The 144,179-nt window shown below is 34.9% G+C and overlaps 1 protein-coding gene across 4 annotated transcripts; it reads right to left on the bottom strand.

The window, feature by feature from the left end:
• Positions 1-29,408: 29,408 nt before the first annotated feature.
• Positions 29,409-135,956, bottom strand: LOC149771134 (uncharacterized). 4 transcript variants are annotated; one of them, XM_089948844.1, is made up of 9 exons: positions 135,450-135,956; positions 131,057-131,177; positions 123,907-124,045; positions 105,821-107,287; positions 87,367-87,402; positions 71,028-71,168; positions 56,578-56,718; positions 45,206-46,267; positions 29,409-34,466 (listed from the first exon to the last, which is right to left on the bottom strand). In XM_089948844.1, the coding sequence occupies exons 3-9, from the start codon at positions 124,022-124,024 to the stop codon at positions 34,024-34,026; spliced, it is 3,408 nt and encodes a 1,135-aa protein (XP_089804970.1). In that variant the 5' UTR covers positions 124,025-124,045; positions 131,057-131,177; positions 135,450-135,956; the 3' UTR covers positions 29,409-34,023. The 4 variants fall into 4 exon arrangements, with proteins under 4 accessions (XP_089804970.1, XP_089804971.1, XP_089804972.1 ...); XM_089948845.1 differs by having other exon boundaries at positions 135,789-135,956; XM_089948846.1 differs by lacking the exons at positions 56,578-56,718; positions 71,028-71,168.
• Between the last annotated feature and the right edge of the window lie 8,223 nt (positions 135,957-144,179).

The raw sequence follows: 144,179 nt of genomic DNA, 5'->3' as shown, positions 1-144,179 counted from the left end.
TGATCAGAAACTGTCAGAAAAAGTACCAGTTGGTTATATTAATAATCATGGTTATCTATTGTTTACTTCTGGGAAGAAACCTTATCTCTGTCATCGATTTGTGTATGAATGTCACAAGGGGTTGATCAAAGACGGTATTGTGATCGATCTTATTGACGGGAATCCTCAAAATAATAGTTTATCCAATCTTGAAACTGTTACACAGAGCGAGAATAATACACGTGGTAATACTGGAAGATGTAAAACAACCGGAAAGAGGGCGGTAAAATCTACAAACACAGAAACTGGCGAAGATAATATCTTTCAATCAATGAACGCGGCTGCGAAATACTTTGATATCTGCGTGCCTTCAGTACAATTTGTCGCGAAAAATATAACCAAATCCACTTTTTCCAGTAAATATAAACAGAAAATCACCTTCTAATATTGTTAATGAGATAAACTATCATCACTATCTCGAATTATATATATTAACAATTTTTTAACCATTTATTAGTATGGGTCGCAGTATTTCCCCCATATACTACTTATTTTTTGACTCGTGCAAAAGGGAGATTACTTCTGTATGTATATATTTATCCGTAGATTTCTGATTTTTATGGTCGTAATTGGTCAATTTACTATCTACGTCGTAATTAATATCAATAATTATACTCGTAGAAGGATATTTATGTTTTAGCTTACAAAATAAATATATAAACGTATTTCCCATCATACAATGTAGCGAGTTATTTTTTAGATCTGTTATGAGAAATCGAGGCAGAACACGTAGTTTATATATTTACAAACTGTTTAGAAACCGCTGTTATAATGCATAAATATTTGAACCGATCTGTATAAAAACGTTTGATAATGCAGTGGTAGCGTGTATATATATTTTATTAGGGCAGAACACGCTGTTTATATACTCACAATCTGTTACGAAAAATCTTGGCAGAAGACGCTGTTTATATATTTACAGTCTATTCAGAAATCACTGTTTTAATGAAGATATATTCAGAAACCGCTGTTTTAATGTAGAAATATTTACAATCTATTCAGAAACCGCTGTTTTAATGTAGAAATATGTATAACTTACAATCTATTCAGAAACCGTAGCTATATAATAATTTCTGAAACATATAATGTTAGTTGATTCGATAGCTCAGTTGGTAACGTATCGGACCGTAATACTTGTGGTCCGGCGATCGAATACCCATGGCTGCCAACTGTCGGTGGTACGCATATTAGCAATTTTTATAATTAATTGGGGCACCGCCAGCCCCCTCCGCTCAACAAAACCCCTCCAACCACGTCACTGGTGGTTGATACATGTTTTGTATCACCCTCACAAACATATACAATGAATGACATGAAATATATACAATGAATGAAATCTTAATTAAGGACATCAGAACATATACAATCCCCACATTGAACCCCTATTCTAGTCTTTTAGCGAGTTCAGGGGTTATTTATAATATATACAATGAATGATTGACAGTAAAAACATAAATATTAATTAAAGGACAGTACAAACATAAATCTTAATTAAGGACAGCACAACACGTAGTATTTATAATATATACAATGAATGAATGACATGAAATATATACAATGAATGAAGGGCGGCACAAACATATGAGGCCATTTTTTACGCTCAACAGAACACCCCCCAAAAATCAGTCCGTGGGTGATACAAAACATGTATATATATATATATACTAACTAATGAACTATAAAAATATCAATGATGTAATTGTTACCATTAAAAAATTAGAAAAAAACGGCATTAATATATCTGATGAACTGAATCCTGAAAAGATTATTTCTGACTATGAACTTTTAGAACAATGTAAAATTGATGGTGGTTTTACACTATCGTCTGAATACAAGTTTATAAAACGAATTCAGGAGTCGATGATCCGGTCACTAGCTGCAGTAAAAGAGGATCAGGTCAAGGACTTCGTTCCTCTCTCTCTGCCGCAGTAGAAAAAGTTAGATCCGAGTTATCCCACGAGTACGAGGCAAATAAAACGATTAGTACTCGTATAAGACAATTAGAAAAGATCATGTTAGATCGTGAAATGACCGAACAAATGTGATATTTTTATTTATTCTGAAATATTTTTATTTATTCTGAAATAATTTTCATTTATTCTGAAATATTTTTATTTATTCTGAAATATTTTATTTTTTGCAAGAACTGATCGATTTTGTTAATTTTGCGTACCCATTTACTAGTCAAAATTAACAAACTGATTGATTTGCATGATTTTGAGTGCCAATCACCGTATCAATTTAAGATATTTCTGACAAAACAAAATATTTCAGAATAATAATAAAATATTTCTGATAAAATAAAATATTTCAGATCTTAATAACTATTTCAGATTACTTGCAAAACTGATTAATTTACACGATTTTGAGTACCTAAATACCCATCAGAATTAACAAACTGATTGATTTACACGATTTTGAGTACCAATCACCATATCAATTTAAGATATTTCTGATAAAATAAAATATTTCTGATAAAATAAAAAGATATTTCACAATAATAGGATATTATTTGGTGGTATTTTTTGCAAAACTGATTGATTTTATTAATTTTGAGTACCAGTCACCATATCAATTTCAGAATTTAAAAAAATATTTCACAATAATCGGATTTTGTTTTTGTAGTATTTTTTGCAAAACTGATTGATTTTATTAATTTTGAGTACCTAAATACCCATCAGAATTAACAAACTGATCGATTTGCATGATTTTGAGTACCTAATAAATACCCATCAGAATTAACAAACTACTCGATTTGCATGATTTTGAGTACCAACCACCATATCAATTTCAGAATAAATACAATATTTCTGATAAAATACAATAGTTCTGATAAAATAAAATATTTCAGAATAAATACAATATTTCTGATAAAATAAATATTTCAGAATAAATACAATATTTGTGATAAAATAAAATATTTCAGAATAAATACAATATTTCTGATAAATCTACGATAAAAGTCTTAAGATTTCACATACAGATTGACAATCAAATCCTCCCCACGCAGGTCAATTAATCGTCCTATGTGGTCTGTGAGTTTGAAGTTTATTCGTGACAAATACTGATTATGTGTACATAGATAAACAGGATTGGTTGGTACTTGCACGATCAAATCTGAGAACAGTTGCTGGTGGTGTTATTTTTCTCCATGCATCGAGCATTTTAGGAAAATATTCATCAATGTTATCATTGACAGATTTTCTTAATCTATCTGGATTATAATCAGGGAACTTAAACGTTACAATGTCAGCTTCGGGTATTTTGTTTTTGGTTGCGAAAAACCTTCTATAATCGCCCGATCATTCAAAAACCAAGTTTATGATCCTATTCTGAAAATATTCAATGGTATCAGCTATACGATTCAAAATTTCTATTAGTTTAATAATTTCTTCACGCGTAGATGTCAAATCAGACAAATATTCATGAAAAAGAACATGTAAAATAACTAGTTGTTCTTTATGGTCTGAATTTATTATATTAATGACATTATTGATATTTATATCGTAAAATGAATTATACAGGTTATTACCGTTATCAGCGTTGTGTAAAAGCCAATAGTATTCACCAATATTATCGACACGAAATTGATCCCGTTTATCCCATACTCGTTTTTCTATGTTCCACAAAAAACTTGTATAATTCATTTTAATATTATGATGAAAACTTTTCGTCGATGTAAAATCAGAGTTGGTTCTGGTGGTCCATGATATTCTGGCGCAATATCAGGCCAACCTATTACGTATCTGATTGAAGATTGATAAATATCAACGACGTAATCAGGAGAATGTATCTCAACCGTAGAAGATAGCGTCGGCTCATGAACGTTAATCGATATTTTTGCTTCTTTTCCTGTTATTGATTTTATTATACCAGCAAATTCCTCATTGATCTCTTCAATCTCATAACTACCAGTTGGTATTCCAACAACAATCCAGTCAGGTGTTCCATCGGGTTTATTCTTATTAGCAAATACAAGCGAATTATTTGCTGGTGTACCATTAAATGATTTTGATCTGATATTTGGCCAAATATGGTATACTCGTAATTGCGCTAGTGCAATTTCATTTGCGCGAATCGCAGTTGGAAAATTGATACTAAACTCAGGATTAATCGAGCTTACCGAGATTATCGTGGTCTTGTGCGGGGTTGTGTTTGTCACGATCTGCTGGAGTAATTCCGTCATTTTTAATACTCGTACCTTTAACAGCACTGTTATATATTTTAATCATTTCTGAAAACTCGAAATCAGATATAATTCCATCATTGAGACTCTCTGATAACAACAACGATAACTTCGAGTATGCGACCGTCGCTGTATGTAATCTCATCATGTAATCGGATAATTTTTTATTTGTGCAAGTACATGCCTTTTTTGCAATGATATTGAACACATCTGCAATCGTTGTTGTAGCTGAAATACAAATAGTTACAGCTACTGGTGCCATCATTGCCATTGTTGATAATATCACACCGGTTCCAGCAACAACAGCGGATGATGAATAAACGATTACGTCGACGATAACTAGTCGTCGTCGATATATTTTTATATTTTTACTTTTACCGTGTATTGTTCGACTCGATCTTTTAATGCTGCCTGCCATTCACGCGCTTGATTGTACCTGTACTGAGATGCATCGTCAATTGAGGTACTTATTATATTGTATGCAGTAAATAATTGAGGTGTTTCAGCTACAAATTCCAAACACCACTAGTAAGATGTTGCGGTTAATTTCTTATCAGCTGCTTCCAGAATAAAAATTTCTTCGCTTCCGCTATTTAATATAACGGATGCAACCCCGGAAAACTTATCAGTTGAATGACGCCATGGATACGTTGTAAATATTTCAAATTTTGCAGCACTGAACACAGACAGCCTGTACACGCCAGTGACTGTTGCAGTATATTTGATAGTTTTATTTTGCTGCGACCATGTTGCAAATCCAGATGATGCTGTGTATACGATGTTTGTAATATGCCCGGGAGTTATTCCCGCTGAAATTTTAATCAGATTGGTTTTATTAACAATCTCAGGAATCCCCGCTACGATGTTTTGCTGTGTTTGTTTGATCGTGTCGATGTTCGTCTTGATATCAGAAAGTTTTATGTCAATGGCGTGCGGATTGCCGAAGAATTTATCTATGGATTCATCGGTTTTTTGATGGTTTCTGCGAAATCTTGCGAAAGCGCCTACGTGAACGTCATACTCGGCCCGCAACGTGAATAGTTTACCATCTACGGTGTTGTAGTTGACGTCAACGTATTTTTTTGTTGCTGCGTCTTCGTCGGATGTTGGATCTCTTAAAACTACTATCTTATTTCCGTTCATGCTGAGTTCACCCGTCATTGTGTCGCCAGTATTTTTCACGCGATTAGCAACACTTGCTGTAATTTGATCTCTGATGTTTCTAAACGATATATTTGAATCCCTCATTTTGCCGCTGTCAGTAAACACATGGATATTATCCGTAACTGCAGCGAGTACTCGTCGAATTATATCATTCCATTTGATATTGCTAGTTTTTAGTTTACCATATCGATCCTGAAAAATAACAACCTCATCTGGGTCAACTCCAACAAGATTCATGATATCAGCGAGTTCATCTTTAGTCGCGTACTTTGACGGATCAACGTCGCCGGACTTTTTCTTAACGCGCGAAGAAGATCTTCTTCCGTAAATATCAACCATTATATTTTAAGATCTGTTTAAAACGAATCGGTTGCTTGTATAATCATGCACGACTTTATGTGGCGGTTTGGATGATTTTGATATAGCGTTAAGTACATTAATTGCCTCACGGCCAGATATTGGCGGATCCGTCATTGTTTGTGTGGGTAGCGTTGAATACCAAACTTGCGCGTGAAGTGGTGCAACATACTTGATAAATTCAATGGGTGGAGCTAACCCATATGAATCAGAATAAACGATTCCACGTGGATCAGCCACGTATGATACCCAATGAGTACCGGGTCCTGAATTCGAGTCGAGATTAATAATACCCGTTTCAACACTGTTTGGTTGTTTCGGTAATTGATCTCGCATAAAAACACCTCTGAAGTTTTTTATTTTTAATCGTTTAGCATCATCAAGTAAATCAAAATTTGATGCTGGAGCATCTAACGAAGTGATCATGGAAGCCTCAGACCTCTTCCCCAACGAGATCCCAGTAATCTTTGGCCGCGTCCCTTTTTTGTATCCCTTTCCTGTTGCTTTCTTTAGAGCCATTCCAGCAGCTGTTCCAACAGCACCCAATGCGGCTGCTTTTGCTACGGCAGGTGCGGCTGCGGCAATTAACGCTGGAATAGGCGCGAGAAGTGGAAAAGTACCATCGGTTTTAATTGAGTCCTTAATCGTCCCCGCAGAAAGATTAAGTTTGACGCCTGTTTTTGAGTGTTTAGCGTCGTTGAAATGTTTAAGTTGACGTTCTGATAATGATAGTTTATTTTGACCACCCGTGATCTGATCTCGCTTTAGTGATATTTTCATTCTACAGTTTTTTGCTGAATTTGATTAAAGGTTTTTAATCTGACCAGGAGTCAGACTGACACTAACGTGATGATATGGCATTTTATGATAAATACTTGCCACGCTCCAAATAATGATTAAAGATTTTCCACTGGTGCATCAACGACTCTCATTCGACCACTACCACCTTCAAGTAACATGGTTTTATCGCTGGGTATAACCACAATTGCTCTATAATCAACACCACCTGTATTTAATGTTGCTTTAAGATGTATATCAACGACAGATTGTTTTGATAGATCAAGATGCTCCAGTGAAAAGTAATAAATCGGATACAAAGTTCTAAAATCATGTTGTGATATTTGCAACCCAGTATCTACATTTTGATCACGTCCCATGAATGACATTAAACGATGATATACACGTCATATACTATTTTGTTCATAATTTAGTTGTACATTCTCTGTTGGTTCTTGTTATCCGTTTATTCGTAAAGAAATATCTGTGATACCTGGTTTATCAAATATCATATGAGAGTGAAGTTGTGAGCCTATTCGATCATGGCGCTGAAAAGCAATAAAAATATGCCGTAGTGCAGAAACACCTTGTTGTGATGCTATATGCCATGTAAACTGACCGTTAACGTCAGTTTGCATACTATCCGTGCTTGTTGTTAACCATGACAACAAGGATTTACCGCCAGTGTCCATGAAAGAAATCAACTTTTGTTCTTCTGCGATCGTTGGAGTCATTACCGGCATCCACAGTGAAAATTTCGATAATACTACTTTACCAGCATCACCAAGAGGTCTCCACAGAGCATCGCTATCACCAACCTTTCTTACAAGAACAACCGTGTGTCTAGCTCCAAAAAGAACCTTTCTAACATTTCTACAAAATCCAAAAATATGCGATAGTGGAATTGTACATGAAAATCTTCTATTGGCTCCTTGCAACATATTTCTACACGCTGCAAATCCCAAGTTGAAATTTTCATTAGAACCATGAACCACCGGCGCCACATCAGCATCAGCGTTATTGGCAAAATTTCTTGGTTGTCTTATATTATACTGATCGCTTTCAGGGTGATCAGAATTATCTTTCACAAACATCATTGTGGGACCTGCTGATCTTGTATAATCATCAGAATATCTTCCTAGACCAATTATTGTTGTAGCAACGTCGACATTATTCTGAATTGATTCAATATTTTTTTCCATCGATCATATATGTGGCGCTATCAAATAATGACATGATCCCGTTGTTGACAAAACCAACCCTTACTGCATCTCCGTAATTAATATTATCCGTTTTTACAATTGTACCTTCTACCTCAAGAAAAGCCTCAGCGGGTAAAAAGTATCTACTTGTGTCATAAACTTGTAGTTCAATTCTTCCTCCACGTTGATCTGGTGTTCGTGCTTCATAAGAATAAAACTAATAATCACGTACCGATTCATCTTTAAGGACAGGTGCCTCCATATCAAATGCTTCATCGGACACGCGCTTGAACATTTTATTATAATTATTTCCGTTTAACACGTTGATTACCGCGTTCGGGAAGTTCCACTTCGGGAGGTTCTGGGAAACATCGTTTATTCTACTCGTAAGTTGTGGGACACCTTTTAAATCATTCAAAAATTACATGTCGAAAAATGCACTCCAACTTAAACTTTATTTTAAAAAATATAAAACTGTGTACTTGAGATAAAACTTCAATCCAATACAGCAGCATCTCATCAACATAAACCTTCTCCTGCACATGTACAATCCATTCTTTCAGTACATGAATAATTATTTTTAGGTTTCTCGTACCGTGAAATATTGTTTGAGGCACATCACCTGAAGCGAAAATTGCAAGGACTAAAATCAGATTTTTTCAAATCTGCACCTGTCTAATTCTCACACTTTTGACCTCCGTCTTATCGTCAGTCCGTCCAGGAATGAGATCAAATTTAATCCATGTTAATGATCATATTGTCGGCGAAACCATCTGCTTCTCTTCTGGCCTTTACGAATTCATCACATGATTTTACTTGCTCCAAACCTTCTGGGCAATACTGAGTTATCGATATCCGTACAAGAAGCACTATATTGTGTCACTTTAAAGATTGTTCCATTGTTTGAATTTATGTTCAAAATTACTTTGAATACCCAGTGAAAAGGAACCAAAGTTACCTTTCAAATTTAAGCCGTCTTTGTATATTCAATTAAAACAAATCACAAGAAAATCGACACATTTCAAAGAATCTATAGTCGGCTTCTGATGTCAGCTTGCTTTGCAACAAAAAAATAAACCATTTGTATTGATATCATTTTTTTAAGAAACGGCTTGAGAGTATCCAAAGTTGGCTTCCGAGGTCGGCTTGCTTTGTAATAAAAATAACCTTTGTCTTTGATGTCCTGTCGCTAAGTTCAAAGAAGGAGTTTATTGCTCGCTGCCAATTGTGTTTATTCACCACCCGGGGTTCTATGTGCTTGGCATATGTAGTTATAATTAATACAAAGGGGCATGGATGTCTGCGAGTAAGTAATGATGATACTTTTGTAACCGGTGCTGGTGAAAAGATTGTCACTTGCACTGAAGTGAATGTGTTTTCAAATAATTATTTTTATTTGCGAGATACTATCATACAGTAGACCTGGATATATTTCAGTCTTGATTATTTTGCACCTAACACCGTATCATGCGTGAATGGCAGTTGTCTTCAATATATTACCTGAGTATTTCCCTCTGGTTTGCGAAATCATCTGCTTCAAATCTGGTCTGCACGAATTCATCACATGCTTTTATTTTCTCCAATTATTCTGGGTTACGCTGGGTCATGGACGTCCTTGCACAAATCACGATATTGTGTCACTTTAAAATTTGTTCCATTGTTTCAATTTATTTTCAAAATTTCCTTGAATAAGGGTAAAAAGTAACCAAAGTTTATTTCCATATCTCGGCCGTCTTTGAATATTAAAAAAGAGGCACACTTAAAAGAATCCATAGTCGGCTTCCAATGTTGGCTTGCTTTGCAATATAATAACCTTTGTATTGATATCATTTAAAAAAAACACGGAATTAAAGTCAGCTTCTGAGGTTGGCTTGCTTTGTAATAAAAATAACATTTGTCTTTGATGTCCTGTCGGTAAGTCCAAAGAAGGAGTTTATTGCTCACTGCTAGTTGTTTATTTACCACCCGGGATTATATGTGCTGGTCATCTATATTAATAATTATTACAAAGAAGTGTTGTTGTATGTGATACTTTTGTAACCCATGCTGGCGAAAAGATTGTCACTTACATTCAAGTGAATGTGTTTTCAAATAATGAGTTTTATTTGCGAGATACTGTCATACAGTAGACCTGGATATAATTCAATATTGATTATTTTGCACCTAACACCTTATTATGCGTGAATGACAGTTGTCTTCAAGATATTGGTTGATTATTTCCCTCTTGTTTGTGATTTTGTTGAATCCAGTTTTCAGTCGGATAGCATGTTCAAACTTTTGAATAAAACCAAACACAATTTCTTTCTCAGTGTTCATGTAAATGAACAGTGTGGTGTGTGTTATCGGACATAAGCGATACACGCTACAATATGGAAGCCTACGCTACAGATATACGGATTTCGTGGATATATGTTATTCTTTAATGCTCATGTTGAAGAAAAAGGAATAAATGATAACAATACAAGGTTGGGTTTTTTCATTATCAAATAAGCGTTTTGTTTATCTATTTTATTGCAACATGCATGGGAGGGAGCACAAATGCAATGCAAATTTATTTCGTTTCTTAAGTCGTGGAACATATTACATAGGTGAAAAAAGTTTCATCATAAGTTCTGGTATAGGAAAAAAATAATTATTTTATCGTCTCCCAATATATAGGATAAATAAGGTATGGTTACCATTTCATTTGTTTTGAAATTGGTTTCTCTCTGCTCATTCTAAATGAAATGTTGTATTGACAAGGTGCTTTCATCAAAAGTGTTTTTATGTCTTTTGGTCCAGAGTGAAAATGAACTGACCCTCACAGACATCTGTTTGAGCTTCAGAATTGGTGTTTATATTGACATAGGGTTTTCATCAAATATGGCTGCCATAATGAATATGTTGAAGTTCTTGTCATTGAGCTTTCATCAGAAGTATAATGGTACCTACTTTGTCTTAAATAAAAATCCTTCTACTCAAGAAAATGAGAAACAGTTTCAACATTGAACAGTTAGAAAAAAGGAATGGTCAAATTTTGAATTCCTGGAAATTCTTTTTCGATAGCAGAGCATCTGTCCCTTTGAAGGGCTCTTGTTACAGTGTGTGTGTGTGTGTGTGTGTGTGTGTGTGTGTGTGTGTGTGTGTTTTAAAGTGAAACACTTTCTGGACAGTTTTGAAGAACACATTATAAGCACAACTAAGCGAACATAACTTATGGTGGCTAAACAAACTGGGCAACCATTATTGTATTACAGTGTAATATTTAATGACCTGATTACAGTTTTGAGCCATTGTTGCAACTGTTTGTAGTTTCAACTTACATTTAAACGTTGTGGACTTTTTTCCACAAAAAGGCATGCCCATAATCACGTAAATTATTCGGGTGACCGAGTGGTCTAAAGCACTCATCATTATTAATCACTGCTATCTCACTCTGTCTGCATTGGTTCAAGTTTCAGGTTCAGAAAATTTGGGTTTGTGGGAAAACTTGCCAGTAGCTTCCCGTAGGTCGATGGTTCTTGCCGGGATTTTCTCAGGTTCTTACTCCACCATTTATACTGACCACCATGTATAGCCTACTGCGTACTGAACAATGGCATTAAATCCCAGAACAGCAACATAAATTATCTCGTTTGCTTTACACATTTTAAAACCTTTTTGGCTACTTTGATGAAATTAATGTTACCACAATATACATGTAGCTACAATCATATAATGATAAATGTAGTTTAATTATTTTTCATGTTATGTTTTTTAACATTTTTGCATTTTTGTTGGCTTTTTACGTAACTTTATATGGTCTGCTTATTTTTACAAACACATTTTTTAAATTATTTTTTAGTCTTAGTACCTGAGTCACAAATCGACATTAATTGTGGTGAGGACGAAGAGAGATATGTTTTGCTTTCACGAAATTAAATCCTTTCTAGTTGTCTTGATTTATAATGAATTATTCTAATTTTGTTTTGGGTGATAAAATTGAGAGGAAATTAACTCCTACAATTGTTCATTCCTTTTTAGTCACTCATCCGACAGTATACAGTTAAGTGGAATATTAAAAGGAAGCATTTTTCTGCACAATTTAATAAAATGTAACTTGACAATTATCTGTTTTGTTGCAGCTTTAATTGTCTATAATGACACATTCTTTGTTTTAATGCATGATTGGATATCAAAGTCAGGACGGAACTTGGATGTTATGAGATGGAGTTGCAAAATACAATTTTCACTTTAAATATGCATGTTTTCAGTGCCAAAATGTTGTTGATTCCATTTAGTAAGGGTCATAACTGAACCTTAAACAAATCAATTTTATCCAAGAAATGTACTTGGAAAAGACCTGCAATATTTTCTATCAAAGAGTAAGGGAACCCAGCAGTCAACATAATATGAAGAACCTTTACAAAAAGCATCCAACTAATTCCAGACCAGTTGGTCGGCATCTCTTGAATTATGTGAGTGTCACTCATATGAGTTATGAGGCCCACTTGTGACTCTTGTTTAGCACTATCATCTCTTTCTCATACTTTAGTGAGAAAATCTTCTATGAAAATGAATCATTTTTTAAAACGTATTTATGCTATGTTTTACTTTTAGGATTCACCCCAGAAACAAAGCTTCATTATGTTGGTGGTGACATTAGTTGTCAGCGAGAATCAAGTAAAGCAAGGGGAAAAATGGTCATCAGATATGGAAGAACCACAGGTCTCAGCAGGGGAGTAATGGTTCTAGAAGGTGCAATGATGAAGATCGATGATCCTTATCTGTACTATGAAAAATATAACGGAAACTTCATCATGAAAGATCAATATCTTGTTGATGAAATTGCGAGAAACCAATTTGCTGCACCAGGGGACTCTGGTGCGGGAGTATTTATACTTGATAATCGAAACAAAGTAACATTCATAGGATTAGTTACTGGAGTATTAGATGCAAGATTCGATCATCGATGTGTTGTCACACCAATTGAACATATCTCGACCGCCCTAGAATTGACTCCAGACGATTTACAATTTCATGAGAATATAGAGATTGACTGACAAGATAATACATTCGAGACATATATATCAAATACAGATTTGGTTCAAATGATAGCATAAACAAAACTTTCCCACACATTGGTTGTTGGAATGTTAAATCTGATGTTACACATGGTAATGTTTAATTTAGGACCACCCAAAAAGTTCCAGAACAGCTTGTTTTCTATATATACGATTGCTAATTGGCTGTAGGTTAATCTGGAGATCAGTTTGATTCTTTTCTGAACAGTACAGTTGGATTGCTTTCTGTGCATATGTATGCTTATTGACTGGAGATCAGCCTGGAATGCAGTTTGATTGTTTTCTATAAAGATGTATGCTAAATGGTTGGAGGTTAATCTGGAGATCAGTTTGATTATTTTCTGCAAATATTTATGCTCATTGGCTGTGCATCAACCTGGAGAGCGATTGGATTTCTATATGTACGTATGCTTACTGGCCGTGGGTCAACCTTTAGAGCAGTTGGATTTCTGTACATATATATGCTCATTATCTGTGGGTCAACTTGGAGAGCTGTTTGATATATGTACATCTGTATACTCATTGGCTGTTGGTGAACTTGGAGAGCAGTTTGATATCTGTGCACTTGTATGCTCATTGGCTGTTGGTCAACTTGGAGAGCAGCTTGATATCTCTACATATGTATGCTCATTGACTGTGGGTCAGAGTGGAGAGCAGTGTGTTTGATATCTCTACATATGTATGCTCATTGGGTGTGGGTCAGCCTGGAGAGCAGTTTGATTTCTGTACTTATGTACGCTCATTGGCTGTGGGTCAGCCTGGAGAGGATTATGCTTGATTTATATACATATGTATGCTCATTGCCTTTGGGTCAGCTTGGAGATCAGCTTGATTTCTGTACTTGCGTATGCTCGTCCTGGTGAGCAGTTGGATTGTTTTCTGTGCACAACAGTTAGTTTGTTTTCTTTGTATATGTATTGTACCTGATCGTCAATCAATTTGGAGAGCAGTCTGATTGTTTTCGTTATGCTATCTGGCTATATTCAATAATAATTACCGTTCTATTTAGTCCACTTCCAAAGTAGGTGTTGGTATACGTGCATCTTGACGGCATTGTTTTACAAAATATCTTGCTTACATTGAGCATGCAAACTAGATTGATTCAGCCATCTATTTCATATTATTTGTTATTGTAAAGGTCAAATAGAAAGGTCATTGAGCAAGAATACTATATATACACAGATCCAATTGTGATATTAAAGATAATCCGGAAAGATGGTTTTATTATGCACACTAGAACTACACAGATGTTATAGTTAAAGGTAATTTGGTCAGATCACTGAGTATGCACATTAGATACACACAACTACACAGATCCAATTGTTATATTAAACGGTTATATAGACGGATCATTGAGTATGCACACTAGATGCACTCAACTACACAGATCAAATTGATATATTTAAAGATTATATGGACATATCATTGAGCATAAACTCTAGATGCATATAGCAACATTAGAGTTGGCTCAGTCCTATTTTTTGTTACAGTCAAAGGTCAGATATTTAGTCATATATGTTGAGCTATACAGAATTCAGACACGAAAGTTAGCAATTGAATCAGTCTTGAATTATCTGTTGACTAATATTTTATAAAATATTTGAGTGCTTTTCTAAAGATGCTTAATATATTTTTCAAAGTTTAGGTTCATTGTCTTGCTCACGTTCATCATCTGTTTTTGAATTTAGATTGATTGCGAATACTGCAAAATGATAGAATTATATTATATTTTGTAATCTGGTTCGTATATACACTATTTCATTTTCTTACCTCTTCTTCTTTAATTTATAATTATATGTGTTTGAAGAAGGAAATATGTTATTAAGGTTTACAGTTTTATGACATGACAGGTTAAAATCTCCTTCACTTTACCAGGAAAAGAATCTGATGAATAACCTTTCAAGGCACTCTATACATGAAATTAATACTATAATGATTACTTTTTACTTTTTCGTGGGTAATGTTTTCTTATTCTCTTTGCCGGCATTTTAGTGTCTGCTCAACATATATTAATGGGATTTTTTGTGTAGCTTGCATAACCTTATGTGTGTGTATATATATATATATATATATATATATATATATATATATATATATATATATATATATATATATATATATATATTTGTTTGATATTTTATTCGATCTTTTGTACAACCTTTATTATGATGTATTTTGCATCCTTTTTGTCATTATATATTACACAGTTTTAATTCCATCATAACTTCAGTACTGGGTAATTTTACCGCCTGTGGTTTTCTTCGTACTAATCGAGCTAATCTTTATTTGCTGAATATGCTTTAACGGCGAAATTTCCAACAGCTCTGATACCTTCATCGTAAATAGGGTCAATAGCTTTCATGTCTAATTGTTTTGCTATTGGCACTGCTTTTGGAGCTATTCTCTTAAATTAACCTTGAACAACACCAATAAGTCCATCTCTGTAAATAACTTCATACGTTGGCAATCTAGGATTTACTAATCTGATCATTTCAGGCGCGCGTTGAGCATTGAGTATAATCATTTTTTTAAATTACATCTTGATTAATTAATTATTTCAGTCGCTGTGATAATCATCAACAATTTCATTAATGAGAGAATGATAAACATTACGATCCATAACAACGCCTGTAAATAATATTCGGCAAATATAAGATATTTCATTAATAGTTTCTGGATAATTATTTCCTGCAATTTTTCCACCGATCAGAATTTCTTGTCGGTCAACATCGGCGAAATCACTGTCAGGGCAAGTTCCTTGAATAACAAAGCCACTTCCAGTAGTACCAGGAGGTGTGCCAGATTCTCTTTGTCGTACATCCTTTTTAAGCTGATTAAAATTCGTGTCGTCATCAATGATAGAACTACGATCAGTATAAGCGAGAACTACATCTTAATCCAATAATCTTGACTTTTCTATGATCCAACATAATCAGGTGCCGCATATTTTTCTGTTTCATTATATCCATCTGGAGCAATTTTTACTATTTCATTGTATTTTGAATTATTAATAACCTTGTATAACCTTTAGATGTAAATTTAGTTTTAACATCAACTTCAGTTTCTGGCGGTTGTTGTTGAGGAATTCGTGATTTTTGTTTTTGTTTTTGAGGTTGAGGAATTCGTGATTTTTGTTTTTGAGGAGATTATGGTTGTTGAGGTTGTGGCTGTTGTTGAGAAGGTTGCGGTTGTGGTAGTTGTTTTTGTAACTCCGCATAAATTTATTTATTTTTTCAATATATTGTTTTTGTTACTCCGCATACAATTTATTTATTTCTTCAATATATTCTATATATCTTGGATCATCATTTCTAGCCTGGGTTTTTTTTTGTTGTTGTTTTTTGTTGTTGTTGTTGTAATATATACGATATATCCAATTAAGAAAAGGATCAATACTTACGCCAGCATACTCAGGTTTTAAAAGTTCAGACTTTCGAAGAAAACCCAACGCTGCAGTACTAGGTAATTTTTCCTCTGTAACAATTTCTTTATCAGTAAGTTTTTCAATAAAATCTTCTCTAAATTTTTTAATCAATGCAATATTTTCTTTCCTTACTTTAGGTATTGATGCAATATCTTTTCTTATTTCACCAATACCTTCAAGTATCTCTTCATCTCTACCAGGAGGCTGAGCGGTAATTATTTTTCCCGGAAGATCTGTTAAAATCTTTTTCGTTTGTTTGGTTCTTCTTGCGATTTTTTCAGTTTGCTCAGCAGTTTGTTTTAATGCTGGAAGAAGACCTTCAGTAGCTTCTGCAACTGTTTCAGTAACCTTTGAAACAGGTTTAGATATTTTTGCTGTACCTTCTGCATATTTAACTTCTTTCTTCTTGACGTTTTTGCAGTTTTTGTTTGTGAGCAGCGCGAACAGGAAAATATCTTCTAATTGCTTCAAATCTTTCTCGAGTGAATCTACTAATGTAATATTCCATTACTGATATAATAATGATTTAATTATTAACACAATACAGCAGCAGCGAGGGTGCGACCACAAAAGAATATCACGGTCGGTAAACAAAAGTTTGAAAAGAACAAACGACAAAGATAAAGTAACCCAATTAGAGAAATAATCGGTACGTTAGCGGCATCGGTCTGATGTTATTGACTTTTAATTTTCATTTTCCGTAGGAAGCTTTACCTTTCACAAATTGACCTTCCAGCAAGTGGTATGTTCACCATCTCTGCTGCTATAGGTGTAAATCTCTGTAACAACAGTTGTAAAATTAGAAATTTTATAGCTCAATTATTTCTTATTTAAAAACAGTGCAACATGCCTGGAAAATTTATACTTATTATTTAATTAGCGAACAAAATGGTCAAAAATTAGCTTTAGAGTTAGTGAACAGTTGGAATTGGAATACACAAACAAGAAACGTTGTTATGTATATTTAATTTGCAATGCTTTTGGGGTTGTGGGGTTTTCTCCATGACTATATTATATATATATATATATATATATATATATATATATATATATATATATATATATATATATATATATATATATATATATATATATATATATGTATATATATATATATATATATAGTGTGTGATTAACCTTGGCCAGTAGATGAGTTAAAGATCTATCTGACAAGTGACATTGATTTTGTAAACATCATAACACATATCTTTTTCTCCATGATTTAAGATTAGAGACTAAATATTCAGATAATTATCAATGGATGTAAGCATGCTTATTTGTATCCGAATACTGGAAAACTAGTTTTTTGATGGAAATTCATGATCATATTGACAACTTAAAATGTTATAAAAGGGACGTTTACCATCATCCTGGTTTTAATATTGTGTCATAGCTTTTCATATTAATGCTGTTTACTTCAAAATTTCAGTCTCACTTTTGTACTCAGTTTTTAGCTTGAGAGGATTTATTTCTTTAAATTATTCACGGAAAGTATAAAGTAATCAAGATTTTCAGATTAAATCAATATTTTGAGATTATTGTAAATTCATTCGATGATATTTTTGGTATATCATTTTGATACATCATCATTTCTGGTACATTAGCACATTCTAGGCTATTAGAACATCAGCACGCTCAGTATTTGAATTTATTCAGAACACTGTTGGAAGTCATTTGAACTCAATGCACTTAAACTTGTGATAGAAATATTTGGACTATTTTGGATTTAATTCACAATACTGTACTTCTTTTTACATTTTTACTTTATATTCATGGGAAATTAATTACTTGCTCTTTTTTATTAAACTATGTTGGTTTTTGCTTTTTTCTGTTACTGAGTTAATCTAAAAAGCGACCATAGAGTCGCAACAACATACACAGCAAATTTATAAAGACAGGTAGCAATAACAAGATTTCAAAAGGGCCTTTCATGATGGAATATTTAATGTCCACCCAGCACCATTATTTTTGGGAAAAACTAGACCATGGTGATTGTGTGTGTGTGTGTGTGTGTGTGTGTGTGTGTGTGTGTAAAATATCAATGCAGTAGTTTAATTAGTTGAAGAGCAGTAGTAATAACAAGAGTTAACAGATGGACAGACAATGTACAACATATCATACATAAGCCCACCTGGTTTGTGTTAAGTAGCGCTAAATTTGGTGCTATGTCCTAAAATCTTTACTCCCGTGTAATATATTACAAGAGATGGACAGGAAGGGAAAATTTGCCAGGTACCTGGCAGGGTCAAGTTTCTTCATACACGTTTTGTCGAGTTTCCACAAACATCTCCTCTCACTCCTCTATTTTCGTAAATCATAACATTATTTTCGTTATTTATTTTTTAAAATATTTTATTATTGCAGGGGTGGGGGACCAACCCAGTAACATCAAATTTTTATCTTAAAACCAAGCTGGGCACGTACCTGGTCAATACCTGATCATTTCTACAAATTACCATATAACTGTTTTTGGGTGCTGTAAAATGCTACTACATTCAAATAGATTACTTCATTGAAACTGTTTTTAATAAGGGTCTGATGTTTAGAATAACATCTCTGTACTCTTTATATTTTATCTTTATATTAGTAAAACAGTTGACCCATTCCATGGATTTACATTTCTTAATATAATTCCTATGCTTTAGGAATGAAACATAAATTGTGAACTATATAATTGATTGGACAGTTATTGCAACAAAAGAGAATAATATAATATCATCAAAACTAACAAACAAAGAAAGCTTAGAAATGTTTATGAACTTGCTGATGGAATACTTATTTATTACGCATTGATGAAATCTATAATAATAATAATAATAATAATAATAATAATAATAATTTCTATTTTAGGTATTTTTATCTCACATATTTAACGCCAACAAGGAGATGATATATTTAAGAATAAGTAACTTATGTGATAATATTTAACAATAATCAAGTTCTTAGATCCCAAGTCCAAAAGTAAAAATTCAAGCCCAAAAGGTTAAACTATAATGTGAAAAACATTTGTGAAGAATTGGATGATATTCTAAAAATGTAGTCAGTGCAGTTAGTTATAAACATGATAACATGTCCAAAATTATATGATTGCAGGTCTTTTGCTTTGTGCCATTGTGCTGAAATGAATTCAGGATGGATATACAAACAAACACACGAACTGATTGACATAAGCAACTGGCCATTTATGATATTGTATAGAGTGTGAAGTAAATAAAAACAAACATGAAATTGGAATAATCACATAATCCTGGCCCTTTTTTCTAAACATGTGGATAACTAGTTAGGTCACTACATGAACTTGTGGAAAGCAGTAACATATTGGTGTCTAGTGTTTTTGTCTTCAGACCAGAAAACATTACTTTATTCTTCTTGTGCTCTCTCTCTCTCTTTCTCTCTCTCTCTCTCTCTCTCTCTCTCCCTCTCTTCTGTTTAAATAGATTGATCAGATATTATAGAACTTATAAAGGGTTGCTAAACACCAGCTCTGCACCTGTCATGTACCACCAGCACTAACATACTAAGCTAGTCAAACATTTAACAAGGGTTTTGGAAAAATAATAGCTACAACATCCTAGCTTTAGAGTACTACTTTTATATATTTGTTTATACACTGGAAGCTCAGTATACGTCAGTAAGAGAGAGAGAGAGAGAGAGAAGTTTTGGTACACAAATTGTGAGGGCAGAATGTTTGCAGCTTAAAAAGCTTCTAATAACCCGTTTACAATAGACAAAGTTCTAAATGTACATGGTTATGTTACAAAACATTCAAGTAATATGGTTTTGAATAATATAAGTGTCGTTTCTCCTTTTTTGTTTGAGTGCTTTACTAAAGTTCAAGTTCCATTCTGTTACGTATTGTACACTTTTACAGGTGTAGGGAAGCCAGTCACATGAAATTATTGATTATATTTACACCTTGATTTCCATCTTCTCTAAACTATCACTCACTCAGAACTACAAGCTCTGATACTTGAAGACTATGTAACTAAGGCAGGTGCACTTGTATTAAGAGCTGAAGTAAAACAACTGCATATCAATTCTATTTTCACTAATTAATTCACATGGGTCAGTGTTGGAACCTTGCTGCCTGAAAAGTTAACCACTTCCCTTTGAATAGAGTATCACTCAGAATGTATAATGAAGATGGTCAGTTGTTTCTACAGTGTATTAATTATAACGAAATAAAAATAAAAGGTAGTCTGTAGAAGCCATTGTGAACAAGAATTATTAAACAGAAAAAAATTCAAATATAAGTGGTCTTGACAATAAAATGCTGAACATAGTAATAAGTCATGGCATCAAAGAACTTTCGTTTCGATGATATTAAAGTAGGTACTATAACGAGTTGATAAAACCAGAGGTAAATCTTGATTTCCTTGTGATTTTAAGTAACTGTTCTCAAAGTCTCCTTCAGTAGCTATTATATTATCGACCCCTAGAAGCCAGATTTTAGTGGATGATTTTTTTCTTGTTTTTGTTGGTTTTGTCAGCACTTTCTAACACATTTTTGGCAATATTGGCAAGAAAATGTGAGTGAAACACTTTTCCCAAGGACACACGAAAGCAGTTGGCCCAGTTCTGGCCTAAGTAAGTATCAGAGTGTGATTATCAGGATTAAGGGAGTATGAATCTCTGTCAATTGAGCTACTGCAACTCTCTTTACTGGGTGAATGTACTTACATACATACATACATGCATGCATGCATGCATGCATGCATGCATACATACATACATACATACATACATACATACATACATACATACTTATGCACATTCAAAACAAACATATGCAGTCAATAATGATGTAGATAGAATATAGTGAAATGTTTGGGCTTGGAATTTTAAAATGGCAAGTTCAAGTATAAAATGTTAACAAATGTGTAAAATAAACGCAACGAGGTTGTAATGGCCTATACATATAATTGGGTCACTTATATATTAATACATATAAATTTATTTATATTTTATTTATCTTCCTCAAATATGTTTGCTTAATTGTGATAAGAAGATTTTATTCTCTCAAAAACGTCTGAAAATTCTACACCTATTTGACCTGCGCAGTCACAAAAGGATAACTGCAGAATCACTTAGCAACATATTTGTCGTCGTAGCAATTACAGTCATTTGGATTCCAGCAAACTGATACTGATATTGCTGAAATGTGTATAGCCTTCATGTCCTAGAGTCCAGTATTTGGGTCTCTCATAAAGGCAAACTGATATAAGTGTTCTGGTCATTTCATCCACAGAGAAGTGAGACTGTAGGGCAAAATGGATCCCAAATATAGGTGGGAGATAAAAGACAATGTTTTTATTTCCAAAGACATCTTTGTTTTAATGACAGAAAAGAAGACACCTCAGATATCTGCAGCAGCAGTTGGACAACATGTGAAGGTATATTTTCCATGTTATGATATTTGAAGCAATTGATTTAATGGTTTCCTTTAATTTGATATCTAGGTGTTTGGTTGTTTTTTTATAACCTTTACTTAAAGTAATTTCCAAAAATGCAATTGAAATCAAACAAATTAACATAAACTAGTGAATTACGTTCTTTTAAATGAGGATGAATATTTTATATTAGATTTTCCAAGTCATATTCATTTAGCATTTTTAAACATAATTATAAACAGTATATTTGATTAGCGATATCAATTATGCATGTAAAATCGGCTGCAAATTTTGTTTAAAATCAATAATGCCCCTATAGATAAAATAAATATGCTTTCATAGCATTTTAAATATGAATTTGGCGTATTGTGACAGTAGTAACATAATAAGAGGCCAAAGAAGACCTCCTACCACTCATTGTCTTAATTTAGTCTAAACTACAAAAAATAGCATATTCTGGGTAATATGATTTGAATGATATTCTCCATTTCATCATTATGACAGCCACACAGATGCAAGTGTGGTTTTTATTAGCCCACTCTACATAGAACATTCATTGTACATGTTATGTGAAACACTCCTACCACATTGTTATTCAGATTGGAAGTATCTGAGGAGAATTAAGTAACAAAACATCTCTTACATATGCTATGAATACTGAATATTAGTAGAGAGATTACATATGCAAAACTTTTGTAGAAAATTGTTCTTATGGAAATTCCTGGAAAACTGGTGGATTAATGATATAAATATACCAATTAAATTTTCTATCAGGTTGCCATATAAAGCAGAAACCCATGTTTCCATCTCTTATAATCCTGTTAACTAAACGTGGTTTTATTATTAGTTGGGGCCCTGAGTGGTAGAGTGATATAAAGTGCTCGCGATTACGGATCATTGCCATCTCACCTGCATGGATTCGAGTCTCGGGGTATGGCCAATGTGGATATGTGAGAAAGCTTGTCAGTAGCTTCTCGTGGGTCGATGGTTCTTTCCAAGGTTTTCCCGGGTTCTTCCTTCATGTATAGCTTATCTTGTGCTGAAAACTGGCGTTAAAACCTACAACAACAACAATAACAACTTGCTGTAATTTGCTTCTTTACGAACATTGGATCTCACAACGGTGACCATTACTGTCAACAGCAATGTACATTATTCAGTTTAGAGTGCCACAATGCTTAGGTATATCTCTCTGCTTTAATCATGCAAAGAAGGCTTATTATGGTCTTGTGGATGTCAAATTTGATGTAAAAATGACATCTCTCTTGTATCCAGATGTGATTTCAAAATAAAGTCAATAACTAGTCACATTTAACATGAATAACTGTTTGTACCAGCAAATATTGAATGCTATGTACATGTATGCAGGAATTATCTTGAATATAATTAGGTATGTGACAAATTAACAAAGTTCTCATACAATCTACAGGCTTGTTTCTATGTATCAAAAATGTACTGATATGATTTTTCATATTTTGTTATTGTGGTAACAAAGTCGATGGACAACCTCTATGGAAATACGATACAGGTAAATGGCATTAAGGAATTGTTTACCTGTTGTTTAGTTAACACTCATGCATACAATCATGTACGTGGATAAAAGGATTTATAGCTATTGACTACAAGTTATAATTGTAGAAGTTTGTATTGTTATAGATGCTAATAGTAGAGGCTTAAACAGCTGTTTTTAAAATTGTAAATTGAAATATCTATGCCTTTTATTAAAAATATAATACTATATCAAGGAGTTTGATTTACAGTCTTATATACACATCTAGGCTAGGTAGTAATATTGTTCAATTGAGTTAGGAAATCTACATTTTAGTAATATTATTGTCAGCCAGATAAAGTCCGACAAAGTTGTATCTGCTATGTAGTAATATAAAAACATATGAACTAGTTCATTTCACTGGCCTAATAGACCCAATTTACTTAAAACAAATATAGACATGTATAAATAAATGTTTCATACATGCAATCTGAGAAAAATAAAGACTACATGAGTATACTAACTTATTTCTCAATTCAACTCGATTGATGGTAACACAGACATTAAATTCACTACTTAAATACTCTGTGTGGGTTTGAGTCTCGGGTTCGGCTAATGTGGGTATGAGAGAAAGCTTACCAGTAGTTTCTTGTGGGTTGGTGGTTCTTCTTTCCGGGGTTTTCCCGGGTTCTTCCACCACCATTTATACAGGCTGTCATGTATAGCCTGTCTTGTGCTGAAAAATGGCGTTAAACCCTACAACATCAACTAGTACTACTTAAATAAAACTTTGACTCTCTCTATATAAGGGTTACACATGAGCTATAATTTGAATGAAACACTGTGCAGTATTATGAAAATTTTCAATCTATGCTAGGTTGATCCCAGCTTTAGAGTGTATTTAGGTTGATCTCAGCTTATCTATGCCAGGCTCATGAAGAAAGTAATCTGATTGTAAATTACATGCATCCTAATCACCTGAGCTGACCCCAATACAGTAATATTCTCACATTCATATGTGTATGACTGTATTTTCCACTTTAGAAAACCAGTGCAAGATTGCTTGCTCACGCTTCACACCTGACCTTTATCTTGACTACTTCTGAATATATTGACAACTTACTGTGAGCATAGTGCACAAAAAATATAAAAATCTTGTTTGCACCATCACTTGAATTTTTTCACAATGATCAAATTAAACATTTTATTTGCAACATATTTACATATTAAATTGAACAGTGGATTAAGTCCCACAAACATGTTTCACAATGATCAACCTAGCTACATGAACAGAGTTGAAAAAGCCGTTGTTTCTAATTGATTTTTGTTTACAAAATTTATATTCACAGTATTTTTTCTGATGTTTAAATCAAATCTTGCTCAGAGTTCAATTGAGAACTATGTTGTTATTAATTGTCTGTCTTGATTAATCTTATCAATAAAAGTGGACTTCATCTTGTGATCTGTTGATATCTGTATCATTGCCAAGCTATATTCAGTACACATTTCAGACACTATGTATTGCAATTATTATAGCCATTTTAACTACAGGTACTGTTCTTTGAAAGCTGAGATGTTTTTAAATGTCACTGAAAGTTACAATGAATATTTCAGTTTAAATATAACTTGTTATGCTCTATGTTATGGTAAGGAACTTTCACTGGTTGTTTTACAGCTTGAAAGTTACAGCAGTATTCACAGCATGCCTTTTTGTCCGGGACTCACCTTTTTAGCACAGAAATGTGAGAAAAAGAATCCATCATTGTGCTTTAGTGTAGAATTAAAATTCCATCTTTATGATTACAAATAAGCACTCAGCAAATCCTTGTGTAAAACTTAAAAGTCTAAGCTTCGAAAGGAATTTTCCTATTCTACTCAAAGTCATGTGATGGGTTCTATATTACTAAATTGAGCCTGGAGATCAGAAATGTTGACTTGGGAAGGTAGTCACAATTGATAATCAGTACAGTAATATTACTATGTGTGTGTGTGTGATTCGTATCATATTTTTAATGTACATTTAATTTTTTGTATAGTCATATGGCTATAAGTCTGTGTGGCAATTTATAGTGATTTCTAGCACTGAGGCATCATGCCGCAGACATGTAGCACGATGTCCCACCCAATCACATTATCCTGACACCAGGCTGACCTGTCTTAACACTAACCTCTTAATGATGAGTACCTAGTAAGGTAGCTGTTAGTACCATCTTTATAAATCTCTGGTATGACTCAGTCAGGGTTCAAACCTGTGACCTCCTGCATCTGAGGCAGATCGTCTATCCACTTAAGCCACCTGAGTGGTAATACTACTATATGCAAGTAGTAATGATATTTAATATTAAATACAAACGTAATGTCCTATAAGAAAGACAACACAACATTTTCTTTTTGAGATCACAGAATCAGTGCTTGGAAATAGGCTAATGTTACTACATGGATCTTGGGGGATGGCTGTGATGGCTACGTAGTATTGTTACTACATCAAGTTTTGGAGGTCACACATCAGTGCCTGGACATAGGGTTATGTTACTACATGGTTTTGGAGGATAACATTAGAGCAATGTAGTATTGTTACTATATCAGTTGTAGTGTTGCTACTGCTTCAGGTTTTGGATCACAAAATCAGTGCCTGGGCATAGGGTAATGTTAATACATGGGTTTGGGGGGATAGTTTTGTAGTATTGTTACTACATCAGTATGAGAACTGTTACTACATCAGGTTATGGTGAACATAAAATCAGTAACTGGATAATGTTACTACATGGGTTCGGGAATTAACAATGTAGTATTTTTACGACATCAGTTGTAGTACTGTTACTACATCAGGTTTTGGATCACAAAATCAGTACCTGGGCATAGGGTAATGTTACTACATGGGTTTGGAAGGATAGCTTTGTATCGTTGTTACTGCATCAGTTGTAGTATTGTTACTAAATCAGGTTTTGGAAATCACAAAATCAGTGCCTGGATATAGAGTAATGATATTACATGGGTTTGTGAATTAACATTGTAATATTGTTACTATAGTCAAATTCCCTTAAAAAGGACAAGCGAGCAATTCCTTTTATATTCTGACAGCCATTCTTCACAGCCTGCCCACAGTTACATCCATATGGAGAGCTTGCCTCCCTTCCAAAAGTAACTTAAGTATTCACATGATTTGGCACTAAGTCCCTGTAAAAAGGAGAGATTACTTTATCTGTCAGCATCATGGGCAGATAACTTTTAACTTCTTAGAATTTTTAACAATTTAGCCTAGGAGGGTCAGACTTACGAGGGATATGTAGTAGTTCTTCTAAGCTATTATGATATGGTAAGTATTATTGAAGTAACATATGCAGTATAACAAAATGTTTCATAAAATGTGATAACAGATTTTACTCTTTTTTACGAGTCAAAGTACTTTTCTGCTCTATTTTATATAATGGTCAACTTATACTACAGTGACCTATTCAAAATTACAAATACTGAAGTAGCAGTTATTATTATTATTATTTTTATTATTATTATTGTCATATCCAACTCAAACTATGATAAGTCTCTGATTACTTTGACTAGTTATGTCCTTTGCCACCAAGTTAAAAAGGTTACCGCTTTGATTTCAAACAATCGCAGACACTTGCATAAATGTACTAATCAGTGAAGAATTAACTGTTAATTAGTTACAGTGGGAAATATTGCGCGGAGATAGAGTGGATCCACCAAGAATTTCATGTATTTGACACGAAAGTTCAGATCCTTGAATGACTGCCTTACAGACTATCCCAGGTATAGTGGCTTGAGTGAGAAAAAAAACATTATTTGGAGCAGTATATGGGGACGATTGAGACTCAATGGGAAATTAACATGGGGTTTTGGGGCCCATCGAGACTCAATGATAAATTAAAATAGTGGACCTATCAAGACTCGATGGGAAATAGATATGGTGGGACCCTGAAGCCTCAAATGGAACTGAATGAGTGACGTCATGGTACTGGACAGTGGGGAGAAAATGGCAACAATGTTACAAGTACTGACCTCAATCGGGCATCTACTGAGTAACAGTATTGCAAGTGGCTGACCTCAATGCAGGCTACTTTAGGTAGGTAGGTAAGCAGGGACAAACAAACCAGACACACACACACACACACACACACACACACATATATATATATATATATATATATATATATATATATATATATATATATATATATATATATATATATACACAAACAAATACACAACTAAATACACATAAAAACAAACAAAAACATTGACGTATACAAATACATATACACAACATGGTGGGCCTGTCTAGACTTAAGGTGAATTTAAAATGGGAATGGCACTTGAGACTAAAATGGGAATTTAACATGGGACATTGGGTTTTTATTATGGATGATGTGATGGGGTTTAATGGGGCTAAAGTGTTTATAAGGAGAGAAAGTGTTTATTGGGACTAACAAAAACATATACAGACATACACACCTTTTAAAAAAGACCCCCAATTTTTTTTCTCACAAAAATAAAAGAGAATTGTATTTTTTCTAGGCAAGTGAGAAATGGTTAAATGCTGGTATCTATTTTTAGCCATTATTTATAGTAAAATCCCATGGAGAAAACCCAGTGTCAATTTATAGCTACAACTTGTTGAAATTTCTTTGGACAAACCCAAGTCTATATGTATGGCCTCAAAATGTATAGCTTCAATGATGTCATGGTACTGAACACTAGAGGAAAATGAGAACAGTGTTGCAAGTGACTGACCTCAATAGGGCAACTACTACGTAACAGTGTTGTAAGTGGATGACCTGACTATGTGCTACTGCAAGTAGGTAGGTGAAATGAATTTGATAGGGAAAAAGGGGTTTGATAGTGACAAACAAAGCAGAGATATACATTCACATACATACATACATACACACACACATGCACAAAATACTGCAAACGTCCTGTGTTAGCTTAGAATGTAAGAGGAGATGAAATCGCACATGATAGTCTATCATGTACAACACAAAAATTACTATTCATAACATCAACTATACCAGTCAACGCCTCTTAAGCACACTATCCAAATCACTTTGGTTTAGTGTATACTTTAAATATCACAAGGACGAACAGGCATGATGTGTTTAGAATTAATTGTACCAAGCAATACATATATTTTATAGCACACCTTGACATGCCTCAGACAATAGAGAGACATACTCATGCATGTTACAGCAATTGATGATACAGATAGATAAACTTATTGTCTAAACTGATCTTGGCTAAAACTAGTTCTGAATTAAAATTACAAAATGCATGTATCTGTATATTTTGTTATGCATTCACATGCAGTAATCTGCATGTGTGTGTAAGTAAGCACATGTATGTAAACAAGTCCATGTAAAGGTGAGGGAGAGGTTAATAAGGACACAATCCTAAGCCCGATGTCAAGGACAGGTGACAAAGCTAATAGAAATGCAATACAGTAGTGTGACAAAATCTTGCCTGTACAGTTTGGCAGGGAAGACCCACTGGGAATATTGCTCCTCAGGTTTACAGTGTTGGTCACAATAACACACTTTATAAAAGTGTACCTGAAGAATACAATTCTTCAGTGTTACAATCAGGTTCACCTCAAATGCAAGTTAAATGCCTTTCTCAGGGACACAGAAACAGCCGACCTGTATCAGTCGGGGTAGGTACTGAATCCTCGACCAATTCGGTACAAGTTTTTGATACACTACCATCTGAGTTTTCAGTGTTTTCAGATCAAAACAGGGCTAGAAAAAAAGAGTTCTTAGATTGCTAACAAGCTCATCCAATCTGATGCAAGATCACATTTTGTTCATGGGTCCCACTCATTATTGATTTCACCCAATATATAAATAAATGAGTTCATATTCCAAGTTAAGTCAAAATTCTTACAAATTACTATAGTTCTTTATTATAACACTTCAGATCATCAATGTAGAAACGAACAAGAATAAGAGTTCCATAAAACAGCAAGAAACATAATATGGATTTCCCAATACAACACCTGACTTGCTAATATTTTAAATTGAAATTTTTTTTTAATTCAAATGAATCATAACCTGAAACATCCACTATAGTCATCCCAGAAGCTGAGGCAATGCAAGCATGTCAACAATTATTGATTAATATTTTTTGTGCATGTTAGAAAATCAACATGCTGAAAATAAGTAAACACTGTAGTTCACCGAGAGATAAGGAAGAAGGAATTACTATAGTAATAGACATAAAGGAAGATGTGTAGATACTCTGCATTGGCTAAGTTTAATTCAATGTCAGAATTTGATGTGAATGTGTCTTATACAATCTACAAAAATATAAACAAAGGACAAACATTTGTATATGAATTATGTTTATTCAAAACACAAACAAATAGCAATGTGAACAATTTCAGATTTGAATTGGTCCAATTTATCAGGCACCAGTTGAACTTAACATCCTGCATTTCAGTATTCAAACAGAGGTTTTGAAAGTATTGGCTTTGGTTAAACAAGTTTAGATTTGAGGAATGCTGAGAAAAACCCAAACTTTGCTGTTTACAACTTGTAACCTTAGAAATATTTGTCATTCTTTCCAATACATCTGCCAAAACATAAACTATTGTCATAAGTGACAACCAAAAGATGACGAAAAATGTCAGTTAGAGGAGAAATGTTTAGAAATTTAGTAAAACCAAGGCCATGTATACATTTTCCCAGATGTAATTTTCTGAGTGATTAATAAAGAAAGACATAGGAAGCTGCTACACTGGAAATTGACATCATTTAATTTAGACATCAGATGAACATTCAAAGTGGCTGTTGTTGGTGCTGTTATGATCTATGTGAAGAAATTACAGAACCTGAATCAAATTGACTGACAATTCCTAATAATCTCAACTATGATTGTGTTTAAAAGGTCTTGGGATTTGTTATATAATCGCAAAATATAATCTCCCCATGAAGTCAAGTTAAAAGTTAAATTTCAAAATTATCATGATTTGGACATATGCAGGTGTTACAGGATCTTTTAATGTGAAAAAACAGACTTTTTGCAAAGCTCACATAAATCATACTAAAGTTTCTAATTATTTAGGAAACAAGCCAGTCATGCTTCATTTCGAATTACTCAGTGGGGGCTTAAGTAAGATTATTATTATCCTTTGATATGCTAACTAATGCTACCAATAGAATGCTTTCAACAATTAGGGAAAAAGAACATTGTATCCCTTGTTTACCTATTCTGTTTTTACTGACACAATCTTTATGCCATAAAAATAACATTATCTTCAGGCAAAACACATTAAATATTTGCCTATTCAAATATTTGATTACTGATTCTGTTTATTCTTTTGTTATCAACAAAGACTTGTTTTACACGAGTCTCATCCTTTTTAAAATCTGATTTCAATGAATTTGAAAAAGAAAAAAAAAGACGTTTTGAGTGGTTAGGGCACAGTTATTGACATTGAATGTAATAGATCATTATGACTAAATATATCAGTAATTAGAACAAGTGTAACAATATGTATCTATCACTATTGTAGTGACAATTTAACGGAATAAATCTACAAAGAGCAAAATTAGAAAAGCAGCAATTTTTATTAAATTTCACTTGAAAAGTTACAAAGAGTAGCAAATATTCACACTTATCAAACAATGCATAATCTTTTTTATCCATCATGAATCAAGAAAAGTTTGTTCCTGCAAAATTCACCAGGGAAACATTTACACTTAAGAAACAATGTAACTACATTTATTACATCATAAACCATGCACAGTCCATCATAAATTCCCTGGCAAATATTTACAATTAGCAACCATTGTGTAAAGGTTGTTATTACAGTTTGGTCTTCTGAGTTCTAAAGCAAACATTTTCACTAAGTGAAGAATATATAAATGTCTTTATTACATGATGAATCATGCATAGTTAGTTTCTCCAAAATTCACTGGCAAACATTACAGTGTATCCCTCTCCAGGTCACTAGCATACATTTACTGGTATATTTAGAATAGAATACACTTTGATAACATAATCCTATTTATATGGCTAGTGGATAATTAAGTCCTCACAATTCAGAGTTTGAGTACACTTTGATATCATCCTGTACATCTATCTCACTGCTGTAGTTTTATGACTACTATCATGAACATTTGAGTTTGAGTACACTTAAATAACATCATGTATATCTCAATGCTGTTTCAAAAGTCTTCAAAATCTAGAACTCTTTGATGCCAGCCTGTATATAATCCACTTTATCCTTACAGTTTCAATCATCACAATATAGAACTAATACCTAAGCATTTACAAAAGTTAGGCCATGACCTGATATAGATCTGATGTCCATGGATGACAAGTATAACAAGGGAAGATAAGACATTTATCAGTGTTATAACATCTAGGCCGTGTCCTGATGCATATATCTGTCAATAGATGGCATGTATAATCAGGGTCTTCCAACATTTATTGACCACTGTCACTGTGCAAACAAAATGACTGATGAAGCAAGGAACCTAGAAACATTAGCATGCCCAAAACTTAAGTCAATTCAAAATTCTGATCTTTAATTGCTTCGTAATTTGAGGTCAGCCATTTCAGATACCAACAGACCGTGATTCTTATTGTACACTAAGAATTACATACAATCCATTTTAATTTCACTATGACTATTACAATTGCTTCTTTCATCTTCCAATTTGTGAACTGTGGAATTTAAACCATGTGATATAAAATGAAAAAAGGATACAAAATATATCATAGTAAAGGTTATACAAAAGATTGAATAAAATATCAAATATATATATATATATATATATATATATATATATATATATATATATATATATGACTATCATACATAAGGTTATGCAAGCTACACCAAAAAAAACATTAATATATGTTGTACAGACACAAAATGCTGAGAAGGTAAATAAGACAACATTACCCCCAAAAAAGTAAAAAGTAATCATTATAGTATTAATTTTATGTAACAAGTACCTTGAAGGTTATAAATCAGATTCTTTTCCTGATAAAGTGAAGGAGTGTTTAAGAAAATGAAATAGTGTATATACAAACCTGATTACAAAACATAACATAATTCTATCATCTTGAAGTATTCACAATCAATCGGAATTCAAAAACAGATGATGAATGTGAACAATACAATGAACATAAACTTTGAAAAATATATTAAACATCTTTAGAAAAGAACACAAATATTTTGTAACCCATTAGTCAACTGATAATTCAAGACTGATTCAATTGCTAACTTTCATGTCTGAATTATGTATAGTTCAACAGATATGATTATATATCAGACCTTTGACTGTAACAAAAAATAGGACCAAACCAACTGTAATGTATCTATATGCATCTAGTGTTTATGCTCAATGATCTGTCCAAATAGCGTTTAAATATAACAAATGTATCCGTGTAGTTGTGTGTATCTAGTGTGCATAATCAATGATCTATCCAAATAACCTTTAAATATAACAATTGTACCTGCATAGTTGTGTGTATCTAGTGTGCATACTCAATGATCTGTCCAAATAACCTTTAATATAACAATTTGATCTGTGTAGTTCTAGTGTGCATACTCAAACCATCTGTCCATATTATCTTTAATATTACAACTGGTTCTGTGTGGTTGTGTGTACCTATTATTCATACTCAATCACCTGTCTATCTGACCTTTAATTATAGCAAATAATATGAAATAGATAGCTGTATACATCTAGTGTGCATGCTCAATGTCAGTAAGACATTCTGTAAAACCATGCAGTCAAGATGCATGCATACCAACACTACTTTGGAAGTGGACTAAACAGAAAGGTAATTATTGTTGCCAACAAACAGTTAGCATACAGAAAAGAGTCAAACTGCTCTCAAAATTGATTGATGATCACGTACAATACATATACAAAGAAACAAACTAACTTTTCTGCTCAAAAAACAATCCAACTGCTCACCAGGCTAACCTACACCCAATGAGCATACATAAGTACAGAAATCAAATACACTCCTCTCCAGGCTGACCTATAGCCAATAATCATACATAAGTACAGAAATCAAACTGCTCTCCAGACTGACCCATGGCCAATGAGCATACATATGTACAGATATCAAGCAGCTCTCCAGACTGACCCACAGCCAATGAGCATATATATGTAAAGATATCAAGCTGCCTCCATACTGATCCACAGCCAATGAGCAAACATATGTAGAGATATCAAACTGCTCTCCAAACTGATAAACAGCCAATGAGCATACATATGTACAGCAATCCAACTGCTCTAAAGGCTGACCCACGGTCAATAAGCATACAAATGTATATAAATCAAATCGCTCTCCAGGTTGATGCACATCCAATGAGCATAGATATTTACATAACATAATCAAACTGATCTCCAGATTAACCTAAAACCAATTAGCATACGTATGTACAGAAAGCAATCCAACTGTACCTTTCAGAAAAGAATCAAACTGATCTCCATATTAAAATTAGCATACGTATATATAGTAAACAAGCTGCTCTTGAGCTCAGAACATTTTGTGTTAGTAAGAAGGTCCTAAATTGCACATTACCATGTGTAACATCAGATTTAACATTCCAACAACCAATGTGTGGGAAAGTTTTGTTTATGCCATCATTTGAACCAAATGACTGTACTTGATAAAGAAGTCGCATATTTAAAATTACAATGACTTGTTTCCTTCTTTCAATTTTTGAACAGTAGGTCAAAATTTATATTTTCATCCAAAAAGATTCATCACTGAGGATATAATTTATTTCCTTTTTATTGGGAAAAGCCAACAGAAAAAACTTGTCCATTGACAAGATGTTATGTCAGTCATATACAACATTGTGTTCTCATGAAAAATCTTTCATACATCATTTGCTACAACTAAGATTGACCTCAGTCTTTAAGATGCAGTGATTTTAAGGGCAGACATCTCGAGTTTATTATCTTGTCAGTCAATCTCTATATTCTCATGAAATTTTAAATCACCTGGAGTCAATTCTAGGGCGGTCAGGATATGTTCAATTGGTGTGACAACACATCGATGATCGAATCTTGCATCCATTACTCCAGTAATTAATCCTATCAATGTTAGTTTATTTTCATCATCAACTGTAAATACTCCTGCACCAGAGTCACCTGGTGCAGCAAATTGGTTTCTCGCAATTCCATCAACAAGATATTGACCTTTCATGATGAAGTTTCCGTTATATTTTTCATAGCGCAGATAAGGATCATCGATCTTCACCATTGTGCCTTCTAGAACCATTACTCCCCTGCTGAGACCTGTGGTTCTTCCATATTTGATGACCATTTTCCCCCTTGCTTTCCTTGATTCTCGCTGACAACCAATGTCACCACCAACATAATGAAGCTTTGTTTCTGGGGTGAATCCTAAAAGCAAACAACATAGCATAAATATTTTAAAAAAACGATTCAATTTTATAGAAGATTTTCTCACTAAAGTATGAGAAAGAGATGACAGTGATAAACAAGATTCACAAGTGGGCCTCAAATAACTCATATGAGTGACACCCACATAATTCAAGAGATGCCAACCAACTAGTCTTGGATTAGTTGGATGCTTTTTGTAAAAGTTCTTCATATTCTTTTAACTGCTGGGTTCCCTTAATTTTTTAAACAAAATATTCCAGGTCTTTTCCAAGTATGTTTATTGGATGAAATTGATTTATTTAAGGTTCAGTTATGATCTTTACTGAATGGAATCAACAACATTTTGGCACTGAAAACATGCATATTTAAAGTGAAAATTGTATTTTGCAACTCCAACTCATAACATCCAAGTTCCAACCTGACTCTGATATCTGATCATGCATTAAAACAAAGAATGTGTCATTATAGACAATTAAAGCTGCAACAAAACATATAATTGTTAAATTACATTTTATTAAATTGCACAGAATAATGCTTCCTTGTAATATTCCGCTTAACTGTATACTGTTGGATGAATAACTAACAAGGAATGAACAACTGGAGGAGTTAATTTCCTTTCAATTTTATCACCCAAAACAAAATTAGAATAATTTGTCATCAATCGAGAAAACTAGAAAAGATTTATTTTCTGAAAGCAAAACATGTCTCCACAATTAATGTAGATTTGTGACTCAAGTACTTCAACTAAAAAATTAATTAAAAAAAATGTGTTTGTAAAAATAAGCAGGCCAGATAAGTAAAAAGACAACAAAAATGCAAAAATGTTTAAAAAACAACATGAAAAATGAACTACATTTATCATTATATACTTTTAGCTACAAGTATATTGTACTAACATTAATTTCATCAAAGCAGCCTAAAAAGTTTTAAAATGTGTAAAGCAAATGAGAAAATTTATGTTGCTGTGCTGGGTTTGAATGCCATTGTTCAGCACGCAATAGGCTATACATGGTGGTCAGTATAAATGGTGGAGAAGACCCTGAGAAAATTCCAGGAAGAACCATCAACCCTGGGGAACCTCCTGGCAAATTTTCTCACAAACCCACGTTTGCTGAGCCTGAAACTCGAACACATGCAGACAGAGTGAGATGGCAGTGATTCATAAAGGTGAGTGCTTTAGACCACTCGGCCACCCTGAATAATTTATGTGATCATGGTCATGCCTTTTTGTGGAAAAAAGTCCACAAAGTTTAATACTAATTAGAAACTGCAAACAGTTGCAACAATGGCTCAAAACTGTAATCAAGTCATTTACAATGTAATACAATGGTTGCCAAATTTATCCACCAGAGGTTATGTTTGCTTAATTGTGCTTATAATGTTTTCTTCAAAACTGTCAAGAACATGTTTCACTTTAACACGCACACAAACACACACACACACACACACACTGTAACAACAGTCCTTCAAAGGGACTGATATTCTGCTATCAAAACAAATTTCCAGGAATTAAGATGAGACTGTTCATTCTTTATAACTGTTCAATATTGAAACTGTCTCTCATTTTCTTGAGTAGAAGGATTTTCAAATAAGTCACGGTGGTGGCCATATTGGATGTAAATTGACACCGTTTTCATTTAAGACAAAATAGGTACCATTATACTTCTGATGAAAACGCAATGGCAAAACTTCAACATACTGATTGTGGCAGCCATTTGATGAAAACCCTATGTTAATATCAACACCAATTCTGAAGTTAAAATAGATGTCTGAGAGGGTCAGATCATTTTCACTCTGGACCAAAAAGACATAAAGTCTTTTGGTGAAAGCACCTTGTCAATAAAAAATTTCATTTAAAATGTGCAGAGACAAGAAAATTTTCAAGCTGGTTGAAATGGTAACCATACCATATTTACTGTATATATTGGGACACGATAAAATAACATTTTTTTTTCCTATACCAGAACTTATGATGAAACTTTTTTCACCTAAGTCATATGTCCCAAGACTTAAGAAATGAAATAAATTTGTATTGCATTCGTACTCCCTCCAATGCAATAAAATAGATAAACACAACACTTATTTGATAATAAAAAGAAACCAACCATGGATTGTTATCATGTATTCCTTTTTTCAACATGAGCATTAAAGAATAAAATATATTAACGAAATCCGTATTTGTGTAGTGTAGGCTTCCATATTGTAGCGTGTATCGCTTATGTCCGATAACACACGCCACATTCTTCAATGACATGATTATTGAGAAACAAATTGTGTTTGGTTTTACTCAAAGGTTTGAATATGCTATCACACTGAAAACTAGATCCAACATAATAGCAAGGAGCTAGGTGCTCAGAATTAAAACGTTAGTGTTAGGACTGGTCTGCTGTTGTCAGGATAATGTGACTGGGTGGGACATGATGTTACATATATGTGGCATGATGCCCCATCGCTAGACATCACTATAAAATGTCACACTGCAGACATCATAGCAATATGACTGACATATTTTAAAGCTATATCAAAAATAAATAAAAAACCCACCCACCCACACACATAGAGCAATAATTTAATTTTGTTATGGCCACTATGACAGACATATTGGATGTCTCACTGGCACCATTTTCATTAAAGGCCTGCTAGACAGCATAAGATTGTACTCTACAGTTTTGTATTTTGAATAGTGTTTAGTATCTAATAAAACCAATTTTACCTAGTAAAACATGTTTCTTTGAGAATATTTACCCAGCCATAATAAATTTGGTGCACTAGCACTACCACACAAATCCAGCCCTCCCATATACATTTAGCTAAAGGGAGCTCAGTGTATCCCCCAGGGGTGTAAAAATGAGGGTAAAAAGAAAACCTTGGTGGCAGAACTGGGGGTCAAATTAAAAATGTAGGGGTCAAACATGTACTGACAAAATTTTCATCTGACTTGTACTTTTTCAGCTTGAAATAGGATATTGCAACTTGCACAACATACTCTCTCTCTCTCTCTAAACATACCAATAAACTAACAAACAAATGCATTGTCCATTCAAAGAATAATTTTATTAGTTCATTTTTCTTTTAAAGTCGTACTGTCATTATCTTTTTGAAGCAATATTATAGACCAACACATTACATACAAGCCAATACAAAAAGCCTAATAAATCTTTTAACCAAATGGCAGTTAGTTTACTGCCTGTCATAAAATGTATACTATCATCGATTTCATTGTACTTCATCCTATAACAAATTTATCCAAAAATCATGGAGGCTAATGATTCATTTTGTTTCTAATAAGTTACACTTGAATTTTAAGATCTTTCGTTTATTGTTGCAAAGTTAAAAACCAACAAAATCTGCATTAATCCCCTGACTGTGTAATCCAAATAAATGCATTTGTTTCAGCAAGTTTACTGATTTCTTTGTTGCGAAAGAATGTCTTGGGTTATAATGTGTTCTCCAGATATCTTTTGGCGAACAAGGGCAGATTTTTTAAAATTCTTAAACCCAGTCACGAAAGGATTATTCACTTTTGCACTCTATGCAAGCACGTGAAAAGTCACACCGGTAATCTTAATGGATGTGCCGTATTCCAGTCAAGGGAATTATTTTCTCCATTTTTCATTAAAGTTAGATCCACAGTTACTCTTTTAAGTTCTGCTTCTTTCACTTTCTTTGCTAATGATTCTTAGTGCACGACGTTTTAATCTGGAGATTACATTCTAATGCAACAAGCATTAGGTTAAACATCGAGATGACGGCTTTTTGCACTTAATGGAAATCACGTGAGAGCTCGCGAGATTAGGGGAAGCTACTCCATCATAACATTGCCTATGCTAGTTTGGTTCCTTATTTCGTATGTTCCTGCGTTGCACTCCGCTATACGAATAGAGGAGCGCAACACAGGGAGTAAACAGAGCGGGGAACCAGTCAATGCCTATGCTCGTCCAATGCATTTGATATTAAATAAATCCTGATCGCATTATGCGAATCCTCTGCGTCAAAAAAAAAAAATGCACGGCAACAAAATGTGTGCATCAATTTTCTCCAGCGTGCGTCCCTGATGCACAAATGTGCATAAAAAGAAACACTGTGAGCTAAAAGTTGTCTGCCAATAATTGCTGGTCTGGCAGAGTGATATCCCCTTACTTATAAGACCTGGCACCAGTGTGTAAAGATATGTTATTACTGGAGCTGAAGGTATGCTCCCTATGGATGTAACTCCGGCGAGGCTGGGAGGGTGTATGTGTATTATAATTGGGCTAGTATTTTTGAAGAACCGTATTTTACTAGGAAAATTTGGTTTCTTATCATAATACCTAAGGAGAATATATAAGAGGTTAAGGGAGGTATATCTCTGTACTCTGTAGATATCATCTCCGGTCCCCTAAGGCACTGAGACAGCTTCTAGGTAACCCAAATGGAGGGGACTCCATCTGTCAGGGAGCAGCTTCAAAAGTGAAAAACTCCCCCCACCCCCCAAAACAAGCAGAATTTGTGAAACCGTGCCTTAAGAAGTTGTCAACCAGTCTGGAAGGGTGACCTGTTGCACTGCAGAATTAGGTCCTACCAGATCATACTGGGCCCTCTGGGATGACAGATTTCAGAGATAAAAGCTAGAGAATGTGGACTCTGATCTCAATCCCACAGCCAGAAAGATGCCGGTTAGCAAACAGTTCCAGTATGATGCTAGGTACGTGGTAATTGCTTGAATCTCGGGAGCCAAAGTGCATATAAAGTTCATGGAACTGGGGTTATTTCCTATACACTGAGCGAATATTCCCCTTATTCCAGAACGTGACTGTTTGCTCTGATAGTCCTGTCCTTTTATGACAAGAAGCAAGAGGCGTGATCTCCATCAATGCAACGGCTCTGTTCATATTAAGGTATCAACTGAAAGCCTGGAATGAGTCTTGTATGTGGCCTTTAGTTGATGTGTCCAGATGAGACAGGATTCGTGACAAAATGTTTTTATCTGTGGAAGGATGCCGTCAAGAATAAGACTACCTCGTGTTTTCGGAACTTGCATGTAATTCAGGTGTGCTGGTAAGGCATGATTTCTCGAATTCTGCCTGCAGTTGCTAATGACATGAGGAAGCAGATCTTGTAGGAAAAGGAGCGCCAGAGATGCCACTGAAACTGGTTCAAAGGGTGTCGTATCCAGCCATGTTAATACCAACGACAGGTTCTGCTTTGGGCATCGGGTTAACGTTTTTGGCCGCGTATACACAAAGTTGGTCAGAACGTTGGATAAGTCCTGGATTTGTCCAATATCCTCTCTTCAATGACGACGAAAGGTGTCAGTGATCATGGATAATTACCCTTTGATCGTGCCAGGCACTAGCTTGCTCTCTTTGAAGAGCCAGAGGAGGAATTTAGCTATCTGTAGTATCAATGCCTGGAGAGGCAAGATATGTTTATTGGAGCACCACTGGGTGAGACTGCGCCATTCTACTTCATATGCTTTCAGAGCAGAGGGCCATCACACCTCAGCGATAATCTCCACAACTGGTTGCAAAAATTGGCTAAGTCTGATGGGTCTGTTTGAGAGCATACAGACATGCAGGTTCAGAGCTCCGGACAAGAATGAAACAACTGATGCTGTGGTTGTTTGAGTAGATGAAGGAAAACCAGAATTTTCGGCAGGGTTTCTGATGCAAGATTGATGAGGTTGCTGATCCACAACTCCTCTCATCGAAGTGGTGTGATGAAAATGAGGCGACAGACTGATTCCCTTGCTTTCTGTCTCACTTTTGCAATCAGAGGTGTTGAAGGGTTGGTGTATGCATTTAGGTTGGTCCAATCCAATGATAGGGTGGCAACTGCCCAAACTGCTATGTCCAGGATGGGATAGACAAAGGACGGGATTTGTTGCAATCTATATTGTCACAAACAGGCCCACCAACAGTTGGTCTCATCGGGTACAAATCTGAATGAGAACTGATGGATGGTAAGACCATTCCTTTTGTACTAGTTTATTGTTCCATGACAAAATGTTGGTCAGTGTGTTGTGATTTTCTGTTATATAGCGAATACGTATGTAGCTCTGTTGATGACAACACCACTTCAGAAAGTCCCACGCCATTACGCAAAGGTCTGGAGACTGGGGTGCTCCTTGTTGTTGGAGATAAATCACCATTGTAGACTGCATTCCTCCATTTTGTTTGAGATAAGTCATCACAGTACGTCTTTGTTGATGACATCACCAATTCGTAAACTCCCACACAATGATGCGGTCAGAGGACTGGTGTGCTCCTTGTTGTTGGAGATAAATCACCACTGTAGGATTGGGTTCCTCCTTGTTTATAAAGATAGGTCACCATTGTAGAGTTGTCAGAATGAGAACTCCCTTGCCATCTAAATATTCCTGCCCCAATAAAAGGCCGTCCTCTCCAGAATTACTAATATGAAGATCTCATTCATGGAGATAGCATGCACCGCTGGCTTCCTAAAAGGATGGTAGTGGTCGGGCTCACCAGCCTTCTGTGCTTGCATTGGTACATATGGTAATCTTGAGTGGGTGGATGCGTAGGTGCATACCAGCCGTGTGCCAAGTTAGGTTGCTTCCGATTCCACAGATGGTGCTTCAGTGGTACCAGATGGTGAGAGGATGGTACAGTAGGCAAACGTAATACAGTAAAAGGTTACCTAGGATCATGATGTTCACTGCCATATTGAACAATCTCATGCGGATATAATTTCCTCGAAAGTGATGTGCTACCACGAGTCATTTCAATGCCAGAACATGAGGCAGACAAAATGTGGTGCCTGTGTATTGAACTCTATACCTAGGTGAATGAATCGTTGAGATGTTACTAGGTCGGATTTTCCCTTGTTTATGAGAAGTCTGGATTGGTAACAAGGGCCATCATGTCCTGTTAGAGCTAACTTGCTGATGTTGCTTCATGATGTTGTCCTGGTAACTTGATGTTGCTACCATGCCCATTAATCGATTTGAGAAATAAGGGAAGGGTTTGGCATTGAGCCCCAATAGGAGTTCCCTGAATTGAGATATGATGTTGGCGAATCGCAGGAATGTCCTGGGAGTCTTATGAATAGAGATATGAAGGTATGTGTCATCTAAACTCAAAGTGATGGCAACGTCTCCCTCATGAATAGTGTTCAAAATGCACGGTGGTGTTTCCATTGGGAGCAAAGGGGCGTGGATAAATGGAGGGTGTTTCGGCCGATGACCAGACGTAGAGTATCGTTTGCAATTGGGACCCCCCAAAAATGTGCGGAACTAATGATAGAACCCTCTTAGTGCAATATCCAAATGGTATACGACAAGACTACTTTCGACTGGTGTTGCTTCGATAGGATGGATTTCACAGGTTTTTGTCCTATGAGTGGCCCTTGGTTCTTGTTGTTGATTTCCCGTACTATCCCTGTATCGACGCTGTGGTTGTGAAGGGAGGGAAATGTGTCTCCTTGATGGCATGTTTGCGTACTTCATCCATCAGGACATTAAACAGATGGTTATAGGATTAAGACTGTTCTTAGCTTGGCTGTAAAGTGGTCCCTCAGGTGAATGTAGGCAGAGGGCACTGAGTTGCTTTCTGCCAATTGAACTGGTAGCTGTGGTTATCGCACTGGCCAAACTATGTTGAGCGGCTCCACTCAGTACTCGGCCGTTCCCGAGACTGACACCCATGCATTCCGTGAGTGACTTAGTCCATAATATTGATGTTTGGTCCTTCGTGGTCCCTAGTATATGGCCTAGGCCGGTTGCAACATAAATAGGTCATCAGTGTGAGGAGGATATCGTTATGATCATTAGATGGGACGGGTTATGGTATATTTGATCCATGTAACCTGTCCGTATGTCTAAATGAGACGGAACTTGACTCTTTGTTAGCTCTGTCCCATGGGCCTTGAGTGGCCGAGTGGTCTAAAGCACTCTCCATCACAGATCACTGCCATCTCACCTCTGTCTGCGTGGGTTCGAGTCTCAGGCTCGGGCAATGTGGATATGTGAGAAAGCTTGCCGGTAGCTTCTCTTGGGTCGGTGGTTCTTTCTGGGGTTTTTCCTGGGTTCTTCCTCCACCATTAATACTGGCCGTCATGTATAGCTTATCTTGTCCTAAAAATTAGCGTTAAACCCTAATACAACAACAACATGCTGTTCAGTAGGAGGAATCAGGTCGGACACTGAGGAGACAAGGTCGCTTCATTGCTAAAGGGTTAAGTTCACTTATCTCCCTTGTTTCCATAAAAAGTCACACTGAGAAAAAAATCAGCATGCAGATTGATGACGTCTTCTTTCCGATCTGTATGCTGTTTGCGCTTTGCCTATAATTCAAATCTTTAGGGCAAAATAGAGCAAACCATAAAACTGTAGCCCTGTACCTGTCTTAGAACAAAATGTCTGTCCAGAGCTAAATCCTTAAAAGGGTGATCCATAAACTGATAAGTATAATAAAGCAAGGAACATTACAGGTAAAATATAATGATGATACCACCTGTTTATAAACATGTGGACCTACACATGATGTTTGAATACCGTGTGGGCGCAGAGCTATACCAAATGATGGTTATCTGGAAATAGTGATAGCAGACAGTTTCAATTACAATGCTACCTGTAGGGGAGGTCATGGACAGCCTGTACAAGTAGAGTCATTTAAGCATGGTGTTCCAAGACTAAAAATACCATGGGAAATTAATTCACCTTTATATACCCGAAAGGTCAGACTGATACATATATAAGGAGTTCTGAAGACCATACATGTCAATAATGTAGCACAAACCTAACTTGTGAAATAGCATAGTCTATATGTGTGAGCGACAAAGTGCTCAATAAATGTGATTTAAAGTTTATGCAGATAAACATGACTCAAAGGTCGCCTATAGAAACATGTATGCGCAGGAGGTGACTGAACAAACCATGTATAGAGCATTGACCTGTACTTGTGTGACCAGAGCTGAGGAAATGCAGAAATTACCCAAATGTCTACATTACACACAAACAACCTTCACGTAAAAGGAAACAAATGCACTGTCATAGAGAAGTACACCATAGGTGCAACAAAATCCATTATGCGGCAAAACTTGTGGGGGAAAAGGCACAGAGACCACTGGTACAAGCATATACATTAATGTTGGCGCCTGGATGCTACAAACGCCTTGGATAGAAAGTTGCCAATATGTACCTATTTATAAAGGAATGACACATATATAGGAGTTGTATGAGCACTATAGACTTGCACGTATAAAATAAGTATAGCACAAACTGAATGTGAAGTCCCTTTGGCTCCACGTGCAAGTACCTAACTGTCTGATGATGACAAAGTGTGGCAACTTGTAAAGGCAGAATTTTGTCATGATAGAAAGATAGCAAAATAAAGAAATATATATATGGAGTATACCTTCTTTAGAAATAAAAAAAATCATCCAGCTTGTATTGGTATATCTTCCACATAGCTTCTGTCTTTTGTGAGGTCTCTCGTGATGAGAGCACGAGCGGAATTAATACCTGGGATAGTCTTACACTTTGCTTCCAAGTATTATATGTAAGGGGAGATCACTCTGCCCAACCGCCAAATAGGTTGGCAGATAATTTTTAGCTCACTTGAGTTAAAAGTTGTATATGGTAGGGCTGGATTTGCGAGGTAGTGGTAGTTCTCCTAAGGTATTAAGATTGGGTAAAGTATATGAGTAGGAAAGGAAATTCCATTGTTTTTCTCACTACCGGTAGTTATCGAGGTGATTTAAAATAGACCTTTTCTATCTTAGATACTGTTATAAGAACTTTTAATTTTCTTTGTTTTGGTGTATGACTGATTAGGGTAATTTGGGTTATAGAATATACACATTGAACTTATATAAGATATGCACCAATCAAAAAGGCCATTTTTACTTCTAGGACAGGTAAATTGTATAAGATGATAACCTTATTTACTCTTTTTATATATTTTATAATTTGCACTTTCTTACACTTTCAGAAGTTGCGTGTATCTAATCGTCCAAATATTATTTTTTCTATTTTATTAACTGCTAAAGTTAGCATACTTATGACCAGTTTTGGCTCAAATTTGGAGCAAAATCCAGGAGCAGCCATTTAATGTCTGCTTTAGATAGTGCATAGTTTCCCTTTCACCACATGTAAATAAATGTTACCACAGTACATGAAAGTACTATAGAGGTATGCCATAATTTTCTCAACTGTATATGTTGCAAATGCTAATAATGTCACCTTATTCTGGTCCCTCTCTTATAAGTATATACTAACTGTTAAGTGCCAAAATAATATGTCTCCTGGTGAAAATCGCACATCATTATGAATTCTGTTCAGGAGCAGTAGTGATAAGAAGATTTTCAAGATGGCTGATGTAGTGCCACATTGGGTATCTTTTAGTAAGTCTCATGCTGATATGACCATCCATTCAAAAATAGTAATAACAATATTTTAAGATCATCACAATAGTGTTCATGTTGTACATCATGCAAGCAGCAACATTTTCATTTTGGAGCAACTAAACCTTGGATTGAATGTGCATGTAAAGTTTAATGGTAATCCACCAAGTACTTCAGGAGGAGTAACAATAACAAGCTTTTGCTAACAGTATCATTAATAGCAAATGATTTGCTTCTATATGCCATGATTGTATGAAAAAAGGATAGGAGTATTTTATTTACTTGAGCACCACATGCTGTTTTGGGTTTGCACCTGTACTCTGAAAATAATAACATCATCAGGGTCAAGCACACACTAAATGCTTGTGCACAAGAGTTATGAAAATTATACCTACCAATAAGATTCAAATCTGCCTCTTGCACCTTTGGAAAATTTGTGGCCTCTATTTCTCTGTCTGTATTAAGTTTTACCAATGCAGCATCCACTCCAGTCTTTGTTAGGCCATTCATTCTATCAGAAAATTCTGGTTCAAATACATGTTTCACAACAGTGCCACATATCGTTTCTTCCTCTGATTTTTGTCCCCTACTATCCCCTTTAGATGGCTGTACAACCTCTGTACCTTTTACTCCTACTACATGTGCACACGTTAAGAAACCATATTCATTACAACCCAGGCTAACAAATGGTCCAAGTGTTCCTGCATTTACCACACCCTTTTCTCCAATACTAATTCCCATGCAAAGTATTTCATGCCATTCTTGTCTTCCCACAGCCAGTACAAAATGCCCTTCTCGAATATCCACAGGAATATCTATGCCATTGAATTTTAGTAATGAGGGGAAAGTTTCTTCTGCATATGGTATTATTCCTTTACCATGACAATAAAGTATGATCGTGTTTTGTTGTATAACACGGCCATTTCTTAGCGAGAAAGGACCTCCACATATGACCTGCAAATTGCTGTGCTCCTTGAAGAGTGCATCACCATGCTTTTCTATTGCCGATTGCAGAAGTGATGCATCATGGTCTGTGGTACTTTTCCAATTGAGCAAGTCACGGTTTTCTATATCAATTAATGGTTCTGGTATGTCCATGTCTTTGTAGTGAATATATATGCCAAAGAAGCTTGGTAACCATGTTTCAAATTTACCTCTGTAAAGGCAAACAAATTTTATTTCCTCAGTTGGATGTTTTGTTGTACCTGGCCAGATCCTAAAGTTCGCATGTTTTTCTCTAGAGATAATTTCATTTCTCAAAAGCCCTGCTAGATACTGAAACAATTCTGTTTTTAATCTTTTGTCATCATGATTTTTTATGGTATCAACAATATCTACAGCTTCTTTGCTATCTGGACCAGCTGAAATAATTTCCTTTAAACGTGTAAAGTCTTCATATGTCAACTTGACATCCTCATCCCCATGGTGTGAAGACCCTGACAACATCGATGCTTTCTCTGGAAATAAAAGTAGAGATATTTGAGTGCTTCAGGTATGTGAATCTTTCATTGGAAGCAGCAGCAAGCCACCACATCCAATCAAGATTAAGTTGTTTAAATTTCAACACTGTTCCTACATAATGGCGACAAGGTGAGCACAACTTTAGTAGATTCATTTTCCATTGCTGGTACGTGTTTGTACAGATAGCTTTCACTTAAATACACCTGTGATGATTTCCCTCTGGTACGTAGTCATACTTTCGATGTTAAACTTACAAATCCACCTTTTTCGGCTGATGTACAATGCATCGTTGTTACATGCTATTGGTTAGTTTGAATTACATACTGAGGGAGGCAACTCAGGAAATCCAACAGATGTCGCTAGGACTAAGCACTGGCATGAATTATAAAGAAACAGTGAAATCATATTTGATTTGAGTATGCTAGCAAATGAAATCTTGTGCGTATGCCGGAGAAAGCTTGGGTTGATGAGGTGATGCTACATTTGATGAAAGAGTTTTATCTCAAGTACACATTTTAATAATTTTGAAGAAAATAATTTGCGTTTTAGTTCATTTTCTGACATGTAGTTTTCGAATGATTTAAAAGGGGCCTCACAACTAAATAAACCCACCAAAAGTATCACAGAATATACAGTGCAAAAAAAATTATTTTAAAAATGAATTTATACTTTCCAACAAATACAGTGTTATCAATATACATGAGAATATGGGTCATAATAATAATAATAATAATAATTTATACTAAGAGATTAGCATATAATGATGTGATTACAAGCTGGTCAGAAAAGGTAGCAAGAGCAGAAATTCTCAGGGCAGTCATAATGGCTTCCATACTGGTGGTCAGATTTGCCAATTTCTGAACTATGATCAGCTAAATATCTCAAGCAGAGTACACACATTGTGGTTTACAGAAAGTCCACATTCCTTCGGTGGAAGTTAATCTGCCCACCCTCTTTCCATCATGGGCCCAATATTGTGGTTGTTATGGACTACCTGCCTCATGGCTCATAGTTGACAGATTAAGTTTAATTGACCCAGTTAGAAAGTTACAGCAATATAATTAATATGTAGTAGTGGATATTCACTACATCGCATGTTTTTTTACCTTTTCAGCTGATCTACAGTATACAGTGCAGAATGCTCATTTCAAGTAGTATGCAATGCCATTTAATATAGAAAGACTGGCCCACTAAAATATATTCACATATGTGTATTGCAGGAGGTGATAGATACATTTTCTAGCATGGACTCGAGAGATTATTTAGATGCTTCATAAAATATATAAAGTATTATCATATAAATTTTAATGGCAGAGAGAGTTTCAGCTATTAAACGAACAAAATGAAAAGTAAATCACACAGAAATAGTAGGGCTGTTCCATTAAAACATATATGGGACCAGAAGTCAGTTTTGAAATTGGGTAGCCACCCTAAGAGGTAATTTTTAAAGGCCTTTCAGGACCCACTGATAGAATGTACTGAACAATAAAATTACTGACCGATATAATTCTGGGGGAATATATATTACAGGGGTCACGCTAGCAGGCGAAGTGGGCAACTTAGTCACCTGAAAGTGTAAAACTTCACCTTTTTCTCTTTTGAAAGTGAAAATGTATTTGCCATGTGATTTTTAGATGTTTATTTACTGTCAATTTTTAGATGTTCACCTTAGCCAGTGTTGCATTCTAGCTCCAGGTGAAATGTAGGCATCAAGCCATCAAATAACTGGTATCGATTCCAATTGCACCAACAAACTCTTGCACATTCACGGGCACGTTTTAATAGCTGATTGACCATTAACCCTTCCCCGAGCAAGTTATGACAGAGATGTGTGATAGGGCTGATAGTTGTGTCCAGAAAAATAGTTTGTGATTCATTTCAATCAAAATTATTTAAGCTTCATAAGGAAAGCTTTCCTGAGTTGCCAGTTCCACTGTGTTATTGTCGCGTGGATTTGTGTTTTCAGAATATTCTTGTGGAAATTACAGGTTCAGTGAACCAGCAAAAACTTGTTCTTAATGATATTGTTTGTTGTTCCTGCTGAGGTTGCTGAAAAGGCTTTAACACAACCATCATGCTGGACTCTAAGATATGCAATATTAAATTCACTAATTGCAGGGACTACCAATATCAAATACCAATATCTGGATTATAAAAGAACATGTCAAATGGTCAGCTTTTGTATACTTGGCAGTATCGAATGTTACAAAAATGTCTCAGCTGCACAAGATGGTCTATATTCAACCTCAGGATGTACCTGGCATGCCAGTCCCTGGTTTGGAAGGACAAAATTAACTGGCTATCAGCGAGATGACAAAAAAAGAATAAACTGCACTTCTTGTTAAACAGTAATGTTATGACAATATTTTCCTAATGACCCACGACAATTTACCATCGACCAAATTGTTAGAACTTTGAACCACACGCGCAAACATGTCTCACTGGCACGTCTTGAATGTAACTGACGTTGAGGAGTTGGAGCCATGATTTGCTAGTGAATCCATTCTGGTGGTAATTTTTTATTTTCAGGAATTACTTGTAATTGTTCATGGACTATTCCATGCCAAGGCCTACATGTAGGTATTATCATGGAAATTTTAAGCGTCATTACGTTCCAGATAAGATCAGCTGCTCTTTTTTGCCACCTTCAAGTTCACCAGGTTCATATAAATACAAAACGTTACATTGATTCCCATCACTGGTCTCACTGGCGACTTGCACCACTTAACTTGGATGTGTTCTTTTGCGATTGCATCAATGGGTTTCATAGCAATTTCATGAATGACATGCGGCTATTATATCTGATAGTCTTCCAACCCATTCATGAGATCTCGTTTCTGTGCTGGAGATTTCTGAGTATGCTGATGTCCAAACAATCGTTCAGCAAATGCTCAATTAAACTGTTCAAAGATTGCCTGATCATGATGTATTCCAGTGTGTTCGCGTCTGATTGTAACCGTATGTTGTTGCATCAGCAATGTTACTGCACCAATAAATTATTTGCCAGGATCAATATGCAGTAACTGTGGCCATCATAAAGGTCCATGCCGATAAATTCATTCAAATGCAGCTGTGACTTCAGGTGCTGTTTTAGTTATAATGGTTCTGCTTCTTTGTATCTACTTGCAACGTCAACAACTGGCAATGCATATTTGTATGAAGGTTAACGACGTTTACCTGCTATACCAGTTATAATAGTGTCATAGGGTAAGAACAAAAAATATCTGCCTGATGAACTTTGTTGTTGTTTGCTAACATCAAAACGTCCATGCGGAATCAATATGGGGTCTGAAGAGACACACCAATGGATAACCAAACACATATGAGTAGATGGAAGATTACATAAACTATTCTCTCCCACCTAACATCTTGAATGATGAAATCAACTGTGCTGGGGAATACAATCTGCCAGACCAAGACTTATTTATTCTTGATCTGAAATTTGTTAACTTGGTACTGCATATATTTGCTATTCAGTTGTTGTGCATTCAATTATTGTGTCAATCTATTGATGGGTTAGTTTATGTATTTATGGTACTGAATAACCAGTTAAATGGATAATACAACTGGGGGGGGGGGTAAGAAATAAATCAGATTACTTTAGGCTCTTGACAATGTTAAACCACCATTAGAAACAGAATATATTCCTCTACACCAAAAGACCTCAACCCAAAAACTTATTCTGGATAAACAGTATGTGTGCGATTTGGATTGTTAAGGTAGCTTTAAAATAATTTCAGTCATATTGCTAAGATATTTGCAGTGTGAAAGTTTATAGTGATGTCTCAGCACTGGGACATCATGCTGCATACATCAATAATGGTAAAACCTGCAAAGACTTAAGCTGTACCTATCAGCTACAATGTATTCCACTGTAAACGTGTTGGTAAACAAGAATCACACTCACAAAACTTTAAACTATTCTTTTAAATATTAATGATTTACTTTCAAAAGCACAGTAACACATATGGATCCTAATTTGATCACAGATAAACAAAATTTGATTGTCTTAAGATATTTATCAAGTCATACTACAATGTTAAACATTTAATTTTAATATTTTAGACAAAATTTATGCTAGAGGTATCACCTTAAGAAAAACCCGGAGGCATATCTGCGTATTCTAATTCAACAGGAACAAAAAATTGCAAAAGTAAAAGCCCTTTATTCTTGTAATTGATGTAATTTTGTGAATAAAACAAATTAGTTTTCTATGTAATCTTGTTATTATACTGACACTATTGTAATTGTTCATTTATTTATATTCTTGTAGTCTCCTTTGTGTATAAATTCAACTATTTTGTAATTTTTTTTTTGCCCCTCTATTTGTAGATTCATTTATTGTTTGTTCATTCATTACACACTTATCTACACCTATATCTGTTTGTCCATTTCTTTATGTGACATTTTCTACTTAAGGATACTGTTGGTTAAGCACGTCCTTAAAATAAAACGTATAACAGCCCATTTCCTTTTGGTTCCCTAGGTCTGTACAGAGACATGACTAACCTATGGCACATTGTGTTTGTACCAAGAGAAACATGCTGGATCATCCTGCCATGATGTACCACTGACCCCATTACCTACTTGTGGAGGTTAGACTAGTGGTTTAGGCTCAACATATGGTGCAATCACAAAATTAAATTAGATTAATAATGGCAGTCTAAACACTTTTTTTAATAAACATTGTCAGAAAAATCTTAAAGTACTTGATTAAATTTAATTAAAATCTAACAGCCATCATATAAAAACTGATAAGAGTGTTGGAATCTTCATATTTTTTCTAAAATGATTATTATCACTATTAAACATCTATAATCAAGTTTAACTTTACATAATACTTTAGTGTTAATTTGTTAAATTTTGATTCATTCATATTTAGCCCATTATGCTTATTTTCAGTGATTGGTCATGTCTTACATCAGCTATCACCTTGAGAAATGACAACTTAAACTATTTATCTCTTGCCAGAAAATCAAAATATTCAGTGAGTTTTGTAATATCAATGCACATGTGGCAATGCAATAGAGATAAAACTTGCATACAGACCTAGTAATTCTATTTTTTTTAATTCACCTTTGAACAAGAGTCCTTCAAAAAGTTCTGACACTTGACTGGGTAAAAAGAATTTCAGGGAATTCAAAATAAGATTGTTTCTTCCTTTAACTGCCAAGAGTTGCAACAATCTCAGTTATTTTTCAGTGATAACAAGATTTCAAGTTAGCTACTGTACAGTGGACATATTGAAAACACTGTCAAAGCTGGTCAATAAGAATTTCTGTTCAGGAGGAGTAATGGCAAGATTTTCAAAACTGCTGCCATTCTGGCCTCATTGGTTCTCAGATCTGCACCATTTTCATTTCAGACCAAGTAGATATAAAACTTCTTAATGAAAACCCCATATTAATATGACATTCATTAAGGAGAAGTAGTGACAAGTTTTAAGTTGGCCACTGTACACCAGCTAGACAAAGGGATGAATATCGTGTATAAAGTTTCATTACAATCCTCCAAGTAGTTTAAGATGAATATAAATCTGTGATATTGGATATATGGATGACATACAGATGAAAGACCATTCTATTAATTCTTCTTGTCTAAAGTGAGTAGAGCTAACAATTACATAAGTTACAGTGAGAATTCGTTATTAAAGTCAATGAATGCAGATTAATGTGACTAAAGTTTGGAAAACTATTAAGCACAAACACTTTAATCTGTTTAAATTATCAATATATACGTGATAAATCTAAACAGCAGATTTATCATTGACCATAGCATAATGGATAATAGTCTGGTCTGACAATAGCATGTTGGAATAAAGTTTGCTTTGACGATCTATGCCATCCATGTATTAAATGATTTTCATACTTTCCATGCAATGCTCCAAAGCTGTCTAACCGATAAGGGTATAATAGATCCAATCCAAACACAAATCCATTTTACCCACAGGGGTACAACTGACCTGATCCCAAGACAAATCGACATTACTGACAGGGGTATGCTAACCCCAATCCAAAACAAACATCGATGCTGTTCAAAGATATAATGAATACACATCTTAAAACAAAATATTTGTCCATATATTGCAAGGTTTTCCAAAAAAAAGCCACCAAGTGCTGCTTTTTAGAAATTAATTTAAATTTTTCCATTATTTTCAGCACATGTGCAGTATTACAAAGTAGCATTTAATACAACAATATCATTTTCAAAAACATTTCGAATTTCTCCAGCAAGGAATATTATCTAACTTTATTAGACATGCCAACACCATTTCAGCTTTTGGGAGGTATCTCATAACCCTCAATGAATTAATACTGGACAACCAAAGGGAAGTGTTATCCCCTGCTGCCCCATTGTGCAACCATTCTAACTTATGCTACTTTATTTCTTATTGGAACACATCCATGCACCATAAATCATGCTCCATAGAACTGGAGAAGGTAGGTCTTGTTGATCAACATGTCCCCCATACTCACTCTGAAGGTCCCATTGATTAACATCAAGATGAGCAGATAAACAAATGAACTACTGAGGACCCTCATGATTTGAAACATTGTAAATAAACTTAGACTGTCTCATAAATACCTTTACTTTGAATGAAATTACTCATTGTTTGTCCATTGCATAAATAAAATATGTGTGTCCACGTGTGTGGTTTTGGATTTTTATTGTAGCTTTAACAACCTTTCAGTCATATTACTAAGCTGTATGCAGTGTGTCAGCTTATAGTCTTGTCTAGCACTGGGGCATCATGCCTCAGACATACAGCATCACGTCCCACTCAGTCACATTATCCTGACACTAGGCTGGCCAGTCCTAACACTAACCTATTCATGCTGGGCACCTAGCAAGGTAGCTGTTAGTACCAATTGTATAAGTATTTGGTATGACTCTGCCAGGATTCGAACCCACAGGCTCCCGAATCTGAGGTGGATACTCAAGCCATTAGGCCACTGGAGACATCTAAATAAATTGTGTATAATTTTCACACAGTATAATCTTAAACGCTCATTTTTGAGTCTCAAGTCTTTAGTAAGATATGGTAGGTAACAGTTTTCCATACCATATTACAATAATTAAAGAATGGCTGAACATAACGTTTATAAAACTAACATGGTGAGAAATGGGAGAAGGTTTTAATATTTAATAACAGTGGACAGGAAACCTTCTTCATTACATATTTAATGATTGTGTTCATTCCATGCACACAGAGAACCTGTCATGTGTTACAATCTTTGATGTATTCTTCTAAGATATAGTGCTGCTTCAGATAATCTTGATCTTCTTCCGGCCACCCTAATCAAAATAATTTTAGCCTTTGATATATTTAGAATCACTGAATTCCGTTTATATGAAGTTTACAATCATCTTGAGTGCCTTGCAAGTTAGTATGTAGTACAACTAAAAATAACTGTGCGACATATAACTTTATAGTTGTAGCATTATTTGTAAGTAATGATGAAAAATCATTTACAAAGATAAAAAGAGGGCACCTAAAACTCCACCCTGTGGTACACCACATTGTACAAATTGATTAGTTGAGAGTAGCCCATTTACTGCAATGTTTTGTTGCCTCACTGTAAGATAAGATGGAAACCATGTTACAGCCATCTGTTCAAATTTATAAATTTTAGTCTCTCAAGATATGTATGCATGCATGAATGTATGATTGTTTGTATGCATGTGTGTATGTATGTAGCATTTTAGAGCACCTCAGCATAATAGTGGCTATTTGTTGCCAACTAATGGTAAAATTAATAAGATTTACGACCACTCAGGTGGCTAAATGGTTAGAGCATCTGCCTTGGATCTGGGAGGTGTTAGTATTAGGATTGGATGGCCTGGTATCAGGATAATGTGACTGGGTGCTACATATCTACGGCATTATGCCCCAGTGCTAGACAATACTGCCACACTACAGACATCATAGCAATAGGACTAAGATTGTTAAAACTGTGTTAACAATATTTAAAAAAAACATGCAAACACAAAATATTAGAAAATAAATTGCCCAGAATTTAGGAAGACAGACCCTTCCAAATAAATGAAAATATGAAGTACAACAAAATAAACTATAAATTGTAAAGGAAATAAAATTATGCAAAATGTAATGTATACAATATAAGATCAAGGTTACACATGTGAAAATTCTTTAAGCAACTGACTTCCTACTGGATAGAAAGAATTTTCAAGAATTCAAAATAAGACCATTTTTACCTTTTAACAGATAAAAAGATTTTCAAAATAGCTAGATTGTAGTAGACATAGTGGATATTTGATGGGCAATATTTTCATTTATTGCAAGCAGACATCATCAGAAGTCTTTTGGTCAAAATCCAATGTCATACTGATCATCCATTCATGGGGAATAGTGACAGGAAGATTTTCATGACAATCACCATGGCAGCCATGTTGGATGTATGGCTAGTACCAACATTTAGAACCAACTAGGTATCATAAAAACTCTACTGGTGAAAACCCCATGCTGATATAGCGATCCATCTGGGAGAAGTAGAGATAACAATGTTTTAAAGATAGCCACTACGGTGGCCATATTGAGTGTCAGTCGTTGCCATTTAGGACCAGGCAGACACCACAAGAAGTCCTCTGATGAAACACCAATGTCAAAATGACTTTCCCTTTAAGAGGAATATATAAAACAAGATTTATAAATTAGCCACATATTGGATATAATATGATCAACATGTTAATTTATTATCAACACCATTTTAAAAAGTTTTTTAAATGAAACCCGGAAGTAGATATGGCTATTCTTTCAGGAAAAGTAGTGATAAAAAGATTCTCAAACTAGTGGACTGTGGCTACTACATTTGACCCCAGATTAGCACTTTAATTTAGGACCAATTAGACATCCTAAAGAAGTCTTTTGGTAAACCCCCATGTCAATATAACTTTCTGTTCAGCAGGAGATGTGATAAGGAGGTTTTCAAGATGACTGACATGGCAGTCATACTGCATGTCAGATAACAATTTTTTTTATTAGGACCAACTAGACAATTTAAGAAGTCATTTAGTGAAAACCCCATATTGATATGAGCATACATGTAGTAGGAGCAGCGATAACAAGATCTTCAAGATGGCCAGTGTTGTGGTCATAGTGAACATCAGATCAGCAAAATTTTCATTTAAAACTATCTAGACATCATAAGATGTATTTTAGTGAAAACCCTATGTTGATATGGCCATATATTCAGTAGAATTAATGATAACATGATTTTCTGCTGTCATGGCCATAATGGACATCAGATCAGCACCATTTTCATTTAGGACTATCTAGAAATCATGATAAGTCTTTTGGTGAAAAACCCATGAATATATGACCATTCATGTAGTAAAAGTCATGATAACAAGAATTTTAATATGGCTGCTGTAGTGGCCATACTGGATGTGTCAGCAGCACCATTTCATTTAGGATCAAATAGACCATGGGATCAATGTGTAAACTTTCATGGCAATCCTCCAAGCAGTTTATGGGGAGTAGCGATAATACATGTGAGCTAATGGATGGATGGACATCAAAACAATGGAAGATGGACAAACAATGAAAGACTCACAATATGACCAGCCGAGTTAAAAAAAAAAACAAGGTAGATGCTCCATGAGCGATAACTTAAATTATATATAGTTACAGCTTACTGTAATAATAAATGCAAAAAAGTCATGTTACAATCATTTTATTTTGTATTTTTAAAAAAGACAAGATTTTCAAAAAGCACCATCTTCATTTGGGACCAAGTAGACCATGCGATTAATGTGCAAAATTTCATGACAATCTTCCAAGCAGTTTAGGGGGAGTAGTGATAACAAGCTTGTTCTAACTAATGGTTGGGCATCAAACAATATATGATAGAAAATGAAACAAGACAGACAACAGACCATCCCATAAGCTCTTCTGGTCTATGACCAGTAGAGTTTAAACAAGGTAGATGGTACATAAGGGATAACTGAAATCTCTAAGTTAAAGTTTACATAATAATTAAGGCAAAAAATGCATGTGACTAATATTCGATATTGTATATAAAAAAAAAAAAACAAGTCATTACTCCCATTTTCAAAACTCAAAGGGAATAAGACATTACATTTTGTGTTCAGCAACTATGTAAATAGAATATTCATGTACTGGGTAAACAAGTATTTTTTCTGATATTGACCAAACTGAATAAGTAATATATTTAGGCAGTCTTTTTTAAAATACTTGTAATAGGCAAATATGCAGCAGTAGTAGACAAACAAATTTACTTTTGTAACCACTTTTGTTTTATTCCATAATTAAAACAGTGAATACCTTGTCCACCAATTCTGCCTTTCTCCATGATGTCAGGAATCATTTTAAGAGTTTCTTTCATTTCAGCAATGTCTGCATCAGTACTGTGCCAATGTTTCCTTAAATCTTCTAAATCTTCCTGTTTTGCAGTTTCAGTGCACTCTAAAAACAAATATGAGAATATGTCCTGTTATTTTGGTAAATGTTGTTGTTGTTGTTGTGGGGTTTAACGCCATTTTTCAGCACACGATAGGCTATACATGGCGGCCAGTATTAATGGTGGAGGAAGAACCCGGGAAAACCCCGGAAAGAACCACCGACCCACGAGAAGCTACTGGCAAGCTTTCTCACATACCCACATTGGCTGAATCTTAGACTCGAACCGCCGCAGACAGAGGTGAGATGGTAGTGATCCGTAACGAAGAGCGCTTTAGACCACTCGGCCACTCGGGGCCCCATTTTGGTAAATGGTAATCCTTTTGTTTTGCAGAACAAAGGATTGAAAATAGAAACAATTTGATGATATTCTGCTTAGATGTACCTGCTTTAAATGTTTTAAGAAATTTAAAATTCTCAGGAATAACGACAATCATTGCTCAAAATCTGGCATTTTCCACCTATTTCTTTAAACAAAATAATGTGAAAATCCATTATTTCCCATTTTGTGGCTGATTATATAACATGACTGAAAAGTGACCTATATCTAACTATTCATATGTCAAGGACACACACATCACAAATCAGTCAAATATTGCATGAATTATTATTCACATACTGATACAGCATCAGTTTCCTGATGTAGATGAAGTTTTCTGATGTAGATGGCTGCCACCGGCGTATTCTTTCCACAGAAGAATTTACATTACAAATTATGATCACAAAACCATGGAAAGTGTCTTTACAGTTGAATATATACTATATGAAAATGCACCTACTGATTATGTTAAAATTTAAAAAGTAAAATAAAGAAAATAATAAAGCTTTCGAAAAAATGGAACATAGCTACACTTAAGACTGAAGATGAGTGAACCATGTTTTCCAGCTTTAAATATGGCATATAAGGAGAGTACATGTACCTAATATGGGTTTCATGAATAAGAAAAAAAACATAATTCAAATGTTTACTTTCACAAAATTATGATTTAATATGCTGCATAGAGTTTGGTTAAATGCCTCTATTACAACTATAAATTAGAGCAAAGTAGTCTAACTACAAGCCCAGTATGCGTTAAATGTGGCTTGCATGTCATTTTTTTTTGTGTGGCCTGTTGTACACAATATAAATATCATGTATGGCTTTACATGTTTGGTCCATGTGGCCCCCAGTGTTGAAGGTGTTAGACCACTTGAATGACACTATAAAGAAATTTTGATGATAATATAATGAAAACATTATGATAATTGATTACACTACTACTGAGAATTGATTATACAAACTAGTAAACACAACCTTGTCATATGAACATTTTTTAAAAGTTAGAATCTGTGTTTCTTCCAGGAAAAAATGTTATGCTGTCAAGTGAACTTGACATTGTTGTCAGTAAGATGTTCTACTGCTAACTTAAGGACAAGTTAACTTGTCGGCCTAAGACAACTGGGCATAAAACATAAATACCTTCCCTATTATGCACCAATTAATGAAGATAAAATGACAAGGTGAAGTGCGAAGGTCAGAAGATGGCTTTACAAACATGATCCAAAAATGAATGATTAAAAGAGGCCCAACTAGCAATAATCCTGATCTCATGGGCTTTGACATTAAAGAAGGAGAGATCTCTTTCAAAATTACCAGTGAAGTTCAAACAATTCCTTTTCCACTGTTGAAACATGAATTTCACATCTCCGTTCAGATTTTATTATGCATATTTGATTTAATTTATATTTGATTGAATTGTTTGTAAGTTTTATATAAAAAAAAAATTAAAATTGTATTATATGTCAAAGTAACATAATTTTCTTTGCTAGGAATTTGATATTTTCCAAAAATTAGTTTGACCTGATTGTTAGTTGTAAACACCAAACTTTGTATCTTATGCTGACCTAGTTCCTGGCCTTGATTGAGAATCAAGTGAACAACTTTTTTTAATTCATTTTTAATGTGTGAATGATAATAGTTAAATAGAGGCTGTACTGGACTACGTGCAATTAGACTTGCAGATACCATCTAAACCATTATAGAATGTAATCACGTGACTCTCGTCCAGGAATATGTTTTGCATCTCAAGTTACTGTATAACCTTTGTTTACAAAGAAATTAGGCAGTTGGGCTTCTGTACACTGGGATGTAATGGTGTTCTTTTTGTTGTGACAGTTTGGAGTTATATTTTAATTTTTATTCAGTTATTTGGATCCTAAAAGATTATTTCTTTTTCCTGGAAATATTTGAGTGCTCATACAGAATTCTTGGACAAAGACATTTATTTTTTGAACATTCAAACACCGGAATATTACTGCCTGTGGAATAACAAAGAACTGTAGGCGCTACAGCACCAAAAAGGCTACATTATACATCATCGCCTTCCATTTGGGATTTTTTCATCGGGACTCAAAACTTGAATTTATTAGAACATTTCGTTACTAGGACTTCTAAAATTTAATTCGTGGATTATTCTTGGATTATTTTTGGATTTGATTCTTAAAACCATAAGTTCTTATTTTTTCAATTGTTGCAGTGTTTTTCCAGGGAAATAAATTATTTGTTAAATTTTTCAAAGCTTGTTGTTTTCACTCTTTCTTTTGTTAATCTTTATTACGGCCTAAACACACAACATAAGACTATGAAGAGGAGGAAAACTCGTTGTAAGGATTAGATTCTCAAAGAAGCTTCACTGAAAGGTTCATAAAGAAGTTTAGATAGCAACACAAACACTACAAAAGACACCTCTGTATTAACAAGTGACAGACTGGTCTCTGGATCTCAAAATACTTAATTCTGGCATATGGAGGTTTGACCCCAAAGTGGTGCTCATAGACAATATAAGAGTGTTTGAGAGAGCTGCTCTATTGTCCATATAGTTTGATACTGAACAATCTCTTTTTCAAAGAAAATAAAAAGCTCTGCAGATAAAGAGATAGAACAGATGCATTTCCAAATACACTAATTACAGAAAATACTAATTTGCCATTGTAAACTTCTGAGGCCAACTGCCTTCCAGCCTGAGCAATATATCTGGCAACTTTGCTTGAAAACTGATTCTTGCAGATAGATCATTTGAGCCAGGCATGAAAGTAATGGATTTGAGGAATGCTTGTCATGAGGAACCTTCTGTGCTGCAATACCGGATCCCTCCTTGAGAATAATCACCTATGAGTGAGATCATCATCCAAAAGATCATAAGGGAACAAATCAGGACTACATGTGTCTCTAAAGTCCTGACTTTGTGAAGAACATGATTAATTATTCTGGGAGGTGAGTGAGAATGCATAGGCATATAGTCCGTAAAACTTCAGATTGAAGGCATCCATCACCACTATGCTCTGATGTGGCACTAGAAAGACACAAACAGTAAGCCTGTTGTTCAGCTTTTTTCCAAACAAGTCTACCACTGCCATTCTCTCCAAACGAAATGTCTCTGCTACGGATTGGTGTAAAGACTATTCTATGAAGGCTGCTAGGCCCTGTCTGGGCAAGCTGTCCTGTAGAACATGTCTCTTGCCTGGAATGTAACAAGCGCTGAGAGTACCTCTTCCAATGCTGTCTTGTGGAGGATGCTCCAAATCTGCAAGCAGAGCATTGAGATACATTTTGTCTGTATTTATCATGGTGCAGCACTGCATTATGCACTTGACACACAAATGAAGTGCAAGAAAAACAGTCCATATATCCAGACCACTGATATGTGTGGGAGAAGCTTCTTGATATCCTGGCCCTGCAGAACTACTCCCTCAGGCTCTATGTTAGTCCCCACCCACTCCACTCCACCCCAGCCTTAATCTGAGGCATCAGTGTAAAGAAGGTGTGGACTTCCAGAGTGTGGAATGGTTCTCTGGTCAGAAACCTGTCCTGAGTTTTGCACAAAGACAAACGGCAAAACAATTTGGATCCTAAAAGGATCTGAATGGACAGGGGGGTCTTGTGGCAAGAACTGGATTGGCTGCATTAAGGGTTCCAATGAGATGAGCCTGCAACGATATCTTCTACTCCAGTCTTGCTAAGAGAATAAGTATCTGTGAGCTTCTGCCTGGAGGAACACTCTTCTTTGAAGGTGAGAAAATTCATCCCAAATCAATGAGATTCTTTGGGATACAGTGTGACTTATCCTAATTAGGCCCAGTCAAATCACCGTCACCCAAAGTGTGACAAATCCTCCATGATGGCACATGATGACTATGTGCATCAACCAGTCATCGAAGTACTGTAGATTGGGAAACCCTAAGTTCTTAAATAAGCCACTACAAAATACATCATCCTTGAGAATGATTGGGGGGGGGGGGGGTAAAAGCTAGTCAGAAAGGATGGACCAAATACTAAAAGATATCTTGACTTGTAATGTAGAAACATGAGACTGCAAAGATAAGCATTCTGGACATCTGTGGAGACTGCCCTGTATAGATCATTCCCTGCCTTCGAAAAGCCCACATCTCTTCCTCCTCCATAACCTGGCCTGGTGGGTGAGATGAAGGTGAACCCAACAGAAGAAAAGGTCCAGGTGTGATGGGTTGTTAGTGGAAATCATTTGTGTCCACACACAAAAAAAAAACAGTCTACCACCTCACCCCTTACCCCATCTTTGCTCTTGGGGCAAAGAAGGATTATTTTGCTTCATCTACCACCTGGGAGAACTTGACTTCCTCGCCAGGTATTCATCATCCCAGCTCAATAATTCAGTGACTGCAGTTGCTTGTTTTAAGATCCCCATCTTTCTCTTATGTCAAACTATCTACAGAACCATCTTTTGCGCTGTTTGCTTTTCTGTTTTATTTTCTCTATAGTCCTGATTGGTCTAACTACATATGTACAACTGGTTTTTCATCAAGACACATTTCTTACTCTGAGATGTAGGTCCTCATTACACTCATGTTTACAGACAATCATCTTCTACTGTAACAGCTACAGTTGTCCTGTGCACTATTTATGGAACCGAAAAAACAATGTTGCCACTTTTCAAATCAAAAATGTTTGACTTTGATTATCTATGCAAGTCCAAATATTTTACATATGATTTATGGGTCAGAAAGTTAATTTTTATAGGGACCAGAATTATTTTTCAAAAAACTGAACTTTGATACTTTAAATACTTTCTGTAAATCTACACACGTTTTAGGACGAACCTAACTGTAACTCAATAAATCTGTTCACAAGTTTTAGGAATAACATGGGTGTAAGTCAATCTATAACTCTGCTTTTAAATTTTAAGAATAACTTGTGTGTAACTCAGTCAATGAATTTGATTACAAGTTGAACAATATTTTAAGTTCATCAGTAAGTATAAAATTTATTGAGATATTTTCGGGCAAAGCATGGAAATCATGTATAATGAGCAATGATGTTAAGACAGAAACTGATATATATACCAAAAATTATATCTGGTAAATTTATGCATATAGAATATAATGTAGTATTTTGCCAGGTGATTGTTGTAGTTGGATATTGAAAATCGACAATAATAATAATATTAATAATAATAATAATAAAAATAATATAACAATTTTATGAAAAATAATAAACTTGTCATGATGATTTGCATATGGGTCACAAACTGATACCTGGTTGAAATAGACTGCATAGACCCATCCATTACCATCTCTCCAAGACTCATTCAGATTAGTGGCTTTCACTTAGCACCAATCAAATAAATCATGGCTCATTTCCTGATCATGTGCTGACTTTGCCCAGATAATACTGCTTCCAGGAATATGTAAAATGGCAAGGGAATGGGTACTCTAATTTGGGTTCGAATCTCAGCAAATTATGAATTAAAAAAATTCTCTATGCTACTTCTAGGAATATGTGAACTCTAACACCCGAGATTATTTAGAGTTTTGACAGACATACAGACATATAAAAGACACCAATGTTATTTTAAGAAGGAGTTTTCACCAGGGTGAGCTGGTCAAGGAAACTTATTTAAATTTACAGGATACAGTGTACATAGCATGAACAACTCCCTTTTTTAAGTTTTTATTTTTTAATTTTTAAGGGATATATTTTTTTCATCAACAAACTGAAATACACAAAAAACTTTCATGTGACTGATACTCTACTGCAAGCTTGCATCTAGCATGTGCGATTCCCACAAAATGTGAACTAGGAAACAACTTTGTGGTCGCCTGAGGCGCAAAATGCCACAAAAACAGCCTATTCTACAAATTATATAAAACAAATGCAAGTGTTTCATGACTGGAAAAAAATGAATATACCAGTAAATAATGTAATTCTGAACTGTTAGATACTGATTGGCTGTTTTACCTATACATATCACATACTCCAAACCTCCCACAAGACAGAAAGATGAAAAAGACCAAACATTCTAAACTTTGGTTTTTGAGAAAGATTTTCTGAGAAAGGACTGCAAATACTGAGGACAAACAACAGAAAAGTTGAGACAATGAGAGTGTTTATCAACTGCAGTGTACTAACAGAGGGTGTGGGGGGGGACAGATGGTGAGGTTTCCCCTGGCGCCAAAGGTCTTAGGGCGCTAAAACCATTGGCATCATCAGTCTTAAGGTGCCAAAACCCTTTTAGGCCTTCTTCGTTGCCCTAGGCGCCATTTACCGTTAGTATACCACTGTTTATCAATGCCTTAGTACCATCATATAAAGTTTACCGGACACTTTTATCTGATGACTGACTGGTGAAACTGTTTCACTTTCCTATTTTTATAGGCAGATGTTGTGATAATGTATTTCATTTTCATGAGCTGTAAATAAAAAAGTCCATTTGAAACCCAATAGTTGATTATGACTGACTCTAGGTGTCATTCTACTGCTCTGTTCAGCTCCAAATGATTTAATGACTGTGCCAATGCTTATGGTAACTAAAATGCAGTACTTATTGTGATGAATTTGGTGGTAATAAATCTATACATTTTTATTTCTTAAGCTGTACATTCTATCGATACAGTAATTTCAAATATTACTTATATGAATTGACTATGTTCCCATAAATAGTGTTGGTGTGATATGTACATGACATTGTGCTGTTGTTTAAATATCTTAAATATTTTTCTTTATTTCAATATTTTGGGGCAGAAGACATGTAGTTACAAGAATAACTTAAACAAGTGTCACATAAATGCTATCAGTTAACATTCTCTAGTTTGGACGAAAGTGCGAAATCATCGCCTGCAAAGTTATATATATAATTATATATGGCAGTACAAGGATTTACTTTTCTTGATACTATCTTCATTTTCACAAAATTCTTAATAATGAACACTGAACTGTGAACACCTCACTTGACTGGTCCTCCCTACACCTCACTTAATTTTTCCCACTTTTTCTAGAGGTAAGGAAACAAGTGACCCAATATTTTAAAACCCTTGATGGAACCCTGCTCATTACCAAACAAAATATACATTTACATATGAAATTAATTAGAAGTCTGTTTCTATGTGACACTTATTCTTTTCAACTGCAGAGAGCTTAAAACAACCAAGATATTCTTAAAGGTTGAGACCCCACTATAATATGTAGTGGCTGTTCGTCTTTCTTTGATTCTGAACTTATATGACAAGTGAACGTATCTGACAAGGAAAGTTGATTTTTTTACCAGGATCTGATTGCTTTATAGATTATGGATACTATATGACAACAGTGACTGAAAAGTTAAGGTTGACACTTAACTGAACATATACAACTGTTAATTATGGCCATAGAGGAAGACATAATGATCTACCATTCAGAGTTCAATAAGATTAGCCAATTGGTGCTTATAATGTTATGCATACATTGTTTGATACAGTTAAATAACCAAGTGTCACCTACTTGACTATCAAAGTTCATGCATGAGATTAATCTTCTACCCCCTGCCTCAGCCTTTAAAACTCTCCAACAAACTTTATTAGGTAGAAAAATAATTCTTAAATATTTGTGCTAAGATGTTCACTAGGTACACACTGTAAGTAACAAAGATCTTAGATGGTCACATTACTTGTCTCACATATTCATATCACACACATACCAAGTTTGGTTACAATCCTTATTTAATATTTGTGTTTTTGTTTAAAAAAGATACATTCATGCTGCTTTTTTATTGTATATTAAGCAGTTATATAAAAAATTCTTAGTAATGTTACCAAAACCAAAAGCTCAGTGTTCCATTATACTGATTAGTTGATATTATATTATGTTCACTTAATTTGATACCGTCAAGTCAGTATCACCTCTTCGACTTATCACAGTTCATATGTAACACGTATTATCCCAACCAACCCCATTTTAGCAACTGACTGGCCTCACACATCAACCTTTAGAAATCTCTAACTGACCAAATTAAGTAGAAAAAAGTTCCTAAACACCTGAGCCAACATGATCACAATTTAAGTGCAGTACAAATATCTTGATCATGATCTGATTAATTACTTAGTATAAATATTACTCTTTAGTTAACTTACCATACCATTAAAACTTGATTTCTAAGTAATTTACTTATTTCTAAGTATTTTAACAAACCTTTAAGTAATTTTTGGCCCAGCAATGACATTAAATTAGTAATTACACATTACACACACTAACCTGGTCTGATATGGAATATTTTAGTAGATATTATTTTGATTACGTGATAAATGGTACTGTTTTAAGTAGTAGCTATCTTTTTATGTGTGTAAATTAATGATAATATATATCCTGGTTATGTGCTTCAAAGTAGTGGTTTAGGCAAATTTATAAGTAACATACTCTTGCTGGTTTTTGTTTTCTTTTGTGAACACCAACAACTCAGGCTAATAATATAATGTGACTGCAAATTCAGGGAGAAACACAAATGTAATATATATATATATATATATATATATATATATATATATATATATATATATATATATATTCTTATAAATACACGATCTGCTAGGTAACATGACTAAGTTTCTCAGAAGCTAAAAAGGTTAAAACTCGAAAATAATGCTAAAGAGTCTTAAATTACACTTAAAATGGGGCATAATAAATTTTACTGTGCATGTATACTCTGATTCTGCATGGTTTCCATTGCTCCACATCACACACAAAAAAAAAATACATTCAGTTTAGTTACACTGCTGTCAACAGTTCATGTTATTTTGAAAATATGGCTTGTCATTATACAGTTATGAGTAATATCATTAAATACCATTAAGAAACTTGAACTTTTCAATCAGATCATGAACTTAAGTTTCAGTTATCACTTTATATGAATTTTCAATGACAGTTCATAGCATTTAATAGTTAAACTCAACACCAAACCGTGAAATATCATTAAACAGTAAAATGAAAAATTTCATGAAATACGAAAATGTTCATATTATCATAAATGCAGGGCAAGCATGCCACAACGTTGCTAGGGCAGTCACACCAGACACAGCATATCCTAAGAAACACACATAACAAGTTTAATCAATATTATTTAGGCTGTTATGATGAAGAAGTTCACAGAAAGGTTTTCAATGTGTTTTCTATGGAAGCTACACTACTGAATCAGTTCTAAAAATTTTACCAAGTCTGGATGAAAACATCTCAGCTTTTCTTAAGAAGTCAAAATCAGTTTCCACTTCGTTGCTAATGAAGCCACACGTGTAAAGGACACCCAGATCATAATCATGATAGAGCATGGCCAAATAAACATTCCTACCAAGCTGAATTAAAACTAAAAATAGGTTTTCCATATAGCTGCTTTAAAAGCACCACTGTTGCTATGAGAGCTGTTCTGAAGTCAATTTTTAAGAGCATGACCTAAGTAAAATAATCGTAGCAAGTTATATCAAAATTTGCCAACCCATTCTATAGTAAAAGTCACACGCATCATGTAAGCGCATTTACTGCTATAAATTTAAAAGCCAATTTTAGATTTAAAATTTAATCATAAAATAGAGTTATAATAAAGTTTATTTAAGCAAGATTTTTAAGTGATCTGCACATTAACGGTCATATCAAAATTTCCAAATGAATATTATCGATTGATATGGACTTTCACTATGGCAGTTAGGCATTAGATTGGGTCAAAAATGTTTTATTGGAGTGAACTGTTACTAGTGCAGGGGGAGTCAAAGTACAATCGTGTGAACAAGTCACTCACATTTTCCTTCCTCTCCTGTATGAATGTTCAGCTATGAATGGGATAGAGGACTAAACTACAATTAGTTTTATTCTTAATATGTACATATGACATTTCTTCAAAATGATAATTTAGCATGACAAAATTTAGCTAAATTAATCTGAACTGACAGCAGTGTTTCTACTGTCTTTTGCGTGGATCAAAGAACATATTTGTATGGGAAAAATAGGTATTATGTATGAACTGAGATAAAATAATGATATACCATACAGAAGATATATTTGAAATAACAGTATTGTCTTCAATTTATTGGTCTTGTGTGCTTTTATTTGTCTGTCTCTTTTTCCTGCTGGTGCTTTCCCAGTTTTTGTTTATAAATGATGACATCATCATATCCCTCTTCATTCTTGTAGTACAACTTCTTCCCAACCGCAGATACATTCCCTCTTATGTCACAGCGCACGACAAAACCAGCTTAAACGAGATCAACCCACTTGCTTGACACTGAATTTTGCCTCTGAGCATTTTTCGAGGACTTTCTTTATACAATACTCTTCAGTGGAATTTTAATGGACAAGGCACGAAATAAAGTGAATAAATGCATAAATAAAATATGTGTGTCCACGTGTGTGGTTTTGGATTTTTATTGTAGCTTTAACAACCTTTCAGTCATATTGCTAAGCTGTATGCAGTGTGTCAGCTTATAGTCTTGTCTAGCACTGGGGCATCATGCCTCAGACATACAGCATCACGTCCCACTCAGTCACATTATCCTGACACTAGGCTGGCCAGTCCTAACACTAACCTATTAATGCTGGGCGCCTAGCAAGGTAGCTGTTAGTACCAATTGTATAAGTATTTGGTATGACTCAGCCAGGATTCGAACCCACAGGCTCCCGAATCTGAGGCGGATACTCAAGCCATTAGGCCACTGGAGACATCTAAATAAATTGTGTATAATTTTCACACAGTATAATCTTAAATGCTCATTTGTGAGTCTCAAGTCTTTAGTAAGATATGGTAGGTAACAGTTTTCCATACCATATTACAATAATTAAAGAATGGCTGAACATAACGTTTATAAAACTAACATGGTGAGAAATGGGAGAAGGTTTTAATATTTAATAACAGTGGACAGGAAACCTTCTTCATTACATATTTAATGATTGTGTTCATTCCATGCACACAGAGAACCTGTCATGTGTTACAATCTTTGATGTATTCTTCTAAGATATAGTGCTGCTTCAGATAATCTTGATCTTCTTCCGGCCACCCTAATCAAAATAATTTTAGCCTTTGATATATTTAGAATCACTGAATTCAGTTTACATGAAGTTTACAATCATCTTGAGTGCCTTGCAAGTTAGTATGTAGTACAACTAAAAATAACTGTGCGACATATAACTTTATAGTTGTAGCATTATTTGTAAGTAATGATGAAAAATCATTTACAAAGATAAAAAGAGGGCACCTAAAACTCCACCCTGTGGTACACCACATTGTACAAATTGATTAGTTGAGAGTAGCCCATTTACTGCAATGTTTTGTTGCCTCACTGTAAGATAAGATGGAAACCATGTTACAGCCATCTGTTCAAATTTATAAATTTTAGTCTCTCAAGATATGTATGCATGCATGAATGTATGATTGTTTGTATGCATGTGTGTATGTATGTAGCATTTTAGAGCACCTCAGCATAATAGTGGCTATTTGTTGCCAACTAATGGTAAAATTAATAAGATTTACGACCACTCAGGTGGCTAAATGGTTAGAGCATCTGCCTTGGATCTGGGAGGTGTTAGTATTAGGATTGGATGGCCTGGTATCAGGATTATGTGACTGGGTGCTACATATCTACGGCATTATGCCCCAGTGCTAGACAATACTGCCATACTACAGACATCATAGCAATAGGACTAAGATTGTTAAAACTGTGTTAACAATATTTAAAAAAAACACGCAAACACAAAATATTAGAAACTAAATTGCCCAGAATTTAGGAAGATAGACCCTTCCAAATAAATGAAAATATGAAGTACAACAAAATAAACTATAAATTGTAAAGGAAATAAAATTATGCAAAATGTAATGTATACAATATAAGATCAAGGTTACACATGTGAAAATTCTTTAAGCAACTGACTTCCTACTGGATAGAAAGAATTTTCAAGAATTCAAAATAAGACCATTTTTACCTTTTAACAGATAAAAAGATTTTCAAAATAGCTAGATTGTAGTAGACATAGTGGATATTTGATGGGCAATATTTTCATTTATTGCAAGCAGACATCATCAGAAGTATTTTGGTCAAAATCCAATGTCATACTGATCATCCATTCATGGGGAATAGTGACAGGAAGATTTTCATGACAATCACCATGGCAGCCATGTTGGATGTATGGCTAGTACCAACATTTAGAACCAACTAGGTATCATAAAAACTCTACTGGTGAAAACCCCATGCTGATATAGCGATCCATCTGGGAGAAGTAGAGATAACAATGTTATAAAGATAGCCACTACGGTGGCCATATTGAGTGTCAGTCGTTGCCATTTAGGACCAGGCAGACACCACAAGAAGTCCTCTGATGAAACACCAATGTCAAAATGACTTTCCCTTTAAGAGGAACATATAAAACAAGATTTATAAATTAGCCACATATTGGATATAATATGATCAACATGTTAATTTATTATCAACACCATTTTAAAAAGTTTTTTAAATGAAACCCGGAAGTAGATATGGCTATTCTTTCAGGAAAAGTAGTGATAAAAAGATTCTCAAACTAGTGGACTGTGGCTACTACATTTGACCCCAGATTAGCATTTTAATTTAGGACCAATTAGACATCCTAAAGAAGTCTTTTGGTAAACCCCCATGTCAATATAACTTTCTGTTCAGCAGGAGATGTGATAAGGAGGTTTTCAAGATGACTGACATGGCAGTCATACTGCATGTCAGATAACAATTTTTTTTTATTAGGACCAACTAGACAATTTAAGAAGTCATTTAGTGAAAACCCCATATTGATATGAGCATACATGTAGTAGGAGCAGCGATAACAAGATCTTCAAGATGGCCAGTGTTGTGGTCATAGTGAACATCAGATCAGCAAAAGTTTCATTTAAAACTATCTAGACATCATAAGATGTATTTTAGTGAAAACCCTATGTTGATATGGCCATATATTCAGTAGAATTAATGATAACATGATTTTCTGCTGTCATGGCCATAATGGACATCAGATCAGCACCATTTTCATTTAGGACTATCTAGAAATCATGATAAGTCTTTTGGTGAAAAACCCATGAATATATGACCATTCATGTAGTAAAAGTCATGATAACAAGAATTTTAATATGGCTGCTGTAGTGGCCATACTGGATGTGTCAGCAGCACCATTTCATTTAGGATCAAATAGACCATGGGATCAATGTGTAAACTTTCATGGCAATCCTCCAAGCAGTTTATGGGGAGTAGCGATAATACATGTGAGCTAATGGATGGATGGACATCAAAACAATGGAAGATGGACAAACAATGAAAGACTCACAATATGACCAGCCGAGTTAAAAAAAAAACAAGGTAGATGCTCCATGAGCGATAACTTAAATTATATATAGTTACAGCTTACTGTAATAATAAATGCAAAAAAGTCATGTTACAATCATTTTATTTTGTATTTTTAAAAAAGACAAGATTTTCAAAAAGCACCATCTTCATTTGGGACCAAGTAGACCATGCGATTAATGTGCAAAATTTCATGACAATCTTCCAAGCAGTTTAGGGGGAGTAGTGATAACAAGCTTGTTCTAACTAATGGTTGGGCATCAAACAATATATGATAGAAAATGAAACAAGACAGACAACAGACCATCCCATAAGCTCTTCTGGTCTATGACCAGTAGAGTTTAAACAAGGTAGATGGTACATAAGGGATAACTGAAATCTCTAAGTTAAAGTTTACATAATAATTAAGGCAAAAAATGCATGTGACTAATATTCGATATTGTATATAAAAAAAAAAAAACAAGTCATTACTCCCATTTTCAAAACTCAAAGGGAATAAGACATTACATTTTGTGTTCAGCAACTATGTAAATAGAATATTCATGTACTGGGTAAACAAGTATTTTTTCTGATATTGACCAAACTGAATAAGTAATATATTTAGGCAGTCTTTTTTAAAATACTTGTAATAGGCAAATATGCAGCAGTAGTAGACAAACAAATTTACTTTTGTAACCACTTTTGTTTTATTCCATAATTAAAACAGTGAATACCTTGTCCACCAATTCTGCCTTTCTCCATGATGTCAGGAATCATTTTAAGAGTTTCTTTCATTTCAGCAATGTCTGCATCAGTACTGTGCCAATGTTTCCTTAAATCTTCTAAATCTTCCTGTTTTGCAGTTTCAGTGCACTCTAAAAACAAATATGAGAATATGTCCTGTTATTTTGGTAAATGTTGTTGTTGTTGTTGTGGGGTTTAACGCCATTTTTCAGCACACGATAGGCTATACATGGCGGCCAGTATTAATGGTGGAGGAAGAACCCGGGAAAACCCCGGAAAGAACCACCGACCCACGAGAAGCTACTGGCAAGCTTTCTCACATACCCACATTGGCTGAATCTTAGACTCGAACCGCCGCAGACAGAGGTGAGATGGCAGTGATCCGTAACGAAGAGCGCTTTAGACCACTCGGCCACTCGGGGCCCCATTTTGGTAAATGGTAATCCTTTTGTTTTGCAGAACAAAGGATTGAAAATAGAAACAATTTGATGATATTCTGCTTAGATGTACCTGCTTTAAATGTTTTAAGAAATTTAAAATTCTCAGGAATAACGACAATCATTGCTCAAAATCTGGCATTTTCCACCTATTTCTTTAAACAAAATAATGTGAAAATCCATTATTTCCCATTTTGTGGCTGATTATATAACATGACTGAAAAGTGACCTATATCTAACTATTCATATGTCAAGGACACACACACGTCACAAATCAGTCAAATATTGCATGAATTATTATTCACATACTGATACAGCATCAGTTTCCTGATGTAGATGAAGTTTTCTGATGTAGATGGCTGCCACCGGCGTATTCTTTCCACAGAAGAATTTACATTACAAATTATGATCACAAAACCATGGAAAGTGTCTTTACAGTTGAATATGTACTATATGAAAATGCACCTACTGATTATGTTAAAATTTAAAAAGTAAAATAAAGAAAATAATAAAGCTTTCGAAAAAATGGAACATAGCTACACTTAAGACTGAAGATGAGTGAACCATGTTTTCCAGCTTTAAATATGGCATATAAGGAGAGTACATGTACCTAATATGGGTTTCATGAATAAGAAAAAAACATAATTCAAATGTTTACTTTCACAAAATTATGATTTAATATGCTGCATAGAGTTTGGTTAAATGCCTCTATTACAACTATAAATTAAAGCAAAGTAGTCTAACTACAAGCCCAGTATGGGTTAAATGTGGCTTGCATGTCATTTTTTTTGTGTGGCCTGTTGTACACAATATAAATATCATGTATGGCTTTACATGTTTGGTCCATGTGGCCCCCAGTGTTGAAGGTGTTAGACCACTTGAATGACACTGTAAAGAAATTTTGATGATAATATAATGAAAACATTATGATAATTGATTACACTACTACTGAGAATTGATTATACAAACTAGTAAACACAACCTTGTCATATGAACATTTTTTAAAAGTTAGAATCTGTGTTTCTTCCAGGAAAAAATGTTATGCTGTCAAGTGAACTTGACATTGTTGTCAGTAAGATGTTCTACTGCTAACTTAAGGACAAGTTAACTTGTCGGCCTAAGACAACTGGGCATAAAACATAAATACCTTCCCTATTATGCACCAATTAATGAAGATAAAATGACAAGGTGAAGTGCGAAGGTCAGAAGATGGCTTTACAAACATGATTCAAAAATGAATGATTAAAAGAGGCCCAACTAGCAATAATCCTGATCTCATGGGCTTTGACGTTAAAGAAGGAGAGATCTCTTTCAAAATTACCAGTGAAGTTCAAACAATTCCTTTTCCACTGTTGAAACATGAATTTCACATCTCCGTTCAGATTTTATTATGCATATTTGATTTAATTTATATTTGATTGAATTGTTTGTAAGTTTTATATAAAAAAAATTTAAAATTGTATTATATGTCAAAGTAACATAATTTTCTTTGCTAGGAATTTGATATTTTCCAAAAATTAGTTTGACCTGATTGTTAGTTGTAAACACCAAACTTTGTATCTTATGCTGACCTAGTTCCTGGCCTTGATTGAGAATCAAGTGAACAACTTCTTTTTTTAATTCATTTTTAATGTGTGAATGATAATAGTTAAATAGAGGCTGTACTGGACTACGTGCAATTAGACTTGCAGATACCATCTAAACCATTATAGAATGTAATCACGTGACTCTCGTCCAGGAATATGTTTTGCATCTCAAGTTACTGTATAACCTTTGTTTACAAAGAAATTAGGCAGTTGGGCTTCTGTACACTGGGATGTAATGGTGTTCTTTTTGTTGTGACAGTTTGGAGTTATATTTTAATTTTTATTCAGTTATTTGGATCCTAAAAGATTATTTCTTTTTCCTGGAAATATTTGAGTGCTCATACAGAATTCTTGGACAAAGACATTTATTTTTTGAAAATTCAAACACCGGAATATTACTGCCTGTGGAATAACAAAGAACTGTAGGCACTACAGCACCAAAAAGGCTACATTATACATCATCGCCTTCCATTTGGGATTTTTTCATCGGGACTCAAAACTTGAATTTATTAGAACATTTCGTTACTAGGACTTCTAAAATTTAATTCGTGGATTATTCTTGGATTATTTTTGGATTTGATTCTTAAAACCATAAGTTCTTATTTTTTCAATTGTTGCAGTGTTTTTCCAGGGAAATAAATTATTTGTTAAATTTTTCAAAGCTTGTTGTTTTCACTCTTTCTTTTGTTAATCTTTATTACGGCCTAAACACACAACATAAGACTATGAAGAGGAGGAAAACTCGTAAGGATTAGATTCTCAAAGAAGCTTCACTGAAAGGTTCATAAAGAAGTTTAGATAGCAACACAAACACTACAAAAGACACCTCTGTATTAACAAGTGACAGACTGGTCTCTGGATCTCAAAATACTTAATTCTGGCATATGGAGGTTTGACCCCAAAGTGGTGCTCATAGACAATATAAGAGTGTTTGAGAGAGCTGCTCTATTGTCCATATAGTTTGATACTGAACAATCTCTTTTTCAAAGAAAATAAAAAGCTCTGCAGATAAAGAGATAGAATAGATGCATTTCCAAATACACTAATTACAGAAAATACTAATTTGCCATTGTAAACTTCTGAGGCCAACTGCCTTCCAGCCTGAGCAATATATCTGGCAACTTTGCTTGAAAACTGATTCTTGCAGATAGATCATTTGAGCCAGGCATGAAAGTAATGGATTTGAGGAATGCTTGTCATGAGGAACCTTCTGTGCTGCAATACCGGATCCCTCCTTGAGAATAATCACCTATGAGTGAGATCATCATCCAAAAGATCATAAGGGAACAAATCAGGACTACATGTGTCTCTAAAGTCCTGACTTTGTGAAGAACATGATTAATTATTCTGGGAGGTGAGTGAGAATGCATAGGCATATAGTCCGTAAAACTTCAGATTGAAGGCATCCATCACCAATATGCTCTGATGTGGCACTAGAAAGACACAAACAGTAAGCCTGTTGTTCAGCTTTTTTCCAAACAAGTCTACCACTGCCATTCTCTCCAAACGAAATGTCTCTGCTACGGATTGGTGTAAAGACTATTCTATGAAGGCTGCTAGGCCCTGTCTGGGCAAGCTGTCCTGTAGAACATGTCTCTTGCCTGGAATGTAACAAGCGCTGAGAGTACCTCTTCCAATGCTGTCTTGTGGAGGATGCTCCAAATCTGCAAGCAGAGCATTGAGATACATTTTGTCTGTATTTATCATGGTGCAGCACTGCATTATGCACTTGACACACAAATGAAGTGCAAGAAAAACAGTCCATATATCCAGACCACTGATATGTGTGGGAGAAGCTTCTTGATATCCTGGCCCTGCAGAACTACTCCCTCAGGCTCTATGTTAGTCCCCACCCACTCCACTCCACCCCAGCCTTAATCTGAGGCATCAGTGTAAAGAAGGTGTGGACTTCCAGAGTGTGGAATGGTTCTCTGGTCAGAAACCTGTCCTGAGTTTTGCACAAAGACAAACGGCAAAACAATTTGGATCCTAAAAGGATCTGAATGGACAGGGGGGTCTTGTGGCAAGAACTGGATTGGCTGCATTAAGGGTTCCAATGAGATGAGCCTGCAACGATATCTTCTACTCCAATCTTGCTAAGAGAATAAGTATCTGTGAGCTTCTGCCTGGAGGAACACTCTTCTTTGAAGGTGAGAAAATTCATCCCAAATCAATGAGATTCTTTGGGATACAGTGTGACTTATCCTAATTAGGCCTAGTCAAATCACCCTCACCCAAAGTGTGACAAATCCTCCATGATGGCACATGATGACTATGTGCATCAACCAGTCATCGAAGTACTGTAGATTGGGAAACCCTAAGTTCTTAAATAAGCCACTACAAAATACATCATCCTTGAGAATGATTTGGGGGGGGGGGGAGGGTAAAAGCTAGTCAGAAAGGATGGACCAAATACTAAAAGATATCTTGACTTGTAATGTAGAAACATGAGACTGCAAAGATAAGCATTCTGGACATCTGTGGAGACTGCCCTGTATAGATCATTCCCTGCCTTCGAAAAGCCCACATCTCTTCCTCCTCCATAACCTGGCCTGGTGGGTGAGATGAAGGTGAACCCAACAGAAGAAAAGGTCCAGGTGTGATGGGTTGTTAGTGGAAATCATTTGTGTCCACACACAAAAAAAAAACAGTCTACCACCTCACCCCTTACCCTATCTTTGCTCTTGGGGCAAAGAAGGATTATTTTGCTTCATCTACCACCTGGGAGAACTTGACTTCCTCGCCAGGTATTCATCATCCCAGCTCAATAATTCAGTGACTGCAGTTGCTTGTTTTAAGATCCCCATCTTTCTCTTATGTCAAACTATCTACAGAACCATCTTTTGCGCTGTTTGCTTTTCTGTTTTATTTTCTCTATAGTCCTGATTGGTCTAACTACATATGTACAACTGGTTTTTCATCAAGACACATTTCTTACTCTGAGATGTAGGTCCTCATTACACTCATGTTTACAGACAATCATCGTCTACTGTAACAGCTACAGTTGTCCTGTGCACTATTTATGGAACCGAAAAAACAATGTTGCCACTTTTCAAATCAAAAATGTTTGACTTTGATTATCTATGCAAGTCCAAATATTTTACATATGATTCATGGGTCAGAAAGTTAATTTTTATAGGGACCAGAATTATTTTTCAAAAAACTGAACTTTGATACTTTAAATACTTTCTGTAAATCTACACACGTTTTAGGACGAACCTAGCTGTAACTCAATAAATCTGTTCACAAGTTTTAGGAATAACATGGGTGTAAGTCAATCTATAACTCTGCTTTTAAATTTTAAGAATAACTTGTGTGTAACTCAGTCAATGAATTTGATTACAAGTTGAACAATATTTTAAGTTCATCAGTAAGTATAAAATTTATTGAGATATTTTCGGGCAAAGCATGGAAATCATGTATAATGAGCAATGATGTTAAGACAGAAACTGATATATATACCAAAAATTATATCTGGTAAATTTATGCATATAGAATATAATGTAGTATTTTGCCAGGTGATTGTTGTAGTTGGATATTGAAAAACAACAATAATAATAATATTAATAATAATAATAATAAAAATAATATAACAATTTTATGAAAAATAATAAACTTGTCATGATGATTTGCATATGGGTCACAAACTGATACCTGGTTGAAATAGACTGCATAGACCCATCCATTACCATCTCTCCAAGACTCATTCAGATTAGTGGCTTTCACTTAGCACCAATCAAATAAATCATGGCTCATTTCCTGATCATGTGCTGACTTTGCCCGGATAATACTGCTTCCAGGAATATGTAAAATGGCAAGGGAATGGGTACTCTAATTTGGGTTCGAATCTCAGCAAATTATGAATTAAAAAAATTCTCTATGCTACTTCTAGGAATATGTGAACTCTAACACCCGAGATTATTTAGAGTTTTGACAGACATACAGACACATAAAAGACACCAATGTTATTTTAAGAAGGAGTTTTCACCAGGGTGAGCTGGTCAAGGAAACTTATTTAACTTTACAGGATACAGTGTACATAGCATGAACAACTCCCTTTTTTAAGTTTTTATTTTTTAATTTTTAAGGGATATATTTTTTTCATCAACAAACTGAAATACACAAAAAACTTTCATGTGACTGATGCTCTACTGCAAGCGTGCATCTAGCATGTGCGATTCCCACAAAATGTGAACTAGGAAACAACTTTGTGGTCGCCTGAGGCGCAAAATGCCACAAAAACAGCCTATTCTACAAATTATATAAAACAAATGCAAGTGTTTCATGACTGGAAAAAAATGAATATACCAGTAAATAATGTAATTCTGAACTGTTAGATACTGATTGGCTGTTTTACCTATACATATCACATACTCCAAACCTCCCACAAGACAGAAAGATGAAAAAGACCAAACATTCTAAACTTTGGTTTTTGAGAAAGATTTTCTGAGAAAGGACTGCAAATACTGAGGACAAACAACAGAAAAGTTGAGACAATGAGAGTGTTTATCAACTGCAGTGTACTAACAGAGGGTGTGGGGGGGACAGATGGTGAGGTTTCCCCTGGCGCCAAAGGTCTTAGGGCGCTAAAACCATTGGCATCATCAGTCTTAAGGTGCCAAAACCCTTCTAGGCCTTCTTCGTTGCCCTAGGCGCCATTTACCGTTAGTATACCACTGTTTATCAATGCCTTAGTACCATCATATAAAGTTTACTGGACACTTTTATCTGATGACTGACTGGTGAAACTGTTTCACTTTCCTATTTTTATAGGCAGATGTTGTGATAATGTATTTCATTTTCATGAGCTGTAAATAAAAAAAGTCCATTTGAAACCCAATAGTTGATTATGACTGACTCTAGGTGTCATTCTACTGCTCTGTTCAGCTCCAAATGATTTAATGACTGTGCCAATGCTTATGGTAACTAAAATGCAGTACTTATTGTGATGAATTTGGTGGTAATAAATCTATACATTTTTATTTCTTAAGCTGTACATTCTATCGATACAGTAATTTCAAATATTACTTATATGAATTGACTATGTTCCCATAAATAGTGTTGGTGTGATATGTACATGACATTGTGCTGTTGTTTAAATATCTTAAATATTTTTCTTTATTTCAATATTTTGGGGCAGAAGACATGTAGTTACAAGAATAACTTAAACAAGTGTCACATAAATGCTATCAGTTAACATTCTCTAGTTTGGACGAAAGTGCGAAATCATCGCCTGCAAAGTTATATATATAATTATATATGGCAGTACAAGGATTTACTTTTCTTGATACTATCTTCATTTTCACAAAATTCTTAATAATGAACACTGAACTGTGAACACCTCACTTGACTGGTCCTCCCTACACCTCACTTAATTTTTCCCACTTTTTCTAGAGGTAAGGAAACAAGTGACCCAATATTTTAAAACCCTTGATGGAACCCTGCTCATTACCAAACAAAATATACATTTACATATGAAATTAATTAGAAGTCTGTTTCTATGTGACACTTATTCTTTTCAACTGCAGAGAGCTTAAAACAACCAAGATATTCTTAAAGGTTGAGACCCCACTATAATATGTAGTGGCTGTTCATCTTTCTTTGATTCTGAACTTATATGACAAGTGAACGTATCTGACAAGGAAAGTTGATTTTTTTACCAGGATCTGATTGCTTTATAGATTATGGATACTATATGACAACAGTGACTGAAAAGTTAAGGTTGACACTTAACTGAACATATACAACTGTTAATTATGGCCATAGAGGAAGACATAATGATCTACCATTCAGAGTTCAATAAGATTAACCAATTGGTGCTTATAATGTTATGCATACATTGTTTGATACAGTTAAATAACCAAGTGTCACCTACTTGACTATCAAAGTTCATGCATGAGATTAATCTTCTACCCCCTGCCTCAGCCTTTAAAACTCTCCAACAAACTTTATTAGGTAGAAAAATAATTCTTAAATATTTGTGCTAAGATGTTCACTAGGTACACACTGTAAGTAACAAAGATCTTAGATGGTCACATTACTTGTCTCACATATTCATATCACACACATACCAAGTTTGGTTACAATCCTTATTTAATATTTGTGTTTTTGTTTAAAAAAGATACATTCATGCTGCTTTTTTATTGTATATTAAGCAGTTATATAAAAAATTCTTAGTAATGTTACCAAAACCAAAAGCTCAGTGTTCCATTATACTGATTAGTTGATATTATATTATGTTCACTTAATTTGATACCGTCAAGTCAGTATCACCTCTTCGACTTATCACAGTTCATATGTAACACGTATTATCCCAACCAACCCCATTTTAGCAACTGACTGGCCTCACACATCAACCTTTAGAAATCTCTAACTGACCAAATTAAGTAGAAAAAAGTTCCTAAACACCTGAGCCAACATGATCACAATTTAAGTGCAGTACAAATATCTTGATCATGATCTGATTAATTACTTAGTATAAATATTACTCTTTAGTTAACTTACCATACCATTAAAACTTGATTTCTAAGTAATTTACTTATTTCTAAGTATTTTAACAAACCTTTAAGTAATTTTTGGCCCAGCAATGACATTAAATTAGTAATTACACATTACACACACTAACCTGGTCTGATATGGAATATTTTAGTAGATATTATTTTGATTACGTGATAAATGGTACTGTTTTAAGTAGTAGCTATCTTTTTATGTGTGTAAATTAATGATAATATATATCCTGGTTATGTGCTTCAAAGTAGTGGTTTAGGCAAATTTATAAGTAACATACTCTTGCTGGTTTTTGTTTTCTTTTGTGAACACCAACAACTCAGGCTAATAATATAATGTGACTGCAAATTCAGGGAGAAACACAAATGTAATATATATATATATATATATATATATATATATATATATATATATATATATATATATATTCTTATAAATACACGATCTGCTAGGTAACATGACTAAGTTTCTCAGAAGCTAAAAAGGTTAAAACTCGAAAATAATGCTAAAGAGTCTTAAATTACACTTAAAATGGGGCATAATAAATTTTACTGTGCATGTATACTCTGATTCTGCATGGTTTCCATTGCTCCACATCACACACAAAAAAAAATACATTCAGTTTAGTTACACTGCTGTCAACAGTTCATGTTATTTTGAAAATATGGCTTGTCATTATACAGTTATGAGTAATATCATTAAATACCATTAAGAAACTTGAACTTTTCAATCAGATCATGAACTTAAGTTTCAGTTATCACTTTATATGAATTTTCAATGACAGTTCATAGCATTTAATAGTTAAACTCAACACCAAACCGTGAAATATCATTAAACAGTAAAATGAAAAATTTCATGAAATACGAAAATGTTCATATTATCATAAATGCAGGGCAAGCATGCCACAACGTTGCTAGGGCAGTCACACCAGACACAGCATATCCTAAGAAACACACATAACAAGTTTAATCAATATTATTTAGGCTGTTATGATGAAGAAGTTCACAGAAAGGTTTTCAATGTGTTTTCTATGGAAGCTACACTACTGAATCAGTTCTAAAAATTTTACCAAGTCTGGATGAAAACATCTCGGCTTTTCTTAAGAAGTCAAAATCAGTTTCCACTTCGTTGCTAATGAAGCCACACGTGTAAAGGACACCCAGATCATAATCATGATAGAGCATGGCCAAATAAACATTCCTACCAAGCTGAATTAAAACTAAAAATAGGTTTTCCATATAGCTGCTTTAAAAGCACCACTGTTGCTATGAGAGCTGTTCTGAAGTCAATTTTTAAGAGCATGAACTAAGTAAAATAATCGTAGCAAGTTATATCAAAATTTGCCAACCCATTCTATAGTAAAAGTCACACGCATCATGTAAGCGCATTTACTGCTATAAATTTAAAAGCCAATTTTAGATTTAAAATTTAATCATAAAATAGAGTTATAATAAAGTTTATTTAAGCAAGATTTTTAAGTGATCTGCACATTAACGGTCATATCAAAATTTCCAAATGAATATTATCGATTGATATGGACTTTCACTATGGCAGTTAGGCATTAGATTGGGTCAAAAATGTTTTATTGGAGTGAACTGTTACTAGTGCAGGGGGAGTCAAAGTACAATCGTGTGAACAAGTCACTCACATTTTCCTTCCTCTCCTGTATGAATGTTCAGCTATGAATGGGATAGAGGACTAAACTACAATTAGTTTTATTCTTAATATGTACATATGACATTTCTTCAAAATGATAATTTAGCATGACAAAATTTAGCTAAATTAATCTGAACTGACAGCAGTGTTTCTACTGTCTTTTGCGTGGATCAAAGAACATATTTGTATGGGAAAAATAGGTATTATGTATGAACTGAGATAAAATAATGATATACCATACAGAAGATATATTTGAAATAACAGTATTGTCTTCAATTTATTGGTCTTGTGTGCTTTTATTTGTCTGTCTCTTTTTCCTGCTGGTGCTTTCCCAGTTTTTGTTTATAAATGATGACATCATCATATCCCTCTTTATTCTTGTAGTACAACTTCTTCCCAACCGCAGATACATTCCCTCTTATGTCACAGCGCACGACAAAACCAGCTTAAACGAGATCAACCCACTTGCTTGACACTGAATTTTGCCTCTGAGCATTTTTTGAGGAATTTCTTTATACAATACTCTTCAGTGGAATTTTAATGGACAAGGCACGAAATAAAGTGAATAAATGCCATTTAAAGATATTTGTAATCAAATTCTACAAAATTACACCTACAGTTGCAAAAAGTATCTCAGAGCATGTACATATTAACTAGATGACTTCTACTATAGAAAAATCAAAAACAGTGTTCCACCCACTGGTAAGGAAACCAAACTGTTGCTTGGAGAGGAACCATAAGACACAATTTTGATAAAAGATCCACAGAAACACTCCTACAAAGGACTTATCCCAGACACAAATTTGATTAAGCAAATCATATGAAACATTCAAACCATGTTTGATTGAAATTAGTTAAGTCATTCTAAGATTACAATTCAGAATTAGGTTTTCTGACTGGTTCTTGAGGAAGTGGCACCATTATTAGGGGAACCACCATGTCATATGAAACATACCTAAATTGTTTGGTTGAAACTCACTGAGACATCTGGAAAATGCATCATAAATATTTTGATTGGTTTACGATGTTACTGAGGCCCAACACATACTAGTGGATCTACCTCAAAACATTTTAGAGCATTTCCTGAGGAACATTTCTTAAAGCCTGATTGAAATTGATCCAGCAGTTCTGATGAAGTTGAAACTAGCAACACAGACCGACAACACATGACTGACGATGCATAACAGATGCAGAGTCCTGCCATAAATTCAATTGACATTATGGTTAGATGAGCTGATAAATAAATCTTTTCATCCTATATAAAAGCCAATAGGCTGAATTAATGGGCATTATGCCAAGATGAGCGGATAAACAAATGAATTACTGAGGACCCGCATGATTTGAAACGCTGTACATAAGCTTAGTCTGTCTCATGAATACCTTTTCTTTGAATGAAATTTCTTATAGTTTGTCCATTGCATAAATAAAATATGTGTGTCCACGTGTGTGGTTTTGGATTTTTATCGTAGCTTTAACAACCTTTCAGTCATATTGCTAAGCTGTATGCAGTGTGGCAGTTTAGAGTGATGTCTATCACTGGGGCATCATGCCTCAGACATACAGTATCACGTCCCAGTCAGTCACATTATCCTGACACCAGGCTGGCCAGTCCTAACACTAGCCTATTAATGCTGGGTGCCAAGCGAGGTAGCTGTTAGGACCAATTTTATAAGTCTTTCGTATGACTCAGCCAGGATTTGAACCCACTGGCTCCCGTATCTGAGGCGGACACTGAAGCCATTAGGCCACTGGAGACATCTAAATAAACTGGGTATAATTTTCACACAGTATAATCTTAAATGCTCATTTGTGAGTCTCAAGTCTTTAGTGAGATAAGGTTGGTAACAGTTTCCCATACCATATTACAATAATTAAAGAATGGCTGAACATAACGTTTATAAAACTAACATGGTGAGAAATGGGGGAAGCTTTTAATATTTAATAACAGTGGACAGGAAACCTTTTTCATTACATATCTAATGATTGTGTTCATTCCATGCACACTGAGAACCTGTCATGTGTTACAGTTTCTGAGGTATTCTTCTAAGATATAGTGCTGCTTAAGATAATCTTGATCTTCTTCCGGCCACCCTAAACAAAATAATTTTAGTCTTTCATGTATTTAGAATCAATGAATTCAGTTTACATGAACTTTACAATCATCTCGAGTGCCTTGTAAGTTAGTATGTAGTTCAACTAAAAAGAACTGTGCGACATAGAACTTTATAGTTGTAGCATTATTTATAGGTAAAGACGAAAAATCATTTACAAAGATAAAAAGAGGGGACCTAAAACTCAACCCTGTGGTAAACCACATTGTACAAGTTGAGTAGTTGAGAGTAGCCCATTTACTGCGATGTTTTGTTGCTTCTCTGTAAGAAAAGATGGAAATAGTGTTACAGCCATCTGTTCAAATTTATAAATTTTCGTCTCTCTAGATATGTATGCATACATGAATGTAAGGCTGTTTGTATGAATGTGTGTATGTATGTAGCATTTTAGAGCACCTCAGCATAAATGTGGCTATTTGTTGCCAACTAATGGTAAAATTAATGAGATTTAAGACCACTCAGGTGGCTAAATGGTTAGAGCGTCTGCCCTGGATCTGGGAGGTGTTAGTATTAGGATTGGATGGCCTGGTATCAGGATAATGTGCCTGGGTGCTACATATCTGCAGCATGATGCCCCAGTGCTAGACAATACTGCCACACTTCAGACACCATAGCAATAAGACTAAGATTGTTAAAACTGGTTAAAAATATAACAAAAAGTCACATGCAAACACAAAATATTAGAAACTAAATTGCACAGAATAGGAAGATAGACTCTTTCAAATAAATGAAAATATGAAGTACAACAAAACAAACTACAAATTGTAAAGGAAATAAAATTATGCAAAATGTAATATATACAATACAAGATGAAGGTTACACATGGGAAAATTCTTTAAAACATATGATTATGTTTCTCCAGAAGAATCTGATGATTGTCTGCATCCTATATAGTGCTGAGTCAAGTATAAAGTTCAAAAAATATAATGGTAAAAATAAATAACAATCTTACTTGGTCTATTCACATTAAACATGTTTCAGAAATGGATAATTCTTATTTCTGGCTACTGAGGAAAATCAAAACATGCATTCCCCATCAGTATAGAGTCCTCTTTTAAAAAAGTTATATTCAGCCATATCTGGATTATTAGAATGTAATTTGGGGTAATAAATCAAATTCAAACATAACAACAATTTTAAGATTCCAAAAGAAGGCTTGCCATTTAATTCTAGATCGATGTATAGACAATTTCCAGAATGAAATAAATTCTATAAAGATTTTAACAATACATTAAAGAATATTTCTTAGAAAGGCCAAATTGATGTACAAAGTATCCAGAAAAAAACAATTTCTGTCTATCTAAGCAATATCTTTCACTAAAGTGATGCTGATGGTACTCCAAATTTAAGGTCCATAAGTAAAAATTACATTATACCAAGGCCAAAAAAGGAAAAAAGTTTTCAATATACTGGTCCACTGGTATGGAACAACATTCCCAGTGCCATAAAGCAAGCTCCTAGCATTTCTTCTTTTCATAACCAATGTCTCAAGTGGATGAAATCTTTAGACAATTGAACAGTTCAAGTAAAATAAATACTGCCTTCTTTTCTGTAATTTTGCTTCATCTTTCAATCCAGGATTATATTTTATATATGTTTATGTGTTCACAGATGCTTGTGCATACGTTACAGGATTGATACTTTGATTTTTAAAATCACTTAATTACTTAATGTCAAACCAGATTCTTCACATCATGTTATATATACTATATATATTATACATAACAGAGAGAAGGCCTCAAGGTAGAGTTTGTAACTAATTGAGTTACCTTCTCAAAATTTAGTCTTTATTATTATTATTATAATTATAATTATTATTATTATTATTATTAATTATTATTATTATTATAAAATATAGAGAGCGATTTTGCAATACAACTTCGGAAGATAACCCATTCCAAAAAGATGTAAATATCTAGTCATTCAAATTAGAAGGCATTGATCTTAAAAAGGTTAAACAAATATAAAGTTATCCAATGCTAAATTCATCAGGAAGAAGTAAATATTTTATCTCACAGGATAAAAATAAATGCCAAAAAGCCGCCCTAGTTCAGTAATGAATTAAAAAGTAAAAACTTGAAGGTTAAAATGGTATGGTCCTTCAAATAAAAGATCAAAATATTTTATGTAAATCACATTTGTTGTGAAAATCGAAGATCTTCCTGACAGAAAATCATTAAAATGTGTTTTCTTTTCAAGAAGACACCATACAATTTCTGTTTCACACTTAGTAAGTTGATATGCTCAAAATGAATGTACTCCTGTCAAAGAGGTATGTCTGGATCAGGTATGTTTGTCCTATACATGAATGATATAATAATGCCTCATGTCTGTAATCTGTTATATATGAAAGATATTACATTCTAGTGATGTCTTGGATGTCTTAAATCTTGTTTGTAGAGTTTTTATTCCCATATTGTGTTGAGTACATCAAACACATCTATTGACATAGTAATTGAAGTCCTCATATGGAATCCTGCATTCAGAAATGGGTGATGCATGGCTGCTTAAGTTGCTTTATCTGGTCTTTCAATACCCTTATCATCAATGTAACTAGGTAGCAACAGTACTTTAAGTACAGTATGCTCTTTCCAGACAATATAAGCAGATTATGTTTGTGTTAGATGTGTGATAGTAAATAATTGTTAAATTAAAGATTTGGCAAAGTTTTTATGTCTAGATGGTGAATCAGAATAGATACATAATGGAGATTGTGGAAAGGTTACAGATCAGTTCAATCAATGAAACCCAGTTTAGTAATGATACAGCCTGCTTTCAGATGGGGATGGCATTATGGGTGCTGAAAAGCAGTTACAGTCGGTACACATAAACCGATTTCCGCAATTGTAGACTCTTATTTTGCGTTATTTACTCCACAAAATGGGAGGATGTTCAAACTGGCAAAGATCAAATATTATTGCAGGGATAGAATAACCATGGTAGTGATTTTGTCATTGAGAATTTCAAAGTGAATTAAAAATTTGGCAGGAACATTTTATTTCAGGTTTCTGATTTAGCAGAAGTTTTAAGACTAGGTCTCTGATGAAGAATTCTTTTCATCCAAAGTCTTTGTAGTTTCTGGTAGAGTTGTATTCAATGTATCAGACATCTTTAAGTATTTGCTACAGTTAGTTTCATTATTACCAATGAACTTTTGTACCATATTCCATACTGATTTAACAGAGAATGGAGGTGAATCTTAAAAATAGAATATCCTTGTTTTCCTCTGCGTCATTCTAATGTTACAATGAAATTTAGTTTGGAATAAAAGGATCTGATTAAGGATTTCAGGTTGTGTGTTAGTATTGAAGTATCTAAGGTATCTTTTATGACTTCCTTGTAAGCATCGTCTAATTAACATTAGTCAATACATTTAAAAATTACCAAAGCAACACCTAGAGGTGTTTTACTAAATAAGAGTGCAATATCTACATTTTCAAAATGCTATGATTATCAAATCTGCTTTACGGGGATGGGAGGACTGACAATTTGTCCTTTCTGAGGTATAACCAGGCTCTCCCCTTTCCATACATTTCAACTTCCAAACTTATCAAACATCTTCATAGGATCATTTGGTCCTTTTAAAAGTCTTAAAATCTTTAATCTGATCTTAAGTTTTTCAGCATGCACATCTACTAGGATCAGTGGTTTGCTACTCTTTTGGTGAGTTGGATTTAACCTATCTGCTGCTAGTAGTGCTGAGTTTCTTAATGTTTCACACTGGTACTTTGATCAATGGGGACAGCAATATGTTGTATTTTCATACAACAGTTTTACTTGGTTTATCTCTTACAGGATTAAGTTTCTTATTTGTCATAACTGTCACAATGAATTAAGACAGTCCTTTAATATCATTAAGCTTTATAAGAAACCAAGTAATAAAAGATGTCTATAATGTTTTATCATTTAAATCCATCCACCCTACTCAACATACTTAAATTTCTGTTGTTCTTGCTAGGCGCTCATATCCTATGTTTTGGCTGTGTACCACTATTTGAAATAATTTTGAGAAGAAAAATAATGAACATTTACCTTGCTGTGTAGGCATTGCATCTGCTTGTCCTATATCTGAAAGCATATACAAAGTCTTCAATGTGTCATCATCAATACAAACAGCAATGTAACCAGGTATCACTATAATACAATTAGCAATTTAACCAGACAATATATCACTATCATGCAATCAGCAATTTAACTAGATACTATATTACTATAATACAACTGGTGATTTAACAACATACTGTTAGCACTATAATACAAATTATGCACAACAATATTTAAACCAATTCACGTGCAATTTTAACAACACCCATTTTAATACCAGAAACTTACTTAAAGGGTTCATGCATTATATGAAGTGGCAAATTTCTGTCGATCTAACAAGAACACATTTGTTGAGACCAGAGAACCATTAATTAGATTTATGGAGACAAGCGCGTATCATATCGCCATACTACCGTGTATGGTAATGTCCTTTAGAGGGAGAATTTTGTTCCTAATTAAGCATTTGTTTATACAGCAGCCAGGCGGACTATCAGGGACAAGGAAAACTTCATTTTTCATGGTAAAGCTGTCACAATTGAGAAATCGCAGAAACTCTGTTACTCAAACTACCAGGTCAAGCTGACCCTGACTTTGGCGCCTCTGGAAAAAGGCGGCAGAGTTATTTGATTCTGACTGGTTACATTAAATAATGGGCGTGTTTTCCACACACAATATTCTAGGGTTTAAAATTGCCCCATTGGAAATTCTAATCAGTCTAAGTTTTCTACGAGAGAAAACAGAGTAGGCTCTGGGGGATTTGCAAGAAATTCCTCGTAAAAGAACTGTTGTCCAAAGGGGACTAATGTCAAAAGGAACCGACTAAATAATTTGCCGATTAGAGGGAGGAACGTTGAAAGCAAAGGTAGTGTGACAATTCCATGTAATTTGTTGATGCCATATATAATGCTTTGCTGAAGTTATTTACTTGTATCTGCATGAATCTTTTTTCTACATTCGTGTAATAATTTGCTTTATGAAGTATAACTGTGTTGTGTTTATGCATAGGAAGTCGTACATTAACTCATTCAGCCCCAGACTCGTTATCAGTATCACTGCTGCTATGCCCCAGCAGCGCTAAGCTGTGTCTAGCTGCGTGTGCCCCAGAGTTTTTACCTGTTTGAAAAATTTTGTAAACATCGTGCACATGCATTCACTCTTACCTTAATTTCTCTGCTTATATCCAATTAAAATCCAAGAAAGTTTCACCATTTATTGCAAATAAATTTGTCTACACAGTGATGTATTTTTTTTCCCTATTTGTCCAAGTCTTTCACGACTTATTTATACAGAATTTACAAAATTATGTGCAACGTTTATCCGCAAGAACTCGATCATCATCGCTGTCAGCATCCTCATCTTCGGACGATTCAATCTCAGAAACTTCTATGTCCGAATCGAAATCTCACAAAATATCCAACTGCCGAACATATCTTTCCTCAGCTTGCTCAGTATTTTCAAGATCAAACCCGAGAAACTCCTCATTTTTGCTCTCATCAAAAATCACTCTTACGTCCGCCATTATTTACGATTTTTCATGACCAGAACACGTGTAGTTAAACCGCTTTCAAAACAGGAGCCCTTAGCTTCTGAACAATTCAAATTTCCGCAAATGAAAGTAAAATCATTTCTGATTGGTTTAATAGTTGTTAGTTCTTGGAATAAACCCATTTCTAACCAATCAGAGACGTTGAATCTAACACACGTTCATCACGCTTGGAGACGGGATCGGCCATTGAATGCAGTAAAAAAATCACGACTACAGGCGGGATCGGCCATTGAATGCAGAAACCGGATCACGCCTACAGACGGGATCGGGGCTTAAAGGGTTAATCTTCTTTAGATAAGTTTGACGAATTGTTTGAATTTGTCATCTTGTTTGCATAAGAATTATGTTCTAAGAATTTAATGCATTACATTAGTTAATATGATTACGAGAATCCGTGTGACTTCGCCGAATTTAGAAGATTTCATGTATGATTAAGAATAAGTGTGTACTGACTGAAATGATCTAGTAATTGATTGATGTGATGTATCCTATTTATGTGCTGTGTAAATTGAGGCTGGCTCAGAACCCCAGGCCTCGCGTATGTGTTAATGTGTAAGGTCAAGGAGTAACAAATTAGCCATTTGACTAACTAGGGTCATTATAGGACATGTGGAGTCGATTGATAGCCTTAGCATCTGTTTAGCACTGATAGTAGAATCTGATAACAAGGGAGAATAATGAAGAATTAACTGTTTCATAAATAACGGGAAATTTAGGTTGTCTCTATTTATATTTATTTAAAATAGGGGAAAATAGCTCCTGAGACATATTATCCCGAGATGTATTATCCTGAGATGTATTATTCTGGGACGTATGATGTGATGTTATTCTGAGACGTATACTGAGAAGTATAAAGAGAAGTGCAGTGAGACGTATAATCGTGTGATGCAATCCTGCAACATATTGATTTCTGAAACGTATTCTGAGAGTATCCTGAAATGATGGTTGAAAGTATCATCCTGAGGTCCAAGCATCTGAACAGCTACAGTGGCAGCAGAACAACTGAGGATGAACAGGTTATGCAATCGTACAAGACGTTGACTTCGATTGTTCACTCAATCCTATGATGAACTAAATCTATCAGTAAACAGATCAGCTATTTTATTTAAATCTATTTTCTTTGTATTTCGGTGAAAGTTTAAATTTCTAAAAGCAGAGTATATTCCTGATGTAAGGAATTTTCACAGTGTTTTTATGTAATTGATTAAATTGTTGTTTACATGTACAGGGGCTCGTGTTGGTTTGTTCTATATACCTGCTCAAATCTCTATTTCACATGTAAGTTTCACCACTTATATTTATATTTACTCGAACCGGGCAATAACATCGAGGGCAGTCAACCCCTAGATAACGAAAACCAAATTTGGCGGGACACCCACCAGGGACAATTCTTCCCCCCCCCCCCACCATTACATGGGTGAAGGTTTTGAAAAACCAAAATGGTGAAAAATAGATCCAGGGTCAAGCAGGTGCCTCTGAAGGTGGTTTGTGCGGTTTGGATATTTTTAACGTAGCTTTAAAAAAATTTCAGTCATATCGCTACGATGTCTGCAGTGTGACAGTTTATAGTGATGTCTAGCACTGGGGCATCATGCTGCAGACATTTAGCACGATTTCCCACCCAGTCACATTATCCTGACACCAGGCCGACCAGTCCTAACACTAACCTCTTAATGCTGAGCGCCAAGCGAGGCAGTTGTTAGTACCATTTTTGTAAGTCTTTTGTATGACTCAACCGAGGATCGAACCCACGACCTCCTGCATCCGAGGCGGACACTCTAACCACTAGGCCACCGGAGCGGTCTAAAGGTCTGAAGGTATAAATGGAGTAATTTTGACACAGTATTTTCACATGAACATTCTAATTGAACAATCCCAAAGTCTGATTCGTTAATATGATGCAACATCCACTGAATCATTAATACAAAAATCTCATTGTAAATTGAAAAAGAAAAACATGCTTCCTTTATCACAAGACATAATTTATCAGATGATGAACAAGATAACTCCTGCTATTAAAATCCTGGTACATGTACATGCACTTCAGAAATGTTCTAGCACTAACAGTAAGCATCAAAAAGGAAACATGTACCCGCAACGAATAACTCAAACATTATGATCTGATATTCTGAACTTTTGTCAGGTAAATTAAATATTAATAAAATTATGATGCTTGCTATTTTATATTTTTATTCAGTACAAATATGTTGGGTTCAAACTGCAAGGTTATTTCTTCCTTTTTTTTTTTAACTGACTGTGCTGACATAGACAATGCATATTCCTCCATACAGGACCAACAGTCATGAGAAGCAGTCAGTTGCGCTTTGAAGTTTCAACTCAAAGGAATGTGCTTTTCTTTTAGACGTTTATATATTTGTAATTGTACTGAATTGGAAAGCAAAAATGCGAATTTAGAATGGGCAAATCACCTTTTATCTGCCATTGTTTCTATGAGGCAAATGTTGGAATCGAATAGAGAAGAATAAGACAACTGAGTTATTCAGGTTTATGACAGAGTTATTCGGGTTTCCATGGAGGGCACTGAAATATGGAGTGAAGTATGAACTCGTAATTCAGCAGAACACATCTGAGGATCCTCAAGTGAACTGAATACTGCACGAAAATGACTGTTTGTTCACTCAACAGTAAATCTTAAGTTAAACTTTATTATCTCTAAGCATTGATTTGTTCCCCTAATGAACCACTTTAACCCCCTTTCCCCCCCCCCCACCCCAAAATAAATAAACACAGTTGCATGATTTTGAAGATCAACCTGTGGGGACATTCTGAAGACGGAATTTCCATCATGTGATGGAGAACTTTTACTCATAAAGTTGCTGAAAGAAATGCTACATAACATTCAACTGCAATTCATAAACTATAATGCATAGAACGCCTTGCACAAGGTTCTAAAAAAATTATTTCTGCTGCATAAATCAGCTCCTTTAAGTCCCTAAAACCCCTAAACAGTGGCTGGGAATGTGGCAGTTTCTTTTGGTCAAACACAACACATAGCTAACAGTTTATCACTTGGCCCCTTTACTCATATATATATATATATATATATATATATATATATATATATATATATATATATATATATATATAATACTTATGGCAATGACATTTTAAGAGACTCTTCAAAACTCTTTCAACAGTTGTAATGGCAACACAGCATGCATTCATTTGATCCTTATAAAGTGGTTTCAATTTTCGATACTTAACAAGAAGCATACATGTGACAGAACCAGCATCTAAAACAAGTAGATTTACAAAATTTGATCATTAGACTGGCCTCTAAACCAGTAGATTTTTTTACTGGCATAAATTTTACATTATACAAGGAGATTGAAAACAAGCACATTTTTAAGACATATGTATTATCTCCATAGTACAATGATACAGCAAGATTGTAACATAAATTGTATTTAGATTTTGATGTTACAATATTTAATATGAGTAAATACATTGTCAATTGTTAAAAATTTTAAAAAGGAAGTAGTTGTTTATCTTATAGTTCATTGCAAAGATTTTTTAATAGCATTTTTTAGTTTCCTTTACAAGATTATTGTCTGGTGACATTCACTGTGATTATTAGACTTTACACTTAACAGTATCTCATTAGTTGTCTGGTCCAGAATTCCCACTGAATCTCTTGGTATTTTGCAAAGAATGGATAAATGCCCTCAATGTATCAGCATTAGAATGTTGTAATGATAGGACAACTATGCTCAGCCTTCACAGAACTTCTAGCTTCAGCTTCCGTTCACTGGGTTTGTAAGGTTGTTGAATGCTCTCAAGTTATGTTGACTCTTCAGAGGAAGTTCCTGACTTGAACTTAAGATGCATTCCGTAGTTTCATCTTCAAGGAACTCTTATTATGGCTCAATTTCAAAACTCGATTTAGAATTTGAATAAGCAATTAAAAATACACAATGTACTTATGATTTTATGAATAATTAATCCCAACTTTACAATAAATATACTGTTAAATTACATATTTTTATCTATGGATTGAATTGAAATTATTCTGCATGAAATACAAAAGATGCATGAATGATAACAATTTGCATAAGGTTTTCGCCAGCTTGCATGAAGAGCGTGCAGTTTAGGTTTGGGTAATGTAGAATGACTGTTGGAAGATGAAAACTGCATGCATTACTGAAAACTTCACCAATCTGATAAGTTTTACTTAAAATTACTTACATTTGCTTGCCTTTATTTAGACATAACTATTTCTTTGTTTGCTTACAAAATAGGTAGCAAAATTAAGAAGTAAATTATTTTATTTAGTAAATTTACTACTAAGTAATATTTTACTTTGAAAAAATAATTACTAAGTAACATTTTACCAACTAAAATAATTACTAAGTAATATTTTACTGACTAAAATAATTACTAAGAAATAACATTTTATAATAAATAAGTAAATATATTACTTAGTGAAATAATTACTTGACATTATTTAGTAAAATAATTACTTAACATTACTTGAAATTACTTGCAATTACTCATCCATTTGTCAAACTTTTTTAAATAAGTTTTTACTTCAAGTAAAAGAAATACCTGTTTTAAGTAATGACTAGTGATTTTTTATTACACCATTTTCATTTAAGACCAACTAGATATCATTAAAAGTGCAATGTTGATATTACCATCCATTTAAAAGATCAGCAATAACAAGATTTTCTAGATGGTCATTGTGACAGCCATATTGGAGGTCTGGGCAGCACCATTTTCTAAACAATATTCCCATTATGTGCCAATGTATGCATTTCAGTGATTCAATTACTGATGCTCACGTTACTGTTCACCTACATAAAAGTTTACCTGACAGTACTATTGGAATCTTGTCAATGTGATCATAATGGCAAAAACTGAGGTTGCAAATGGGATTTCACCAAAATTGGAATTGTTGGTATCTTTCAAATCAGAAAACCTGCATGCATGGAAAAGAAATGATCAATCACATGTTAGGTATTTAAATGAGTAATGTAAACCAATATCCTACATAAACATCTGGACAGGTATGGTATTAAGATATCACATATGTAGAGGATGTCAAATGGGTAATGATTTAAGACTGAATTTATTAAATGAGTTGAATAATGTCCACCTTTTGCGAGCCTTGGTGAGCAAAAGCTGGACATAATTCAACAACTTTCATAAATTTAATATTAAATCATTACTCATTTGAGATTCTTTTTATCACATAGTTTTCATTTCACTGGAAATTTTTTAGATGGAAAGAAAACAAATAATTTTGTTCATTCTGACAGACTTTGCACCTTTGATTTGTTGTGCGTAAAAATTAGTCCCAACCAAAGCTGAACTAGTATTGACATTTAAAATATTATACTTTTCTTACGAACTATAAATCAAACAACAAGGGTCCTTCCGATTAAACAGATTTTACACAGAAAAAATCATTTTCAACACAGAATGTCCAATGCGCGTGATGTTGCATTGTTTGATGCACTACATAGTCTGACTATACATCCCCGTGGTATGAGGAGAACTCGCCCCAACATATCTGGAGAAGTCATCCCAGAGTGGTTGGAGAAGTTGCAGCAATTGGCTGGAAAAGTCATCCCAAAACTTGTCACCCAAATAACCTTTTTATAACACAATCAAGTCATCTTTTACGTGATTCATATTTAGATTTGTATATATATATGCGATCATAAAAGATATATTAACTGGTAATCATAAAAAGCAATATCATAGTAATATTTCTAAGGATGAAATTAAGTCTTTATATAATTTAATGAATGACAACAGTATAGTGATTAAAAAGGATGATAAGTCAAATACTATTATTATTATGAATCAAGATTATTATGTTAAAGAAGTTGAATGTCAATTAGAAATTAAATAAAACATTTCATCATGCATTAATGAGATCACTAAAAATAATAATTCCGCATATGAGGAATTTTATACTTTCCCTCTTAACATATGTACACCTTAATTCTACATCTTACCCAAAACTCATAAAAATCTTGACCATAATTTACCTTTAAATGATCCAGGATGACCCATTATATCAGGTTGTAATTCATATACTGAAAACCTATCAAAATGTATTGATAGTGTTTTACAATCTTTAATGAAATCACTTCCTTCATACATTAAAGATACAATACTTTCATTAAAAAGTTGAAGTCTATTCCACAGCTATCTGATAATTTCAATCCTGGTATCATTAGACGTAACATCACTATATGCCAACATTCCGCAAGCAGATGGTATTCAAGCGTGTAAATATTTTTTTGAAAACATTTCTAATAATAGCACACTATCTAGTGAAGATATTTGTAAATTAATGAAACTTATCTTGGAAAATAATTATTTTCAATTTAATAATACGAATTACATACAAATAATGGGTACGTCAATGGGTATTAATATGTATGGCTCCTTTCATGGGTAAATTAGAAAAATATTTTCTTCATAACGAAAAGTTTAACCCATTTCTTTGGTTCAGATTTTTAGATGATATATTTATGATCTAGAACCATTCAAATGAAGAACTGAAAAAATGTATTGATCGCCTAAATCATTTTTACCCGACAATTAAATTTACTCATACTGCATCTAGTATGCATGTTTAATTTTTAGATGTAAAAGTAATAAAAAAGTATATTAATAACACTATCTCTACAAATATTCATATCAAGGAAACTAATATCCACCAATATGTACGCGTGATCATGGTGTTTTTATATATAATAAAATAACGTAATCTTCTTTACTTTGCATTGGTAATTTAGTAGTGAAATATTTTCTAAACTTCTGTCTCAGCTTGAAATAGTTTGTTATTATTGAGAAATAATAAAATTACGAACACTGACAAAAAAGAAGAAATAAACTAAATGATGGGCATAGTACAAGCGATCTTTCAGAAACCGTCCGAATTCTGCGCATTAGCCATGATGAACTCTGTAGCGACCGCATTTCCCGAGTAGGCGTCAATGATGCTTTTTATCGAGTTCAAGCATCATTCCTCATTCGTGGATAGCAAATCTCAATGAACAATCAGATTAAATTGTTCAGTTAGAGAGATGATAGTATAACCCTTTGGCTTAATGATGGTCATCACCAATTCAGTCAATATCGGGTTATAGAGGTCCATGCCATAAAGTCATCTCAGGATGACTTAGGTTATTAGGTTGGAACCCTTTCATATATAAAATTGCACACATCACATTATGCTTACACCCTCTCTATTTTTGCAAATAAAATGCATCTAATGATTTGAAGAGCAGAGCAAAAGGGACAGATAACACTTTTTTTTCGTTAATTACAGAAGTGGAGTTGATCAAATGGAAAAGTTGAAAAATTTCAAATTTTATAGATTTAATAAGTTATTAAGTTGAAGAAAAACAACAATAAATAAAGCCTTAACAACAATGTGGCGACATCTCAGAATTACTATATATGATCCTGTTAGTAGAGAGTCCCTAACACCGTGATCATCTGCACGTTTCACATTTAACAGAAGTTATCAATATAACAGACAGACATGCCCGAGATCCATTTCCCGTTTCTGGACAAATCCATTTCCAGAAAAGGGGTGCGTGCGCGATTACAAATATACAGTCATATGTCATCTGCTTCTGAATTGGACAGTGTCAAATCAAGCAAAGAAAAAGAATGACAACAACAAATTTGCCTTTCACGTGGATTAACAAGCAGTTTAATTTCTATGTTCATGTGTGCAAAGGGGTATAATTCCAAACTCTGAAATGTAATGGTAATTTATGGAATTATCCAGCAGTTACCGAACAGGATGACCTACGTCATTATGTTGTCTGATGGAAATAAACTAGCCCATAGTGTATGTAATATGGCGGCGTATTAGTATGGAAAGTCCGCTAAGCATGAAAGGTGCAAGGGATGCAGTATTAGTGCCATTCTGGTCATAATGTGTTATAAATTATAAATCAATGATTCAATTTACCTAGTTCTGACTTAGGGATGGGGGTTCTACCTGTAACAATATACCACAAGGGATGGGGGTTCTATCTGTAACAATATACCACAAGGGATGGGGGTTCTAACCTGTAACAATATAACATATTTTATATTGTTAAATGTTAGAACCCCCATTCCTTGATTCAAGGACAGATACTCAAAATTTTCTTTGCAACGAGCCCCTGTGCTTGTACAAATAAACATTACATTGTAGCAATATTCATGTGGAAATAAGGTTTACTGGATACATAAGTTACCATATTTGCTGTAATTTATGTGTGGCCAGATATTTGCAGTATTTGTCTTGGAACAGTAGACTAAAGAATATGCAAACATATTTCCTTTCTGACTCAGCATTGCATCACATATTTACCACATATATATGCAGTGGTTGGATAAACTATTGTCAGTTTGGAGACAGGTCTATGTCCACATTCGTCTATAAACAGAGGTGAGTTAATTTACTTATGTAAATTAATATTTAAACCACGTCTGTATATAGTGTGGATTCCATGCTACAGATAAATCACCTCCCTCAACCCCCACCCCACACAAGCAATACGCATAGTTTTACTTGTTGGTGTTATTGTTTTTGTCTTGTGGTTTTAGTCATTTTTAATGTTATGACATGTTATACAACATAACAAACCACTGTGGGGGTAAATTAGCTATACTGAAACAGACAAGACCATTTTGCCCCAATTCAAGTCGATTTCTAAAAATGGCAGCCCAAAATGTTCATGGAAAACAAACAATTCCAGAAGGAAGGGTTGAAAAAGTTTTTCCATGACTGCAGCCAATGAGTAAAGAGAATACTGCACACTAATTTCATGGGCTTATCTGGATAAATCAGAATCACATAAAGAGATATGTTTACATGTTGTACAGTTAAAACTAATATGAACGACCTCTGCTATGAGCAACCACTTGTCATTTCCAACCACAATCATAATGCACAGATAGATTTTATTATATAAATGCTCTGTCATAAGCGACTACCGGTATGTGCTGAACGTGACCAGCGACCACAATGTCTTGGCAAAATATGCATCTGAACACTGCTATGAACGACCACAATTGCAAAATGGGGATAAACTCCACTGACCTTTATTTAATTCAATGACCGCTTGTATGTTCTAAAACAAAAGAGAGGCTGTCTACCAGTATTGAAATTTTGTAGGTATGCTTTCAGTGTTTCATATTTTCTATTGTAAACCAGACTAAAAGTACCTACAGAAATCAGAGACAGAGACTACTGACCTTTATGTAATAATCTGTAACAATGATCGCTTGAACAGTAAAGATTGTTCTGATCAGAAATGAACAAAATCATAAGATTCTGGCTACCCGGTTTGTATATAGTGACAGATGGTACAGTCTGTAAAACATGTCACGCGTTTGCCATGTAGTGCCCAAATTAAATCAAGGGTCACGTATATTGTTTATTTTTAGAGCTAATCTGTATTGCGTGGGGGGTAAATAAGGTCTTTGTCTATTAAACCAGCAGGATAAAATCTTTGGAGGGATTCGACTGTTACAGGGTTGCATCTAGGATTTGATAGATGTGGGTACTTGCCCCCACTGAATCTGAAAAAGGGGGGAGGCCAACATAGCAATGGGGGGGCCTTCCAGTATGGTGTATAAAAGCCTCATTGTATTTAAAAAGAGCAATAGCAAGTATAATAAGTGCATTACATGCATATCATGTCTTCTGTATATTATAGCATAACACTTAAAACTGAAATCAAAGTCTTATGTTTTCTAATAACAATATTCTATCTACACATAAACCACTAAAGAATCAAACCATAGACTGCAAATAGTGTCACTCCTCTGGCCAATCGTAAAAAAACAGTGTAATGTACTTCCTGTGTGTCACATGCTCAATTCTCATCGGTTACAAATCCATATTGAGAAAGATCAGAAGGGCACATATTTTCCTTTCATGGATGGGAAAAAATAATGTTTAATGAAAAGTCCAAAGCTCAAAATGAACTCGGGAAAATATATAGTTTCTATAACAGTTAACTCAACTGAAATATATATACAGCAGCATCCAGACTAACTGTAATTGTGACTGCATTATTCAGCAATATGATCACAATTTTCTAAATAACCTCCTGTCCTTCCTCATCCACCACTCTACCAATACCTTGTTATAGTTGAAGTCTCTCTGAGGAGGTCCTTCAATTGAAATCATCATGAGTCTGTTGAGAACCTTTTCCTCTAGATGGTTTCTTCCTTCAGTTTTGGTTTTATTTTGATTGCTGAATATTATCTCACTCAGTGGTTTTTGTATGGCATAACCATGGCCACTGATACTAACTGAAGATGATTTGGAAATGTGCCCGCATGATGTTGATGTACAAGCTGCCAGAGTTCGCATATTTTGTCTCTAGGGTACATGTCTCTTTTAATGATAATCTTAGCAAAAGACGACTCTGTAAAAACATGTTTTGGGTCACACAAAGAGGGACTGGTAGCTTCTTTTGATTTCTTCTCCTGACCAAAATGATCACAGATCGTTTTTATCTGGTCATGACCATACATTTCTTGTTCTTCAGAAGGTAGGAGCATGAGGTTAAGGAGACCAAGAACCTCAAAAGTTTTTGCTGTGTGCTGCTCTTTGGATAACTTGCAGACATCTCCACCTGCAAATTTGTAATAAACTTGTAGTAAAGGTTAGACACATCATAAAATTGTTCAGTGTGCTCTGGTGTAATGGAGTTCAACACCACTGTAAGTGATTTGAATTTGGTCTCTCCATCCTAAGATGATTTCAATTTTTCAGACATACTGGTCTGGTGATAGGATATTCCCATGTCTGCTTTCTGTAAGGTAGAATTCAAAATATCACGTGCTGGTGACACAGCTGCTATATCCAAGTGAGATTTCTGTAAAAGCATATTTAGCTGTGCTAAGTGAGGTATGATATCCATCATAATATTCATGCATGCTACAAATCTGTAGTCTGTGAGTTTATTCAACAAGTCTTGACACTTTTTTGTCTCGTTATTCTTTTTGAAATAATTTACAAGAGCCCCCCAGCTGTGAAAAATTGAATATAGTACATCATAAAATGCCAGCCATCTAATTGCATGCACCTCTCTTTCAGCTGAGGACTGTCCAGAATGTTCTGGATTTCCTTCAATTCAGCTGTTCTGTTGGCAGATTTATTAAAAAGAATAGTACAGGTCTTTAACTGTGCCTTCAAATGTTTCCTTGAGGTACGGAATGTTTTTCGATGCATGAGAGGTAAACAAATTCAATCTATGAGCCATACCATGAATGCTGATCAAGTGAGGGCTTTTCTCCTTGAACCATGTTGCTACACCACTTCTGCGACCTGTCATCACTGATGCCCCATCACTGCCAAAGCAACAACTTTTTCAAAAGGAATCTCCTTTTCCAAGAACTGGACAACTTCTTTGAAAAGAACTTCAGCAGTGTGTGCTTGGCCTTCCACTGACACATTACCAAGAAAATGAGTTGTAGAAACAAACATGGTTGGTTCAATGATTCTGGCATAAATGACCAGCTTCTTGGTATTTGAAATGTCTGTAGTCTCATCAATTAAGATGCTAATAAATGGACTGCATCATACTTTCTGCACAACTCAGATTCTATCACTGCTGCTGTGCAAACCAGAAAAAAATAAAGCACGATGATAAATCAAAGTATAAAAGTATTTTATTATCATTGTTATTGTTATTATCGTTATTATTATTATTATTAAAGTATTTGAGAAATGTAAAACAAATATATTATTTTTAAAAAAGTTTATGACCAAAATCAGGTGCAAATTCTGCAAGAACCGTAACCTAAGACCACTGAGTGTCTACAAATGTTGCCGTGTCATAATTTGGTCCTCGTTTTAAGAAATCCCATCAAGGTGTTTAAATGCTAAAATAATATGGCACTACAGTCTCTCTCTCTCTCTCTCTCTCTGTTAATTAAAGTCACTGAATTATAGTAATGAAGGAAGTGATTATGCCTGTCTGTACACGATTTTAAAAACAAAAACCGTTGGTATTACATACATCATTGATGGGTCCCTTCTTATACACAGTTGTGATATAAGCAGATCAGGGTCAATATCATTTGCTGTCATGATCATCACAGCAGAAAATAATAATACAGTGTGACCCCGCTATAGTACACTCAAGTTATAACACGAATTCGGATATAACATGGTCGTGGCATCGCTCCCAAAATTTTATATATATCTATTTTTCTCGCACACACACACACATACGATAATTATTTCTGAAAAGTATGAAGAAAAAAAAAGTAAAAAGTTGAATCATCATTTTGGGAAAGAGATCGCGTATGAATAATACAAGACGATTGTGGAGTGGCTCCTGAAATTTTACACATATTTTTCTCGTACACGAAAAAATTGTTTTTCTTCTTAAAAGTATGCAAAATAAAGTGTAAAATGTTTATTCTAGGATTGCGTAGGGCTTCGCCAATGTCGCAAGCTGCGGATGTATTTCCCTTATTGGTGGCAAAATATACCATCTGGCGATTTTTTTTTATTGAATTACCTGAAGCACCGACTGTTATGAAAACGTACAAATCAAACGGAAAAAAATCAGTCTCAATCATGCAATACAATTATTTGATGTCACCGCCACAATAAGAAACAGGCATTTGTTTAGGTTCTCTAATGCTGGCCTTTAGCTGTGACTTCAATAACGCAAGTACATTTCATCAAGGAAAGCAGACAACAATCTTCAATAAAAATATAAACTTTTCTTCAAAGAAGCCAGTACCAAACTACAGGGAAAAAGTGTGTGCTTACAAATGCTGCCAGTGCGCTTAAAATGCAAACTAACTTTTACTGACTTGGGATGTATTTTGAAAAGTAAATGTACTTCATCATTCGTTACGTGATTGTGCTATGTTTATCCACTGAATTCAGACCTATATGACCTGTGACAAAATTATTGAATATTTTAAATATGTGTGCATATTTTCGATGGAATTACTTGTATTGTGGATTCAATGTATGTGATGAGATTTCGCGGGTGAGTACACAGTGTTGATACTCTTTTCATACTGTACATAAGACATGTATATATAAACAGTATATATGTATATGTACCAATCCATGGTTCTCTAAATAAAGTAAAATATTATGTATGCTTTATCTGTTTTCACTACAGGTGTATTTCCCATTTAATATGCATCGATTTAAGATGGTAACTGTGCCAAGGAAGCACGTATTTTACCGCCCGCATTTATTACCTATCACCCACAAATGTGTTGGGGTACATGCATCATTTTCTTCAGCTATCTGACCTGGTTGCTTATAACACAGTTTGGTCTATACTGTGGCTGGCTTACGTGATTCCCAACTACTGTGTTATAGCGGGGTCAAACTAACTTATTTGCTAAAGCATTATGTAAGTTTCAAGCGGTGGGATTTGTCTGACTACGGTACAGTATCACGATGTTGACAGTAGCTCCTTACATGGAAATTATTCAAACAACAGCGACTATCATCATTTCAAACACACAAAATCCCATTACAGTGATAATGAAATGTGACCTGTCTAGACAAAAGAAACAGGCACCAATAATCCAGTCTGATAAAAAAAAAGTTATCCCCCATTAAACGTTGACAGGAACTTATGACGATGAGCTACCAAATGCAATTTCATTGGCTGATCATGATGCCTAGTGTTATTTTTAGTAACACAGTAATTCCTCAAAATATGCGCTAATCGGAACCTAACTGATCTTGTTTTGGGTGCTTGTTAGCATATACCATTTTCCGTCTAAATACAATAGACAAAATGTAAATAAGAAAAGAACTTACCTGAAATTCCTCTACAGAAGCCCTTGATGAATATGTTGCGTTTCCTCCTACTTTCATGTCGCCAACACAAATACCCAGAAAGTCAACAAAATCCAACAGTGAGCCATATTTTAGAGAAGCAATATTCTCCTTCACTAAGTAATAGGCAACTGATATAGCATGACTAATTGATTCAGATTTTTTGCTCATAGCTGCCATGCATGTAGTTTTTAAATTTTCACTTAGTTTCAAATCCTGAATCACCTGTTTGTGAGCTGGTAATTCAACTAGCAATGATGTCATAGCCTCCACTTGATTTGTTGTGGTTGAGGCTATGAACTGATCCCATTACATGTAATGGAGCAATAAAAGTCATCACCAAAGTCAGAAAAACTAATCATGTAGAAATATACTACATAAGTCTAATCATGTTGTGAAAGAAGTTTGGCTTATTTTGAATTTATTAAGCCCTTACACGATAAAATAAATTGGCATGGTTATACAAACATCACCGTGTCCGCCATGACAGATAATGTGAGACACTCACCATGACCCTTTTTTTAGGTAAGGTTTCTCAGACCATATTTGGATATTCTACGTTGTGTTATTATCAACCAAATGGCGACTAATGGCTTCTTGGTGGAAGTTCAAAGTTGCCAATAAAGTGTATTTACTTTTATTGCGCAGAATTTCTGACTCAAACTGCTATATTTGTTTTACTAAGATTTGTTTACGTTTCCAAATAAGGTCTCAATGTCCTTATATGGCACACAAACAAATGAGGCTAAGTGCAAAAGTAATCATTATTTGAATTAATACGGCAGATGATCTAAACGAAAATATTGGATAAAAAAGGTAAATGAGATTTTACAACTATTTCTACAATGATTTGCGATACTTCCGATATTAAGTAAGAGGACTACTCAATTTATTGCATTATATGCAAGGAATATGTTCAAATTGTTGACATTAGGCTAAAAGAGCACCGGCGTGAATCACACCCAGCTTGTTCTATTGACACATATATGCTCATGTTAGTACCCTGTCCACAAGGTAGGAATAGGGGTACTAATATTAGTACTAGTAATTTAACATGTCTGTCAAGGGCTGACGTCCTGAAATTAGCATTTCCAAGTATGAAAGAATACTATTTGCCAGTTTTTTTACACACCATCTACAAAGCATCTCATTTTTTCATTCATTTCCAACCATGGTCAATTTTGTTTCCAGTCTGAATTGAAAAAGTATTTTTTTCTTGGCATTACATGGACCCTTAGTTTCATCGCCACCATCTTTAAGCACATCATCACTAGCATCGTCCAATATGGGATTAGCCTTGGAAAGTGTTTGTTTGCAGTCATTGTGCCTATTGACAGAAACTTCTGCACCCTGTTATTAGAAATGTTACTGATAAAATAATGATAAAGTGTCAGTTTTAACTGATTTTGCTGTCTAACACGTTATCCCGCCAAGCCAGCCTCTGTATCAAACGTGCTAATCTGACCTTTCTTATTAACCAATCAGAATTATGCACATAACACACAGAAATACATGATTTACAACTATACAAGTACAAAATATTCACCGAGAGTGAATTTCACAGCAAAAAAATTAATAAAATAATGCATTCTGCACAAATGAAATACACAAAAAAAATTCTTATTTTTTTGCAAGATTTTTCCCATATAAGATTAAAAGTCTTGCGTAAATCTTAAATTTGGAGGGGTTTTGCACTAGTGCGCATCCTAGATGCAACCCTGCTGTTAGTGTTAAAGGCTTATGATGTTTGTTATCTCCCTCCTTCCCAAATGTTAGTGCTTACATCCCAGTCACCAAGCTGTCTATTCAAGTTGGTGCCACCGGGTTGCACACTTTGTTTATAGAGTTAATCCCTGTATGCCTTCTTTGAGTTAAGCCGTTGACTTTAGTCTCTCAGTAAATGATTGCTTCTGGATGAGAAAACTGTTTCTTTTTATTTCATTAATTGTTAGATATGCAATGCACAGGTACACATTTATTATTTCCTCCTAAAGCCTAGTCAAAACCGTCTTTACAGTCGACATTACAACTGAGCACTAATAATGCTGACACCTAGTACCTTAATAACAATGGAAGAAACACCAACTAAAACAAGACAAATTTTAATGCTGGAGAAAGTAATTATTGTAATTGAAAGAAAGAAAGAAGAGCGACTACTCGCGAAATGGTTTCAACATCAGTAAAACAAATTTAGGGTGTCATAAAGGAAACGGAGTAAATCAGAAACAATTTCATACACTAACACACGAACATATGATCTTCAAATGTAAATGTGATTTCATGTTTAATGATAAAGGTATATCTTTATTGCTCTATAATTTTGCTTTAGGATGAATGCATACAATATTTTAGCAAGAACCATTAATAAAAAATAGAATATATGTTCAGTTATTGTGGTGTTTTCTTTAAATTGTTCTGAAACTGGACCTTGGAAACTGGTCTTTTTGTACAAACTTGCTATGACAGACCACCTGTCTTGAGAGACTGTTTTTTGCTGGCAGAAGGGGCAGTCTCTAATAACATGTTTTACTGCAATATCAAAAATATGAAACTGCACACACTACAGGCAAAGTGTACCGACTATGACTAATGAGATACAGACTTGACCAATGTGACATACATCTAACATGTACATTCAATTCAGATCCTACATCATTTTTGCAAAACATTGTAATCAATAGGCCATAGTGCTATGTGACAACCATGCAAGTTAAAAAAATAGGTTCAGTAAAATGTGTTCTTGCAAAATGGACAGATGGATGACCTCACCGATACAGCAATTTCAAAAAGACCTTTGTTAAATAAGACCATAACTAGATCACGTTTAGATCCACATAATGAACATGTGCCAGTATACTGAAAGGTGAACCTCCACCAAATTGCATACCATACCAGTGTCCAGGAACACGTTTTTCAAAAGTGTGTCAACTGCCACCTTGTGAGACAGAACTAATTAATGTTAACTGCAATAAAAAAAAACTTTATCATGATGTACCACCTGCAAAAATCTTGGAATTTTGGAGAGAATATGATTTATACATTTTGACCACATGATCTAAGGAATTTATAAGCATTACCTTTAGCTTTTAGTGCTGAGCCGACCCCTTGCAAATGTTGCATTTCTTTCTTCATAGGCTCAATCTGAACTCCTGTTACAGCACTAGGAATATTTATCCTTGTTGGCAAGACTCCCTCTTCAACTAGTAGATCACACACATCATACTTCTGATGCATATAAGCTTTCTCTAATGCTTTAGATGCATCATCACATTTAGGATCCCAGTTGTAAGTGTCTTTCAAAAGATTTTTTGCTTTCTTGACAGATTCCAACAACAAGCTGTCTACCACACCAGGAAAATTTGTCATTGTTAGTAAGACTCCCTCCTGAACAAGCAGATCACACACATCATAGTTCTTATGGATATAAGCTTTCTCTAATGCTTTAGATGCATCATCACATTTTGGATCCCAGTTTCCCGTGTCTTTCATATGTTGTATTGCTTTCTTGACAGATCCCAATGACCAGCTGCCTGCCATGCCAGGAAGATTCTTCATTGTTAGTGAGACTCCCTCCTGAATTAGCAGATCAAACACATCATAGTTCTTATGCATATCAGCTTTCTCTAATGCTTTAGATGCATTCTCACATTTTGGATCCCAGTTGTAAGTGTCTTTCATATGTTGTATTGCTTTCTTGACAGATCTCAATGACAAGCTGTCTGTAATGCCAGGAAGATTCTTTATTGTTAGTGAGACTCCCTCCTGAATCAGCAGATCACACACAACATAGTTCTTATGGATATAAGCTTTCTCTAATGCTTTAGATGCATCATCACATTTTGGATCCCAGTTGTAAGTGTCTTTCATATGTTGTATTGCTTTCTTGACAGATCCCAATGACCAGCTGTCTGCCATGCCAGGAAGATTCTTCATTGTTAGTGAGACTCCCTCCTGAATTAGCAGATCACATACATCATAATTCTGATGCATATAAGCTTTCTCTAATGCTTTAGATGCATCATCACATTTTGGATCCCAGTTTCCCGTGTCTTTCATATGTTGTATTGCTTTCTTGACAGATCCCAATGACCAGCTGTCTGCCATGCCAGGAAGATTCTTCATTGTTAGTGAGACTCCCTCCTGAATTAGCAGATCACATACATCATAATTCTGATGCATATATGCTTTCTCTAATGCTTTAGATGCGTCATCACATTTTGGATCCCAGTTTCCCACATCTTTCATATGCTGTATTGCTTTCTTGACAGATGTCAATGACAAGCTGTCTGTAATGCCAGGAAGATTATTCATTGTTAGTGAGACTCCCTCCTGAAATAGCAGATCACACACATCATACTTCTGATGCATATAAGCTTTCTCTAATGCTTCAGACGCATCATCACATTTCGGATCCCAGGTGCCAATGTCTATGAAATACTGTATTGCTTTCCTAACATGTTCAAACGGTTCATGGAATTTCATAGCAGCAGAGAGAGATGGAAATATGAAGAGCATTGGTTCTCTGTCAAACAACTTAGTATTCCCTGCAAATAGAAATCAGCACTGGTGAAAGCCAAACAACCTTCTAAAATTAGCTATGTATTTGTCTTTATCATCTTCTTTCGTGTTTCTTTCATGTCTACAAAGCTCTCTATTCAAAATATTTATCTTATCTGAATTGTTTAGTTTTTCTAAAGACAGTGTCAGTGAAAGATCATCCAAAAAGAGTTTTGAATGATCCTAGCATGGCATGAGCCTTAGACAGTATCTTGACTTTGTTGGTAAGATGTGGAACACAATGTAAACTTTAAAGATTTTAAAACTTTTTGTTGACTACCATAATGTCTGCAAATCTTGGGACACAAAAAAGTAATTTTTCTGTGGCCTAAGTCATGTATGCATGTGTGAAAAAAAATTAATTTTTGGTGCCCCAACACTTATTAAACTCTTATAAACTACTATGATTGCTCTTGTTATTATTTAAATAAAGATAAATAAAGACTTCATAATTCACAGGCCAGTTCGAGTTTACACTGAAGACCAGGCTGTACTATAATATACAGTGCAAATTATGCCTAACATCACTTTAATCCTTGTTTATTCCCAAACAGATTACATACAGATTGTGCTTAGTTTATTTTTTTTCTTCGACCAAATCACATTCTTCCAGATAACACCACAGCTAGATGGTAATAGCTGTTTCATTTTTTATGTTGAGCCACGTGCTCACAAGTTATTTGTTTTTCAATGAAATAAGAAATGCTACAAACTGATGTAATCTTTATAAAAATGGTACACACGTTCGATTGTGCAAGGCACAACCAGCATAACTGTTACATGTTCATGAAAGAATGGTAATAATAAAGGCTAAAATTTTGAATATAGATCAATTAAGTTCATCATCAATCTATTTTATTTTTGTTTTTTGGATGAGCAAAACCATAATTTTCCACATAATGGAAAGCTGGATGTTTCACTGTCTCCTTTGTTTATAGCTGGCGGATATGGGCTTTCGTTTTCCAACTGCAATACAGGCAGTTAATTGTTCAAACCCTAAAACTGGCTTGGGTTAAGAGGGAATTTTGACCAGCATTTATATGTGTACTCAGATGTGTAACTGCCTTTCACTCTGTAACATTAGCAAGATTACCTTAGTTTTGTAAAATGAGGGTATAAGGTTACCTACATCAAAGCAAACTACAACTCAGATTTTATGGTATTAGCTTAATTTTTGAAGCATTATTTGTGAAACTTCATTATTCTATTTCGGATTTATCATTAAAGTTTAGTGCAATGGTGCCCATGATTCGAATCCAACGGATATACTTCATTCAGCGGAATTTACTGCATTCAGTGCGTTCAAACCTAGAATGTACATGCAGTGGCACCATTATGTAAATACTCACTAGCCTAATTACGAGCGTTGAATTAAACCCTATTGTTGTTCATTGTTGTCATACCAGGATTATATTTTAGTGAGTTAGGTATTTACAATTTCAAGGTAAAATAAAAGCATAATTACTGGTGTACAGATATAATAAGTCTACTACAATAATGCATAAACAAACAATTATCGAGTTGAAAGGGTGAGTAGTGTTGCAGCAACACACAAATGCTCAATTCTGGTTATCATTCGCTCAAGTTATACACAATTCTGAATCAGGCTAAAACAATAAGAAAATAGACAATTAAATAAATTTCTTCACTTTTCATAGAAATTTATACCATTTCCAGAGCTGCCAACCCTGAAAAATTGGAAAATAATCAGTGAATTTTGAAAACAATTAGTGAAAAATTGTATCATGACACTAACTTCATCCACTTCAATGGTCAGTACTACATTATATGAAAATCCCAAAACAAAACTAAAACATATTATTTACACTGATTACATGTACTATATATTTGCAGACAAATTTACTGATATACACAAATTTCATGCTTTTTGGCATATGATGTGGCAGTCATTAACTTCCTCTGTCAGGCTATGGTAAATTTGTTTTCAAAACAGTTCAGATTTCTTACCTGCTGGTTAATCTTGGTGAATAAAATTGCTGCAAATTTTCAGCACCTAAGGAGACACTTAAAGTTTGTCTCATTTTTCCTCACAATAGGAGATAATCTTTCACTGTCACTGTAGCTGATCTCCAACTGAGAAAAACAGGTTATGTTTAACAAGAAAGCTCACAAGCAATGCTTCAGCACTGGTAGCATGCAGGACTCCAAAACTGAAATCTGCTGGGGGTGCTACAGCAGTGTGCTTTTTCACATCATTCTGGCACATGCCCACAGGGGCTCTTATCATTGCTTACAATTTATCTGTCATACATGTACTATATAATAATATTACTAAATGGTACATGTATGACAGGTAAACTGTAAGCAACAATACCAGCCATTGTGCACATTCCCAACTATAAAATTTGCGGCACACTAATGTGTGAAAAGCATAATGTACATCGATGTTTGATGGCTGAATGCTAGGCCAAATTTTGGTGGTACTTCACTTTTGCGGAATACAAATCTTTTTCCTTGGAGGTGAAAACATTTTAACTGCAGTGCAGCTTAATTACAAAATGGTATTAATCCAGAAGATGAAACGTCGATCGGTGAGGGTTGGCAGGTATGCATTTATGTGTAATAATAATATAAGTGAACACCTGAGAGAGTTAATACAGATAATTTTTACTAATGTAAGTTTGCCTAAATAAATGCATTTATAACTTACCGTGTGCATCTTGTGATGTTGTTTCAGACATTTTGTCTGCTTATACGCGGAACAAGTACTCTTTAGTGTCTATACCTATTCAGTGGGGGGGTGGCTTATACGTAAAGTGCACATGACCACGTGGAGAATAGTTGACACAGATGATAATTACATCAGGACATCAGAGAGGGATGGGTAACTATTACATAATTATAATTAGTTTTACACACACACCCCAAAAAATATATTTTAATAGCAATACAATACTTGTTGCTACTGCATAGGTGAATTTGTCAGGTGGGTTGGCTGATGCATTAACTGATGAAAAGCAGAAAAATTAAATATACTCACCATCTGAGTTAAGAGATCAACTTTACAGAATGTTCACGTCTCTCTGGACTAAATGTTGAGTCACAACAATATTACCAGAGAAAAAATGCGCTTTGTTGCGCAAATGAGTAGAAACAGGAGAAGGGATCACCAATATGCTGCCTTTTTATTGTGGCGACAATCCGCCGTGAGATCTTGGGAGTTGAATATTAACCGATTCGGCCCTGATCGTCGTCTGTAAGCGTGATGAGGCTGTACCCTACTTCAAAGCCCAGCAGCATCAAGGCCATTTAAGATAGACCAACGTGGGTGGTATTTAAAAAAAGCAGACATATATAGCTCTAAAATGATATCAAATAATCTGGAAGTTCTAGTTGCACTACAAAATACAGAGAGAAAAAGCTCATTTTTTGGACCCGGTTTTTTTCCACCCAAAATTCGCTCAAGATCGGAATGCAATTTTGTGTCCAGATTTTAGACCTTTTGGCCTCAGATCTAAGGCATACTGGTCTTAACTGCACACAGACAGGTGAACCTTTGCATAAACTAGGATAAGGTGGGAATTTGGAATAAATTGCGGTCTCCATACGAAAATGATGGGTCTATTAAGCAAAAAAAATTAAAAAATAAAAAAATTAAAATCCAACATTTTCCCTTCTGCTCATGCGCAAGCAAAATAACCATGGAAATTGCTGTTTCTAATACAACTAGGCATTATTCTCATGGTTAATCTGTTGAAAACCGCTGTATTACAATGTATTCAGAAATAGCACCCCAAATGTCATTCCTACGCACATTTCAGGCAAGAACGACAAAAACCTCTGGGGCCGAATGAGTTAATGGAAGCCCTTATGAGGAAGGAAAGCATTTGTCTTACCCTTCCTTTTCCCATTTGATGTGTGAAGATAGAAACACAGTATTCAAACTCGGCATCAAAGCCCATTTTGAACATCACCAGCACATATTCGATTGAGTCTGGGATCACTATGGAGGCGCTCACCAGTTATTATGTACTTTTGAGAGAGTGACGTTATGTAAGGAGAAGTTGTTTGCATTTAAAACATGCACAATGGAGAGAATGTTGGCATACCTCTATGCTACATTAATGTCATGTGGATAATATTTCTTTGGAAATTGTGCATGATCTAAGCACACTGCTAACTAAAATGACTGCTTCCTTGTGCTAAACAATCAGCCTGAATTAGTCCAACGTACACTATCCTTAGCAGCTATTATAATAGGGAAAATGAATTTTGCCAGACTAGACAATACCAGCTTATGCAAGTGCAATGAATGAATTACCAAATATATAAAACGTAAAAAAAAGTTATCGGCTCTTTTTTATACAATTTACCTCTGATGTTCTGGAAGTGAAAATGACCAAGTGGAGCTAGCACTTTTTTGAAAGGTACACATCTGGAGTAAGGTCAAGTTGTATACTGTATAACCCATAGTACACCCATCAATTATACACCAAAATAAAGGGAATTAAAGGTTCTTTCAATTATACCTAAGATATACAAGGTTATTTTTAAATAGCCAGTATAACCAGTGAAGAAAGCCGGGGAAATTCCTTTCCTTTAAAATTCTAACCTATGCAAAATATGAAACTGTAGAGCGCAACCTATAGGTAGTAAGCTACCAAAGGTAACTGATTTCCTTTTTTGAAAAATTCCTAATGATTTCAGTGGGCAAAGGAGACAGACAGATTCATAATTCCTATTAAACTGGAGACAACCATTGTCAATTGTGCATCTTCTTAAAGAGGCCAAAGGAAATAAAGACACAAGCCTGAATGTTCGGTTCTCAAATAAAGCCTCACACAATGGTCCATATGATGTTTTGGCTAAAGACCACAAAACACAAGATAGATTCCATCTGGGCATTAGAGAGCTACTGAGCATTTTTTGTTCTTGAAAAGCAGCAAAGATTACAGTGACAGCTAGGATTAATGTCTTGCTACTGCACCAATCACAGAAGAATCTCCACCTCGTATCACTGACCTTGGATGTCAAAGTTCTTCTGACCTGAATGAAGCAACTGGCAACCTGGTCTAAAAACTTGTTCTAGTGGGTATATCAACTGAGAAGAGTCAAGCATGAAGGTGCAAATGTGTGGGCTGTTGTGTAGGACAGAGTCCCCGTCTTGAAACAGAAGATCCTTAACGTGACATAGACAACTGGGTTTATCTATCAAACCATGATTGCTGGGGCCACAGTGAAGCTATGAGAAAGACAAGAGCAGTGAAAGTTCTGATTGTTTGCAAAACTTGAGGTAGCAGTTGGAATGGTGTGAAAATGTAGCTGAACTAATGATTCCACTGGAAGCTGAACATGTCCACTGCCCATGCTCTTCAGTCTGGGACTGGATAAATGTAGAAGGGAAATCTGTTTTAAGTTTGATCACAAACAAGTCCACCAGAAGCCTCCCCAGTGAGGAATTTCACCCTGTTATGGAGCAGTGAAGATACCATTCCATTAGGACTGTTTTGTCAATTGTGGACAGACTGTCTGCTAATACATTATTCTTCTCAGGAATTCGGTGAAATCTGAGGATGTGTAGGAGGTTCCCTTTCTCCATGTAAAGAGTATGGGTAAGTGTGCTTCATTGACTTCATAGATACTCAGAAGTGTAGCCTTCAAGTTTAATTCTAGACAAGATACAAAGCAGCAGAAAAGCTTCACATAAAAGTAGATATTAAATTTATTTAAATAGCATGTGAGGAACAAGTCTGTTGTGTTGATATGTATTATCAGTGGCTAAACATGCTGATGGGATAAATTAATTAGTATGGAATTGGCAGATTTCAAACCATTTTTTATATATTTTAAGTTAGACACCATGTTAATTTGTACAAGGCAAGTGTGTGTTGTCAATATTGTTTTGTTTTTTGTTTCTTTAACCTCACAAAGGTGAGTGCATATGCCTGCCAGAGCCATCACAGATTAATTCTCAATTTCAAGATTAAAAAGGCAAATAACTAATAATAACTTAACACTGCTGTAAATTAAAGTAACTTGCAAATAGTAAGTATTGTTTTGTGTCGATTACTCAAGTCTTGTATCGATTTGGGCATTGATATGGAAAAAGTATATATACATCAATTAATTGTTTCAGCCCTCTCAACTGGCCCAAAATTTGCCTGTACAAAAATATTAATTTTTAGCAAAATCTGTCTGTCATGGACTGTCCCACTGTAGAAAATTTCTAACGTCTTTAATGTTGAATTTAGTACATATAGAAACTCCTCTGGATTGCACAATTTTTTATTCATTGTGTACTGATGCCTATGTGAGTATAAATGTAATGTTGTAATTTTTAATTGGAGCTGTCTAATCTGGTTTTGCCTGTCCAGAAATTAAATATTCATTTTAGTAAAGCTGTCATCTGTCATAAACCATCATGGTGTGAAAATTTAAACCCATATATAATTAGCACTGGAATGAGGTTTAATTTCTTTACAGTGAATTCCACTACATGTAAGACACTCCTCTGGTTTGTGCACTTTAATTTCTAACATGTACTGATTTCAAATATGCCCGATCTTTTCATCACAAATCTATAAAATTCATGTAAGCTGTTTACAATTTAGCACATAGCATATTGGCTTAAACATATACCTAGGTTTTATTATGTAGCAGATGGCCTAAATTATACAAGGTTTAAACCTTAGGCATAGCTGTCAACCTTCAAGTACAAAATACCGACTGCTAATGACAAAAATACTGATTTTCAGGAACAAATACTGATTTGAAAATTTTAATGCATTATGAAACTATTTACAACATCTACAACCATCAGTAAAGTAGGACAGTAACTTAATTATTTAATGTCAATGATGCATGTGTTGCACTCTTGCACCTTCTGAATGAGCACCCTGTTCCATTCGGGTGCCAATTCAGAAGGTGCAAGAGTGCAACACAAACTCAGACAGGCTCTCTATGGGAGCCTTTTCCGCACCTTGTTTTCTTTATCAATCATTATCAATTCCAATGTACCATCTTTCACTGATGATCTGAATTCTGTGTGATTTTCTTACTGGACTGTTTTCGTTCTAGCGCACAAGTAATCCTTTGCGACTTTACTGTCTGGAGAAAGTGGGCAAAATAAATCGCCAGCAATACAAACAACTGACAAGAAACTAGTAAAACTAGTGAAAGAAATAAGTAAACTGAATTTTGATCAAATTAGATCAAGGTTATCTCTGGTATTAATAAACGTCGCATGTTCAGGCTGAGTTGTTGATGATGAAGCATCAAGCTGATGTTTATTAGCTTTTCATGCCATTTTATGCCATGGGTGCCTCCATGCCCAATAATGAAATCACATTACACAATATGCAAACTTTTCTCCTTAACTAGATAGTTTTACAACCTAAAAATGACAGCATAATTATCCTTCCAGTTCTGTTTTCTTTTCTTTGCTGGAGAAAATTCTGAATCTTCTGCTTTCCTTTTCAACAGGACTAGAAGTTGAATATTACGAAGATGAGATATAGTGCTGGTGGCAACTGTTTGCACAATCCAATATGGTGGTTAAAGACTGGCATTGTAGCCTCGATTTCGAATGAACAAATCAAATTTTAGAACTCTACATTCCTAAATACATGTGATAAATTTCTATCAGAATGGAACCGGGTGCCTGTTTTACACATAAAATTGCAAGGAAATACATAAAATTGCAAGGGAATTTTTTATTAATTTTTTTTTGATTAAAAAAAAGGATTTTTAACAAGAAAAATGTACACCCATATTCAGGTCCAAAATACGGGACAAATACAGGAAAAATGGGGACACTTGGCAGCTAAGCTTATGTGCCAAGTCATGCAAGTAGAGTGTAATGAATATGATCAAAACGAGTGGCAGGACTGCATGGGGGATTGAGTGCACAAAGCGAAGAAAGTGCAAATAGCACAGCAGATATGGCCAACTTATGGTAAGTAAAAAGAGTACCATATTTCATTTATTTTTTCATACCCTTTTTCATAAACATTCCAGTTATCAAAATTATAATTATTTAAATGTATCATATGTTTTCAAACATAGCAGTTTGTAGTTTTCAGAAAATCCATTAAATTGTTGTAAATAAAAGTTTTACTAAGAAGATTTATGTTTGCACAAAAAAGATCGAAAATATCGTATTGCCATTATGTTTTTTAAAAAATTTACGAGAATATAATCATGATCATTAAAATTAAGGTGGGTTTAATGGTTGTTTTTTGTTTCGTATTATTTTTAACCTTGGTTTTTGATGTGTTAAAATTAGGAAGGTTCTCATTTCAAACGGCTTGGAAAATATGCCAAGGTACAATTTTGATATGTCCAATGACGAAAGTATTTCTAAGTGTATGATGTAAACAGTGATTAACTTTGCGAGGTTTTTAAGTAAGGCATTGAATAATGAAATAAGTGATTAAGAAATAAAAGAATTACCATTTATAATTGAACAGAAAGATCACTTATCATTTAATTTATTAATATTTTAACCATGTACTTCTATGTTTTTAACTTGAATCAAGAAGAGAAGTTCACGTTTCAAACGGCTTTGAAAAAATAATGATGTACCATATAGATATGTCAAAAACTACCAATGTATTTTTCTTCTGAGCCTAATCCCAAATGATAAAAATACAATTTGCTGTTCAATATAAACTTATCCAACTTTTTGTTAGCTTCCCGTAAATTTTTAATTGAGGCATCAAATACTGAAACAGGTGATTAGGTAATCAAAGAATCACCATTTATAATTCTTTCGTTCTTTTATTACTTTTTAACCAAATATTTTGATGTTTTCTTTATTTCAATCAAGAAAAGAAGTTCACATTTCAAACGGTTTGGAAAAATACCAAGTAAGATAAACAGTGGTCTTCCTCTTATAGGGCCACCCCTTCTGCACCGGGAAAGTGGCCTTATAAGATGGGTGGCCTTTCTAGAGGGGGACTATATTTGTGAGATGTGTATGTATATGTATAGGAAAGCTACATATGACTTAAAGCAGTTAATATCTTCATTTAAAAGTAGCATTAATTATTAAAATGTTCTTCTTGTCTTAAAAAGGAGTTATTTCAAGGTAAAATAAATTAATAGTTCTTATTCATTGCCATGGAATGTGAGTGGGATATTGTTGACACACACATTATAAAACCATTAAAAAATGTTTAAATACTGGTACATACATTGTTTTATATTTAAAATAATTATCTTTCCATTTACTCCATTTTCCCACTTTTACAGAAGATTCTTCTTATCTTTTATGATCTTGTTTATTTGAGCCTTGCGAACATAAAATCTTTCGGCAAGTAAACTCTCCCCATTGTCGTCATGTTGAATAACTTTTACTTTTTCTTCTAAAGTACTATTTCTTCATTTACACGATGACATGTTAAAGTTTTGTAATGATTTATTCCTATGTTCCTAATTGTAAAGTACTACAATTTAATTTCGCAGACAAAACTTTTGTAAATGAAAAACCTTGTTATAAAGGAAGCAATACATGTACTGACACATGATTTTTCAGTTTTTGTCTGTACCCCGTTTTGTTCAACTTGGTTAATTTGTTTCTGTGCGTGTGTGTGTGTTAATCAACAAAATATATTTTTAGCCTATCTGACCAAGTTATGATCTTGACAATTACGTCAGTCGTAATCGTCCAAAAAAAAAAATCTGCTGTGTGAAGCCCAAAGCTCCATCAAAACATTGCTAACCCCATTTCCATCTGACCATGTTATGATCTTGATAATTATGTCTGGTCATAATCAGCAATTAAGAAAACAGAAGAAGAAAAAAATCGTCTTTGTGAAGCCCAAAGTTTTATCAAAATAGTGTTGACCCCATTTCCTGCAAATGTCTGTGTCAATGATATAATAATAACCTTAGAGGTACATGTACTTGAGCCAACACTTCTTTCAGTGATGAAAACCTGACACAATGACACAGAAATAAGGAGAGATAATCGGATTACTTACCTTACTGTAATTAAATAATGGTTCTGAGGGGTAACTTTTACATTGTGTACTAATATGTTGGCTGCTGATTGAGGGGTGGCCTTTCTTGAGGGGTACTTTTGAACACAAACTCGTTGGTGCCAAGGGATTCTGGCCACAAAGATTGGATGGAAGCTGGCCAGGGGCTCAATTCATGAGGGGGAACACTGTAGATACATCAGACTACGTCGTTCAGACAGGTCTCTAATCATTTCCTTCTTTTATTACTTTTTAACTGCATATTTTGATTCTTTTATTTGCTCAAGAAGTTGGCATTTCAAATGACTTTGAAACACTACCAATATATGACAGATATGTCACACTACAAATGCTGTGAATATGTTTCATATAATACAATGAAAAAATATATACTTTTTGCCTCAAAAATAAAACTGACCCAAGGTATTTGTTAACTTCGAGTATCATATCGAATATTGAAACTGGGCATCAAGAAATAAAGAAATAATCACCATTTATAATCATCAAGAAATACCTTTAATCATCCCTTACTGAAATAGCAGTTCTTCTGTTAATATACTTCTATTCATCGATCCGCCCTTATTTGTCTACTTTGTCAGTGAGAAAATACAATGATTGATGCATAATCTCTCTTATTGTCACTGCGATATCTACTGGTGTTTATTAACAACTAGACAAAGCCCTTTACAGAACACATCCTTAAATATTATTGTTAATTAGTTCTCTTTATTATGTTTGCCACCATAACAAAACACCATGTGCATTTTAAAATGATTTTGAAAGCCCTCTGTTGTCTTATCCAATGAAAATTATATCTCAGTACAAGCTACAGTGAAGACCACATACCACTGGTCAACTAGTCTTATTGTTTCATTATAGTCAATAAATAAAATAAAAAAACCTAGTCATTTTCTATCGTAAATTTGAATGTAACTCATTTCGTATAAATACTATCTTTTAAGTACTTGTACTGTTTTGATTGGATAAAATGAATATTTTATTTCAAATCTATTCTACGTTATCTTGTTATCTTTATGGGCAAGTACAATAACAAGTGATCCATGTGATCACTTGTCCTTACAACATCTGCTGTATGAACAATGACCTCAAGAGCGCATCAACAGATTTTTATTTCCCTAAGACAGCCTCATTTCGCTACTGGCAGCCTTGCAGATTTGACCTCTTCTGTCAAATCTTGCCCTCTATCTGGTTTCAACTGAAATAACCAACGCTCAAAGCATATTTAATTAGCATGTAAATAATACTGCATATCCATGTAGTTGTTGTGACATTATATATTGTAATTAAAACAATGAATCGTTGATTTAGAGGTGTTAATTGATAATGGAATATAGTAGTGTCCTAGTATGTGAGGAAGATCACAATCGTCAGATAACTGAAAATACAGATTACAATCGACCTGTAACCTTTCTTTTTTCTCTCTCCAAAAGCTACAAATAAAAAAGGATCAGACAAATAAAATTCACTCACTTCTGGTAAATGACACCATAATCACTGATGATACTGACATTGCAAATGTTTTCAATGATTTTTTCACCAACATTACCACAAAGTTAAAAGAACTAGTGATAGAAAACAACTTTAATGAACTGAAAAAGTTCTGCAGCAGCAAAATCTCTAAGGAGGTATGTTTCTCTATCCCACCAGTATCAAATGCCTTTGTTAAAAATGTCTCAGTGAACTTGATACCAAGAAAGCTACAGGACTTGATCAGATTGGTACACAACTCACTAAATCTTCTGCCTCTGATATTTTAGATAGCATAACATTCATAATCAATTTAAGTATAACTTCATCTGTCCCCAAAATATGGAAAATGCAAAAGTAACTCCTATTCACAAATCTGTTTCTAAGGATGATGCTGATAACTACCGGCCAATCTCAATACCACCAAACTTGTCAAAATTGATTGAAAAACATGTCCATGTCATATTTCACCGAACACTTGCCGTTACACCCTGATCAATCAGGCTTTAGACAAAACCATTCATGTGAGAATGCCTTGATCTCCCTAACTGATAAATGGCTTCAAGCACTTGAAAATGGTAGAATAACAAGAAAGTGAAAATCTACCAATGTGACGAAAGCACAGTTAAATGCTATACTTCATACTTAAGAGAGAGAACATAAGATGTTTATATAGATAATGTTCTGTCTGAACATGGAACAATTAGATATGGACTACCACAAGGCTCAATTCTAGGTCCATTGCTATTTATATTATTTATTAATGACCTATCACTTATACTAAGGGACTCAATATCATCTACAGATTTCTATGCAGATGACACAACATTGTCAGATATCTTTACAGAATGCCCTAAACAAACTGGACAACTGGTACACATGCAATGGCATGGTGGTAAATACTAGTAAAACTAAAATATTACTTTTATCAACACAGCGAAAAAGGACAAATCTTGATAGTGATGAACTATGTCTGACAAGGAAGGATAAAAATTTGCAAATGGTCTGTCATGGTTGACTACTTGGTGTTTTGGTAGATAATAACCTATCATGGACTGAACATATCAAACATATCAGTAAAAAAGTAAATTCAAGTTTATGGCTTCTCAGTAGGATAAGACATTTTCTCCCTGAAAGGCACAGAAAACTATTTTATAACAGCTACATACAACCCTATAAAGACTACTGTAATACAGTATGGGGTAATTCAAATGATAAAAACACAGCAAAGCTGGCACATCTTCAAAAAAGAGCATTTGGGCTAATATCAATCCAGAAAGGAAACAAAGAAAATTTAGCTTGTAAGTTAAAAATATTACCTATTAAAGACCGAATCTGTTTGAGAAAAGCCAAATTAATGTACAGGATATCCAATAACAGCGCTCCTGAATATTTACAATCACTATTCCAGTATAGGCTACCTGGTAATAACTCCCCACCTACGATCCATGTCTACCAAAGAGTATAAAATTCCCAAACCAAATAAGGAATTATTTTTAAAAAAGTTTCCAATACTCTGGAACTTTGCTCTGGAATACTATTCCAGTTGAGATTAGAAATGCCCACTCTATTTCCTTCTTCCAAACCCAATATATCCAGTAGCTTCAGAGATGCAACTAAAATAAATAAATTTCTTCATATGAGGGCCTCAAGGTCCCACCCGATTGGCGTAGGGAAGGGGCGCCACGGGTCAGCTTTGACGGTGGGAGGGATCATCGTGTCCCACTGGCCAACTATCGCCCACCTCAAGCCGGGCAGCCCCCGGTCAATAAGGTGTTGACCCGCCATCGTCTGCCTGCTCCAGTGGGTGTCTGGAGCTCAGTGTGTTGTTCAGCATGACAAGCAGACGGTAATTCCACACCAGACAAAAAAAAACAAGAAACCAATAAAGAAGACTCCAGCTCTTCGATTTGCAAGCTGGAATGTGCACACCATGTGTACAGGCTTCTCCGACGACCTCAGAGAAGTAGACGACACCAGAAAGACGGCCATCATCGATAGAGAACTCACCAGACTAAATATCAGCACAGCTGCCCTCCAGGAAACCAGGCTCGCCTCTAGTGGCTCCCTGAGAGAGGAAAACTACACCTTCTTCTGGAAGGGTCGAGAACCTGAGGAGCCCCGTCAGCACGGAGTGGGCTTTGCCATCAAAAACAATCTCCTGGCCTCGGTTGAACCTCCCACAGGGGGCACTGAGCGTCTCTTGTCCATCCACCTCACCACTGCTTCAGGTCCTGTCAACATCATCAGTGTCTACGCCCCAACCCTCACGTCATCAGAAGACGTGAAGGATCAGTTCTATGGGCAGCTGGACGAACAGATCAAAGGATGCCCCAAAAATGAACCAATATTCCTCCTCGGCGACTTTAATGCCAGAGTAGGTGCGGACCACGAGTCATGGCCTACCTGCCTCGGATATCATGGCACTGGAAAGACCAACGAAAATGGCCATAGACTGCTGGACCTATGCACCTACCATGGCCTGTGCATCACAAAAACCTTCTTCAAGTGTAAGCCACAACACAAAGTGTCATGGAAACACCCCAGATCTCATCACTGGCACCAACTCGACTTGGTCATCACCAGGCGCTCTGCCCTTAACAGCGTCCTCTCCACCAGAACCTACCACAGTGCAGACTGTGACTCCGACCATGCCCTTGTGAGCAGCAGAGTGCGACTACAGCCACACACGCTACACCGCTCAAAACCAAAAGGACGTCCTCGCATAAACACTGCGCAGATGTCAGTCCCTGCCAAGGTGGAGGAGTATGTGTCTGCCCTGAACAAGGCTCTCCAGGACCTGCCTGAGTACGACACTACAGCCAAGTGGAACGCCATGAAGGGTGCCATCTACAGTACAGCTATGTCAACATTTGGCAAGAAGGAACGACCCAGCCAGGACTGGTTCAATGCACATCTATCAAGGATGGAACCACAAATCAAGGAGAAACGAAAAGCCTTCATAGCTTACAAAAAATGCCCTAATGAACGGACGCTTGCTGCTCTCAGAAGTGCCCAAAGTAACACCCAACGCATTGCTAGACAGTGTGCGAACGAGTACTGGCAACAACTGTGTGAAGGGATCCAGCGCAGTGCCGAGTCCGGACACATCCAAGGTATGTACAGTGGCATCAAGAAGGCTCTAGGCCCTACAGTGAAAGGGGTCGCTCCCCTGAAATCCCTGACGGGAGAGAAGATCACAGACCGTGGGCAACAGATGGCCAGATGGGTGGAGCACTACTCAGAACTATACTCCCGAGAAACGTCAGTCACTGATGCAGCCCTCAGCAGCATAAAGAATCTGCCCACCATGGAAGAGCTCGACAAAGTGCCAACCTTAGAGGAGCTCAGCAAAGCAATCGACTGCCTTCCAAACGACAAAGCACCAGGTAGTGACAGCATCCCGCCCGAAGCTATCAAATGTGGAAAACCAGCATTGATTAAACCACTGCACGAGCTACTTTGCCGCTGCTGGGAGGAAGGAGTAGTCCCCCAAGACATGCGTGATGCCACAATTGTGACCCTTTACAAAAACAAGGGCAACCGCAGTGACTGTAATAATTATAGAGGGATCTCGCTCTTGAGTATTGTTGGTAAAGTGTACGCCCGCATCATACTCAACAGGCTGCAGTTGCTGGCAGACCGTGTGTACCCGGAATCACAGTGCGGCTTCAGAGCAGGCAGGTCGACGACAGACATGATCTTCTCCCTACGACAACTCCAAGAGAAGAGCAGAGAGCAAGGTCAACCACTCTACATGATGTTCATCGACCTCACCAAGGCCTTTGACTTGGTCAGCAGGAAGGGCCTTTTTGAACTTCTGAGTAAGATCGGTTGCCCCCCAAAACTCCTCAGCATGATAATCTCTTTCCATGCAGATATGAAGGGAACAGTCCTGTATGATGGATCCTCCTCAACCTCCTTCCCAATTAACAGTGGTGTGAAGCAGGGCTGCGTGCTGGCACCAACACTTTTTGGGATCTTCTTCTCCCTGCTCCTGTCCTACGCCTTCGACACGTCCACGGATGGCATATATCTACACACCAGGTCCGACGGGAGGCTGTTCAACCTGGCACGACTGCGCTCAAAGACAAAAGTGAGAGCTGTGCTCATCAGGGAGATGCTTTTTGCAGATGATGCAGCTCTTGTGGCCCACACCGAGGAAGCCCTCCAGAGACTGGGAGACCGTTTTGCTGTTGCCTGCACGCAGTTTGGTCTCACCATCAGCTTGGAAAAAACAAATGTCAGCGTGCAAGATACCACCATTGCCCCTTCAATCAAAATCAATGGTGTCACCCTGGAAGCAGTCAACAACTTTACCTACCTAGAGTCAACCATCAGCAACACTCTCTCGATTGATATGGAGCTGGACAGAAGGCTTGGAAAGGCAAATACCATCATGGCTTGATTAACGAAGAGGGTGTGGGAAAACAACGCGCTGACAGAGCACACCAAGGTCCGAGTCTACCAGGCCTGCATTCTCAGCACCCTTCTATATGGAAGTGAGACCTGGAATACCTACATGAGGCAAGAACGCCGGCTCAACTCCTTCCATATACGGTGCCTAAAAACGCATCCTGAAAATCAGCTGGCAAGACCGTGTTCCACACAGCGAGATCCTGCAGCGTGCAAGTACCCCCAGCATGTACTCCCTTCTAATTAAACGCTGCCTTCGATGGCTGGGTCACGTCCGACGCATGGAGGATGGAAGGCTGCCAAAGGACATCTTATATGGACAGCTGGCCACTGGCATGAGAAGAGTCGGACGCCCCTCACTCCGTTTCAAAGATGTGTGCAAGAGGGACATGAAGGCATGCAACATTTCACCCGATGGCTGGGAAGAGCTGGCCGAGGACCGAGGCACCTGGAGACTGATGGTAAACAATGGCATATCAGTCGCTGATGCGAGGAGAGGCCAGTTGGCGGCAGAGAAACGTAAGAGAAAGAAGAACGCAGCAACAACCACAGTAACGCAGACTTCCCAGTATGTCTGCACCAACTGCAGTAGGGACTGTCACTCACGTATAGGCCTGCACAGCCACAGCAGACGATGCCAACAGAGACAGACAACACCCCAAGGGCGCTATTCGCATGGTCTTTCGAGACAGAGTCGCCAATGATGATGATGAGTATTATCTACTATTTTTAACTAAGGTGCAACATAAAATGTATTTTACCTTTCTGCAAAGAAAGCCGTCTCTCATTCTCCATTTGTTCCTCAACAGCATCAAGTCTTTCTTTTATTCCCTTTACTTGTTTCTTAGTTTCCTCTGGGTGTTTCTCACTTTCTGCCATTTTGTCAGAAATAATCTTGAGCTGAAAGAGTAAACACCTCAAGAATATACCATTCCAGAGTTATATTCATTTTCAACTGTATCTCACTTAATATTTTCTCATCTTATTCTTCTAATGTAAATAAACTCACTCACTGCAAGAAATGCGTCATTTATTACTTTTATATTGCAGCATAAGTTTGAATAAAGATAGGTTAGACCTTATGCCAGCACATAAAATTAAAACAGCAAGCATAATGTTGAAAATGAAGGTGAATAAATAAATAATAATGCATAAAGGTATCATAAAAATGATAATAAATACCCGTTTTCTGAATTGCTTTTCTTTCTAAAGTTACAAATCATTAAACCTCTCTGATACAATGGGAAGTGTAAACAATTTCCCACTGCTCCTGTAGCCTAGTGCTTAGAATGTCTGCCTTTGATGTGGGAGGTCACAGGTTCGAACCCCTGCTGAGTCATATCAAAGATATATAAATATGATACTAACTGCCTTGCAAGGTGCTCAGCATTAAGATGTTAGTGTCAGGGCTGGTTGGCCTGGTGCCAGGATAATGTGACTGGGTGAGACAGAATGCTACATGTCTGTGGCATGATGACTCGGTGCAAGAGATTGCTATAAACTGCCACGCTGCGGACATCATAGCGATATTACTAAAAAATTATTAAAGCTACATTAAAAATCCAATTCACATACACACACAATGAGTTCCCAAATTTTGATAATCTGCTTGGCTCCCCCACCACCATCTTAAGTCCCATATAATTACATTGGGAGGACTCGGATCCTCATAAAAACAAGATACGATGCCTGTGCATGATTAATCCTACCACAGGGTAAATAAAACAGTGGGTACAAAATGTGGGTAAAAAAGAAAGGAACGTGACAGTCTTTTGTGACTTTTGATATATATCATGACTTTTTAATTATGTTTCATCCATCTATTCATTACTGATATTTAAATATTAAATGTCTGATAATTCCATTTAAAAAATCATTTTGTTCATAGTAATATCTTTTCTGACCTAAACTGTATTCATTATTTCAACACTCCTTCATTTTTCTAAATGAAATTAAACCCCATTTAGCTGAATGTCACATGCACCAGTTATAAAAACCGTCAAATATTTTATATCTCATACATCGATTTATAGATATTTTAAATATAAATTATTAAATGTTATTTTTTACATTGATTTATAAATATTTATACATTTTATGGATAAATTAATAATAATTACTATAATTATATAAAATATTTCATATTTTATCAGGAATAATAGAATGCATTTTTTCAGATCATCGACCATAAATTCACAGAGAGAAGGACTTAAGTCAAATTACTATTCCACATGCATTACCAGATTCATGTAGTCAGTACAAGTTTAAAGGTTTTCTCACTGGACATTTTTCTCTTTTTATTGGTCTGATGAATGTAGAATGGGATTCTAATGGTTTTGTTAAATTCCTTTTTTATACTCATTAAATATTAGCCTTTGCCATGGGGTTTGCATGTTCTTTGGAGACTGACTTTAATTTCCTGATACTATTTACAGAAATTACAGCACCTTAGAGCTGCTTTGATGAAAAAATTACTTGGCAACAGGCGGCTAAAGAGGCAGCAGAGAAAAATAATGGCAATATAATTAATAACTAACAATTTGTTTTTCAAATAATATCATATCTATAATATGGTGTTATTTTGCTCTAAATCAGAACAAGGTATTTTCCTGCTATTTATAACTGACAGAGACATTAAATTATTCATCCCTGATGTAATTGCAGTCTACTGTGGTAAAACTGGTATGTATGGCATTAGTGTGGTATACCATGATACAGAATTTTCCATGATACCCATCTTTCATTTTAATTTAGGGACTTCAAAAGATTATTTTTTAATATCTACCATCATTTATTCACACAGTATTTGATCATTTAAATACGTAGAGAACTACTGTTTGTTTGGTAATTCAGTGTCAATATACTTACTGAATAGCTAAGTGATGTAATATGGAAGTAAATATTTGGCAATCTCTTATTTAGAAATTTCCTTGTTTTAAATAAAATATCTTGTATAATTGATTTTTTTATGTCATTTTATACTCATAGCTGCCAACCTTTCAGGCACTTTTCGTTCTTCGACAGTAAAATTTGGAAGTGATTTTTGAGTCTGGAAACATTTGTCGGAACAAATGATTTTAGCATAGTCTCCAGCTGATAAAGGTAGATTGTGTTCAACAAGAAAATTCACAAATAATGCTTCAGCGTTGGTAGCTTGCAGGTCTTCCGCCGATGGCTTAAAATATTCCACAGCTGAAATCTGTGAATTCTTAATTTTCCCAACTTCTATGTGCTTTTTGCTACCGATGTGCTTCCTCACATCGTCTCTGCCACCATGCCCAATACTAAAATTTGTGGCACACTTTGTGCAAAAAGCATAATGTATATCTGTTTAATGGCAGAATGCCAGGCCAATTTTTCATATATTCGAAATTTAACTTCACTTTCTGAGCAATACATTTCTTTTTCCTCAGTGGTGAAGACACTTTCACGATCTTAGGTGGCAGGGTCCAGTTTGGTAAATTGGCCCCTGGCAAATTTCTTAACTTAAGGCTATGTTGTAACTTTTTCAGCAATTATTGTTTACTATTTATAAATATGGATATATTTGTGAACTAGGTGTTTTGGACTTGTATTGTTCTTGAAATTGATGTCAGGCATGTACACCTTCCATAGTTGCTCTGCAGTATGTTGATAGTGAAATACCAATAGTCAGCTAGGAAGAAGAGCTAGGTTATCTGGTCATTCTCGGTGTGGGAAGAGCACCAGAACGGCATTATCTCCTCCTCAAAAGGTCCCCGAGTGGCCGAGTGGTCTAAAACGCTCTTCATTACGGTTTGCTGCCATCTCACCTCTGTCTGCGGCGGTTCGAGTCTAAGATTCAGCCAATGTGGGTATGTGAGAAAGCTTGCCAGTAGCTTCTCGTGGGTTGGTGGTTCTTCCTCCACCATTAATACTGGCCGCCATGTGTATCCTATCGTGTGCTGAAAAATGGCGTTAAGCCCCACAACAAAAATCCTCCTCAAAATTACCGAAATGTTGCAGCAGCATATTCGGCCTGGCAACTGACTGACAAGGCAAATGAATTACATTATTATACAATGATTTTTAAATCTGAAAACATAAATGCTTATAGTAATTATGTTTTCTTCATGTATGTAATAAAACTCTGGAATGTACAATTCGGAATAATATTGTCAGTCTTTTGTTCTTTAAGAAACCTGTTTGAGCTAATATTTCATCTTACAGGGACGTCTCCTTCAATCATTCATTGGATTGTAATTTCTGCCGTTCTATTCTGGAAAAAATATATGCTGTATTAACTGGGGGTGCTGTATTACAAATGTTTCAATACTGGCAGAATCAAAGCATGCATACATATATTCGATTATTTAAATAATTAAATCAGTTTTAGAACAGAAGTAAATTTTTGTGAAATGCAGTGCCAAGTTAAATCATCCTCTCCCTCCCTCTCTCTCTCTCTGCGCGATTATTTATGTACATTATATTTAGGAGGATAGCAAAATAAAACAGATTATGCCACACAATGAAAACAAATTTTAACTTGCCATGAAAAAATGTTAATATTTATACTTAGTTGAAAACAGAATTTAAATTATGCCACTAACTTAGTTCCTTGTGTTCTGTGAAAGTGTCCAAAACTTTGCACAAGTATGCTAATGCGGCTGGCAATGGCTTGGCAGTCCATTCAACACCTTTAAAATCACGCAATAAACATTGAAATGAACACCAGTATTGGTCCTTGGAGAAGAGAAACTTAATAAAGCAACACTGTTTTATCTGCATTCAGCCCCGTTTAAAAAATATTGCAGAATTTCTAGTTGCTTTGATAGGATAAACATTTGCATTGATGTGTGCAGCCAAACCTTTCTGAAGATTTTTGCATGCTTTAAGAAAAAAGAATGGACTTATTACGTTAATTAAACCTGGCCAACGTTGTTTTTTTTAAATGGCAATATGAAGTTTTCTTAATTCTTTATAGCACATAGATGCTATTATACAGTAAAAACAATACAATTACTGTAATTATTTGCGTTTGGTTAATTTTTTGCAAAGATATGCTTTGCTCATGCAATTTTTAAGGTAGGAAAAAGATTAGGCCTAGAGAGGGAGCGATAAATATGACAATACTGTATATTTGACCTTGTAAATTAATGGGTACAAAACGACTACCACCTTGGGTACGAAACGACTAGCACCGTGGGTATGAAACAACCAGCACCTTGGGTATGAAACAGCAAATTTCCACTGGGTACGAAATGACTTTGGTACAGAATGACCATGAGTCAAGAGCTAGCCTCCCATAGCAGCAGACATGTGGGTTCAAGGCAAGTAGAATATCTCAAAAACAGCTTGGATGACAACTATTCTGAATTGCATCAAACTATTTAGTAGACAATGTTTTTAACAATTTTCATCCAGGAAAAGGGCTTGCCTTTGTACTGTGAGCACCACATGCTGTCAAAAATGGCCTTTGGATGTGAAAACTGCATGTATAAAAATAGGGGTTGGGGTGCATAAACTTCTTCTGCTATGAACTGCCATTGACTTCTCTGGTCAAGTGAATAATATTCTCATGTTTTGTTCTAATATAGGTATCTAAAAATATGGACCTTTATGACCTTGCTTGTGTATTTGATTTTTTTATGATTTTTTATATTAGGTCGTTGACTGCGGTATTAAATTATTACATACAAACTGGCCCCTGCCCACTCAATGAAAAATGATAATTTTTATATGGTGCAATCAGCCACATCTATTATACTTTTCTGTTTCTTTGTGTATATTTAAATAATTTTTATGCATTAGCTTCATTATATTTCCTTCCTTCTTCCATATATCACTTAGTGTTGTATGTAATCCTCTTTGGAGAGGGAGGTAACTGTGTTTTGTACCTCAGTGTGAGAACTGTTTACATAGGACAAAGTAGCATATTTTAGATCTAACTTACTAAATATGGGAACAAAATGGTAACTATAATGTACTGTCTTGCATTTTCGTTAGCTGTCAAGGTCTGCACCCCTATTTTTATGAATACTATTCACATTTCAATGCAGACACACATACACAATTGCATAGCATGTCAACATGTATTCTTAAAAGTAATTTAACTCCCCAGGAGCAGATAGTGGGTCATTGGTTCTTCCCAGGATTTTCCTGGGTTCTTCCTCCACCAGTTATAATGGATGCCATGTATAACATATCATGTGCTAAAAATACCATTGAACACCAACACAACAAGAACAACAATTTGAGCATCTATGATGCACGAGGGAATATGACAAATATTCACGTAATTCAGACAGTTTAAGTGATGTCCAATATCAGAATTATAATAAACCTTACATTAGATTGTTGTGAAAAACAAGTACTGTCATATAGTGGACAGTCCTTCAGAAGTTAAAAGACTTGTGGTAAAGGCAAGAATTAATGGCAGTTTATGGCAATCATTTTTTTTACAAATGTGTTAAATCCTGTTAAATGTTAATAAGCACTTTGTAATCCCATTGAATAAGTTTCTAATGAATAATTCCATGCAAATTATATTTTACCTAACCTAAAAGCTCTCATTATAGATTCAAAAAGACTAATCTAAAAACAGGAATTAACAATTTTGTTTACCTCATTCTTATATAACAATCGTCATCTAAAACTTCCCTAATTTGAAGACAAGGTCAGGCTTCTAGACAGTCTGAGTTTATATATATGGTTGGAGCTTTAACTCTGATATCAGTAAACAACTTATTTATAATGTACAACTGCTGTAAACATAAGATAGATGGTTATTAAGAAATGTACAAAAATAGTAAATATAATTTTTCCTGATTCTGTGGCTTTCTTTGGATAAATAATAGTTATAAGATTTTGTTAGCAGCTATTCCTGTATGAAAATGATGCTGGCAGCCTTAATGGTCATCTTGAAAATCTTTATACGTGGTTAAATGATCTGAATGGTCAGTCTTATTGCCATGAGATTATCACAGTAACACTTTTATAACAATATGTAGCTGTTTCCAAATCAACATGATGTTTATCTGACCTCCAACATGGTGCTGCAGTCACGTTCTTAAAAATATTGTAATCACTACTCTGCTTCCAAGAATGTTACTTGCTGACATAGATTAACACGTCTCGTTACTACAGAGTTTCTTGCTTTAAACTCTAAATGGTCGAGATATTTTTTAAACATGTATATATAGAATCCTTTACTAAACATTTTAACAAGACACATACAATAATGTATGGAAAATAATGGAAATAAATCCATTTACAGTTAAACTATTACAGCAACCATTAAGGGGTTTGAGACATATGACCATATTGAATTATCTTCAACTGAAAATAAACAGGTTTTTCATATGACACTGGCCTTCAGTTAAGGAAAGACTTTGGGTGAAAGAACATGGAGATATGGCAACATTATTTACTATCTCTAATTTGAATACGACAATTGTTTCCAAAATGGTCCATGTCTTATTACCATACTAAAATGCATTCAATGAATCCTTTTTCTAAATATTCAAATGACCATGACCTTGTCTCAGGAACAGAGGTTTGTGGTTCTTCGAGATGATAAAGAAATGTTGACTTATTTTATAGTCCAAGTATAACAGCTATCTATCGAAACATTTGAGACACACGACCAACACAAAAACGTATAAACGCTTAGCAAAAAGATGGACAAACTGACAAAATTACAATACAATACACTGCAGTATAATACAGCACAATGCAATACAAGGTATATAAGCCAACAATACAATACAATACAATGTATATAAACAGAATGTCACCGATTCATAAAGATACTAAATGGAAATAACTGCTTTTAATGAGTTTCCCCGTGCCTAATTAGAAGTTCCTTTCTTGATTTTGCCACTAGCCTAAGTATATTTTTTAGAATTACATATAAACAAAACACTTATGCAAATTACCCTTACAATTTCTTACCTGATGGTGGTTACTGTCAGAATCTGTAATCACCAGTGCGAAGCTAGCAAGAAGGGGGCTTCAACATCTCTAAGCATGATTGATAGGGCAAACATGTCCAATATTTTCATTAATTTCTGCCCTGCAACAAGAATTACAGTTAAGAACTTAATGAATATGTGTAAATGCAACTACCATCCTAAAAAGACAAGGAAAAAATAAAAAGAAACCCAAGTGGATTTGAGATCACTCATCGGGTTGGCATCCACCTAACAGTTGAAATTCTGCTGGGAAGATGTCATTTAAAGATTTCCCTAATTTTAGTAACAGTTGCCATACTTGATGGCTGATTGACAGGCTATAAATTTGGCAGACTGTTCTGTCAGAATCTTTTGTCAGCTTTGGTCAGATTCTGTTAAGTAATTATTAAAAAGATATTGTTTATAGGATATTTTACTTTTAATAAAAAGTTTGTTGCCATGCAACAAAGCTGGGTATTGCCAGTCATGTTGTATCACAATATTATCATGACAGATATTGCATAGATAGATAAAGTGTAACCAAGTCAATGTTTGCCAAAGAAACATTGGTTGCATCATTACATAAATATGTTGTAACTGATAGATTGAATGTTCTGAATGAACAAAAAATAAGTTTTTTCTTTCTGTCTTTCTACAAATTGTTCAAAAAACATTACAGATCAACTAGTGATTAAAAACACATTTATTATGCAGTTTTAGGGTAGTTGGATTAATAATAAATCCATGCGTAAGTGTAAGAAAAACACTCAGGACCACAACAAATCTAAAAAAGCAAGCTTATTTTAAATAGAAATCTTTCAAAACACTGAAGGATTACTGTTATCTTGTGATAAAATATTTTTTTAAATAGTATGGCAATTAGATATAATATTATAAGTAGACAGTTTCTATATATGGTTTAAGTGGTCTTTATGTACATTTTGAAGGAACATAAATACATATGTATGAATATATTAATTTTTATACTCTTTATCTCTTCAGTTGATGTATTTTATCTCTTCAGTTCATGTTTTATCCTGCCATTGTCCTGTTTTGATTGCTTCAGTTCGCATCATGATACACTATCACCTGAGGAAGTATTATGATTGATGAATGCATCTATATAAAACTACTAGTCTTAAATGATAATAGTTTCAAATACTTATACTAATACAGCAGGCATTGTAGCTTTTAGTTGTCCTCTGGACAACAAAAAATGTCACACTAGGATTCATTCCATTCTGGTCAAAACTTTGTTTTGAAACTCAGGTTATGGGTTTTATGAATTAAACAAGCGATTACACAGTACTACCACAGTCAATAGCAAATGATATGGGAACTTTGAAGGGTAGTAATATATTCTGTCTGTGATTCCTTGACCTTTCCCGCCCTTTGTTATAAATATTAATGGATCATTATGATGGGGTGGAGTCTATGTAAATTTAACGGAGGAAGATTCCGCCGCCCCTACACAAATGTTCAAATATCTAAAATGTGGTTAGGGAAGGAGAGAGAGAGAATGCATGATAGTGATAATGTTGCTGTTGTTGTTGTAGGGTTTAACACCATTTTTCAGCACACGATAGGCCATACATGGCGGCCAGTATTAATGGTGGAGGAAGAACCTGGGAAAACCCTGGAAAGAACCACCAACCCACGAGAAGCTACTGGCGAGCTTTTTCACATACCCACACTGTCCGAATCCAAGACTCAAACCCACACAGGCAGAGGTGAGATGGAAGTGATCCGTAATGAGAGCAATTTAGACCACTCGGTACCCCTTGATAGTGATAAAACATAGATTATAATAAATTAAGCTAAATAATTAAAGAATTAAAGAAACTAATAAAATTCTCAGACAGTGATTCCAGAAGCTATAGTGTACACGTATGTTCCCCATACTTTGTCTTATGTAATCTTGCCATCCAATATGGTTTTCACATCAGCTGAATTATATTTGCTTTGAAAATTACAGTTTAAAAGGTCAGGCTATTTGCATGGCTGCCATGCATCTTCAGTGGGGAAGACTATTCACATCACATTTAACACATTAACCCCTGGAGGTTTTTGTCATTTTTGCCTGAAAATCGAGTAGAAAACACATTTTAAATGCTATTTCTGAATTGATCTGAAAACGCCAAATCCCAGGTGATCTTTCAATAACATACTGCCTAGTTGTGTTAGAAACATCGTTTTTCATTGGCTATTTGGCTCGCGCATGAGCAGAAGGGTAAAAGTTGGAGTTCTTTTTTTTTTTTCCTAAATGGAGCCATTATTTTTGTATCGAGACCACTCTTTATTCCAAATGCCCATCTTATCCTACTTTTTGCAAAGGCTCATTTGTCTGCTTGCAGTTCATACCGGTTTGCCATATATCTGAGACCAAAAAGTCTAAAATCCAGACACAAAATCAGATTCCGACCACAGGTGAATTTTGGGTAGAAAAAAGTTGGGTCCAAAAAAATGAGGTTTTTTATCTCTATTTTGTAGTGCAACTAGATATTCCAGATTATTTGGTATCATTGTAGAGCTACATCTGTCTACTTTTCTATAATACCACCCACTTTAGTGTATCATGCATGACCATGACGCTACAGAGCTCGGCAGTAGGCTACTACCTCCTGCCACGTTAACTTGTCACTAGGGGTTAATATGTTAAGAAAAGTACTTGTTTTAAAATGAAACATTGATATTTTTTTCATAAAATACTCATTTTTTGCTCCAAAGTGACTCCCCTTGTAAGTATTCATAGTTAAAACAGGTACAATGTTACATTCCTTGATTTCACATGCATTTATTACCAACAGAGGATCAGTTAATGGTTTGAATGACAGGGGGACAGGAAGCTTCCAAACCTTTTGAGTACCATGGAATAATTTACACATTTCGTCACGTCACTCACACCCTCATTCCTCACTTTGCAATGAGCCCTGTGTTCATCAGATGATTTGATGCAAGATAACAGTATTTTGGACTCGTCACTAATGTTTTTCTTTATTACAGTGGTTGTACAGCAGCCATGCAAATCGTCATTATAAAAGTCTGTACATGACTACCATACAAATAAACACTTTCGTGTAAAAGAAACTCTTTCTGTAAATTATTAATAAAAATAGAAATCTGCACACCCTCCTATTTGCTCATATCCCCAAACTGGAGACCCATCTTGGTACTAAATGTAGATTATAAGATATTAAGCAGAATTCTAACTAGAAGACTTTAAAAAAAGATGTCAAGAATCATCAACATAAATCAGAGCTGCGGGGAAGAAGGGAGGTACATACAAAACTACACTTTAACCATTCAAACCAGAACTGACTTCTTAAATATACATGTACAAGGTTTAAAAGGAAAAATGTAACTCTTTGATCAAGAAAAGGACTTCAACAGACTTGAACGTACTACACTAATATGGTACTAGTAAAATTTGGTTTCAGTGAAACTTTCCTAAGATGGACCAAATTCATGTACACAAAAATGTATTCAAGGGTGCAGTAAATGGTGTGTAACTCAGGAATCCGACACAGAAAGATCAGTATGACAGGGCTGCCCCCATGCCATTGGTATAATACGTAATAACAACAGAAGTGCTTTGCTCCAAAACCAGGAATAATACCAACATAAGAGGAATTCCCATACCGAATTGGAAACAACAACTGAAAATGGTACAGCATGCTGATGATTGTAATTTCACAAATGACTCAAAATTCATTCAAACATCTCCAAAAAGAATTTGAAAATTTTGGAAAGGTGTCATGTTTGCAAGTAAATCATGATAAAACAAGAATATTATTAATAGGAAACTGAAGGATTTCCTACACTCAGGATTTCCTCCCCAGCTAATAAATGAAAAGGTCAGAGCCCTAGGATTCACCTATGGGAAAAAATGCTACTTAGAAAACTATAAAAACATCAGGGAAAAAAATTCAAAGAAACATAGCAACCTGGGCACTAACGCCATTAAGCATAATGGAACGAACCATATCACAAAAACATACATATGTATCAATACTAACTACACATCTCGATCGCCAAATTTGAAGACTATATGTCAAATTAGACATAATAGAGAAAACTACATATGGAATGGGAGATCATATTATTTACCCAAAGAATACAAGTATCATAAAAAAGAAGGGGGAGGATTTACCCAATTTAAAAATTTAAAATGTAAAACAAGCACAAACATTATTATTATAATAAGGAAATGAAAGAAAAAACCCAAATATACAGGAGGCATTGTATATATTTGATAGGTTTTACCCTAAATAGCAAATATGTGATATACGGGAACAATAAACTAAACAGACTAATAGATGTCCCCAACAAATCTTCATACATCAAGCAATTAATCATGAAATATAGAGAGACAAGAAAAATACAGGCCTGCCAACCTTAACAAGACCATCTCAGTAAGGCAGTTGATTTATTCTTTAAGTTTCACTGGTTTTCAGTAATGTGTGACAAAATATCATGTACTACTATTGTAAAGTTGGAAAACACGTATTTGAAAAGTTCAGTATTTCAAACATGCAGCAACAGCAAACATTGTTCAACAGAAAAGTCCGTAAAGTACACGTTGACCTTATTTATCTCTGTGCAGTCGCACAAACTTCAATTCCAAACCCATGGCAACTCAATGGCTTATTGCTATTATTTCTTAACATAATTCTTGGAATTGTTTATCCATTTCACATGACGATGGCGATCGTATCTCTCGCCACAAGACATACTCAAATCGACATGTGATGTCCAATAAATCTGTGTCCCTTCCTACTTTTATTCACAAGAATCTGAATATGCCTTTTCATTCTTCTGTACCAATTATTAACACTTTTAACAGGCTTATTTTTCCTTTCTCATAATCAACATGCATCTTTTGCTGGATGCCATATTTTAAAAAAAAATTCTATAATCAACAGTTTGATCATGCAGACGCTTTGCATAAAAGAATATGTGTAGATTAAAGCATCTTAAGTACTACTATGAAGTTAGTCCGGTTCACTGACTATTGACTAACGCCACTAAATATAATGAGAAACCTAGATCCAAATCAAACACGGAGAGCCAGTAAATGGATTTTACTGCAACAATCATATTGTCATAGTTTTTGCTTTTATTCTTTAAGTCCATACTTAAAGGGTCATTTTCATAAGACTTATAGCAAAATCATAAGGGTTGGCAGGTCTGAAAATGTGGGAGAAAAAAGATGACAAGCATATATACAAAATTACAAGAGAGGAATAATCAAAAAGAAACATAAAGTAAAATGAAAAAATAGCCATGTCCAGTGAGAGAAGAGTGGAACAAAAAAACTGGAAACCTAAAACAAGTTACTGAAATATCTGCACAATGTCTGGCTTACTGGTGAAGTAGCCCTTAGAGGACATCTGATAAGAATCATTCCAAAATGCCCCTTGTGCAAAAAAAATATTACAGTGCAATGCCAATAACAAGGAACATAATATTCTAAAAAACATGTTACGTCACAAGGGATGTACAAACAAATATACACACTTAAGGGATACATCAATACAAGTAACAAAAAGTTTTCCCTTGAAATCTACCCACACGCACACAAAACATAAACACCAGACTATGTATATCTTGCATACATAGCTACACAATCATACTTTTTACTTATTGTTTCATTGTCAGCTTTTTCTCATACTTTCACTATAAGACACTAGCATAAAGAAACACAAGTTGAGCTGAGAAAAGAAGAAATAAAGATGGGCAAGAAGCTTCCTTCATAAGATGAGACCTCTAAAAATGAGCCAAAGATATAAACATAGCACACAAATAACACTACATAGAAACAAATTGAAGGATTTTATTTTTTTATTTTTATAACATTATACACAATATGTCTCTCACTGTCTGAAGAGAAAATTATTTGGAAAGAAAAACAAATCAAAAAGGAATATGGATAGAGGGACAAAATGACTTCTTCCCCGTTTTTTTAAATAATTATATCTTAGAAGTATAACAAAATAGACAACAAAGACTAAATTCGATTAGAAAGCAAGTTCTAACACAAACACAGGGAAACATACATAATATAGCACCCAACATATAGCAGACACAATACAATAGGGTGATCTTCCTGCTAAAGATCACTAACGAGAAACAGGGGAAGGAAACCAGCATTTGGCATGTGCCTCTGAAAGGAAGTACAACCCCCATAATCTCAATCATCTAGAAGTGGGCAAGGAAAGTTGGAAGACCAGACTAGAAACCCTGATAAGTAACCCCGCAAAACAACTACAGGAAAAGGAGATAAACCCAAATTCGAAAATCTAAATAGATTTTTACATAACAATTCTGTTTGATTATATCTATATGATTATTTTTTTTACGAAAAAAACAACACTAAAGACCTCAGTGGGATACATGAACATATAAAATTCCTTATTAATTTTTGGCTTAATGGTTGGGGGAGGCACCTCAAAGGTTACCAGTTAACATAGCTGGGAGCTTGGTAGGTGCCCACACATAAAGAGGTAGTTTCATCAAACTGAGCACAAAACAGACCAAAACTAGCACACTAGAAAAATCCAAGCATGCTAGAAACACTAGCACATATAAAAATAAAAGGTGCAAGTTTTCATCAATAGCATGCTAAAATGAAGAAACAGCATGTTATTTACAACTTTTAGCATTTTAGTTATTGCAAAAAGCTTGCTACAAGTGAAGATTTATGCGTATGCTCTTATAAGCACCAAAACAGACTGCCAATGACATGAGTGGCCATTCAGTTATGTGCATGTACAATGAAATGGGGGGGGGGGTAATTTTAATCATAAAATTGTGATTCAGAAATGTTTTTAATAACTCAAAATAATGATGACAAGTTTAAACATGTGAAAATCCACAGATTTTAGGGGGAGAAATTTAGTATTGAACAAAATTTTGGAACAATAAATTTTAAATGCTTTGGAAAATGTCAAAGATGAAAATATTGAAAATTGCCAACATCATACCATTAAACATCATTTTTGGCATTCTTCATTGTGAAAGTTTGCAAGGTTCAAAGTTTGTTGGGGGGGAGGGGGTCAGTAGGTCTTAGGCCCAGTTAAAAGTTTTTTTAAAAATGATTTGTTATTCTTAGTGAAAAATTTAGTTTCCTTCACAAGATCACAGACTGGTGACAACTACAATCCTACATGTAAGACCTCGACGCTGATATTTATGTTTTGGGCATCTAGACGCCCAAAACATATATGTCAGTGTCAAGGTCTTATATGGCACTTGTACTTTTTACCTCCGTGAAACGTCACATCAGTTTCTAAAAATAGTGATTCGGTGTAATGGCATTCGGTGTTCTTTTCCACGATATCGTTCGTATTATTGTTCTTACTGAAAACCATGTACCAGATGTTAAATTTGTTCATCTGAATACAGATGTGCATTGCAATATTTTGTTACAGTGGTGCTTAAGCCTGCAGACTGTATAAATCATATAATCAAAAGTTTGATGAATCTTTCTAGAACACTATAATGCACAAATTGTTTGCATTTCATCACCAACAGATATACCCTGAATATTTTGAGATGAAAATTCCAAGGGAACTGCCAGCCCCCCCGCCAATTAAACAATGTTGACGAAGTATTCTTACATGTGATTCATGTTTCAACATACACAGAGAGGGATCTAGGAAAGTGACTATTTCTTATATTTTGTTTAGCGCACAAAATTACACTCTGCTTAGTTGATGTGATATCATGCATGTAGAGTCTAGAAATGTTTAATATGTATTCCATAAGTTTAAAAACAATGTATCGATGTTTTCTTTGGGGTTTTTTTTGGGGGGGGTGTATTATGCATTACTGATTTTATTAACCTTTTCTGTTCTGATGTGTTAATAGGTAACAAAGCTAAGAAAAGAGGAGAGAAAATTTATGTTTATTTCAATGTCCGTTTTACAAATAAATCTTAATCTTGAATGATAGTTTAGAACATATAAGAATGCATTTTGTTCATTAGAGTTATGTTGCTGAAAGGAGCAGTACTGGTTGATTATATTTATACTATGTGAATAATACATTTCCTTAATTAAAAGCTATATACAATTACATTTTCCAAGGAAATTGCCAGCCCCCCTCGCATTAAATAATGTCAATGAAGTATTCTTATATGTGATTCATGTTTTAAACAGAGAGGGGTGTATACAGTAAGTGACCTTTTCTTACATTTTGTTTAGCGTATAAAATTACACTGCTTATTTGATGCAATATGCTTGTATAATCTAGAAATGTTGCATAGATATTCCATATATTTAAAAACAATGCAACAATGGGTGTTTGGGGGTATTATTTGTTTGTTTGTTTTGTTGGTATTATGCGTTAGTGATTTTATTAACCTTTTCTAATTCTGATGTGTTAATCTGAAACAAAGTTAAGAAAAGAAGAGAGTAAATTTATGTTAACCGTTTTACAAACAAATCAGAATTTTGAATGACAGTTTAGAACATATAAGAATGCATTATGTTGGTCATGGTGTAGGAAAGAGCAGGACTGGTTGATTATATTTATACTATGTGGGTAATACATTTCCTTATTTAAAAGATATATATACAATTAAATTTTGTCAGGAGGTATAATTTTCTGCATGTATTCATGGAAACAACAAAAAAAAAACTGCTGTCGCTAATGACAAGAGCCAACCTTAAAATAATACATATTTTACACACAAACACTAACTGAAAAGAAAACAAAGTAGATATAAATAAATATTATTGGTTTCAACACATTCATTGGGACACATACATACGTACATACATACAACATACATATCGCTCAGGTGGCATAGTGGTAAGAGCGTACGCCTCGGATGCGGGAGGTCGTGGGTTCGATCCTCGGCCGAGTCATACAAAAGACTTGGTACTAACAGGCGCTCAGCATTAAGGGGTTAGTGTTAGGACTGGTCGGCCCCAGTGTCAAGATAATGTGACAAGGTGGGACATCATGCTACATGTCTGCGGCATGATGCCCCAGTGCTAGGCATCACTATAAACTGTCATACTGCAGACATCGTAGCGATATGACTGAATTTTTTGTAAAGCTACGTTAAAAAAATCTAAATCACACACACACACACACACACACACACACACACACACACACAATATGCACATAGGAGAGTTTTACTACACGAAGACTGGAAAACAATACAAACGAATGACAAAGAAATAAAATGTACAAAATTATTACTGTAGATGCTCACATATTATAGTTGAATATATCACATTACATAGTGAGGGAAGCGCAAACAAAAATAAATTATTTCTGCGTATATGGACATAGGACACAATTAATTTTACTATATGTTATCTACATTGGTTTCTCAGTACTGACCTTTCCACTGTGTGACAATCAATACAAATCATATGCTAATCTAAACTACCTTCAAAGATGACTTCACGGTGAAGTTCTCGTCAAAGGTTGACCTGCTCTTTTTTTAGATGCTGAACTGTCAACACATCACCATGTACACAGAACACACATTTCACTTCCGGAGCATCACCAAGGCCTTATTACTCACTGTGCACTGTCGCCGAAATACACACATACAACAACACCCTGAGCTCATATTATGAAGAATAAACAGTTACCTTTAAATCCCTACCAAAAATGCATAAATAAAACTCTTCTATCACCACCAAAATGAGAGAGGAAAAAATGTTCTAAAAATAGACTAGAACTACATTCGTGGGTACTGAACTGGAAGTATTAATTGTGAACTGATTCCATATGTCGCGATTTACTACGTCTTACTAAGCGTCTCTGTGAAAACAGTATGGCGGTGTAGTGTTAAATTTGACCCTCGTTGAATTCTGACCCGCCGGGTCATTTTTCAACGACCGTGATCAAAATTTCACGTTAAAATCTGACCCTTTTTTTAAAATGTCCTGTTAAATAACAACCCAGATGTAGTATCACATTTTGACCCTCGTTGAATTCTGATCCGGTCGGTAATTTTTCAATGTGATCTATATATATATATATATATATATATATATATATATATATATATATATATATAAGTTGGTTCCCTATCTTTAAATCTGGGTTGCTTCTATCTATATATCCCGATTCCTATTTATGTTGTTTATTATCATGATGTTTTAATTTTTAGGTATTAATATGTGTTTTCCCTATTTATGGTTAATTGGTCAGATTACTTTTAGTCCCAGATAGTTATCCTTGCCGATTACTCGAACCTTCTTAGAGGGATCAAGGAGATCTGATCTTGTTGGTCCCTATTGCGTTTTCTTTATTTTATTTTGAAGTGTTATGTCAATGGATATTAATAGTTATTTTTAAAAAAAAAATATAGTATTTTTATAGTATTTTGGTATGATAAAAAAAAAAATTTTATTTAAAAAAATTAATAGGTTTTGATATATAGTTTAATTGTGCCCTATGGGATGTTAATTGATCAGAATTATTTTAGTCCCAGATAGATATCCTTGTCGATTACTCGAACCTTCTAAGAGGGTTCAATGACATCTAATCTGGTTGGTCTCTATTGAGTTTTCCTTATTTTACTAGTTTTTGATATATCGATGATTGGCTATTATAGTTTTTTTTATCTAAACCTGTTTTATGTAAGTAGGTTATTATATTTGTATAGGTACTGTTCAGGTTAGGGTTGGATTTGTTTAGGATTTCTGGGAAGGTAACTGGGGATCCTATTTTATTTTGATCTGTTTTGAATATCTCCCTTTCTTTTTTAAATTTAAGGCATGCATTGAATATGCATGGTAGGTCCTCAGGGACCCGGCAACAATAGCAATTAGGATTGTGTGGGAAGGGACCTATATGCTTATCATAACTGATAGCCAGTTTGGTTTGATCTGTATATATTTTATTAATTATCTTTTGATCTTTACTTTGGAGTACGGGTTACTTCATTAATGATGTTGTAAAGTTTCCTACCTTGGGTACTGTCATTCCATTTTTTGCTGCCATTTTTTTTTTGTTATTGTCATTAATGATGTTGTTAGGCTGTATATTTCGCTAACACTAGTCTAATATGACGTGGCTAGGTTCGTTAAGATTTTGTTTAGCTATTGAATATGCTAGGTCATTGCCTGGTATATTTATATGGAATGGAATCCATAGGAATTATATGTGCTGTTTATTGTTGTTTAAGCTTGTTAGCGTTAAGTTGGTTTGTTTCAGAAATTTTTCTCCGTATTTGGTATTGTTGTTAAGTATTGAGGAGATGACGCTAAGTGAGTCGCTTATAATTACTGTCATCAGAGTGTTGTTAGTCTCGACCCATTTAAGTGCTTCTTTTATGGACCAGAATTCTGCCGTATATATTGAACAGTGGTGGGGTAGTCTATGTCCTACTTTGATGTTTAATTCAGGGATGACAAATGCGGCTGCCGTTTTGTCTGGTCCTTTAGTTTTTGATCCATCAGTGTACATCTTAAGGAAATTTGAGTAGTTGGTGTTAATTTCTTCTGTTGCGATGGTGTGTAATTGTAGCTACGATGTCGTAGCCTCAACTTAATTTGTTGTGGTTGAGGCTACGAACTGATCCCATATCATGAAAAAAATCATCACTAAAGTCAGAAAAACAAACAGTGTAGAAATCAACTACATAAGTATAATCATGTTGTGAAAGAAGTTTGGCTTATTTTGACTTTATAAAGCCCTTACACGATAAAATAAATTGGTATGGTTACTCTAACCTTATCCTGTCCACCATGACAGACAACGCGAGACTCTCGCCGTGACCCCTTTTCTACGTAAGGCTTGCCAGAACATATTTTGGATATTTTACGCTATATTATTATCAATCAAGTGCGAATAATCGCTTCTTGGTTGAATTTCAAAGTTGCCGATAAACCGTATTTACTTTTAATGCGCAGATTTTCTACCCAAACGGCGCCAAATTTTTACTACGATTTGTTTACATTTCCAAAGAAGGCGTCAATGTCCTAATATGGCACACAAACAAACGAGGCTGAGAACGGAAGTAATCATTATTTGAAATAACATGGCGGACGATCTAAACGAAAATATCGGCTGAAAAAAGTAAACGAGATTTTACAACTATTTCTACAATGATTTTCGATACTTCCGGTATTAAATAAGAGGACTACTCTATTTATTGGATTATATGCAAGGAATGTGTTTAAAGTGTTATTATTAGGCTAAAAGAGCGCCGGGTGTGATTCACACCCGGCTTGCTCCATTAACACGTATATGCTCATGTTAGTACCCTGTCCACGAGGTACGAGTAAGGGTACTAATATTAGTACTAGTGTAATTGATGTTCTTGATCCTTTTATTGCCATATTTGGTAAGGGAGATATTGATTTTGGCTCTTCGTTGGTCCAAGGTTCGGTTCCGAAGTGCTTGTTTGTTTTGTGTTTGAGGTTTCCAATGTAGAGTTGTTCTGTAAGTTCGTTCACTAATTTCCCTGTAGGGGTTAGGTGTTGCAGTTTATTGCTAAATGGTTTGTCACATTTTTCTATCGCTATTCTAGTGGGGTGGGAATTTGAGTGGGATGTTAATCTGGCTGCGTATCTTAGAATCAGTTCTTGTCGTCGGAGAACGGGAGTTCTCCGGTTAGTACTAAGAGTTCTGCTAGAGATGTTGATGGTAACGCGCCAGTGATTGTAATGAGGGCTTTTCTTTGTATATTGTCTAGTTTTTTAAGATGCTGTTTAGGTGCTGAGTTGTATATTTGGCATCCGTAGTCTAGTTTGGATCTAATCAGTTTTTGAGGAGGTTGAGGTCCCTATTACATCTTTTAATTAATTCATTGATGTGGTGTCCCCAGCTTAAGTGCTCATCGTAATACATTTCCAGGAATCCTGCAAATTGTTCGCACTTAATTTCATGATTTTGTATTGTCAGTGTAGGGAGATGCTTGTTTATTTTACGTTTTGGGGTAAATATTACGGCTATAGTTTTTTCGTGTGCTTGTTTGAAACCCCGTTTGTCAGCCCACTTTCCTATGTTGTTTAAGCTATCTTGTAAGTCTTTAATTATTTTGTGGTTGGAGGGGTTTCCTGCTCTCCATATTCCACTATCGTCCGCAAATTACGATATTTCAGTTAGGTTAGATTCCAAGTTCTTATCTAGGTCATTGATCATGAGGT

Source organism: Sinohyriopsis cumingii, unplaced genomic scaffold (assembly GCF_028554795.1).
Source record: "Sinohyriopsis cumingii isolate HCF-2022 unplaced genomic scaffold, ASM2855479v2 utg002115l, whole genome shotgun sequence".
Classification (NCBI taxonomy): domain Eukaryota; kingdom Metazoa; phylum Mollusca; class Bivalvia; order Unionida; family Unionidae; genus Sinohyriopsis; species Sinohyriopsis cumingii.
The sequence above is the reverse complement of the archived record's forward strand: the minus strand, read 5'-3'. Positions and strand labels throughout refer to the sequence as shown.

What these genes read in the sequence shown, in the direction of transcription:
- LOC149771134 (XM_089948844.1), bottom strand. Translation starts at nt 124,024, where the DNA reads ATGGCAGAAAGTGAGAAACACCCAGAGGAAACTAAGAAACAAGTAAAG. An exon ending in CTCAGCACTAAAAGCTAAAG is followed by an intron (nt 87,403 to 105,820) that starts GTAATGCTTATA and finishes ATATGCTTTCAG; the next exon opens with ATATAGGACAAGCAGATGCA. An exon ending in TGCAATGCCTACACAGCAAG is followed by an intron (nt 71,169 to 87,366) that starts GTAAATGTTCAT and finishes ATTTGTTTTTAG; the next exon opens with AGTGCACTGAAACTGCAAAA.